At 36.8% G+C, this 144179-nt stretch overlaps 2 protein-coding genes and 1 long non-coding RNA gene across 7 annotated transcripts; 1 reads left to right on the forward strand and 2 right to left on the reverse strand.

The window, feature by feature from the left end:
- Positions 1–3661: 3661 nt before the first annotated feature.
- On the reverse strand, positions 3662–23482 carry LOC113926297. The gene is made up of 4 exons (XR_003521274.2): positions 23404–23482; positions 20352–20455; positions 5041–5204; positions 3662–3716 (listed from the first exon to the last, which is right to left on the reverse strand). It is a non-coding gene; the product is annotated as an uncharacterized LOC113926297 (long non-coding RNA).
- A 122-nt stretch (positions 23483–23604) lies between these two features.
- On the forward strand, positions 23605–66517 carry SERINC1 (serine incorporator 1). The gene is made up of 10 exons (XM_027604151.2): positions 23605–23741; positions 48330–48491; positions 51536–51705; positions 58454–58533; positions 58770–58907; positions 60643–60812; positions 60923–61013; positions 62637–62781; positions 62893–63123; positions 64944–66517. Exons 1-10 carry the CDS (start codon positions 23703–23705, stop codon positions 65077–65079), a joined length of 1362 nt encoding a protein of 453 aa, XP_027459952.1. The 5' UTR covers positions 23605–23702; the 3' UTR covers positions 65080–66517.
- Positions 58947–104628, reverse strand: HSF2 (heat shock transcription factor 2). Of its 5 annotated transcripts, none has more exons than XR_003521769.1 (14): positions 104435–104628; positions 91173–91281; positions 90905–91032; positions 89760–89884; positions 87763–87838; positions 84584–84645; positions 83571–83658; positions 81678–81826; positions 81029–81268; positions 80311–80416; positions 75895–75948; positions 72825–72909; positions 69797–69914; positions 58947–59980 (listed from the first exon to the last, which is right to left on the reverse strand). XR_003521769.1 is itself a non-coding variant. In XM_027604148.1 (13 exons), the coding sequence occupies exons 1-13, from the start codon at positions 104525–104527 to the stop codon at positions 72097–72099; spliced, it is 1608 nt and encodes a 535-aa protein (XP_027459949.1). In that variant the 5' UTR covers positions 104528–104628; the 3' UTR covers positions 69951–72096. The 5 variants fall into 5 exon arrangements, 2 of the variants coding, with proteins under 2 accessions (XP_027459949.1, XP_027459950.1); XR_003521768.1 differs by lacking the exon at positions 58947–59980 and adding an exon at positions 63216–63232; XR_003521770.1 differs by lacking the exons at positions 58947–59980; positions 75895–75948 and adding an exon at positions 63217–63232.
- Positions 104629–144179: the final 39551 nt, after the last annotated feature.

A 144179-nucleotide genomic window follows, 5' to 3' on the forward strand; every position in this document is an offset into this window, starting at 1 on the left:
AACCACTGAGGAAATTGAAGCAGTCATCAAAAATCTCCCAACAAACAAGAGCCCAGGGCCAGATGGCTTCCCAGGGGAATTCTACCAAACATTTAAAGAAGAATTAATACGTATTCTTCTGAAACTGTTCCAAAAAATAGAAATGGAAGGAAAACTTGAAAACTCATTTTAGGAGGCCAGCATTACCTTGATCCCAAAACCAAAAAAGACCCCATCAAAAAGGAGAACTACAGACCAATATCCCTGATGAACATGGATGCAAAAATTCTCACCAAAATACTAGCCAACAGGATCCAAAAATATATTAAAAGGATTATTCACTATGACCAAGTGGGATTTATTCCTGGGCTGCAAGTTTGGTTCAACATCCGCAAATCAATCAATGTGATACAATACATTAATAAAAGAAAGAACAAGAACCATATGATCCTCTCAATAGATGCAGAAAAAGCATTTGACAAAGTACAGCATCCTTTCTTGATTAAAACTCTTTACAGTTTAGGGAGAGAGGGTACATACCTCAGTATCATAAAAGCCATCTATGAAAAACCCACAGCAAATATCATTCTCAATGGGGAAAAATGGAGAGCTTTTCCGCTAAGGTCAGGAACACGGCAGGGATGTCCACTATCACCACTGCTATTCAACATAGTATTAGAAATCCTACCCACAGCAATCAGACAACAAAAAGAAACAAAAGGCATCTGAATCAGCAAAGAAGTCAAACTCTCACTGTTTGCAGATGATATGATACTTTATGTGGAAAACCCAAAAGACTCCACCCCAAAACTGTTAGAACTCATACAGGAATTCAGTAAAGTGGCAGGATATAAAATCAATCCACAGAAATCAGTTGCATTTCTATACACCACCAAGACAAAAGAAAGAGAAATTAAGGAGTCGATCCCATTTACAATTGCACCCAAAATCATAAGATACCTAGGAATAAATCTAACCAAAGAGGCAAAGAATCTGTACTCAGAAAACTATAGAATACTCATGAAAGAAATTGAGGAAGACACAAAGAAATGGGAAAACATTCCATGCTCATGGATTGGAAGAATAAATATTGTGAAAATGTCTATGCTACCTAGAGCAATCTACACATTTAATGCAATCCCTATCAAAATACCATCCACTTTTTTCAAAGAAATGGAACAAATAATCCTAAAATTTGTATGGAACCAGAAAAGACCCCGAATAGCCAGAGGAATGTTGAAAAAGAAAAGCAAAGCTGATGGTATCATAATTCCAGACTTTAAACTCTAGTACAAAGCTGTCATCATCAAGACAGTATGGTACTGGCACAAAAACAGACACATAGATCCATGGAACAGAATAGAGAGCCCAGAAATGGACCCTCAACTATATGGTCAACTCATCTTCGACAAAGCAGGAGAGAATGTCCAATGGAAAAAAGACAGTCTCTTCAACAAATGGTGTTGGGGAAATTGGACAGCCACATGCAGAAAAATGAAACTGGACCATTTCCTTACACCACACATAAAAATAGACTCAAAATGGATGAAAGACCTCAATGTGAGACAGGAATCCATCAAAATCCTAGAAGAGAACACAAGCAGCAACCTCTTCGACCTCAGTTGCAGCAACTTCTTCCCAGACACCTCGCCAAAGGCAGGGGAAGCCAGGGCAAAAATGAACTATTGGGACTTCATCAAGATAAAAAGCTTTTATACAGCAAAAGAAACAGTCAACAAAACCAAAAGACAACTAACAGAGTGACATACCAGATAAAGGGCTAGTATCCAAAATCTTTAAAGAACTTATCAAACTCAACATCCAAAGAACAAATAATCCAATCAAGAAATGGGCAGAAGACATGAACAGACATTTCTGCAAAGAAGACATCCAAATGGCCAACAGACACATGAAAAAGTGTTCAACATCACTCGGCATCAGGGAAATTGAAATCAAAACCTCAATGAGATACCACCTCACACCAGTCAGAATGGCTAAAATTAACAAGTCAGGAAATGACAGATGTTGGCGAGGATGTGGAGAAAGGGGAACCCTCCTACACTGTTGGTGGGAATGCAAGGTGGTGCATCCACCCTGGAAAACGGTACAGAGGTTCCTCAAAAAGTTGAAAATAGAGCTACCATACAATCCAGCAATTGCACTACTGGGTATTTACCCCCAAGATACAAATGTAGTCATCCAAAGGGGCACCTGCACCCCTATGTCCGCAATAGCCAAACTATGGAAAGAGCCTAGATGTCCATCAACAGATGAATGGATAAAGAAGATGTGGTATATATATATATAATGGAATATTATGTAGCTATCAAAAAAGATGAAATCTTGCCATTTGCAATGACGTGGATGGAACTAGAGGGTATTATGCTAAGCAAAATAAGTCAATCAGAGAAAGACAAGTGTCATATGATCTCACTGATACGAGGAATTTGAGAAACAAGACAGAGGATCATAGGGGAAGGGAGGGAAAAAATGAAACAAGATGAAACCGGAGAGGGAGACAACCCATAAGAGACTCAAGACTTAATCTCAGGAAACAAACTGAGGGTTGCTGGAGTGGGTGGGGGGTGGGAGGAATGGGGTTGCTGGGTGATGGACATTGGGGAGCATATGTGCTATGGTGAGCACTGTGAATTGTGTAAGACTGGTGAATCACAGACCTGTAACCCTGAAACAAATAATACATTATATGTTAATTTTTTTAAATGTAAATTTAAAAAAAGTGTATGAATATGTTTGCCACAGAAATGTCATGTGGAAAACATTCAAGGCACAAGGAAATGCATTGATTCATTCAATACTTATTAACTAAGTCCCTGCTCAGTGTAGGGCACTAAGCTGATGATGGTAGTAAAACTACAAGGAGGATGAGGCGTGTTTCAGGGAGAAGAACCAGCATGAGGTAAGGCCCTAGATAGGAAAGAGTTCAATGTCTCAAGAGAAATAAATAAAAGGGAGAATGTTGTGGTTCTGTGTGGCAGAGGGCCAGGGGCTGTTAAAGAGAAGTTGTGAGTCATGGTACTGTTCATCTTAATCATTTGTTTAAATCCTAAATATTTAAAATTTACCTCAGCCTAGCAATATTCAGTAGATCTTTCTATTTTTATTTTTTAAAGATTTATTTGTTTATTTTAGGGGGGTGGGGGGGAAAAGGGGAGAGTGAGAGAAGACGACTCCCCACTGGGTGCAGAGTCCTTTGCAGGGCTTTATCCCATGACCCTGAGATCATGACTGGAGCTGAAATCAAGAGTTGGATGCTTAACTTACTGAGCCACCCAGGCCCCAGATCTTTTCCTTTACATCATAAATGCTTGTTTAAGACTGGAAACTTCTTGAAGGTAGGGATAATCTCTTAATCATTTTCAATTCCTCCAAGTACTGGCACATTTAAATCCCAGCCAGTGAACATTCACAACATGTCTCAACCATATCCTCAGCAGTCTGGGCATGCACTGTTCCTGGTATTAATGTATATTGTGAGTAGAGGTCATTTACAATTCTGAATTTCAATGAAATAAATATAAATCTGACATAAATATAGCCATTGAGCACTACTAAATGACAGCAGAGTCAAATATGTAGGATCAAATTCTCAAAATAATAATACAGTACGTATTAACAGGTAAGTAGTTATTTAGTAGCTACCTGAAGTTCTGCCACTTACTAGCTGGGTATCCTTAGGCAAGTCACTTGATTTCTCCAGGCTTCAGACTTCTCATCTGCAAAATAAAATACTATTTTCTTTATAGAGTTGTGATAAGGATTAAATGAGTCGATACATGTAAATACTTATAACAGCTTGCATACAGTATAAGTTTTGTATTATTATTATTATTAATGATGGTGATGATGATGATGTTAAGAGTCATGTAGCAACTAGGTGATTATTTTTCCTATCCTGGAATAAATGTCTGTGCCTCCAAACTGAACATGAAACCAATGAACTAACTTGGAAAGTGGATAAACAGTCAACTAAAATATTCTTGTTGACTTTTACTTTTTAAATGGAATATCATTCAAGAGTGTCAGCTCTCTTAAATTGATACTCATGTTTAATGTAAATATATATTATAAGTATATCAGAGTCATCAACGGACAAAAAAAAATTGCTTCTGAAAATTCAAACACTGCCTAGATAGATTATTAAAAAGAAAACAAATCTGGTAATAATTTAAAACCACAATTCATGTCAAAACTGTAAGATTTTTAAAGTGCATCTATTCTAGAGTACTACATTACCTTGCCTTGGGCAGGACTAAACCTTACTACTGCTGAGAGACAATATACACAATCTCTTTCAGATTGAAGGCTATTTTGCACTCCATATATTTCTCCTCTACCCCAGGACATAATCAATAACCTTATAAAATAAGTCAGGATTCCTAATCTTAAACATTCTGACCCAAGTGCCAACTGTTTCGGTGTATAGTTTCAAGATAAAATTTAAACATCAATATAGAATAAAACTCTTATCTGGAACTGAAATACTAATTTAAACATAAATATATACAGAATCAATAACCTATTTTTAAAGAGATAGTCAGCTGTTCTACTTTCTCAGACAAAACGTTGGTTATATTTATATAAAAGCAACCATAGTTATTGGCTGGCATAAATAATGCTTACACAAATCTCTCAAGCATTATAATACTTTCTGTTTATGAAGCCTACATTCTGGCTTTACATACAAAAGCAAGATCAAGCTGTGAAAGTCAAAAGAATTTATGACATTGTTCCACTACTAGAGACTACAGAAGAAGGTATTATTGAAGAAGCACTGAAGAGCTCTTAAAGATTCAAAAATCAATCCATTTGCAGCTAACTGTTGGCTGCAGGCATTTATGGAAGAGGGAACAAATGCATTAGAAAAATCTTATTTTTACTTATAAGTAAATACGAAATTAAAAATCCTCTGGTAGTTTGGGGAACAACAAATGACAAATTTTAAAAATGACAAACAAGATGTGCCTGTAATGATGGAATTATTTGCAATCACACTACAGGTGAGGTGTTATATTTTTTATTCACTTACATAATACTTACAATCAAACTTTATCCTTTGAGTTCAATTTGTTTTTCTATTTCTCTCCTCAGTGACTGGAAGCATCTAATGGGTTTTGTTATTAAAAGCAATCATATTTTCTGTAAGACTTGCTGCCTTCTCCACATCTTTTAATTCCAATTCTCTATGTCAGGACTGATACCATCTGGAAAAGAGGATGAATTAAATGCCATGAACCTTTAAATTAGCTTGATATTTCTGGGGCGCCTGGATGGCTCAGTCATTAAGCGTCTGCCTTCGGCTCTGGTCATGATCCCAGGGTCCTGGGATCGAGCCCCACATCAGGCTCCCTGCTCAGCCAGGAGCCTGCTTCTCCCTCTCCCACTCCCCCTGCTTGTGTTCCCTCTCTCGCTGTGTCTCTCTCTGTCAAATAAATAAAATCTTTAAAAAATAATAATATTAAAATATTTTCTTAAAAGATTAGGTTACTTTCCACAGACAACAATTACAAAAAGATTAAGGAGAATAAAAATTCATTAATCAAAAAATGACAAACTCTACAGTTATTGCCAAAATCAGAGCACCTGTGCTAGGCTGAATAATGGCCCCTCCAAAGAGGGACACATCCTAATTTCTAGAATCTGTGAATATGTCACTTTATAAAGCAAAGGGGACTTTGCAGGTATAATTAAGATAAGGATATAGAGGTGGGAAATTAGCCTGGATTATCCAGGTGGGCTCAGTGTAATCACAAGGGTCCTTATAAAATAAAAAGGGAGGCAGAAAAATAAGAAAGAGATATGACAACACAAGCAGAGGTCAAACTGATAAGCATCTATAGGCCAAAGAATGTGAGTAGCCTCTAAAGCCAGAAAAAGCAAGGAAATGGATTCTCCCCAAAACTTCCAGAAGAATGCAGTCCTGCCAACACCTTGATTTTAGCCCAAAGAGACCTATTTTGGACTTCTGACCCACAAAACCAGAAGATAATAAATTTTGTGTTGCTTTAGGCCACTGGGTTTGTGCTAATTTGCTACAACAGCAATAGAAAAATACTTATAGCACCTTTTGAGCATTTACTATGTGCAACTACACATTTTAAATGTATTATGTCATTTAATCATCCTAAGAGCTCTATAAAGTAGATACTGGAGTGCCATCACCAAGGCAGTGTCATAGCTCAATTTCCTCACAAGAATAATAACTATTCAAAAACAAAATACCACTGAGACAATCCTAGAACAGGAAAGTGAGACTCATGCACCCCTTGCACCACAGAGACCAAGACAGACTGCATTACAAGGGTAAGAGAAGCAGCTACATGTTGACCACACTGCCCCTACACCAGGCCAGTGCAGCACCATATGAAAATGTCTCTTCTGAGTCTCCAATTCTTTCAGTGGGAAAAGAGAACACACAGGGGACAACCAGCTTCCCCCCAACATTGTGGATTGTTTTGTGGGAGCCTCTACTCTGATCTTTCCCCAGGGGGATAGCAGGGGAATTTGCAGGGCTCAGTCACTGAGAATTTGACTGTGACAGAGAAGGGAGGATGGGCCTGTAACAACCAGCATAGGGATCTTGGCAGACTGAGTTCATACCTGCAGTGCACAAGTACTAATCCAAACAGTAGTTTTGCTCATCTACAGAACCAAGTCAGGGATACATTCGGATCAGGGAACTCAGTGGGGTGCATATATGCCTGGTTTGAATCCTCAAACAAGAAGTTTTGCTGGCCCTAGAGCCTAGTTTGCCCACACCTAGGCAAAAAGCTGAGTGACACACGACCCACTGTGGAGAGGGTCTCTTGGCCATATCTGGCCAAAACGGCTGGGAGAACAGCTGAAAGTAGTGTGGAAGAGTGGCATTTGAGCAGAGAGGTGGGTGGATAGAGCTGATTGCCGCCAGAGCAAAGCCAATACTGAGCATAGAGGATCCCCCTGCTACACACAGACAGGGGGATTAATTCATATCCAAAGGGCTGAGATTGCCTCACAGCCCTTCCCAATAAGACAGCCTGTTTAGAAAATTGAGATTTTCCTGGAGTGGCCCCTCTCCTTCCTGCCCAGATAAGGGAGCTGAAACATAGCCCCACCCACTGTGGCTCTTCGCCACATCTGACCAGAAGGGCTGGTGAGAACACCTAGAATCTGTGTGGCCCCCTGATGCTTGAGCTGACAGAAATGCAGGCAGAGCCAATTGTTTTCAAAGCAGAGAGTGGGCCTGTTTGGCCAGGGAACTTGGGGCATGAGTCATCTTGAGTTAAGACAACAAAGAGCTTTACCAGCTTTAAAGTTCCTTCTCCCACTGCACCTAAGCAGAGAAACTAATTCATAGCCCCATTCATTACTGACTACAGCCTCAGTCTTCCTGACCAAGGAACCCAACCAAAACATTCAGGAAGCTGTGTAGCCCACTCAACAGCTCTGCTTATAGTAGCACTTAAACAGAGAGCATAGCATGTGACCTTCTCCATCTGCAGAGCAAAACCAGGGGCCTCATCTGGCCAGAGAATTCCGTGAACAATCTTGCCTGATTTGGGTCCCCAAACAAAGAGCTGCACAGGCCCTGGGACATATCCTGCTGTCCTGAAACCCAAATAAGCTGACTTGTGAAGAACTGTCTCTGCCAAAGCAAACCTGTAAAATCTAGAAGAGGAACCCAATTATTCAAATGCACAGATAGCAATATAAAGAATCAAGGATCACAAAAAACTAAAACAAACAAGCAACAACAACAAAAAAAACCCAGGTAAACCATCAAAGGAAACTAACATAGCTCTAATAACTGATCTTAAAGAAATAGAGATCTATGAACTGTCAGACAAAAAATTCCAAATAATCCTCTTAAAGTTTAGTGAACTACAAGAACACACAGACAACTAAATGAAATTAGGAAAACAATGCATGAACAAAACAAGAAGTTCAACAAAGCAACAGAAGCCATCAAAAAAAAAAAAAAAACCTAGAAATCCTAGAGTTGAAAAATAAAATAATTGAACTGAAGAATTCAGTAGAGAGTTTCAAAAGCAGACTTGACCATGCAGAAGAATGAATCAGTGACCTGGAAATAATACATTAGAAATTACCCAGTCAGAGGAACAAAAAGAAAAAAGGATGAAAAAGAGTGAAGGTCTATGAGACCTATAGGACGTAATGAAAAGAAACAATATTCACATTATGAGAATTCCAGAAGGGAAAGAGAAAGGGACAGAAAGTATATTTAAAGCAATAATGGCTAAAAACTTCCCAAACCTGAGGATAGAAATAAACATCAAGATCCATGAGGCCCAAAGGACTCCAAATAGGTAGAACCTAAATAGGGTTACATTAAGACACATTATAATTAAATTGTCAAAAGTCAAAGACAAGAAAGAATTTTAAAAGCAGCAAGAGAAAAGAGAAGTTACATACAAGGGAAACCCCACAAGACTATAGGTGGATTTCTCAAAAGAAACATTCCAAGCTAGTAGAGTATAGGATGACATTCTCAATATATTGAAAGAAAAAAATCAAGCAAGAATACTGCAACTGGCAAAGCTTTCTTTCAGAAATGAAGTAGGGATAAAAACTTTCCAGAACAAACAAAAGCCGAGGGAGCTCATTACCACTAGACCTGACTTTTAAGAAATGCTAAAGGGAGTTCTTTGAGTGGAAATAAAAAGATGCTAATTAACATCATAAAAATATAAAAAGATAATCTTAAACTCACTGGTAATCTTAAATATATAGTCAAAATAGATTCTGTAATTTGGTAGTGGTGGCATATAATACACTTACAACTCTAGTTTAAAAAATAAACATCATAGGGGTGCATGGATGGCTCACTCAGTTAAGCATCTGACTTTTGATTTTGGCTCAGATCATGATCTTAGGATTGTGATATTGAGCCCCACATCAGGTTCTGCACTGAGCACAGAGCCTGCTTAAGCTTCTCTCTCTCCCTCTCCTTCTGCCCCTCCTCCCACTTGCACTTGTACTCTCTCTCTCTCTCCAAATAAATAAATAAAGATAACCAAAACTACAATAATCTTATTATTTACACAATATAAAAATATGTAAATTGTAACACCAATAGCCTAAAATGTGAGGGGGAGAAGAAGCAAAAGTGTAAAGTTTAGGGATGGTTTTGAAGTTGTTATCAGGTTAAAATAGGGTGTCATAATTTTGAGATGTTTTATGTAAGCCCCATGGTAACCACAAGGGAAAAACCTTTACCAATGACACAAAAGAACATGATAAAGAAGCTAAAGCTACTGATACCAAAAGATATCAAAACATGAAAAAAGACAGCAGGATAAAAAACAAGAAACAATGAATCTACAAAACAACCAGAAAACAATAAAATGGCAATAGTAAGTCCTTATCTACCAATAATTACTTTAATGTAAATAGATTAAATTCTCTAATCAAAAAAGAATGGCTGAAGGGTGCCTGGGTGGCTCAGTCGGTTAGGCATCTGCCTTTGGCTCAGGTCATGAGCCCAAGGTCCTGGGATCAAGCCCCACATCGGGCTCCCTGCTCAGCGGGGAATCTGCTTCTCTCTCTCCTTCCCCCTGTGTGAGTGCTCTCTCCCTCTCTCTCTAGTTCTCACTCTCTCTCAAATAAATTAAAAAAAAAAAAACTTAAAAAAAGAAAAAGAATGGCTGAGTGAATTAAAAAAAAAAAAAAACAAGATCCAACAATATGCTGTCTATAGGAGATTCACTTTAGCTTTAAAAGCACACAGACTGAAAGTTAAGGGATAGAAAGTCATTTCAAGCAAATGGTAACAACAACAAAACAGGGTTAGCTATACTTACAACAGACAAATAGACTTTAAACTAAGTATGATAAAAAGAGATAAAGAAGGGCATTATATAATGATAAAGGGGTCAATAATAAGACATAACAATTGTAAAAATGTATGTTCCCAATATTGGAGCACCTAAATATATAAAACAAAACTAATAGATCTAAAAGGAAAAATGAATGGTAATACAATAATAGTTGAGGATTTTAATCCCCAACTCTCAAGAATGGATAGGTCATACAGACAGAGAATTAATAAGGAAAACAGAAGATCAGAGCAACATTATAGACCAAATGGATCTAACAGACATATACAGAACATTCTGTCCAACAATAACAGAATACATATTTTTTTCAAGAACACAAGGAACATTTTCTAGGATAGACTATATGTTAGGCCACAAAAACAGGCAAATTCAAGAAGACTGAAATCATACCAAGTATCTTATCTGACCACAATGGCATGAAGCTAGAAATTAACAGCAAGAGAAAACCTGGAAAATTCATGAACATAGAAATTATGAATAACTAATGGATCAAAGAAGAAATTAAAGGGGTAATATAAATGTTTCCTGAGACAAACAAAAATGGAAAACCAACATTTCAGAACTTATGGGATGCAGCAAAAGCAGTTCTAAGAGGGAAGTTCATAGAAATAAGTGCCTACAATAAGAAGCAAAAAAGATCCCAAATAAGGCACCTAACTCTATGCCCTAAGGAACTAGAAAAAGAACAACCTGAACCCAGAGTTAGCAGAAGAAAGGAAATAATAAAGATGAGAATAGAAATAAATTAGAACAGAAAAACAATAGAAAAGATTAACCAAACTAAGGGTTAGTTCTTTAAAAAGATAAAATTGAGAAACCATTAGCTAGACTAACCAAGGCTAAAAAAAGAAAGGACCTAAATCAATAAACTTATAAGTGAAAAAGGAGACATTACAACTGATACCACAGAAATACAAAGTATCATTAGAGGCTACTATGAACTATATACCAACAAACTAGACGATCTAAAAGAAATGGAGGGGCACCTGGGTGGCTCAGTCAGTTAAGCATCCAACTCTTGATTTCTGCTTAGGTCATAATCTCAGAGTCATGAGATTGAGCCCCACCCTGAGCTCTATGCTGGGTGAGGAGCCTGCTTAAGATTCACTCTCTCTCTCTCTCTCTCTCTCTCTCTCTCTCTCTTCCCCTCTGTCCCCACCCCACACTCTCTTCTCTCTCTCTCTAAAAAAAGAAGAAAGAAAGAAAGAAAGAAAGAAAGAAAGAAAGAAAGAAAGAAAGAAAGAAAGAAAGAAAGAAAGAAAGAAAAATGGAAAAGTTCTCAGAAACACATATCACTTACAAAGACTGAATGAGGAAGAAATAGAAAATCTGAATAGACCAATTATACCATTTAACAAGAAATTAACACCAATCTTTCTCAAATTCTCCAAAACAACTGAAGAAAAGAATCATATAATTATCACAATAGATACCAAAAAAGCATTTGACAAAATTTAACATCCATTCATGATAAAAAAAAAAACTCTTCACAAATTAGGCATAGAGGGAACATACCTCAACATAATAATGGTCATATATGACAAGCCCATAGCTAAACTCATACTCAATGGTGAAAGGTTGAAAACTTTTCTTCTAAGATCAGGAATAAGACAAGGGTGACCATTCTCACCACTCCTCTTCAACATAGTACTAGAAGTCCTAGCTAGAGCAATCAGGCATGAAAAAGAAATAAAATGTATCAGAATTGGAAAGAAGAAGTAAAATTTTCTCTATTTGCAGATAACATGATTTTATATATGGAAAACCTGAAGACTCAATCAAAAACCTGTTAGATCTAATCAGTGAATTCAGTAATGTTGCAAGATACAAAATTAGCATACAAAATTCAGTAGAAGTTCTAAACACTAACAACAAATTTTATGAAAAAGAAGTTAAGAAACCAATCCCATGTACAATAACATCAAAAACAATAAAATACTTAGAAATAAATTTAACCAAGGAGGTGAAAGATCTCTACTCTGAAAACTACAAGAGACATTAATGAAAGAAATTGAAGAAGACACAAATAAATGAGAAGCTATCCCATGTTCATGGATTGGAAGCATTAATATTGTTAAAATGTCAATTCTACCAAAAGCCATCTACAGATTCAATGTAATAACTTCCAAGATTCCAATGGCATTTTTTTTACAGAATTAGAAAAAAACACTCTTAAAATTTATATGGAACCACAAAAGATCCTGAATAGCCAAAGAAATCCTGAGAAAGAAGAACAAAGCAGGAGGTGTCACACTTCCTGATTTCAAGCTATCCTATAAAACTATAGCAATTAGGACAGTATAGTTATGTTGTAAAAACAGACAAATATATCAGTGGAACAGAACTGAGAACCCAGAAATAAAACCTAAGCATATGTGGTCAACTAATATTTGACATGGAAGCCAAGAATATTCAATGGAGAAAAGATAGTCTCTTCAATAAATTGTGCTGGGATAACTGGATATACAGTGTAAAACAATGAAACTAGATCTTATCTTACACCAGTCACAAAAATTAACTTGAAATGGATTAAAGACTTAAATGTAAAACCTAAAATCATGAAACTACTAGAAGAAAACACAGGAATAAAGCTTCCTGACATGGGTCTTGGTAATATTTCGGCTGTGACATCCAAAACACAAGCAACAAAGCAAAAAATAAACTACATCAGACTAAAAAGCTTTATACACCAAATAAAACCATCAACAAAGTGAAAAGACAACCTACAGAATGGGAAAAAATATTTGCAAACCATATATCCAAAATATATAAAGAACTCCTATAACTCAATAACAACAACAACAACAACAAAATCCAATTAAAACATGGGCAAAGGACCTGAACACTTATCCAAAGAAGATATATGAAAGGCCAATAGGTACATTAAAAATTCTCAACATCACTAATCATTAGGAAAATGCAAACTAAAACCACAATGTGATATTACCTCATGCCTAGTAAATGGCCAACATCAAAAGGACAAGGGATAACAAATGCTGGTGTGGATGTGGAACCCTTGTGCCGTGTTAGTGGGATTGTAAATTGGTACAGTCACTATGTAAATAGTATGGAGGATCCTCAAAAATTTTAAAAAATAGAACTATAATCCAGCAATTCTACTTCTGGGAATATATCCAAAGGAAATGAAAACACTAACTCAAAAGATAGCTACATCATTCTTACTTACATGGAATCTAAACAAAACAAAACAAACAAACAAACAAAAAACCCACCACACCAAACTCATATGAGTTTCTATGAGATCAGACTTGCAGTTACCAGAGGCAAAGGGTTGGGGGATGAAGAATTGGAAGAAGTTGGTCAAAAGGTACAGACTTCCAATTACAAAAATAAAAAAGTACTAGGGATGTAATGTACAACATGATGACTGTAGCTAACACTGCTGTATGATACATAGGAAAGTTGTTAAGATAGTAAATCCTAGGAGTTCTCACCAAAAAGAAAATTTTTTTCTTTTTTTCCTTTATATTGTACCTATATAAGATGATGGGTATTAGCTGAACTTATTATGGTAATTGTTTCACAATATATGTAAATCAAACCATCATGCTGTAGGCCTTAAACTTGTATAGTGATGTATGTCAATTATTTCTCAATAAAACTAGAAAAAAGTAGTTACTATAATTATCCCAGTTTCACATATCAGAGAACTAAGGCAAGATTGTTTAAGCAATTTGCCAAAGATACTGAATTCTTAATCATCACTAGGTTTCCTCCTGCCTAAGCAAGATAATATATATACATGAAGGATACCCAAGTAGTAGCAATTTTACTATTGAAGGGTTCTACCAAAGCTCATAGTTTCCTTAAATTTTATTTTGTACCTTGATGAGAATTTTCTAAGTTTATAATATTACAGATTTGAATGATTACTTGAATTTCATAATAAATTAGTGACCTTTATTTATTGTTGATGACTGTATTCCATTTCTAACATTTTCCATTTGTTTCACTTCCGGGAATTCGCATTTTTCATTGAAAACTTTTTCTAGAAATGAAAAAAAAATATTCTCTAGCATATATATTGGTACTCCTATTTAAATACTAGGTATACTTTATCAAACATAATATAAAACACCCACAGATTTACCTTCTATTTGTCCATACACAAATAAAGAAAGTACCTGTGAATATATTAGAAATTATCATACAACATAATTTTGATTATTCCTAACAATAAGTATATATTTAACTTATTTTATTATATCTTTTATTTGGTTGAACAATAAAATGTGCTCTTTTATATTTAATATTTAGAATATATATACTCTATTTAGTGCTACCTTCTCTTCAAAACAAAAAAAGAAAGAAAAAAAGAAATATTATATGATGCCCTTTTTCATGTGTCTGTCTATTTCCAAAAGGTTTATAGAATAATTAAAAAACCAAGTTCAATGCAGTTTTGCTCATGCATAAATGAGAAAGACATATGTTAGGTTTATATTGCTAAACGTCAGAGATATATTTCCAAAGGAGTTAAAAGTGAAATACTATAACCTTAAACTTGACATTAAGATATCTGATGTTAGATTACATGAAAGTAACACTTTTTTATATTACTAAAAGGCTAACTTTACCAGTCATATATTGCAGAAAGAATAACAGGATGTTTCTCTTACACTGCAGAATGAGAACTGTCAGCTAAGATCCAACTGCAATAATTATTACTGATGAGAATGCAAAAAACAGAAATAGCACTACTTGCTGACAGATTGCAGATGGATTGTGGGTTACTAGAAGCAACAAAAATTACATTTCCAGGTGAATAGCAAACTTGCTATGGAAATGTTGCTGAGAAATGAATAGGTTCACTCACCGTAATCTTATTCATGCAAAATGATATTGCTTGAGCTGAATTCCTAATTTTTATAGTTATATCTATACATGTAATTATTTATAAACATTTTAAAAACTAAATTCTAAATGAATGCTTTCTTTTATGCTCAGGAATGTTATGTTACTGGTCACATATTTTGAGAGTTTTCTAAATAAAATGTGTATTTATTCATTCAACTAGCTTTATTGATTGTTTATCACAGGCCTAACATTTTTTTTAACCTGAGGATACAAAAATGCCTCAAACGGTCACTGCTCTCAAAGAAGCCTAGTATGTACATTAAAAATTCTCAACATCACTAATCATTAGGAAAATGCAAACTAAAACTACAATGTGATATTACCTCATGCCTAGTAAATGGCCATTTGGGTCGGGAGATAAAAGCACAACGGAATAACAACAAGTAATGCAGGTAACAATAAGATATATGTAGGCATGCAAAACTGCTCAGGCCACATAGAGAGTAGATAAATCGTCATACTTAATGTTAGAGATTAGCTAAGGAAAGGAGGGGCTGTCAGGGAGATTTCTTGCAGGAGCTGCACCTGACTATTAGCTGATGAATTGGTATCAGCTATATAAAAGCTTTTATGAGAAATGGTGCTGGGAATACTTCAGGTAGAAATACGTACAGAAACAAAGACAGGAAGATAAAAAAGTTCACAGCATGTTGGGTAAACTCCAAGCAGTATGGAGTGACTTAAGCATAAAATAAAACACAAGTCACAACAGTGGACTTCCAGTTCTAAGATGGAAGTGGAAATTGACATTTTGCTCATTCTATTCCTGGAAGTCATCCAGGAATTGAATGAGGAGAAACAAAAACAAAAATACAATCTCATTTTCAAAGTAAAATTAGGGGACGGCTAAATCCTAGGTGAAACTGAAAAAAGGCTGACAAAAATTACTGGAGAAGAGATGGGAATACATTCAAGAGGAAGAAAAGAGAGGATCCCTTGGATGTAGATCCCCAAAAGAACCAGCAAAATCCACTTCTCAGTGGATGAGGGCACACTTTGATGTGAAAAACTAAATTCCTTATTTGTAATCATGAAAACCAATAGTAGACAGTGGTTATAATGTACTTCTGGGCCTATTTTGGGTATGAAAAGCAGAGGTAGGGTTATCTAAGGATCATGAAAATAAGCTCATATCTGTAGATGGGAAGCTGTGGTAGCAAAAGAAAAAAGAAAACAGAAGAAAAATAAAAGAGAAACTTTTGTGTGGTGGTAGGGGATAGAAATAATTTCCTATTGACTAAGGAGAAATAAAATATAAATAACACCCCTCATACTCTCCCCCCGCAAAAAAAAATCCTAGGTCAAAAGAAAATTTCAGATAGGGTGGAACATGGTGCTGGCCATTTCTCCACATGAATCTCCTTTAATTACCAAGTCCAGGACAAAACTCATCATTTAAAGATGAGAAATTAAAATATTATAAGCATAGGATCTATATAAGAATATTATCAGGAATGATGAGAAAAGGAAGAAGAAAAACAAATAGTAGATGATGACTATAAACCAGAAACAATACAACGCAGCAAATAAAATAGTCAACCATGATCTTAAAGACACAAACTGACTTCTGTGAAGCAATAGATCAAAGCCAGGACAGAGAAAAGAACTCAATGAAGAAATGAGGAAATAATAGGAAGAGAGAAATGTTAATAGCAGAGGTAAGGCACTAGGTGGTAGAAGCTGAAAACATAAAACAAAGAGTTTAAAATGATTAGGAAGAAGATAATATGCATGGCAGGCAGGCAAGAAAGCCAACATATAAATAATTGGTGTTCCTATAGAAGAAAAATAAAGTAATGGAAATAAGCAAATAATTTACAATTATATTTCAAGACAACTTTCTTGAAAAAATTAAATCTGAATTTTCCTATGAAAGGTTTCCCCATGCTCCAGAGAAACCTGACTCAGAATGTTCAATACCAAGATATATCCTAATGAAGTCACTGGACTTGCAATTAATAAAACAACACTTTGGAGATGAAGGTTAAAAAAATTAGGTTACCTATAAGAGGAAAAAAAATCAGACTGAGTTCAGACTTCTCCACAGAAACATTTAATTAAAAATTGATACACACCTAAAAAAGTCCTTACAAAGAGAGAAAGTGATCCAATAGTTTTATTTCTAGGCAAACTATTATACAAATACAAAGGCAAAAACAATTTAAAACAAGGAAGAACTCAAGGAATCTTGTTTTCAGAGTCCTTTCTTGGAGAATCCACAGAGAAGAACCTCACTAACCAAAAGATAACTTAAGAAACTACAGCAAAATACTGGAGGTGAACACTGACTATATTTTGCTAGAGAACTAATATTAAAATAAACATAGAGCTGAGGGGGTCAGAAGAGAACATAAATGTTATATGCCCTCATGCCTTAGAAATAGCAAAGAAACAAAAACTGAGGCAAGAGGATGAGGGAAGAAGTGTAAGAATGTTGACTGCTTCAGTTAAAACAGCAAATGGTATCATTTAAAGCAAATCAAAAGAAAGTAGGAATAGTTATATAAATATCAGAGAAGGTGATTATTGGTATGACACAGCAGAATGAAGGATTCAGTGTAATAAAAAAGTTATAATTGAAAAAGTTAATATAACCATAAACTTGAACATATCAAAGAAATAACTAACCACAAAGTAAATACTATGAGAAATGCAAGAAAAAAGTGATTTAAAAACTTAATTATGGTGGGAGGTTCAGCAGACCCCACTTACAACTGGATTTTTCTAGCAAATAAAAAATAAGGACAAAGGAATTAAATAATAGATGTAATAACCCTAACTTAATAGATTTATGGATCTTTAAATTCCTCTAATAGATAATATACTTTTTCCTTTTCATGTCAGTATAACATCCAGAAAAACCAATCAGATGCTTGGTCATAAACTGAAAAAATAAACCAATAACATAAGCCAATAACATCAGAAAACTTATAAGCCAATAATATTTGAAAAGTCTATTTGGAAATTAAGAAATATCATTACTGCTGAAAACATTCATATCAAAAAGAGAATTTTAAAGGAAATCATAATCTTTATACAATGCAATGAAAGGGAGAAATGGAAAATATTACTCAGGGAAAAATCTATTGCTTTAAATGTCTTCACTATTAAAATAGAATTATGAATAATAAAAGACATATGTATTCATACTGAGAAATGTAAAATATTTGTAGAAAGAATAAATAATTGAAAAATGAAGAAATGGAAAGACAGGAGACTGGAGACATAGGCAGATGAGCTACGTGGCACCTTCAGCTTTATTTTTTAGACCAGGAATAAAAATGCAAATGACTTCAGAGTAATATACATGCTTGAAGCAAATGCAACACATGAGACATTGTGAAGGCCACCAAGCAGGGGAAATTAAATATCTTTACCTCACCTAAAGATATTTAATTCTTTTTTTTCTAACCACTTTGCAATTGTTTAAGTATTAGATATTATTGGTTATCCATCCAATTGTCTCCGTTGTTCTTGACTACAGAGTAGAGCTGCCAGGTCCGACTGTTCAGGATAGGTACCACCGTACAGGGGTTCCTCATCTAAGGAGGCATGATTTATAGCATACAAAGTTTTATTAATAGGAACATATTTATTGTAGTATAAATATTATTGACTCTAGTGATGAGCAATTTGGATAATTATTTTCTACTATATTCTAATGAAGTATCTTATCCTACTAACCTTGTTAAAACTAATTCCAAATTGATGAAAATAAATGTCTATCTTAACAGAGTTGATATATATTATACTACTCAATTTATGCAAGAGAAATGTTTCCAATAACTGAATATCCTTTGTGTGACTGCTCTTAAAATATTACATTATATTTAGCACTAGTTCCAAATACTTTTACAGTTTTTTCTCTATATATTTATACTTATGCAAGTATACAAATATATTTATGTAATATTATTTGCCAGGGGAGTCTTCTCAAAATTAAAAATTATTAACGACTAGTTAAGGTGTACAGTGTCATAGGAAAGACTTTCAGACCTAGCAATCATTTCTATAGAAAATGAGATTGAAGCAAGTAAGCTTTGGCTCTCAAAAGAATTTTATTTCCTAGAAAAGAAGATGGGTAGTTATTTTATAGAAAAATAGCATCCTGGGGCACCCCGGGTGGCTCAGTCAGTTAGGCATCCAACTCTTGATTTCAGCTCAGGTCATGATCTCAGGGTCCTGGGATCAAGCCCTATGTTGTGCTTGGGCTCAGCAGTCTGCTTGAGATTCTCTTTCTCCCTCTCCCTCCTTCCCCCCTGCTCTCTAAGTAAATAAATAAAATCTTTTTAAAAAATTTAGTATCCTACTGACTTAAGTTTCTAAATATTGTGAATAAAAATTCACATTTTCTATTTATTTTAGAAAATGGTATTTTAATTTTAATTTTTATTATTTAGAAGTTATACACTGAATTTTAAAAGTTTGCTTGAGAATGAAGCAGCTTCTAGACTTGAGGTGGCTTGGTAACAGAACTTTAATTTTGTTCAGGTTTGATCCAAGGCCATGTTCTTCAGGGCTCTATGTGGGAATGCTGATGAGTAAATCTATCATGGTATCTCCACTCCCTTTCTCAAGAATTGTTTAAAACAATTCTTCTTGATGCTGAAGAAGAATCTGATGGCAGGTGGGCAGGGCTTCTGGAAAATACTTTCCTTCCTTGTGGAAAAGAGATGTTTGGTAAGGAATAAGGAGGGTGCAGAGAATTTCTTTCTTTCTTTCTTTCTTTCTTGCTTGCTTGCTTGCTTGCTTGCTTGCTTGCTTTCTCTCTCTCTCTCTTTCTTTCAAAATTATCATACTTAAGTGCTTAAAGCAAGCAATCCTAGAACTGCTCTGCCTCCAGGATAGGTTCTAAATGCCTCCATTCTCACCTCCTCCTGAAATGGGGTATTTGGTAAGATTTTAAAAAAGAAACAAACATTTTCAAAATAATGCATGGGAGTTGTACTTTAATAAATTAGGTGAAAATTAAAAAACAGCAACCAAAAAAAAAAAAAACCTCGTTTAGAATGAAGTCGGGAGGCCAACAGGGGGAGCTCTTACACCTAGCACCAGTTATCAATTGCACACCCAACAGAAGAGATGGACTTTGCATGTCCAAACTACTTTACTCTCCCATCCAGAGAAAGGAAGATTTCTTCTTGCCCTGGCAACAGCCTAGCCAATGAAAAGCCACTATACTTCAAACTCCCAATTTACTCCAATGGACTAGGTTTATAACAGTCCCTCCCAACTATCCCCTTTCCTCTACACTCCTTTCCTTCCTTCTCCATACTTGGCTATGGTTTTGCTGCAGCTTGCTTGTCCTGGATTGCAGTTCTCTGCTATTCCTGAATAAACCCTTCTTTTGCTGACAAAATAACTGGAAGTTTCATTTTCAAGGTTAACAGTTAATACAAATTATAAAAAGGGCCTGTTTTGTCTTGTGGTTTACTTAGCAGGACCTGAAGCCCTTACCCTATTCTACCTTCAGTTCTAGTGAGGAGAAAATTAGATGGAAACATTTGACTGAGAGACAGACACAGGGTTTCAAAGATTAAGAAATTATGGGGGTGGGGGGAGTTATTAAAGAAAAAGAAAACAAAAGAACAGTCCCTAATATCTAGAAGTAGTAGCTAATATTTACTGAGCACTTACCGTGAGCCTGACACCTTTCTGTGCACTTTGCTTGTTTTCATTTAATCCACACAGCAACATTATGAAGAAGGTACTATTACTCTCCCATCTTAAAGTTGAGGAATCTGAAGCACAAAAAATGAAATTTGCCCAAGATTACACAGCTAATTTGAGATGGAGGTAGCATTTAAGCACAGGCATCCTTACTCCAGTTTTAAGCATGTCTCTAAACGTTTCCCTCTACTGACATTTAATCCAAGGTTGTATCTATATGGAGATTCAATGGGAAAAGTCCATCTTCTGGACTCCATTTGTATGAGAGAGCTCCCTTTTTAAAGCATAATTTTCATGTTATTGTGTTAGCCAACTCTTTGTTTTTCTGTCTTACTAAAGACTAACATTTGGGATTGCTGAACTGTGGTGCAGTGTCTAACCATGCCTGAGTCAAAGCATTAGCCTAAATAATTATAAAAACTTAACAATTACCCTTCTTACAGTCTCTCAGATTTGATTTTTATGCAAAAATAATTAGATGAAACCGATTCAATGTCTGAAGTAAATTATAAATGTGGCTCACCTTATATTTCTGTTGGAAAATGATGATTTAAACATTGCCTTAATAACATATTTAATAAGAATTCAAAAATCTGATAAATGCCTACATAGAAATAGTTGGCTCCTTTCTACAGCATAATAACATTTTTTGGTGAATGATTGCTTGATTTTAATAGTTCTTCAATATATGATAACATTGTATTTTATCACCTCCTATGTGAGGTCAATAAATCGTTAACATATTTTAGCTAATTGTCCTTCAGAAGCAAAATGTTTTAGAACTGCCATTAGCATTTTTTCAAGTAGTCACTCTAAATGATTATAAAATAGTATATTAAACACTAGAAACTTTTTAATTCTCTACCCACTTCATTATTTACATGGTGAATATTTGCTTTTTTCCCCTAAATTTATATATGTTCTGCCTGAAATAAATCTTATACTTTTGTATTCACTTACTTCACTGGTATAGACATATCTTGTTGTCATGGGAATTACTAGTTTACATTTGGGGGGAAAAAAACCTGTGTGGAAAGAAAATTGTTCACAGACTATCTTAATATTAAGGTAATAAATTAGGAGAGTGTTTTACCTTTATTGTATCTTGATTTTTGATTTAAAAAAATCAAAATCTGTCTTCACTAACAAAAGCATGTCTTTAAGCAGGATACAGCCTCTTCCAATTCTAAGTTTATACTGACCCCTATAGGTTATTTTCTCCTAATCTATTCCTGGCTTATTCTTATAGAACATATGTTAAAATATTTAAACATGTTTACATTTAGACTTTATTTTAGGATTAAAGTCATAACATACTTTTCATAGATCCTTTCTCTCCTTGTATTGTACAATATAAACTATGCATAAATTTTATTCATCCTTTAAGACAATTTATTTTGGGGGAAACTAGCTTGTATTGATTGTCTACAATAGGCTTACACTGTGCTATAATTTATAAGACCATGTGATATTATTTAATCCTCTCAACTCTTTAAGGTTGAAATATTACTAACAAGGATTCTGAGATTCTGAGAAGTCAAGTACCTTACCAAAGGTATTTTCACAACTTATATGGAAAGCAGAATTTAAAATGCAGAATTTGAAAGGACAGGTATGTCAATGACATTAACAATCGAAGTGAGAAGTTAAAAACTAAGTCAATAGTTTCTCCCCACTTGATAATATTTCCATTAAGTTTTTTAGATCCATATTAAGGACTTGTGATTTTACAACATTTCTCTTTGGATATCTACCTCAATCGTGTATCTTTGTTAAAATGACTTAAGTAGAACCATTTTAAAATGGAGCCAGAGCAGCCATTTCAGGGGAAACGGTTTTCACATCCAGTTTCTCGAAACTTTGAACTTGGCCAAACCAACATTCAAGAAGTCAGCAAGCAGGAGAATATTCTTGTTTAGAAAAAGTGAACTTTTGCCTAGTGATCACTTCACCTGACCAATCAATGAGTGCAAATCCAGCCCTACTCGTCAGCACCAACGAACTCTTATTTAAAACTATTTACCCAATCTTCCTCTTTTTTTTTTCCCATGAAAATCCTGTCAACCTCCTGAAATCTGTACACTATTTGGGATTCTACTTAAAACTGTGTACCCTGAATTGCAATTCTTTGATTCCAGTTAAACGCTTTGCTTCTTGAACTGGTTTCTTGTTTCCAGGCTGACATCTTCAACTCTTAACGGCAATGTTAGTTTTGCATCTCATTACTCTTGGTTTTTAAGCTTGCATTTTCACGTGCTGAGGGGTAACATTTCTGAGACTTCAAGTTCAACATGTCCAAACTAAACCCACTGTCCTTTACCGAATTTCATTCCTTCATTTTTGCTACTTATCATTTAATGGTCATAGTTCTAGATTCCTAGGTGTTACCTCACCTTCACCCATCTAATTTTTGTAAACTTTATAAAACTTTTATTATTAATGACAATGACTATTTCTATTTTAAGTTATTTCTGTGCACCAAACTGTTCTCCCAGAATATTTTTGTAAAAGAACTAGAAATTTGTGTGCATTCCCTGGAGATGATCATTATCACTTAATTTGCAAGGATTCCAAATGTCTCCTGAACAGCTCATAACGTTCAATAAAACCAATGCTATGTTTAAGTTTTTATAATCACTATGTATTTTTTACCTAATTAAAATTTTTTAAAGTGCAAACTTCCTGTAACATCTTAATTGGACAAGAAATGAAAATGCGTGTCAACAAAGAAGTAATACAAAGAACTGTAAGTACCCAAACGAATGGAAATACCCCAATAAACTTGTCCCAGTCAGTGGCCTACAGGAGTACCTGGGAATGTAAGTGGGGGGAAAAGGACGCAAAAGTGTAAAAAAGAGAAATAAGTGGATGACCGGATGAGCATTGAGAAAAAGAAGGCAATCCTCCAAAAGCCGTCAGAAATTTTTCTAATAGACGAGGACAAAATCATCAACCACCACCTCAGCCTCTACTAAACCCAAATTCAAATAAACATTAAGTAATGGTGAGTTTTTCTCACATCGTTTCCTTAAGGTGGCAAACTACCCTCAGCCTGCATTAGCCAGAAATTTCCGCCCGGGTGTTAAAGAACTCTGCTCCGAAACCAGCCTCAAATTCCAACAATGCGCACGCGCAATCTCAACACGACACCCTCCCCCCACCCCACCCAACATGGGCCTCAAAGGAAGTGACGCAAAGCTGAGGGGCGGGGTGGGTTATGCGCCGGAAGTGGCTCGCAGATAGTAAATAAGGCCCGAAAGGGTGGAGTGGTACTGTCTCCATTTTGTCGCCAGCGGCTGCTCCTGCGACGTTGCCGAGATGGGGAACGTCTTGGGATTGTGCTCCATGGCGAGCTGGGTAAGGAGGTTTTTAGTGACCTTCAGGGTGCTAAGCATAGGAGGCGAAAGAGAAGGGAATCCGAGCCGGGCTGGATGCAGCGCGTCGGTAACTTGGTACCCCACCCAACAGGGAGTGCCTTCCGTCCCCATTTTCTCCCTATCTCCGGTGGTCACGCCAACTCAGCTTTAGGGCCCTGAGTCTTGCTAAGAGCTGACAGCGGTGGCCGCGAGGAGCAGTGGAGATGGAAAGATAACCCTGATGGGAGAAGCAAAGACAGGACAGCTGTAGTTTCCCTCCCCCAACCGTCTTTCGTGAGTAGCTTTCGTGAAAGCTACTCCCCATTCTTCCAAGTCCCTTTTTGTTGTTGTTGTTTTCCTGTTGTCTGCGTAGGCCGTCTCTACAGAGGTTTCAGGCCCATTCCGTGAAGTACCCCCTCTCTTCTCGTTCTCTTGCCGGCGACCTCGGAGTCTGCAGCACTGTCATCCCTGGAGGCATGTTGGCCTCTTTGTTCTGTCGAGCTGACTACAATTAAACGCCCGCTATTTGGGACAGCCTGGTGGTAATATTTACTAATAAATATTAGCTCTGTGGCTGGGTCCTCGACTTTCATGCTATGAAGAAATTACTGTATTTCTCAAGTAATAATATATGTATCTGTAAAAGCTGGTCAGTTCAATGGTATTACAAATCTTGTATCTTGACAAAAGTATGCTTCTGTAATCTGAAATTTCATGTTTAATTAGGTGTAGGTTGCATTTTAATTAGATAGCATCGTTAGAGTGATACCATTTTTCATTATAGTGGTACAATTTATTCAGGTGGTGCAAATAAACTTTATTTAAGATAACCCCCCAAAATAGACAACATAATAACGTTACAGTTAATAAAGTTCTTTGTAATTTTGGGCGAGGTATTTCGGTTAAAATCATATTTCTTTAATCCATGATTTCTAAATTCCACTTCTAACGCTTGTCTGATTTCCCAAATGACTCCATTATATACAGGAGTCAGAATTTTTATTATTTTACATACCTCACTTTTTTTCAGAAAGTTCTGATATTGTTTGAACTGTAAGTGTTAAATTTTATAAAATAATACCTGAAGGTTGTTACTTAACAGAGATCATTCTCTTGATTATATCTCTTCTTGTAGTTGGGCATGAAAACCAGGTATTTTTAATCTCAGTAAGAAACTGGAGAATCCACCTGAGTCTGTTTAATACAAAAGAGGCATAGTGTAATAAATGTATTACAAAATAATAAATGTTAAAACATTGCTTTTGTTTTTGGGGGGATGGGGGGAGTGTGTGATTTGTAAAGTCAAATTTTGTCCATTTATCAAGTAGGCATCTTCTTTGTATATAGTAAAGACTTAAAAGAGGGATTCATGTTTCAAGTTTTCTCTCCAGAAGCATGGTGAACACCTTTTTTGCCACAAGAATAATTATGGTTGGGGGGAGAGGGTGTTAAGGATTTTTTTTATATGTTTGTGTTTTTTTATTTATTATTTTTTAAAGATTTTATTTATTTGTCAGAGAGCACAAGCAGGGGGAGCAGCAGGCAGAGGGAGAAGCAGGCTCCCCGCTGAGTGAGGAGCCCAATGCAGGACTGGATCCCAGGACCCTGGGATCCTGACCTGAGCGGAAGGCAGACACTTAACCGACTGAGCCACCCAGGCGTCCCTATAATTATGTGTTTTAAATCAGAAAATCTCTTTAGTGAACAATATGGAAAATTATATTCCTTTTAAAGTTCTTACAACTTAGTATTTCACCTTTATTGACTAGAAAACTGATAAAATTGACACTGCATTTTAGTCACCGTTAATAACAAGGTATATTGGAAAGGTAGTAACAAGGAGGCAATTTTCTTATCCTCCAATAATTAGATCTCTGGCAGATAGGCTAGGTGGCCAAGGTTGATCTTGTGTGCTAGATTATTGTGGCCAGTCTAGGAATTGACTCTGTAGTATGCAGTTCTAGTCATATTTTACCCTTTCCTTCTAGTTACTTCTGTCTCCATGAACTGTTTGATTTTGGTGTAGTTTGTCAGCAGCTGAAGGGGACTTTGCCTTGTAATATATGTCCGTTTTTTCAACAGTCTTAATAGTCAGTATGCTTATTTACTTAAAGGTTTTGACAAATTCAAAACTTACTCAAATTTTCAAAAGTATTCAAGTCATTAAATTAGAACAGTTAAACCACATTTAAACAAATCTTATTTTTTACTCAGATTTTTTGAGGCTTAATCTATTTCTGTAAAGTTTTTTTCTGATTTGTAAAACAGCTGTAGAAAATTTCTGAACTGTGAAAACACAAAAGAAAAAAATACATGTATTACCGTTGTGCATTGATTGGAGCTTTAATTTTTGAGTTTCTTTGCTAAGTGGCCTAGAATTAGATTGATCATTAATCTTGGTTCATGTGGCTGTTTGATCAGTGATTACATTAACCATTAAAATATCTGGATCTCCCACCTAATCCTGTAACTACATTACCAGAAATTTATGCCTATTTCAGTGCTTTCACCCCAATCTCAACAATGATATTAATGGCTAGAATTGATTTTTTGAATTATTGGACTTTATATACAATAACTATCCCCCCTTTTTTTTGTCGAAGATACTTAATATACTTAAGAAAGAGCTAGTGATTATTGCCTACCTATTTTGTGTCAGCCTCTGCTAGATTTTTTTTTAGTACAATGACTTGTTTTCGCAGAAATGATTCATAGTCACTGAACAGTCAAGCATAGCAGAGTACAAAGTTAGAACGTCACAAAAAAAATGCCACCACCAATAACATTCCTTCTCTCTCAATGTATATATACATGCATGGATGAATGGACAAAAATATATTTTAGGAATGGTAGCATGCTAAACATGTATTTTTAAACAAAGCATTAAATCTATTTTTTCCTGAGTTTAACAAAAAAAGAAAGGAGTTGTTGAATGTTAAATAAACATTTCTTCATCAGGAGAGTTTCCTAAAAAGATTTATCTAAGGAGATGCAGTGGTTCTCAACTGGGCACATTTGGCAATGGCTGCAGGCATTTTTTGCTGCCCAGTTTGGGGTAAGAGGTGCTAATAGCATCTAGTAAGTAAAGGCCAGAGATACTACTAAACATTTTACACTGCACAGGATGGCCCCCAGCAACAAAGAATTTTTTGATCCAAGATGTCAGTAGGGCCAGGCTTGAGAAATTCTGCTTCATCCTCTTCAATTGGCCAGAGCAGAAAAGGAATGAAATCTGTCTTAACTGCTCTTTAAAAAAGCCTTTAATGAATCCTATTTTTATCTCTACCTTCTGCCTCAATTAGGGAGGCTACCTGGTGCCACCAATTCCTGATTGGTTTGGGAATTCTACAAATTGTATTGCTTAACTTTTTCCTTTGATGGCTTATAATTCAACTTTTTAGGCCTTAAAAGGTCAAAAAGAACAGGAGAATAAATCCAGAAGTCTGACCTTAAAGTTTATTCCTAAGTTTGTTCATTTTAAGTGTACTCCTGAGCCCTTTATTTTTTTTATTTTATTGGGAGCTTGGTAAATTCACATATTTAGTCTGCCATCTTTAACCAGAATCTCTTTGTATACGTATTATTTTTTATATGTGACCTTTGTGTTTTATAACCATAATTATCCTAGTTGTTTAGTCTTGGAACTAAACAAGTCATTCTTGAAGTGTGTTTCGTGGACCCTGTAGCATCAGTACACCAGGAGACTTACTGGAAACACTAAGGTCCAGCACTCTGTTTTGTTTTGTTTTTTTTTTTTAAAGATTTTATTTATTCTTGAGAGAGAGAAGCAGAGGGAGAAGCAGGCTCCCTGCTGAGTGGGAGCCTGACACGGGACTCGATCCCAGGACCCTGGGATTATGACCTGAGCCGAAGGCAGACGCTTAACCATCTGAGCCACCCAGGCGCCCCAGCACTCTGTTTTAATAAGCCCTCCAGGGGCGCCTGGGCAGCTCAGTCGTTAAGCGTCTGTCTGCCTTCAGCTCAGGTCATGATCCCAGGTTCTTGGGATTGAGCCCTCCATCAGGCTCCCTGCTCCGAGGGAAGACTGCTTCTCCCTCTCCCACTCCCCCTGCTTGTGTTCCTGCTCTCGCTATCTCTCACTCTGTCAAATAAATAAATAGACTCTTTAAAAAAAAATAAGCCCTCCAGGTGATTCCAATACCTGCTACATTTTGAGAACCACTGCTCTACACTTTAAGTGGTTTCAAACCTCAAAGCACTTTTTAACCATGGCCTCTCCCAGTTTTTTTTTTTAATGTAATGTTCTCTCCTAATTGACTAAATTTTATAATCCTGATAGATTTTTGAAGAATTCATGGATACTGAAATCTTTATAAATTCTTTTATATATAAAACTATCTTACATTTCTGAGAGGCATTGTTTAACAGTTTAATAATATACCCATTTCTTTCAGAACTTGATAGTGTTTTCTATGAATCCTGTTTTGTCTAACAACACCATGGTATCCACTCCCTCCCAACACATCTCACATGTTCTATTGGCTCGTTTCCTCTGCCTGGATATCTGAAGAGTTTTTACTTCTCTTTGAAATTAACCAGATATGTCTAACTTTAAATCTTTTATCATGTTTTTCATCTAGAAGATAGCATTCTTTTGGGGCACCTGGGTTAAGCGTCTGCCTTTGGCTCAGGTAATGATCCCAGGGTCCTGAGACTGGGCCCGGCCTCGAGCTCCCTGCTTGGTGGGGAGTCTGCTCCCTCTACCTCTCCCTTGGCGTGTGCCTCTCTCACTCATTCTCAAATAAATAAAATCCTTAAAAAACAAAAAAGAAAGAAAGAAAATAGTGTTCTTTTAGAAATACAGATTTACTTCTTCCTCTAAGGAAGTTTTTCTTGGATTCTATCTTTGAATGTCCTCTTTGTTTATTTAGAGAATTCTCTATTTTAAGGACACCAGTTTAACCTTCATATTACATTGTTTTCCTTCCATATTATTTTTCCATATTTTTGTCATTTTTTTAGTTGATATAATTTATCTGAAATTCACACTTTGTAGTATACAGGTCTGTGAATTTTGAGAACTCCTTTAGTTACATAACAGTACAGAACACTTAGCACCTTAAATTCTGTCATCCTAATTCTTGGCAACCCCTGTTTTTTCTGTCTCCAGAGTTCGTTCTTTCCAGAAAGGCATATGAGTAAATCATACAGAATATGGCCTTTTGAGTTGGGCTTTTTTTACTGAGTATAATTGATTGAGGTTTATTCATGTTGTGTGTATTAGTGGTTTGTTCCTTTTTGTATAGTATTCCATTGCTTGGATAAACCACAACTTACTATCCATGTATCAGGTGAAGGGTTTTCCAGATTTTGGTGATAAAATAGCTATAAGCATTTCAATAAAGGTACCACCAAGGTTTTTTGTGTGACTCTTAAGTTCTCTTTTGCTTAGGTAAAATATCTAGCAGTGGAATTGATGAGTAATATGACAAGCATTTTTGACTTACAAGAAACTACCAAGCTGGTTTCCAAGATAGCTGTACCAATTTTTGATCCCAGCAAAGAGAGTTGTTAGTACTTAGTATTATGAGTTTATTTGATTTTAGCCATTCTGACGTGTTTGTAGTGGTACCTCATTATGCTTTTAGTGTGCATTTCCTTAGTAACTGATGATATTGAGCACTTTTTAATGCACTTATTTGCCATCCATATATTTTCTTTCTTAAAATGTTCGAATAATTTGCCCAGTTTTTATTTTGGTTGTTTTCTTAAGTTTTAAAAATTCCTTACATATTCTCAGTACAAATCATTTATCAGCTACCTGATTCCCATATATTTTTTTCAAGTCCGTGGCTTGTCTTAATTCTCTTCAGGGTGTCTTTCAAATAGCAGAAGTTCTTAATTTTGATGAGACCTAGTTTATCAATTTTCTTTCTTCTGTGGGTCATGCTTTTCAAATTGTATCTAAGAAATCCTCAGTTAATTTTGATATATGGTTTGATTGTGGCTTGTTTCTTTTTTTTTTTAAGATTTTACTTTATTAGATAGCAAGTGCATGGGAGAGGGAGATGCTGAGCAGGGAGCCTGACCTGGGGCTCGATCCCAGGACCCTGGGATCATGACGTGAGCCAAATGTAGACGCTTAACCTACTGAGCCACCCAGGTGCCCCTTAGGGTTCTTCCAGTTATTTCAGTACTGTTTATTAAAGAGATTGTCCTTCCTGTATTGATTTGCTTTGGTACTTTAATCAAAAACCCTTTTTACCATATTTATGTAAGTCTATTCTGAACTTTATTCTGTTTCATTTATTTTTGCCTATACTGTTGCCTAAACCCACCCCATTTTGATTACTGTGGCTTTAAAGTTAATCTTAAAGTTAGGTAGTGTGTGTCTTCCAATACTGTTGTTTCTCAAAATTCTTTGGGCTATTCTAGTTCCCTCACCTTTCCATATAAATTTTTAAAGCAACTGGTTTATTTCTACCAGCCTCCTTCTGGGATTGTGATTGGAATTTGGTTGACTCTGTAGATAAGTTTGGAAAGAACTGACATCTTAAAATATTGAGTATTCAATTTATGAGCTCAGTTTTCCTTGCCATTTAAGTCTGATTTGTTTCATCATTGTTTTGTAATTTTCATCATTTGGGATCTAGTACATATTTTGTTAGATTTAGATTTGTTAGTTTATTTTTGTTGGTTTAATTTCTTTTTTGTTGGTATGCAAGATTATGATTAATATGTGTATAATGACTGTATCCTGGGACCTTGTTAAACTCCCTTGTAAATCTAGTAGCATTTTGTAAGTTTTTTGGCATTTTCCATGTAAACAATTATTTGTGAATGGAAAAGTTACTTTTCCCTTTCCTGTGTATATTCCTTTTCATTTTCTTGTCTTGTTGTATTGACTAGAATCTCTAGTGTGAAGTTAAGTATCTGTGATAGCAGATATTCTTGCCTTGTTTTGAATCTTAGGGGAAATAGACTTTAACCATGAAGTATGGATGGCAGCTATAGATTTCTTGTAAATGCACTTTATCAAGTTGAGGATAATTGTGTTCTTTCTTTGCAGAAAGTTTTGTTCGATTTATCGTGAATGGCTGTCGAATTTTGTCAAGTGATTTTCCTGCATCTGTTGAGATGACCGTAAATGATTTTTCTTTAGTCTGTGAATATGGTGAATTGCATTGGTTGATTTTCGAAAGTTCAATCAGCCTTACTTTCCCTGACTAAACTCTACTTGGTTACAGCATTTTATCCTTTTCATATCCTTTTATTTTATTTTATTTATTTATTTATTTTAAAGATTTTATTTATCTTTAAGAGAGCAAGCGCACAAGCAGGGGGAGCTGCAGGCAGAGGGAGAAGCAGGCTTCCTCCTGAGCAAGGAGCCCAATGGGGGACTCCATTGCAGGACCCTGGGACCTTGAGTTGAGCCAAAGCAGGCGCTTAACCAACTGAGCCATCCAGGCATCCCATATAGCCTTTATTATTTTTTTTAAGATTTTATTTATTTATTTAAGAGAGAGAGAGAATGAGAGATAGAAAGCACAAGAGGGAAGAGGGTCAGAGGGAGAAGCAGACTCCCCGCTGAGCAGGGAGCCCGATGTGGGACTCGATCGCGGGACTCCAGGATCATGACCTGAGCCGAAGGCAGTTGCTTAACCAACTGAGCCACCCAGGCTCAGTTTTTTTAAACTGAGGTGGTTTTTTAAAAAACCACCTTTTTAAAGGCTTTTTTTTTTTTTTGGGGCACCTGGGTGGCTCCACTGTCTGACTCTTGATTTCTGCTCAGGTCATGATCTCAGGGTCATGAGATTGAGCCCTAGGTGGGGCTCTGCACTAAGCATGGAGTCTGCTTAAGATTCTGTCCCTCTCCCCCGACTTGAACACTTGTGCTCTCTCACTTAAAAGGGGGGGGGGGGTGCTTTCTTTAGAGTAGTTTTAGGTTCATAGAAAAATTGAAAGATAAAGATTTCCTATATATCCCCTGAACCTACACATGGATAGCCTCCTTCTTTATCAACATCTCCCACTAGAGTGGTACATTTGTTAAAATTAATGAATCTATGTTGACACATCATAATTATCCAAAGTCTGTAGGTTACATTATGGTTCACTCTTGGTGTTGGACGTTCTGTGAGTTTGGGCAAATGTATAATGACATGTAGCCACCATTATAGTAGCATATAGAATATATTCACTGCCCTTTTTACTCTGTGCCTTGCCTGTTCATTCCTGTACCCACTCCAGCCACTGATCTTACTGTCTCCACAGTTTTGCCTTTTCCAGAATTTCATAGTCGAAATCATACAAAATGTAGTCTTTTCACATTGCCTTCTTCAGTTAGTAATACCCATTTAAGGTTTCTCCATGTCTTTTCATGGCCTGAGAGCTCTTTTGTTTTCAGCACTAATGTATCATTATTTAGATGTACCACAGTTTATTTGTTCATTCACCTACTAAAGGACATCTTGGTTGCTTCCAAGTTTGGGCAGTTAGGAATAAAGCTGCTATAAACATCCATGTGCAGGCTTTTGTGTGTACATGAGTTTTAATATGTATTTCCCCATATGCATATGAAATATGTGGAACAGTTTTTCATATGCTTATTTGCCCTCTGTATATCTAATTTGGTGAGGTGTCTTTTGACCCATTTTTAATCTGATTGTTTCTTACTGTGTTTTAAGAGTTCTCTGTGTGTTTTGGATAACAGTCCTTTAAGATCAGGTGTGTTTTTTGCAAATATTTCCACATAGTTGGCCTTTCTTTTCATTCTTTTGATGTTGACCTTTGCAGAGCAGAATTTTTTTAATTTTAGTGAATATCAGTTTATCAATTATATTTTTGTGAATCATGCTTTTGATGTTGTATCTGAAAAGTCATTGCCACACCCAAGGTCATTTAGATTTTTTCCTCTGTTATCTTATACTGGTTTATAGTTTTAGGATTTATATTTAGGTTTAAAATCCATTTCGAATTAATTTGGGGAAAAGGTGTGAGATCTGTGTCTATATATCTAGATTCATTTTTCTGCATATGGATGCTCAGTTGTTAACAGTACCATTTGTTCAAAAGACCATCTTTGTTTCATTGAATTGCCTTTGCACCTTTGTCAGAGATTAGTTGATTGCATTTATGTGGGGGCTATTTGTGGGCTCACTCTTCTGTTCCTTTGATTTGTCTTTTTTTTTTGACAGTACCATAGTGACCTGTTATTGTTGCTTTATAAGTCTGAAGTCCAGGGACACCCCAGTGGCTCAGTTGGTTAAGCATCTGCCTTCAGCTCAGGTCATGATCCCAGAGTCCTGAGATCGAGTCCAACATGGGGCTTCTTGCTCAGTGGGAAGCATGCTTCTCTCTCTCTGCCTGCTGCTCCCCCTGCTTGTGCACTCACACTCTCTCTCTCTCTCTGGCAAATAAATAAAATCTTAAAAAAAAAAATAAGTCTTAAGTCTGGTAGTGTCAGTCCTTCAACTTTGTTCTTCAATATCGTATTGGCTATTCTAGGTCTTTTGTCTCCATATGAATTTTAGAATCAGTTTGTCAATATCTACACAATAATTAGCTGGGGTTTTGATTGGGATTGCATTGAATCTATAGGTCAAGCTTGAGGGATTGACATCTTAACAACATTGAGTCTTCCTAATCCATGAATGTGGAATATCTGTTCATTTACTTAGTTCTTTTTTTTTAAATTTTTTTTAAGATTTTATATTTGTCAGAGAGAGCACAAGCAGGAGGAGTGGCAGACAGAGGGAGAAGCAGGCTCTCTGATGAGCCAAGAGACCGATGCAGGACACGATCCCAGGACCTGGGATCATGACCTGGGCTATAGACAAATGCTTAACCGACTGAGCCACCCAGGCATCTCTGTTTAGTTCTTTGCTTATCAGAATTTTATGTTTTTTCTCATATTAATCTTGTATGTACTCTGTTAAATTGATACTTAAGTATTTTGGGGTTTTTGTTTGTTTTTGGATGCTAACATAAATGGTAATGTATTTTTAATTTCAAGTTTTACTTCTTCGTTGCTGATAAATAGGAAAGCAGTTGACTTCTATTAATCTTGTATCCTGCAACCCTGCTGTAATTATTTATTAGTTCTAAGATTTTGTGGGGGTTGTTTTGGTCAGTTCTTTTGAAATTTCTGTGTAGATGATAATGCCATCTGTGAATGACAATAATTTTATTTCTTCCTTTTATTTCCTTTTCTTGTTTTAGTACATTAGCTAGAACTTCCAGTACAGTGTTGAAAAGGAATGATGAGAGGAAACATCCTTGTTTTGTACCTGATATTAATTGGGAAGGCTTCAAGTTTCTCACCATTAAATGTGATAACTGTAGGTGTTTTGTTGGTTTTATTAATCAAGTTGAAGGAGTTCCCCTCTATTCCTAGTTTATTGAGAGTTTTTATCATGAATGAGGTTGGATTTTGTCAAATAGTTTTTTGGGCATCTACTGATATGATCATCTTTGTGGATGTGATGAATTACATTAACTGATTTTTTGAATGTTGAACCATTCTTGTATATCAGGGATAAAACCTACTTGGTCATGGTATATAATTATTTTCATATATTGTTGGATTTGATATGCTAGTATTTCGTTGAGGATTTATGCATCTGTGTTTATGAGAGATGTTGATGTTGATCTGTAGTTTTCATTTTTTATAATGTCTTTGGTCTAGTTATATTGCTAAAAATAATGCTGGTCTCAGAAAATGAGTTAGGCAGTGTTCTCTGCTTCTGTCCTCTGAAAGAGATTTCAGAGCACTGGCATTTTGTTTCTTTAAGTGTTTAGTAAAGTTTACCAGTGAACTCATCTGGGTCTGGTGCTTTCTATTTTGGAAGGTTATTATTGACTCAATTTCTTCAACAGATACTGACTTATTCACATTGCCTATTTCTTGTGTGAGTTTGGGCAGCTTGTGTCTTTCAAGGAATTGATTCGTTTTATCTAGGTTTTCAAATTTGTGGACCATTGACAGTATTCTTTTATTATCCTTTTGATGACCAGGGGATTTGCGGTGATGCCCTCTCCTTCATTTTTGATAGTAGTAATTTATGTTCTCTTTTTTTTTGTTAGCCATAAGTATACATAAGATGCATACATAATTGAATATAGTGTTGTTCTTAAGATTTTTAACAAACTTAACCTGTTTTAGGTCAATTAAGATAAGAAAGAAGTTATTTTATGTTTGATGCTTTTTCTTATTTAGAATCTGACCTATATTATTTTCCTTGTCTCTAAAGAACTTCCTTTAACATTTCTTACAAGGCAGATCTACAATTTGGCAACAAATTCCCTCAGTTTTTGTTTGAGAAAGTCTTTATTTCTCCTTCACCTTTGAAGGATAATTCAGAGTATAGAAGTATAGGTTGGTGGGTTTTTTTCTCTCAACACTTTAAATATTTCACTATGCTGTCTTTTTGCTTACGTGGTTTCTGAGAAGTTTGATGTAATCTTTTCTTTGTCCCTTTATAGGTAAGATTTTTTTCCTTTGGCTTCTTTCAAGATATTTTCTTTATCTTTTATTTTCTGTGGTTTGCAAATGATGTGTGTAGGTGCAGGTTTTTTAACTTCTGTTTGTGGATTTTTTTTTTTTTTTGGTATACACATACGTATATATATATTCTTTTCTGTTCCTTTTTTTTTTCCTGCTATTCCCATTATATTACATCTTTTTAGTTGTTCCACGGTCCTTAGATATTGTCTTCTGTTTTATTCACTTTCTGCTCCTTTTCAGTTTGGGAGATTTCTATTGAGATATCCTCACGCTCTGAGATTATCTTCTCAGGCTTGTCCAGTCTACTAATAAGTTCATCAATGGCAATTTTCCTATTATATTTTCTTGATCTCTAGCATTTCTTTTTGGTTCTTTCTTAGGATTCCCATCTCTCAGTTTATATTGCCCATGTGTTCTTGCATGCTATTTATTTTATCCATTGTAACCCTTAACATTTTAGTCATTGTTGTTTTAAATTCCTAGTTTGATAATTCCGGCATCCCTACTGTATTTTTTTAAAGGATTTTATTTATTTATTTGAGGGAGAGGGAGAAGCACACTCCCCGCTGAGCAGAGAGCCCAACGTGGGGCTTGATCCCAGGAGCCTGAGATTATGACTTGAGCTGAAGGCAGATGCTTAACTGACTGAGCCACCCAGGTGCCCTACCATATCTGGTTTTGATATTTGCTCTATTTTTTTTTTTTTTTACCTTTTTATGTGGTTTGTAACTTTTTCTTGATAGTTGGCTTTGGTAACGTTGTGGTGAGGTATTGGGAAAGGAGTAGTGTTCCACAGACCTATTATTAGGTCTTAGTCATTTAGTGAGCCTGTGTCTCTGGACTGTGAACTCACAAGTGTCTCTCAGGCTTTCTCTTCCTCCTAGGTGGAAGAGGATGGCTAATTTGGGCTGGAATTGAGTATTTCCCTTTCCCTGCATTATTGTGACACTGATAATACCCCAACAGGTTAGGGTCTGCTTAACTAGTTTCTCCTTATTGTAAGCATTGTAAAGAACAAGAGTGTTCTGGGTATATTTTAAAATGGTTCCTTTTCCCCTCTGCTGCAAGAAGCATGAGGGTATTTCCACAGTAAGTTCCAGCAATTTTTCAGTTAAAGTTTAGGTTGTCCTACTTGGGCATTGGTTCCTAAGTTGACTTCCACTTGTGATTCTCTGCTCTGGTAAGGCACGGCTCCCTGTATTTGCCTATCTGTCTCCAGAGTTCTTGATATTTTACTCTGTCCAGCTTTTTATTGGTTAGGACAGAGTGGTGACTGCTGTGCTTCTTGCATGGGGAAACATGTACTAGAAGTCTTCATATATTTTTTACATTATTGATTTTGAATTGACAAGATAATAAAAATTTATGTTCATGAAGGATATTGGTCTCTGTTCTTTTATAATGTTTTTGGCTGTAGTGTCAAAGTAATTCTGGCCCACTAGAAAAGAGTTGTGAAGTGTTTTGCCTCTTCAGTTTTAAGTGCTTAATAGAACTCACCCAGTGAAACCATCTATGCCTGGGAAGGTTTGTAACTACAAATTTAATTTTTTAAAATAGTTATAGGTCTACTCAGTATACACACACACACACACACACATAAACACACACACACACACACATACATAAGATTTTATTTTTTGAGTAATCTGTACACCCAACATGGAGCTTGAACTCACAATCCTGAGATCAAGAGTCACATGCTCTACCGACTGAGCCAACCAGGCTCCAACATTACATATATATTTTTATTGAATGATTTCTGGCAGTGTGGGTTTTTCATAGAGTTTGTCTCTTTTACCTAAGGTATTGAATAAAATTGTTCATACTTATCGCTTACAGTTTTTTTAATGCTTCTAGGATGTGTATTGGTGTCTCTTCATATTTCCATAATTCATGATTTGTGTGTGTTTACTCTTGCTCTTTTGCTCTTTTATATCCTGGTCAGTCTCTTTCTCAGTTGTAGTGGTCTTCTAAAACTGGTTTCAGTGATTTTCTTGTTCTGCTTTTTACTGCCTTGATTTCTCTTCTTTGTTATTTTCTTTACTTTTTTTGTTTAATTTGCTTATTTGATTTTTTTAAGGTAGAAGCTCAGATTGTTGATTTGAAATCTTTATTTTTGTTTAATGTAATCATTTAGTACTGTAAATTTCACAAATGTAACATTATTTTCATTTTGTATAATTTCCTTTTGATATCTTTTCCCTGTGGATTAATTAGAAGTCTGTTAAAATTTAGTTTCCAGATGTTTTTTCTGTTACTGATGTCTAAATTCCATTGTGGGCCAAGAATACATGGTGGTCGTTTGATTTGAGACATTTTGTATGTTTATTGCAATTTGAGATTTGTTTTATGGCCAAGAATATGGTCTGTTTTGGTTAAGTGTTCTGTGCATTCTGGAAAACAGTTTGTGCTCTGCTCTGTTTAGATTGAATATTCCCTAAGTGTCAGTTAGGCACAATTAATTGATAATGCACAAATTTTCTATATCCTTACTGATTTTTGTTTTGCTACTTAATGAGAGAATATAAATGTGAGTTTGTTATATTCAGTTTTATTATTTTCCCCTAATGCATTTTGAAGTTCTCTTATTAAATGTAGAAACATTTAGGATTATAGGTCTCCTCCATGAATATCTCCATGTATATCCCCTTTTCATTATGAAGTGTTCCTCCTTAACCCTAGTAGGATTCTTTGTTCTGAAGTCTATTTTGTCTAGTACCGCTATAGCATGGTATTTATTTTTTCTTTCTTTCACTTTTAACCTATTTGCATTTTTATATTTAAGTAGGATTCTTGCAGAAGAAATAGAATTGTATCTCAGTGTTTTATCTAACATACAGTCTTTGCCTTTTCATTGGAAGTGTTTATGCCATTTACATTTAGTGTGATTATTATGTTTGGGCTTAAATCAACCATCTTTCTATTTTCTGTTTGTCCCTTGTTATCCCTTTTGTGTAGTTTTTCCCCCCCTTATTTTGCATTAGTTGGCCATTTTTAGTATTCTTTTTTTATTGGCTTACTAGATAAACTTTGTCTTGAGTTTCCTGTGTATAGTATTCATTTTCAACTTTTTACAGTCTGTTTTCATGTCCAGTCATACCACTTATTTACAATATAAGAACCGCACAGTAGTGTATGGTTGAATGTCTTCAGTGTCTCCTCTTGCATACTATTTGCAATCACCATATTTTTTTCCACCTTCGTTATAACATAGGCCCACAATACATTGCTATTATTTTTGCTTTGAAAGGATAATTATCAGAAGGGCATGTGTTGTGATGAGCACTGGGTGTTATACGCAACTAATGAATCATTGAACACTACATCAGAAACTAATGATTTACTATACAGTGGCTAAGTGAACATAATGAAAAAAAAGGATAATTATCCTTTAAAGGATTTCCTTATATTTTGACATTTCCATCGTTCTTCATTCCGTTTGTGTAGATAGCTGTCTGGTATAATCTTCCTTGTGTTTGAGGGATTTCCTTCAACATTTCTGGTAGTTTAGGTCTGCTAGTTTTGGATTCTTGTGTTCTTTTTATGTCTGAAAATGGTTTTATTTTACATTAATTTTTGAAAGAGACTTTCGCTGAGCATAAAATTTTATCATTTGTGGTTTTTTTTAAGTGCTTACTTTTGGCTTGCAGTTTTTTAATTAAAATTGATACCCTTCCTTGTTTTTCTTTATATAATATGCCTTAATTTTTCTGCCTGCTTTTTTTTTTTACCTTTTAAATTTTTTTATTTTATGTTAATCACCATATATTACATCATTTGTTTTTGATGCAGTGTTCCATGATTCATTGTTTGTTCATAACACCCAGTGCTCCATGCAGAATGTGCCCTCTTTAATACCCATCACCAGGCTAACCCATTCCCCTACCCTCCTCCCCTCTAGAACCCTGTTTGTTTTTCAGAGTCCATCATCTCTCATGGTTCGTCTCCCCCTCTGACTTACTCCCCTTCATTCTTCCTCTCCTGCTATCTTCTTCTTTTTCTTTTTTCTTAAAATATGTTGCGTTATTTGTTTCAGAAGTACAGATCTGTGATTCAACAGTCTTGCACAATTCACAGCACTCACCATAGCACATACCCTCCCCAATGTCTGTCACCCAGCCACCCCATCCCTCCCACCCCTAACCACTCCAGTAACACTCAGTTTGTTCCTGAGATTAAGAATTCCTCATATCAGTGAGGTAATATGATACATGTCTTTCTCTGATTGACTTATTTCACTAAGCATAACACCCTCCAGTTCCATCCACGTCATTGCAAATGGCAAGATCTCATTCCTTTTGATGGCTGCATAATATTCCATTGTGTATATATACCACATCTTCTTTATCCATTCATCTGTCGATGGACATCTTGGCTCTTTCCACAGTTTGGCTATTGTGGACATTGCTGCTATAAACATTGGGGTGCACGTACCCCTTCGGGTCCCTACATTTGTATCTTTGGGGTAAATACCCAGTAGTGCAATTGCTGGATCGAATGGTAGCTCTAATTTCAACTGTTTGAGGAACCTCCACACTGTTTTCCAGAGTGGTTGCACCAGCTTGCATTCCCACCAACAGTGTAGGAGGGTTCCCCTTTCTCCACATCCCCGCCAACATCTGTCGTTCCCTGACTTGTTAATTTTAGCCATTCTGACGGGTGTGAGGTGGTATCTCATTGAGGTTTTGATTTGGATTTCCCTGATGCTGAGCGATGTTGAGCACTTTTTCATGTGTCTGTTGGCCATTTGGATGTCTTCTTTGGAAAAATATCTGTTCATGTCTTCTGCCCATTTCTTGATTGGATTATTTGTTCTTTGGGTGTTGAGTTTGATAAGTTCTTTATAGATTTTGGATACTAGCCCTTTATCTGATATGTCATTTGCAAATATTTTCTCCCATTCTGTCGGTTGTCTTTTGGTTTTGTGGAGTGTTTCCTTTGCTGTGCAAAAGCTTTTTATCTTGATGAAATCCCAATAGTTCATTTTTGTCCTGGCTTCCCGTGCCTTTGGCGATGTTTCTAGGAAGAAGTTGCTGCGGCTGAGGTCGAAGAGGTTGCTACCTGTGTTCTCCTTTAGGATTTTGATGGACTCCTGTCTCACGTTTAGGTCTTTCAACCATTTGGAGTCTATTTTTGTGTGTGGTGTAAGGAAATGGTCCAGTTTCATTCTTCTGCATGTGGCTGTCCAGTTTTCCCAGCACCATTTGTTGAAGAGACTGTCTTTTTTCCATTGGACATTCTTTCCTGCTTTGTCAAAGATAAGTTGACCATAGAGTTGAGGGTCTATTTCTGGGCTCTCGATTCTGTTCCATTGATCTATGTGTCTGTTTTTGTGCCAGTACCATACTTTCTTGATGATGACAGCTTTGTAATAGAGCTGGAAGTCCAGAATTGGGATGCCGCCAGCTTTGCTTTGCTTTTTCAATATTCCTCTGGCTATTCGGGGTCTCTTCTGGTTCCATACAAATTTTAGGATTATTTGTTCCATTTCTTTGAAAAAGGTGGATGGTATTTTGATGGGGATTGCATTGAATGTGTAGATTGCTCTAGGTAGCATTGACATCTTCACAATGTTGGTTCTCCCAATCCATGAGCATGGAACGTTTTTCCATTTCTTTGTGTCTTCTTCAATTTCTTTCCTGAGTATTTTATAGTTTTCTGAGTACAGATCCTTTGCCTCTTTAGTTAAATTTATTCCTAGGTATCTGATGGTTTTGGGTGCAATTGTGAATAGGATAGACTCCTTGATTTGTCTCTCTTCTGTCTTGTTGGTGTATAGGAATGCCACTGATTTCTGTGCATTGATTTTATAGCCTGCTACTTGACTGAATTCCTGTATGAGTTCTAGCAGTTTTGGGGTAGAGTCTTTTGGGTTTTCCACATACAGTATCATATCATCTGCAAAGAGTGAGAGTTTGACTTGCTCTTTGCCGATTTGGATGCATTTGATTTCTTTTTGTTGTCTGATTGCTGTGGCTAGGACTTCTAATACTATGTTGAATAGCAGTGGTGAGAGTGGACATCCCTGCCACGTTCCTGACCTTAGGGGAAAAGCTCTCAGCTTTTCCCCATTGAGAATGATATTCGCTGTAGGTTTTTCATAGATGGCTTTTATGATATTGAGGCATGTACTCTCTATTCCTATACTCTGAAGAGTTTTGATCAAGAAAGGATGCTGTACTTTGTCAAATGCTTTTTCTGCATCTATTGAGAGGATCATATGATTCTTGTTCTTTCTTTTGTTAATGTATTGTATCACGTTGATTGATTTGCGGATGTTGAACCAGCCTTGCAGCCCAGGGATAAATCCCACTTGGTCGTGGTGAATAATCCTTTTCATGTACTGTTGGATCCTATTGGCTAGTATTTTGGTGAGAATTTTTGCATCCATGTTCATCAAGGATATTGGTCTGTAATTCTCCTTTTTGATGGGGTCTTTGTCTGGTTTTGGGATCAAGGTAATGGTGGCCTCATAAAATGAATTTGGAAGTTTTCCTTCCATTTCTATTTTTTGGAACAGTTTCAGGAGAATAGGTATTAATTCTTCTTTAAATGTCTGATAGAATTCCCCTGGGAAGCCATCTGGCCCTGGGCTTTTGTTTGTTGGGAGATTTTTGATGACTGCTTCAATTTCCTTAGTGGTTATGGGTCTGTTCAGGTTTTCTATTTCTTCCTGGTTCAATTTTGGTAGTTGATACATCTCTAGGAATGCACCCATTTCTTCCAGGTTATCTAATTTGCTGGCATAGAGTTGCTCATAATATGTTCTTATAATTGTTTGTATTTCTTTGGTGTTGGTTGTGATCTCTCCTCTTTCATTCATGATTTTGTTGATTTGGGTCATTTCTCTTTTCTTTTTGATCAGTCTGGCCAGGGGTTTATCAATCTTGTTAATTCTTTCAAAGAACCAGCTCCTAGTTTCGTTGATCTGTTCTACTGTTCTTTTGGTTTCTATTTCTTTGATTTCTGCTCTGATCTTTATTATTTCTCTTCTCCTGCTGGGTTTAGGCTTTATTTGCTATTCTTTCTCCAGCTCCTTTACGTGTAGGGTTAGGTTGTGTATTTGAGACTTTTTTGTTTCTTGAGAAAGGCTTGTATTGCTATATACTTTTCTTTCAGGTCTGCCTTTGCTGTGTCCCAAAGATTTTGGACAGTTGTGTTTTCATTTTCTTTGGTTTCCATGAATTTTTTTAATTCTTCTTTAATTTCCTGGTTGACCCATTCATTCTTTAGTAGGATGCTCTTTAGCCTCCACGTATTTGAGTTCTTTCCGATTTTCCTCTTGTGATTGAGTTCTAGTTTCAAAGCATTGTGGTCTGAAAATATGCAGGGAATGATCCCAGTCTTTTGGTACCGGTTGAGACCTGATTTGTGACCTAGGATGTGATCAATTCTGGAGAATGTTCCATGGGCACTAGAGAAGAATGTGTATTCCGTTGCTTTGGGATGGAATGTTCTGAATATGTCTGTGCAGTCCATTTGGTCCAGTGTGTCATTTAAAGTCTTTATTTCCTTGTTGATCTTTTGCTTAGAGGATCTGTCGATTTCAGTCAGGGGGGTGTTAAAGTCCCCCAGTATTATTGTATTGTTGTCAATGTGTTTCTTTGCTTTTGTTATTAATTGCCTTATATAATTGGCTGCTCCCATGTTCGGGGCATAGATATTTACAATTGTTAGATCTTCTTGTTGGATAGACCCTTTAAGTAGGATATAGTGTCCTTCCTCATCTCTTATTACAGTCTTTGTTTTAAAATCTAGTTTGTCTGATATAAGGATTGCCACCCCAGCTTTCTTTTGGTGTCCATTAGCATGGTAAATGGTTTTCCACCCTCTCACTTTCAATCTGGGCGTGTCTTTGGGTCTAAAATGAGTTTCTTGAAGACAGCATATTGATGGGTCTTGTTTTTTTATCCAATCTGATAGCCTGTGTCTTTTGATTGGGGCATTTAGCCCATTTACATTCAGGGTAACTATTGAAAGGTATGAATTTAGTGCCATTGTATTGCCTGTAAGGTGACTGTTATTGTATATTGTCTGTGTTCCTTTCTGATCTTTGCTGCTTTTAGGCTCTCTCTTTGCTTAAAGGACCCCTTTCAATATTTCTTGGAGGGGTGGTTTCGTGTTTACAAATTCCTTTAGTTTTTGTTTGTTCTGGAAGCTTTTTATCTTTCCTTCTATTTTCAATGACAGCCTAGCTGGATATAGTATTCTTGGCTGCATATTTTTCTCTTTTAGTGCTCTGAAGATATCTTGCCAGTCCTTTCTGGCCTGCCAGGTCTCTGTGGATAGGTCTGTTGCCAATCTAATATTTTTACCATTGTAGGTTACATATTTCTTCTCCCAAGCTGCTTTCAGGATTTTCTCTTTGTTTCTGAGACTCGTAAGTTTTACTATTAGATGTCGGGGTGTTGACCTATTTTTATTGATTTTGAGAGGGGTTCTCTGTGCCTCCTGCATTTTGATGCCTGTTTCCTTCCCCACATTAGGGAAGTTCTCTGCTATTATTTGCTCCAATATACTTTCTGCCCCTCTCTCTCTTTCTTCTTCTTCTGGGATCCCAATTATTCTCATGTTGTTTCGTCTTATCGTATCACTTCTCTCTCGAATTCTGCCCTCATGATCCTGTAGTTGTTTCTCCCTCTTTTTCTCAGCCTCTTTATTTTCCATCATTTGGTCTTCTATATCACTGATTCTCTCTTCTGCCTCATTTATCCTAGCAGTTAGTGCCCCCATTTTTGATTGCACCTCATCAATAGCCTTTTTGATTTTTGACTTGGTTAGATTTTAGTTCTTTTATTTCTCCAGAAAGGGTTTCTCTAATAACTTCCACGCTTTTTTCAAGCCCAGCTAGTATCTTTAAAGTCATGATTCTGAACTCTAGGTCCGACATCGTACTAATGTCCGTATTGAGTAGGTCCCTGGCTGACGGTACTACCTCTTGTTCTTTTTGCTGAGGTGATTTTTTTCGTCTTGTCATTTTGTCCAGAGGAGAATAGATGAATGAGAGAACAAAATGCTAACAGGTTTACAACGTCCCCAGCAAATATACTGTATACAAATCAGAAAAGACCTGAAACCAGGGGAAAAGAAAGGGAAAGAAAGAAAAAAGAAAGAGAAGAAAAAAAAAAGAAAAAGATAACAAAAACAGAACAATACAAATAAAAGCAGAATATGATCAAATATGATCAGGCTAGTGCATAGATAAGTGCCACACACTAGATTTTGGGCGTATTTTGGTCTGTTAGAAAAAAGTGCCTCCTAAAATTTTAAAGGAAGAAAGACATATATGTACAAAATAAGGGTTGATACAATGAAGGGATAGAAGATAACTGTAAAGATGAAAATTATAAAAGATTTTATAAAAGGACTTGATAAGATAAGAAGTTGTTTGAAAAAAGAAAGAAGAAGATTTAAGAAAAAAAGAGAATGTGATCAGGCAGGAGACTAGAACAGAGCCATACACTAGTGATTTAGGGTATATTTTGATCTGTTAGGAGAAACTGTATCTCAAAATTTTAAAGAGAGAACAACTTATATATATATGCCAAAAATAAGGGTAACTACTATGAAGGAATAAAATATGACTCTAAAAATGAAAAATAAAAAATGTTTTTTTTTAAAAAAAGATTGATAAGATGTTGGTTGAAAAAGGGAAAAAGAAAAATAAAAAAAATTAAAAATTAACTTTGATGAATTAATGAATCATGGTAAAAAAAAAAAAAGCCATGAGTTTTATGTGCAGTATTCCCCTAGCGCTAGAGTTCTCCCGTTCTCCTTGATCGGTAAACTTGGTCTTGGCTTGCTGGTTGTTTGTGCTGATCTTCTGGGGGAGGGGCCTGTTGCTGTGGTTTCCAAATGTCTTTGCCCGAGGCTGAATTGCCCCGCCCTTGTCGGTCCGGGCTAAGCAAGCTGCTCGGGTTTGATCTCAGGAGCTTTTGTTCCCTGCAAGCTGTCGGTACAGCCTTGGAGGACCAGGGCAAAAATGGTGGCCTCCCAATCTCCACCCGGAGGAGCTGAGAACTCGGGGCCCCGCTCCTCAGTGTGCCCACAGAGAAAAGCAGTCACTCCCTTGTCCCTGGTCTCCGGCCGCTCTCCGCGCTCACCCGGCCTGTGACCGAGCATTGCTATCTCTGGCACCCGACCCCGTGTTGAGTCTCCAAACCCAGCAGATCCCTGCGGTGCACTTCCGCGCTGCTCCTCCCGGGGGAGGAAGGGGAGTCTCCCCAGCTCTGCCGCTTGTTGGGTCCCTGCTGGAGGAGCAGTGGCCCGACTGGGCCGCGGATCACAGTTTACGGCAACCCGAAGCTGAGAGCCCGCGCCTCTGCTCCGTCTCTGCAGCCGGCTTCCCCGCTCCAATACCTGGGAGCTCTGGTGCACTCAGGCACCCCTGGTCTTTCTGTGACCCCAAGGGTCCTGAGACCACACTGTCCTGGGAGGATTCCACCCCCTGCTTAGCCAGTGCAGCGACGTCCCTCGCGGAGCCGACTTCTAAAAGTTCCGATTTTGTGCTCCGCGGCTCTATCACTTGCCAGAAGCGGCCGGCGGAGGCCCCCTCCCCCACCATCTATCCTCCGGAATATCGCCTTGGATTCACTTCTCCGCACGTCCTACCTTCCAGTAAGTGGTCGCTTCTCTGTTCAGAGAGTTGTTGCTACTCTCCTCTTCGATCTGCTGTTGAGTTCGTAGCTGTTCAGAATGGTTTGATCCCTATTCAGCTGAATTCCTGAGACCAGAGGAAATCTAGGTCTCCTACTCCTCCGCCATCTTGCTCCGCCCCCTCTTCTGCCTGCTTTTTAAAGATTTTTCTGCTTACGGTTGTTTTTAAGCAGTTTGTGATATGAGTGGATGTGGTTTCCATCATGTTTATTTTGCTAGAATTTCATTGAGCTTCTTGAATCTGGGAATTTATAATCTTGATTAAATATGGGAACATTTTGACAACTATTTCCTCAGTAGGACTCTTCTGGTCATCTCCCCTTTTGAGAGCTCCAATTTCATTTACGTTAGGCTGCTTGAAATTGTCTACACTGATCTGTTCATTTTTGTCCTAGCATTTTTATCTCATTTCTTTTGCTGTGTTTTTGGGCTCATTAATCTTTTTTGCAGTGTCTTAGTATTTTTTGGCTTAGTTACTTTATTTTTCATTTCTACAGGTTTGGTATGGATCTTTTATGTTATCTTCCGTGGCTCTCCTTACATGCTGATGGTTTTTTTTTTAATCTCCTTGAGAGTATGAAATATAGTTAAAATAATAATTTTATGCCATTATCTATAATTAAGTCATCTGTGTTATTGGGTTGATTTTGATTGATTTTTCTCATTAAAGGTTGTATTTTTTACTCTCTTGCATAGCTATCAGATTCTTATTAGATGTCAGACATTGTAAATTTTACGTTGATGGATGTATTTTAAAAAGATATTCTTGGGCAAAGGTGAGTTATTTGAAGAAAATTTGACCTTTTTGATGTTTCCTTTATGCTTTGTTAAGTGAGGCTGGAGCAGCCTTTAATCTTATGGCTGATTTTTTTTTTTCTAAGCAATAGCCTATAACTCACTGCCTCCTGGATTACAAGGTTTTTCCACTATGGCTGGTGGCAATACCAACTCTTCCCCCTCCTTGGGGATTTTATTCAAATGCTTGCAGTGATCAGTGCTTTGCTGAAGATTCAAGTTGAAGCCTCTGCAGATTTCCGGAGCTCACTTTGTAGCTTTCTTCTCTGCAGGATTCTGCCTTGTAAACTTTAGCTGCCTTTACTTCTCTGTGATCAACTCTGTTCCAGCTCCCAACTATCTCCTTAATTCAGGTGGACTGCTGGCCTTTGCTTAGATCCCCTCCCTATACTGGAAGCTCTCCCCAGACAGAAGGATGGGTCAGTCATGGAGCTCACATTGTTTTCTCTCTCAGAAATTACTGTCCTGCCTTGCCTATTGTTAATTGTCTGAAAAACCATTGTTTTGCTTAAATTTTTCCATTGATTAAGGCAGTAGGATACATCTGATCAGTATTAACTGCATCTTGACCTAAGTTTATAATAATTATCTCAAGCTTTTTTCTGTTAGTAATTTTATTTTCAGCCATGTCTGTTTTGTTACTTAATAATTAATTATTCTTTAAGTTTGACTTTCTTTTTTAATTATCTTATTTTATTCTTTTCTCATTTCATTTTTTAACTTTTTCAATTGCTTTATGTTTTGTTTCAGACTGGATTCTTCAAACGTCTCTCTCTCACCCTTTTTTTCCTCTTACCCCTGAGGGTTGTGCTTATTTATTTATTTATTTTTGCTAGAGTATGTTTGCATAGTTGCCATGTTTTTTTTTTTCTTTTTTGAGCTTACTATAAACAGCTTTGTTCCTGCACTATATTGGTTGCTGTAGTGTGTATGACTGCTACCATACTCCCTTCCCTTGGTTTCTGAGACTTTTCCCCCAGACCTATCGCTATAAGGCTGGAATACCCTAGTCTGTCCAGCTTTCTGAAGTCTGACAGTATGAGGAAGCTTAGCCTAGGTTATGGTGAGTCCTTGTGAGAACCTTAATGCTTAACCTTTCTGAACTATTGGCAAATTGCTTTATCAACGTTCGTCTCTCCTGGTGAGGGAATTACCCTGTTCCCCTGGTGTAGTTTTCTGTGGAGTTCCACTGGAGAAAGTTAGCTGGCCTGAGTTTTCACTTTGTTCACTACTACCATCTCAGAAGAGGAAAAGATAAGGATGCCAGTTCCCTTCTTTTTGTCTTCTGGGGTGTTTGAGAATTCTCAGAATTTTGTGAATTCACCAGTATTGTATTTGGGGGCTAAAAGACAGGAGCCAGAGCTTGTTATTTTCCCAGGGTTTTTTGTTTGTTTGTTTTTCTCAACTCTTTGCTGCTGGTGATTTTTTTTTTTTTTTACTTTGTTATTTTAACTGATTTAGAGGTCAAGCACTTTTATGTTTGACTTTGGTCCGTCTTTACACAGAAAGTACTAAGTTTTATTTGTGGATAATTATGTGTGAACCAAATACATTTTGTTCCCCTTGGTAATTACTTTAACTTCAGTCCTGTGTTTGTTTGTTTGAGTGAATGAAACAAATTTTCACTGTATCATTTTAAACTATACTGATTTTTAATACTCTTTTTCCCAGATACCATGTTTATGTGGCAGTGCCCCATGTTTGCTGTGTCGATGCTGTCCTAGTGGAAACAACTCTACTGTAACTAGATTGATCTATGCACTTTTCCTGCTTGTTGGAGTGTGTGTAGCTTGTGTGATGTTGATACCGGGGATGGAAGAACAACTGAATAAGGTTAGTTTTGTTTTGTTTTTTTTTAATTGATCAACTGAACCTGTAATGAGTATGCTTAAAACTGATTGTTGGGTTTTGGAAATCGTAATGTACAAAGTAAGATAACATGTAATTCCAGTTTTAGTAATCCTTAATCTTTTAGGAAAGAAAGACAATATAAGACTTACATAAGCTTTTAACTTCTCTGATGGTGGTACAGATAATGTGCTGTGGTAATGAGAAATAAGTAATTCTAACCAGTTAAATGTCAGAACTCAGTAGGTCTCATGGAAGAAGCAACATTCTAAGAATGAGTAGAACTTTTGTATGCAGAGATTGAAAAATAGGAAGCAAAATGAGGATAAAGAGCTTGTTGAACAGAATATGTATGCTTTAGGAAGACTGATCTGATCATTAGAAGTCAAGCAGTTAAATGTGGAGGCTCTTTTAATTGTATAATCAAGAACTGTATAGGGGGCCTGCAATAGCTTTTCGGAATATAGAATTAACTGAATCTGGATTTAAATATTGGCAGTGATAGAATCATACGTAATACCCAGGTTCTGATTTTAGACAACTAGCATGAAACTGTTACTGTTAACTGGGGAGGGGAGGTGTTTTATTTTTTAAAAAAAAATTTTCAGGGAGTCAGGTTGTAAAAGGAGATGAGGAAAATATGATTCATTTAGTTTATAAAACATTGACTTAGGGATACTGCACTACATACATGTGTGAGAAAGTATGTTTGTGTATCTAACAAGAAGTAGAAAACACAGTATGTAACAAAAAAGAAATCCTAGCTAGAGGTGTTTTGGGAATGGAGATGAAAGTTGAAACCATGGCAGCATATGCTGAAGAAGACCATTCAAAGTATGAAGACATAACTTTGACAAAAGCCGTTATTGAAAGGGGTTGCTAGAGAAAAGGGAACCTCAGAAGGAACAATGAAAAAGGGTGAAACAAGTGAATGCCCTATTGTGCAGACCTTAGAAAGAAAGTATTTGACATCATTACTGTCTTGAAAAAGCGATTTCTTTAGAGTGCTGGAATCAGAAGTAGGAGGAGAATCAAACAGCCGTGAGGAAATGTATCCAGTAGGTATAAACTGCTGATTTGAGTATTTTTGTAACAAAGATGGTAGTCTCAGAGGGCAGCTGAGTTAAGGAAAAGATTTTTTAGGATGAGATTTAATCATTTATATTTTGAGAGGGGTTAAAGATACGGGCTTTAATCTGTATAAGGGCGAGAGGGAGAAGGTGATCAAGAAAAGGTATGGAAGTTGGCTTTCCACCAAGACAAGACAAATGACAACAGAAAATTTGAGTTTGAGAAAGAATATGGCAGTGGACCTCCATTTTAAAGCACAGTATCTGCTTGATGTTGCCTATGGGGTAAGGAAAATGAGATGATTATGATTGTGAAAGTAACTAGCATTGCACATGGTAGATGTGGATGACCAGTTAATGTTACTCAAGTCCTTGGGTATAAGCAAAAGACATATTTATATGGTTTTGTCATGGATCTGGTTGACCATGGTTATAATTAGTTTAGTTGGTGGATATTAATTCTCAACACCAAATATTTCTGCTTCTCTGCTTTCTGAAGGTCACCAATGATTTGCATTTCCTAGAGTGCTTGTGAGATGTGGGGCCATGTCTCTAGTACTTACTGATCAGTGAGTTGTGAGTTGAAGAAATACACATCAGCCTCTACTTACTGGTACAAGATTTCCTTTTTTATCTGTCACAACACATACATCATTTGAAATGGTGGCTTCCCCAACGGCCTGGACTCCTGAAATGACTATCAGAACCAGTTATGTACATGTACAAGAGGAAGAACTATGCCTTTGCTGTTTTAAGCCACTGATATTTGGGGGTTGTTATTGAACTAGCTTAACCTCACTAAACTAGGTGGTTGAATTAACTTAATGATGGAAATTCTCCATGTGTGTCCTGCTTTCATACAAGGGAGTGGGATAATTAAGGATGCCTAGTTGAGTACATGTTGCAAGTGATTATGGGTAAGTACATACTGCCATAGGGCTTAAACTGGGTTGGAAAGGTGAGATTTAAGTGAGACCAAGAAAGGGTTACAGACCATGTAGGAACTAGCAAAAGGAAGTAGTGCCTCCCCATTAGCTTAAATACAATTGTAAGTTCTTGGTTTTAAAGGCACAAATTAATAGTCCTATTTTGACATATCTGTTTGCTTTAACATTTTCTAGAGGAAATAATTCATCCTCATATGTAGGAGTAGTGTATGTAGTTCTGAGGACTACTCCCATTTATTTCACTAAAGGTTCTTTGTTTTGTTTTGTTTTTTGTATTCTGATTCCATTGTGACTTTCTGTAATGGCCATCAGTCTTTTTCAGATTTCTAAGTTAAAAATAAAATCAGTGCCAGCTATTTGTTAATCCAAATCCATTCATTATCAGAAATAACACTTGTAGGGATGCCTGGGTGGCTCAGTTGGTTAAGCATCTGCCTTCGGCTCAGGTCATGATCCCAGGGTCCTGGGATAGAGTTCCGAATCAGGCTCCTTGCTCAGCGGGGAGCCTGCTTCTCCCTCTGCCTCTTCCCTCTGCTCGTTCTCTCTGTCTCTGACATACATAAAATCTTTAAAAAAAATAACACTTGTAGAATTCAGAACTCAAAATGTATTTAGGTCACATTAGCTCTGAGAAGCCATCATTGTTCTCTTCAGTATTTAGAAGCTGACTTACTATATAATTTCTTAATCTTTTATTGATTGCATTTCTCTCTTATACAAGTAATTCAGCATATCACAAGAGAATGCACCTTTTAGGAAATTTAGAATAAGTCTGCAAGTCAGAATAAACATCCAGTTTTGGTTCAGCATTTGTAGTTTTTCATGGGCTCGAATAAAGTAAAAAGAGAGTTAAATGTCTATCTGATGAAAATGTTCCAGACTTAACTTGCTTACATATTCAACATAAACTGTAAAGCAAATTTCTGTTTTCTAAACCTTAAACTATTTGATTACCTAGAACTTTCATTTTTACTTGAAAAAATTCTACATCATAAACTCTTTGTTTTTCTAGATTCCTGGATTTTGTGAAAATGAAAAAGGCATTGTTCCTTGTAATATTTTGGTTGGCTATAAAGCTGTGTACCGTCTGTGCTTTGGCTTGGCTATGTTCTATCTTCTCCTCTCTCTGCTAATGATCAAAGTGAAGAGCAGCAGTGATCCAAGAGCTGCAGTGCATAATGGGTACGTCTTTGAATGATACAAAAGTCTGGGTAGCGTTTTCTCAGTTATTTTGAGTCTGTCTAAAGAAACTTTAAGATAGTCATGGAGTTTGCAGGTTTATTTTGTTATTCATGAATGACCAGGTAAAAATATCTTCTTGTCTCTACTGAGAATATCAGATTTTACCAATATAAATATTAAATAGTAGTCTTGGATTACTTATTGGTATAATCTCTGATGCATGATGTTTTATACTTCATCATAAAAAGAGAATCAACTGGGGCACCTGGGTGCCGCAGTCAGTTGAGCATCTGACTCTTGGTTTTGGCTCAGGTCATGATCTCAGGGTGAGATTTATCCCCACCTCGGGCTCCACACTCAGCGTGGAGGGAGTCTGCTTGAGATTCCCTCTCCCTCTCCTTCTATCCATCCTGCTTGTGCATTCTCTCTAAATTAATTAATTAAAACAAAAGAGGGTCTGCCATATCTGTTACTAATAACGAGGAACTCATTCCTCCTCCTCTTAGCTCTTGGTAGATCAGTCTTACTACATGACACTGAACTTGGTTACTTAGACCTACAGTGCAACCAAAATGAAAAACTTTAATCCTCAGCAGGGTGATTGATTGTCTAAATGGTTGTACTAGACAATCTAGAAAGAAACTTCAGGGTCCCTCTTTTATTAATATCCCTTAATGTAGAGCATCACTTCTGGTACTTAATTTGAATGTTTTGAATTTTATCTGTTCTTTTCTCCCCATAATGAACTAAAAAAATTTTTTGAGTATCTGCTGTTGCTTATTTTTTATTATGCTACCGAAGACAGGAAGAATGAACAAGTGAAATACAAATATTAGTGAAAAATGTGCTGTGACAGGTTGATTTATTTTGTCCTTGTAGTCATTGGTATTTGTTTATTTGTACTTTTACAAATATATTTATTAAATGTATTTTTAAACACTTCTCAAAATGCATCACAGAATGGCTGTGATAACTATTCCCTGTGATAACACTAGTCAAAGTAGCATGCATGTAGCACTCTTGGAACCATCTTCGTTACATGTGTTTTCTTTTTAATTGAGATAAAATTAACAAAAGATTGTAGATTTAGCATATACAAAGTGTTAATTTCATACATTTGTATATTGCACTGTGATTGCCATTGTAGGGTTAGCCAACACCTCAGTCATGTCACATAGTTATTATTTCTTTTTTGTGATGAGAATAGTTGGCAACTTTGAAGTCTGTAGTAACAGTTTTGCTGCTTATAATCACTCCGCTGTGCATTAGATCTCCAGGACTTACTTACTGGTTGCAAGTTTGTTCCGCTTAATGACATCTCCCAGTTCTGCTCCCCCCACGTACCCCATACTCTGGTAACCATTTTATTCTCAATTTTTACAAGCTTGGCTTTTTTAGATTCCACATATGAGTGATACCATACGGTATTTGTTTTTCTTCGGCTTATCTCAGCGCAATGCCTTTGCAGTTCATATATGTCCTTGCAAATGGCAGGGTTTGCTTCTTTCTCATGGCTGTATAACATTCCATTGTGTATCTATACCACAGTTTCTTCATTCATTGACACACACACAGGTTGTTTTCGTATCTTGCGTATTGTGAATAATGCTGCAGTAAACATGGGAGAGCAGGCATCTTTCTGGTATCCTGTTTCCATTTCCTTTGGATATAAAACTAGAAGTGGAACTGCTAGATCATATGATAGTTTCTATTTTTAATTTTTTGAGGAACCTTTATACTGTTTTTCATAGTGGCTGAACTAGTTTCCATTCCCACCAACAGTGCACAAGGGTTTCCTTTTCACACATTCTTGTCAACCCTTTTTACTTCTTATTAATGATAGCCATTTCATTTTAACAGGTGTGAGATGATACCCCATAATGGCTTTGATTTACATTTCCCAGATGATTAGTGATATTGAGCACTTTTTCTTTTTTTTTTTTTTAAAGATTTTATTTATTTATTTGACAGAAAGAGGGAGAGCTGGAACACAAGCAGGGGGAGTGGGAGAGTCAGAGAAACAGGCTTCCCACCAAGGAGGGAGCCCGATGCGGGGCTCGATTGGGAGCCCCTGGGATCATGACCTGAGCCGAAGGCAGACGCTTAACGACTGAACCACCCAGGCACCCCGATATTGAGCACTTTTTCATATACCTGTTGGCCATTCGTATGTCTGCTTTGGAAAAATATCTAAGTTCCTCTGCCCATCTTTTAATTGGATTTTCTGTTTCTTCTTGATTTAGTCTTGATAGGTTGTATGTTTTTAAGAATTTATCCTTATCTTCCGGTTATCCAATTTGTTGACATATAATCCTTCAAGCAGTTTCTAATGAATGTATATATTTTCATAGTATCAGTTGTAATGTCTTCTCTTTTGTTTCTGATTTTGAGTATTCTTTTTTTTCTTAGTCTAGCCAAAGGTTTGTCAGTTTTATCTTTTTGAAATACCAGCTCTTAGTTTCGTTGATCTATGTTTTTTCTGTTCTGAATCATGTTTCTTTCCACTCTGATATTTGTTACTTCCCTGCTTCTGCTAATTTTGGCCCTCTTTTTTCTGGTCTTTGAGGTATACAGTTAAGGTTATTAGAGATCTTTCTGTTTTCTTAATATATGCATTTATCACTATATACTTCCTCTAAGAACTGCTTTTGCAGCGTCCTGTATATTTTATTTATTACGTTGTGTTTGTATTTTAATTTGTTTAGAGATAATTTCTCTTTTGATTTCTTTGATCTCTTGGTTTTGCAGGAGTGGGTTGTTTAGTTGGCACATGCTTGGAAATTTTCCAGGTTTCCTTTTGTTGATTCTAGTTTCACTCTGTTGTAGTTGGAAAAAATACTTGGTATGATTTCAGTCTTAAATTTGAAAAGACTTTTTTGGGTCCTATCGTATGATATGTTCATCCTGGAGAGTGCACTTAAGAAGAATGTATATTCTGTTGCTGTTAGATGGAATGTTCTGTAAATGTGTTAGGTCCATTTGGCCTAACATATGGTTCAATTCCAGCATTTCCTAGTTGATTTTCTGTCTGGAGGATTTATCCATTGCTGAAAGTGTGGGGTATTGAAGTCTACTGTTTAACATCTGTTAGTATTTGCTTAATATACATAAGTGTTCCGATGTTGGGTTATATTTACGATTTATGTATTTACGATTGTTGTATCTTTGTGGAGAATTGAGTTGGCCCCTTTATCTTTATATAACAGCCTTGTCTCTTGTTACCTTTTTTTTTCTTTTAAGATTTTATTTATTTGTCAGACCACGAGCAGGCAGATCAGGCGGAGGGAGAAGCAGGCTTCCCACTGAGCAGGGAGCCCAATGCGGGGCTTGATCTCAGGAGCCAAAGGTAGCCGCTTAACCGACTGAGCCACCCAGGCATCCCATTGTTACCTTTTTCGTCTTGAATTTTTCTTTTGTTTGATATAGGTATGCTAACCCCACTTTCTTTTGCTTTCCAATTGCATGGAATATCCTTTACTATCCCTTCACTTTGAGCCTGTGAGTGTCCTTAAATCTGAAGTGAGTCTTGTATGCAGCATATAGTTGGGTCTTAGTTTTTTATCCATCTAGCCACACCATGCCTTTTGATTGGTAAATTTAGTATATACACATTTAGGGTAATTATTGATACGTAAGGCCTTATTAGTAATATTCTTATTCATTGCTTTCTGGTTGTTCTGTATTTCCATTGTTTCTTTTTCCACCATTTCTGCCTGCTTTTGTAAATTGGTGTTCTCTGGTTCTTTTGTTTCCCTTTATCTTTTGTGAATCTACTGTGTAGGTTTTTACTTTGTGGTTACTGTGAGGCTTACATAAAACATCTTTTAGATAAAACAGTCCATTTAAGCCGATAGCAACTTAACTCCAATTGTATATAAAAGCTCTTATCCATTTACTTCTTCCCTTTTGTACTTTTGATGTCATAATTTACCACTTTTTATATTATGTGTTAACCTAGTATAGTTTTTTAATACTTCTTACTAACCTTTATAGTTAAATATTAACATGTCATCCTATTATAGAATTCGTTTCCTAGATCTTACTGTATATTTATTTTTACCAGTCTGTTAAATACTTTCATATGTTTTCATGTCACTGATTAGCATCTTTTCATTTAAGCTTGAACTTTGACCATTTTTTGCAAGGTAGGTCTATTAGTGGTGAACTCAGCTTTTATCTGGGAAAGTCTTTATTTCTCTTTCATATCTGAAGGATGACTCTGGTAGATAGAGTATTCTTGGCTGGCAGTTTTTTTCTTTCACAACTTGGAATGTGTCAGTCCCCTCTCCTGCCCTGAAGAATTTCTGCTGAGAAATCCACTGATAGCTTAGTGGGAGATCATTTGTAGATTAAGATCCTCTTTTTCTCTGGCTGCTTTTAGGATTCTCTCTTTTTCTTCCATCTTTGACAGTTTGTGTTTTAGAGAAGGTCTTTTGCATGGAGATAATAGCATAATCTGTTTAGAGTTGTGAACACGGGTGTATACTTCCCAAGCTTGGGAAATTCTCCGTTATTTCTTTAAATAAACTTTGCCCCCTTCTTTCTCTCCTCTCCTCTGGAACGCTAATTATTCTAATGTTCAGATACCATAGATCAAATGGGCTTTCTTCACTCTTTTTCATTCTTTTTTCCTCTGTTCACTACTATCGAGTTATTTCAAAATTTGTGTTCTCTAGGTTGCTGATTCTGTCCTACATTTGATCTACCCTGCTGCCAAGTGCTCGTTTGCATTTTTCATTTCTTCCATCAAATTCTTCGGCTCCAGATGTTGGTTCATTTTTTATGGTTTCTGGCTTTGCTAAATTTCTTGTTTTGTTCATGTATTTTTTTTTTCCCTCATTTTGTCTTTTTGTGTTTTCTGGTAGCTCATTGAGTTTCCTTAAAGCAACTGTTTTGATTCTTTATTCGCTAGATTGCAGGATTCCATGCCTTTGAGCTCAGTTGTTGGATTATCATCTTTTGGTGTTGGAATGTTTTCTTGTTTTCATGTTCCCTGTCGTTTTGTATTGTGGCTTGAGGTAGCAGCTATCTCAGGTCTCTACTGGTTGCCCTCATATGGGGTATACTCTTCTTGATCCTGTTATATGTATCTGGGGTTCTCTTTGACCTTGTATTTATACACTTGGCACACACTTCTTGCTCCCTTTTGTGGAAGAAATCTTAGGCTTTTATGACTTCTCTGGTTCTTAAAACTCACCTTGCTGGCTACTGGAAATCTTTTTGTTTCCAGGTGGCGGCAGTACAACTCAAGTTTGTGCTTTCTCCCTTATCTACAGATCATGGTGTGTTTTTCTCAGAGCACTGTCATTACTGAATTGGCTCTTTCTGCCACACTTGGGAGCACAAAGAACTGGTGGCCCAGTGGGAGGTGTGGGTTTAGTACTCCAGGTGTTTGGGGTCCCACATAGCCAGTGGAGATATCCTTGGCTGAGGATCTCCCAGAGACTTGTGAACATACTTCCTGCTTAAGTCCTGAATGTAGTTGGCAGAAACTGTTCCTTTAATGGTTTTTGACATTCTTATCTGCTGCTTTCCCCATCTCCTATCTCCCCTTAGGTCCTGCCTCAGTAATCTGGGTGCTTCTGGAGAGAAATGGGTTTCTCCAGAATTGTCCCACAGAGTTGGGGTAGCTGTCACTCCCAGCTCTCATTTTCCCCCATGGGAGAGGTTGCTGCCAGATTGTGTCCATACTGTATTGCCATGGTGTAGGGGCGGTGCTGACAGAGTTCCTCTTCTCTCTGCTGCACTGAAACTCATCTCCCCACCCCACCCCCCGACACACACACACGCCATGCTGGAATCTTACCTCAGGAGGGCTAGACTTTTATAAAGTGTCTCTCATTCATGGATATTTGCCCCCATCGGCACTCTAGGTTTTCCCCAACTGGCAAAAGCTGGGAGGGGTTAGGGAAGTTTATTGGTTCTGCAGCCCATGCCAAAGTCTGTCTGCCTATTACCAAGCACACAGGTGCTGAAGACTTTTCCTGGGTCTCTTGGCAAATGTTTCTGGATCTCACATCTTCCACAGAGGCACTTCTGTTAATGGATGGAAGCCTAATTAGTTGTTAAAAACAGGAGAACCAAAAAATAGGGACTTTCGCCATCAAGATGCTGATGTCCTGAAAGCTGGGTTTTTTATCATCAGAGTTTTGGATGGAGTATTTATCATGTGTTTGTAAAACTATTCATTTGTACAGTGCACCTTATATTTTCACATATTATCCCATTCTTATTTTTAATTTCTTCTTATTCATGTAAAATTATCATACAGTGTGTTAACATTAGTTTCAGGTGTACAATATAATGATACAACAATTCTTTATATTTCTCAGCATTCATCAAGATAAGTGTACTATTAATACCCTTTATCTATTTCACCCACCTCCCCTCTGGCATCCACTAGTTGGTTCTCTGTATTTAAAGTCTGGGGTTTTTTGTTTGTTTGTTTGTCTTTTTTTCTTTGTTCATTTGTTTTCTTCCTTAAATTCCACATATGAGTGAAATCATATGGTTATTTGTGTTTCTCTTATTTCACTTAGCATTATACCCATTCATTATTTAAAATCAACCTGTGAATAGAGAACTGATATTCTCATTTTCTTCTAGTGAATTAGTTATAAATCTGTCTTTCCTAAAACTGTCCTAAACAGTCACATAAACTGTTTCTTCAGATGCTCTTAAATGATTTCATATATGAAACTTTGTTGAGTGAATATTTATTAGTAAATTGTATTTCTATTTCTTTTAGATTTTGGTTCTTTAAATTTGCTGCAGCGATTGCTATTATTATTGGGGCTTTCTTCATTCCAGAAGGAACTTTTACAACTGGTAATAAATCTTTTCTTAATTGTGTGATGTTGATGTTTTATAAAGAAACTGACATAACTGTTACCTGGGACTGTAACACTACTTGCTTTGTTTTTTTGTTTTTGTTTTTTTTACCCCAGTTGGCAAAATCAAGGCATTTGTGTAAAATATTATTTTCCCTTTCGTGTATTGTATGAAGATGAAATAATAAAAAGTGAACCAGCCACTCATTTGTATATGTTTTTTTTTTCTTTCAGTGTGGTTTTATGTAGGCATGGCAGGTGCCTTTTGCTTCATCCTCATACAGCTAGTCTTACTTATTGATTTTGCCCATTCATGGAATGAATCATGGGTTGAAAAAATGGAAGAAGGGAACTCAAGATGTTGGTATGCAGGTAAGCTTTGTCTTACAGAGCATCTTCAAGGTAGATGAACTCTGAAGGTGAGAGCATATATGTAGATTCTAGGGAAATCAAGATTTTTATGATGTAAGTTTTTGTGAAGCAGTGTTTACTTCAAAAGTTTGTGAGTGGCATCTTAATCACATTGTGTCAACAACTTGTTGAGATAGCTTTTAGGGAATCAGAACATACCCAAGAGCCAGGAAATAATCCAAAATACCTTGAATGGCTAAAATAGATGTTGCAAAGGCTACTGCTGACAGTATGTACTTTTTACAGCCTAATTTCCTATTCTAGAGCAGGTTAAAAATATTAAAGGGACTAGGACTGCTAGAAATAAACAGTGGCATCATTCATAAACATCAGCATGCAGAAAAAATACGAAAAGCAGCTCTAGAACATTTCATTTTATATAAGTAGAAAGATGCCTTTTTGTGTCAGTAACACATAAGGGGATTCTTGTAGTAGTGTGACTGTTTTGTTTGTAATGATGAGCTTGAGTCCAGTGGTTTTACAGCAGAACAGGGATCAGAATTCATTGGCTTGCCCCAAATGATGAAAAGGAGGGAAGAGACTTGGGTTAAGTGCATAGTCAATCCTTGTGCAAACAGAACTGTGATGAAGACCCTATTTAAGGTGTGCATAGCTGCTGCTCAGTTTCATATAGTAGTTGCCTTATGGAAATGTGGGCTCAGTGTTGCTTAAATTTTTTCTTGATTTATTTCAAAAGAAGCCATAAATCTGAATTTTTATGTGAGATGATCTGAGTTTCAGCTAAATATTTTAAATCAGATTGAAAGCTATATCCATTGTATCTGTTAGCCTGGTATTTCTCTCAGAACTAGTTTGTGGTATTTGAATCTCGGTGGTTAAAATAGAGTTTAGTATTCAAAGAAATAAGCTTTAGTCATTTGGGAAATTCACTTTTATAGAACACCTCATTCTTTAATGCAAATCTAATGCAAGTTTCTGTTTTGTTCCCTGCTGTATCAGCAGTGCTTAGAACTTTGTAGGCATTTAATAAATACATGTTGGGTGGATCCCGTCAGGCACATCTGCATAAACACCTGTATATGGAGCACATATTAACACAAAAACAAAACATTGTATGTGTTTTAATTTACATAGAAGAAACTTGGGTTGTCTTATTAAATAATAATGATTTACTGTTACATAATAAAATATTTTTAAAAGATAATTAGTTAAGGGGTGCCTGGGTGGCTTATTCAGCTATGCGTTGGGACTCTTGATCTCATCTCAGGTCTTGATCTCGTTGTGAGTTCAAGTCCTGTGTTGGGCTCCACACTAGGCATGGAGACTACTTAAAAAATATATTTCTAAATAAAAAATAAAGATAATTAGTTAATAGAGAAAAGCATTGTTTTGTGGGCTTAGCATTAAGTAATTTTCCTTTTATTTTTCTGTATTTTGAAAATTATGGCTAATGTATGTGAATGTGTTTGTAATGGAGCTATTACTATTAATAAAATATTTAATATGTCACCTTATTGTCCTTGAAAATACTATAGTGAGCTATGTGTGAAGACTATAAAGTCACTGTGATAAGGTTCAGAAATATTCTTCTTTGCTTTTATAGCCTGCATAATGCTGACAATGGTAGTTGCTTCAAATACATTTTGAATAAAATGATTGTTTTTAAAATGAGCCCTATGCCTAATTCCTGATATTCGTGATAAATTCTAATTGTCCAATTATATTTCTTTCACAGCACTGTTATCAGCTACAGCTCTGAATTATCTGCTGTCTTTAGTTGCTATCGTCCTGTTCTTTGTTTATTATACTCATCCAGCCAGTTGTTCAGAAAATAAAGCATTCATCAGCGTCAACATGCTCCTCTGCCTTGGTGCTTCTGTAATGTCTATACTGCCAAAAATCCAAGTATGATCTTTATATCATTAGTTTTTATGAAACTTCCATTTTTCTAAGTTTTCCCTAAATCTTGAATGATGTCAGAATATTTATTTGTCTTGCTTAATTTTTCTTTGTAGGAATCACAACCAAGATCTGGTTTGTTACAGTCTTCAGTAATCACAGTCTACACAATGTATTTGACATGGTCTGCTATGACCAATGAACCGGGTATGTTTTGTTTGCTTAGGTTCTTTTTAATGAATTCTACAAGTTTTTTTTTTTTTTTCAAAGATGGTCATTTTGAGAAATTAAGCTATTTAAAAAATAAGCCTCTAGGGGTGCCTGGGTGGTTTAGTGGGTTAAGCATCTGACTCTTGATTATGGCTCAGGTCATTGATCTCATGGATCCTGAGATCATCCCTGGGTCACTCAGCAGAGAGTCTGCTTAAGATCCTTTCTCTCCCTCGGATCCTCCCCCCCACCCCCCACCCAACGCTCTCTTGCTCTTGCTTTCTTTCTTTCTAAAATAAGTAAATCTTTAAAAAAAAAAATAAGCCTCTAGAGAAATAAACAGTATGGAAATAATACCATTTTCGTGTTTGATGTACTATGTATTTTTTCACTTTGTTTCTTTCACTAATAAATTATAAGAAGTTAATGTGAAAATTATAACAAATATACCTAATTTGTACAGTCATATTTATGATAGTATATAAAGAAAAGCTGTTAATATGCACCTTGATTCATTGTTAAGCAGTTTTTTTTTTACTAATTAAGATATTTTTGTCTGTGAGTACCTTGCAAATGAATGTAATTGGGCTCTCTGATGAATCTATAGGCCAGTTACATTGTATTCCATGAGATTAGAAGCCAGTGGGGTGAAACAAATTAGCGAGAAATTAGTTACTGATTTTGCAAATGAAGAAAATGTTCCCTTTTACTTAAAAAGAAAATTATCTGAATCTGATTTCAAGTTTATAAACTTTATATTTCAAGTTTATAAACTCAGTAGGTACTTTATCAATAGTTGGAGGAAGGCTGTTTTTAGTATTAAAGATTATTTTTGTTCAGGTGCTAAGTGGTTAGAAAAAAAATTTTATTAATTTACTTTAGAGCTTACTCTTACCTGAATTGCTCTAAGATAAGAATCATTTTTTTTCTTGTTTATTTTTTCCCCTAATTAAGGATCGTTTCATTAATAAGATGGTAGTTGATATATCTGGCTTTGTGGGAGAGAAAAACATTTGGATACTCCAGTGAATACAAACCTTACTTTTTCTTACGAAAGTTAAGAAACAGTACAGATTAGGTCATTATGAGTTATTTGGACATTTCCACAAAGCATTTGTTAAAATTCTAGTAACTGGTAATTTTATGTGTAAGCTACCTTGCTTACATAGCAACATACTTTGGCAAGTTTATAAATTTCATAGTCACGGTTCTCTTACAACGTATATTAGGAAAAGCCACTGAGATTTTCGTTTAGAACACCTGAATTTTATTCCTAAGTGTACTAGAGTTTTATTATACTTAGGAGACCTCATCTAAATTTCACCTATTTTTTGATCAATAGAAAGCTTAATATCTCAGTTCTCGAGGTTTAAAATGAAATTACTTGATTTTTCTGGGCACTTCTATAAAATTAGCAGTATAATATTTAAAAGGTCTCATCAATAAATACAAGTTATTTCAAAGTATTTTTTCTTATATTTGTACCTTTTTCCAGGAAAATTTTTTGAATATGCAAGGGAATAAAGATTTAAAAAAAAAAAACAAAAACTAGGCCCCCCAAAATAAATTATTTTTTATACGAGTTCTGACATTTTAATTTGACCTTAATTTACATTACAGAAACAAACTGCAACCCAAGTCTACTAAGCATAATTGGGTACAATACAACAAGCACTGTTCCAAAGGAGGGGCAATCTGTCCAGTGGTGGCATGCTCAAGGAATTATAGGACTGATCCTCTTTTTATTGTGTGTGTTTTATTCAAGGTAAGAAAAATTGTGGGTTTTTTTTTAACAAGAAATCTAGCCATTCATTTAAAAATCATTTTTTTAAAATACCCTTTTTCCTTCTTTCTTCCTTAACTGTCTTTTATGCAGCATCCGTACTTCGAACAACAGTCAGGTTAATAAATTGACTCTAACAAGTGATGAATCAACATTAATAGAAGATGGTGGAGCCAGAAGTGATGGATCACTGGAGGATGGAGATGATGCTCACCGAGCTGTAGATAATGAAAGGGATGGTGTTACTTACAGTTATTCCTTCTTTCACTTCATGCTTTTCTTGGCTTCACTCTATATCATGATGACCCTTACCAACTGGTACAGGTAATTATATTTCATGTGCGTGTGGAAATTTTGATGTTTTTCATGATTGCATTGCAAAGCATATGGTATGAAGTACTTTTTATCCTCCAGTGTATTTCAAAATTTACATCTAAATGAATAATGAGATCAGTATGAGAAATGCAATCTTTCCTTCCTTGCTTTGGCATTAATATTGAAATACTTCCAAATCTTGAAGAGATTAAAATCAGAAGCTTCATGAAATTAACACATTTTTTACAGAAATTCCATGTTAATAGTTGATTCAACACAATGCTTTATTTTTTTGACACTCTAACCAATCCTTGACATGGCATAAGATAAATCTTTTTCTCTATTTTGTTCAAACTACTGTTAAAAGCACTTAAGTTTTCAGAATTAAGACATACATTAATGTAGATTAATATAAAGAATATGGCTACTCTAAAAAATTGGATCCTTAGAACTCTCTGTAGCTGTAATTTATGCTTTTTTTATCACTTTACAATTTATAAATCTTTCTAGTAATAGGAAGATAGTTATTTTGTTTTCAAGAAATTTCTAATTTTGTCGAAATGGTTAGGTTACTGAGAGATTTAATTTAAGATTCAAGTTGAACCATATGGTTTGGAAAGTTCTGTTTTTAATAATTTATAAGCAGAATACCCTTCACAACTTGTAAGAGGACTTTGAATATCAGAAAAAGATGTAGAAAAAAGATTCTTCATTTTAAGAGCACACTTTACTGGCATTTACTATTGAAAAATAAGTATTTTTAAAAATTCCTACACTGCAGCATATTAAGTGATAAGAATCCATGTAGTGTTCAGTAATTCACAGCTTTGGCTGTCAGATAATATTAAACATTAAGACTTCAGATCGGGGCACCTGGCTGGCTCAGAGGAGCATGTGACTCTTGATCTCAGGGTTGTGAGTTTGAGCCCCATGGTGGGTATAAAGATTACTTAAAAATAAAACATAAAAAAAAAAACCCAAAACTTTAGATGAAAATATTTTTTGTATGTTTCATTTGCACAAAAAGGTAAATTTGGGATGTATTCTGAATCTCTTAAATCTGAAAAGGCTGAAGGTGGGAGAGTGGTTTCCATATATACACACTTTGAACAGATTATACTTTCTATACAAGATAGGATTGAGAAGTCTTTTCAGTCCCTTTTCCCCTGGAGGGAGAAGCAGGCTCCCCACTGAGGAAGGAGCCCGATGCAGAACTCGATCCCAGGACTCTGGGATCATGACCTGAGCCGAAGGCAGACGCTTAACCAACTGAGCAACCCAGGTGTCCCTAGGATTGATAAGTCTTTTTTTAACAGCATCTTACTTATCCAGGCATCACACTCCATTTCTCTGCTGTCTCTGACTACTAAGGCAAAAATACAGGTCCCCCCCCCCACTTTGTTACAGTTTGTATTATGCTATTCCATTTTTATGAAAGACTTATATTAGTACCTGTTTTTGTTAACTGAAAGAAACCCAGAGAAATTTTGCTTTTAAGAAAAAAGCCATTTACCTTACTCATATAGGTATTTTGTAAAAGCAGAGTGGCCTAACAGACTTTCAGAAAGTGAGGACTGTACATAAAGAGCCTCTGAGTATTAGTAAAAGGGCTACTTCAGAGGCCAATGTCCTTTTAAAGGAAATTCTTGGTTTTTACCTTCACATTAGCTCTTGAAGTAGTATGGCAAGCAGGGCAACAGATTAGCTCAGCAATTGTGTATCTGTTATCACAAACCGTATACAAAGAACACCTTTGAAGTAAAGCGAAATAAGTAGCATGATAGCTGATAATCCAAGCCTTTCCCTTTCATTTTTTTCTTAAATTTTAGGTACGAGCCTTCTCGTGAGATGAAAAGTCAGTGGACAGCAGTATGGGTGAAAATTTCTTCTAGTTGGATTGGCATTGTGTTGTATGTTTGGACACTAGTGGCACCACTTGTTCTTACAAATCGTGATTTTGATTGAATGGGACTTCTGGCATGAAAGTCCCACTTTGATCATTGCTTGAGATTAACAGTATTCCCAACTTTTGTAAAGTTGTGTATGTGTGTGCTTCCCATGTAACTTCTCCAGTGTTCTGGCATGAATTAGATTTTATCGCTTGCCATTTTATTCATTGTATTCTTGCCATGCACATTGATAAGTGTTAGAATGAATTACAAAGGGAGAGATTTAGGAGTCTGGTGGTGAGTTAGGAAAAGTGGACATTGTTAGGTTTATCTTTAGCTCTGTGCCTGTGAAATTAAGAGTAAAAACAAAACTGACAATTTGATTTTTAAATTGTGCTAGTCCCTAAGCTGTTTTAGAAGGTATAAAAGGAAATGTATGGCTGCCTTTTGAAATATTTGATGCCTTGCCCTACAAGAGACTGCAAAGAACGTGGCTGTTGTAAAATTGTATAAACAAGTTGTCTGAAAAATCTTTTCAGGTTTTTCCCTTGATGTGAAGATAAGGAATTTATACAGGTAGGGAGTGTTTGATGGACAACAGTGTAAATTAGTATGGAGATTAAGAGACAGAGGCTTCCTAGAAAGATTGGTGGCGGTGGGTTACTAATTTGAATACCCAGTTAGGGTTGTAATCTTCCCTGGGTAGGGATGGCCTTTCATAACAACATACCAACTTTGTTTTAGTCTTTATAAACACTTGCAAAAGTATAGGTTCAATGGAGATGTTAGGAACTCTGAAGGATTTAGACAAAGCTTTTGAAAAAGATAATCGTGGGTTAGAAGGGGCACTTTGAAAGTTCATTTTGAAAATCAAAGGTAGTAAACTTTTGACAGGACAAAACTAATATACTAAGCCTCAGGAGATACTTAGGTAAAATCTAGTCCAATCCTTCATTTTAAAAATGAAGAAAACTGTAGCTAATCAGTGACCAACCTGGGAAATCCCAAGTTTCCCCCAAAACAGCTGGCATTCTTTTGGCATTCAAAAATAACTGCTATTCAAAATACATGCATAATAGATTATACACCTCGTTTGTGGTGGATAATTTGTTATGTGATTTGCTGGTGTCCAGCTTGCCTTCTACCCATAAACTGAGGCCAGGAGAATGATGGAATGCTATAGATATAAACTGCTTATAGTACACTATACAGTTCAGAAGATGTTTAAAATGCTTTTGTATTTGCTGCCATCTGATTGAAATATATAGTTTATTATAATTACAATCGTTCAACCTGAAAATCAAGCAGTATGACAGTTAACTTAGAAACTTACTTGTACATGTTATTAGTGTCTTAATCTTAAAAATCTACATTTGCTTCTTTTAAGGTATTTATTAATGTAAATGAGAGATAACAATTCAACTTAATTCCCCAACTTTATTCTGTGTGTTGATACTGTGTTCCATCATTTTGAATGGCTGTGTTCTATCTCTAAATAAATGAATTCAGAGAAAGTGTGTGGTGTATTAATTCTTTAGCAACTCAAATTTAGGTGGCTGTAATACTCAGACCTACTTTTTTCTGTGTATAAAAGAACCTGAAACAGGGTTAACTGTCCGTTTGTGTGCTGAACACCTGAATTGTTTTAAAGGTGGCAGTTCTACCCTTTTGGTCCTCTGTAAGTAACCCCTGAAATTGGATCCCAGGTAATTAAAGTGATGTTCTCCTAAAGAACCTTTAGTAGACGGGCCAGTTTAGTTTGGAGAATATTTTTAATTCATTTGATAAATATTCTATATGTCTCCTGTAGGCATTTTCCTAAGTTGCAAATGGATGCTTTCTGACACAAGATGACATAAAAAAGTCCCTTAACACAACAAAAAATAGTAATGAAGTACTCTATTCCATATGAGTTACCAAGGGTTAGTGTACTTTATTCAATAATTTAAAATGGTATGATTTCTCCAATATTACAGGCAAGACAATGGCTATGGGCATTTTCTCAGAAAAATCTTAATGTTCACACAATCTATACAAGAACATCATCCATTGCTTTATTCGCAATACCCCAAACTGGAAACATCCCAAAGTCCTTCAACTCGTCAATGTTTAAACACACAGTGGTACACCTATACCATGGACTACTAAACAATAAAAGGAATGAACTTTTGGTACACAAAACAAGTTGACTGGATCTCCAAGGAAGTATGCAAGTGTATTAAAAAGCCAATCCCAAAAGGTCACATAGAGTGTCACTTCATTTATTATAATACACTTTCAATGATGAAAATAATCAGTGGTTCTTTGGAACCAGGGATTAGGAGAAGAATCCTTGTGGGTGGGTTAAATGATTAGTTCTGCAAGAAACTGCCATCTTCCAGAGTGTTCACACTATCGATGTATGAACCAGTTTCTTTGCATCCCTGCCAGCATTTGGGGTCACTAATTTTAGCAATTCTGATAGGAATATTGTGTTACCTCATTCTGGTTTTATTTTTTTTAAGATTTATTTATTTGACAGAGATAGAGCAGGAATACAAGCAGGGGAGTGGGAGAGGGAGAAGCAGGCTTCTCACTGAGCGGGGGAGCCCGATGAGGGGTTCAGTCCCAGGACCCTGGGATCATGACCTGAGCCAAAGGCAGACGCTTGCTTAACAACTGAGCCACCCAGGTGCCCCTCATTGTGGTTTTTTTTTTTTTAAAGATTTTATTTGACAAAGAACATAAGTAGGCACAGCAGCAGGCAGAGGGAGAGGGCTCCCCTCTGAGGAAGGAGCCCGACGCAGGGCTTGATCCCAGGACTCCGGGATCGTGACCTGAGCCAAAGGCAGACGCCCCTCATTGTGGTTTTGATTTACCTTTCCTAAATGGCTAATGATGTTGGATATCTCTTCATTTGCTTTTTTGCCATCCATAGGTCCAATGTCTATTCATGCCTTTTGGCAATTTCGTAACTGGATGGTTTTTTATTGTAATTTGTTGAGTTTTGAGTTCGTATATTCTAAATACACACCTTTTATCATATAAATGGTTTGCAAATATTTTCTCCTAGTCTGTCTTTCCATCTGAACAGACAGGGTCTTTTGCAGAGCAAAAGTGCTTAATTTTGATGAGCTTCAATTTATCAAGATCTAACATGTTTTTTCTTGTGTTGTAGTTCCTTTATATTAAACTTGTCACTACTTGGCCAGCTCAACACACTTTTTAGTACAGCTCTGTAACACTCTGAAAGCATCCCCATTTACTGGGCAGATGATTTTCTGTGTTCTAAGATGTAAGATGATAAAGAGAAATTTTTGTTCCTTATTAGGGTTCTCCAGAGAAAAAACCAGTAGGATACTTTAATAAATGGTGAAAATGGCACTTCACCCCTGTGGTCTCTCTTACCCCAAACCCAGTAATTCCTGTCTAATCATGGGAAAAACAGGAAACCCAAATGAAGGTCACTCTACAAAATACCATGCCAGTACTCCTCAAAACTGTAAAGGTCTGGTTTATTTGTATAGTAGTTTGATACCAATTCCATGAAATTTGTTCATTTGTTTTATGGCCTAATATATAACCAATTCTCAAAAGATATTTCATATGTGCTTGAAATGAATATTTAGGCTCTAATTTTTTTTATTTTAAAGATATTTATTTATTTGAGAGAAAGAGAGCATGAGATGGGGGAGGGTCAGAGGGAGAAGCAGACTCCCTGCTGAGCAGGGAGCTCGACACGGGACTCCTGGAACTCCAGAATCATGACCTGAGCTGAAGGCAGTCGCTTAATCGACTGAGCCACCCAGGCGCCCTAGGCTCTAATTCTTAAACGTAACATTCTATGTATGTACATCACAATGAGTATCATTTTGTCATCTTCCCAGTCTGCAGACTGTTTTCACATTTAAGCCTTTTATCACTTGAGCATACATACCATCCCTATGAAAAACAAGGTGACACACCCTAAAGGAACATACAGCTCTGTCATATGTGTGGCAATACTTATAACCGCCCCCCCCCCAAGTGAAAGAAAGTTATAAAGGGGATGAAGATGGGGGAGCACTCAAAATCAATGGTCTTTATACTGTGGTACTTGTTTTCCAAACAGTACAGAGACTTCCTCTGGTAAACAAGAGTTTTTAGAGAAATCAGTTTCCAGATCTTCAATTGCCTTATTACTCCTTCCTGAACTTGGATCTGCCTGAAAAGATGCCTTAAGGACATCAAGGCATCATCCCTCTCAACAATTACTTTCCACCTTTAACGAAGATGTACCTCTTACACATTCTGAATCTTACCAAGGCACTTCCGATAAAATCTCGAACACCAAATAAAGACAAAATTTTAAATACCGGTGAGAAAGAATGACACTAGGGAGAAAAAAAATCCTGTTGCAATTCAGGTAGTTTCTATTTTTTCACTTTCAACGAATCAAAAGATGATCTAATTAAGTCACCAGCTGGTAAGTCATTAAAAAATAAAATAGTTCTAGTATATAATTCTGAAGTTCAAAGGACTGAGTGATGGTGCTATAACAAAATTCCTTCCATCATAGACTTTTTGGTATTATAAAGTTTTTAAGAGTTGAATACTTAGGAAAACAAAAAGGAATGAAACTGATGCTCTTACAGTTACAAAAAAATTGGAGAAGTACTCTTCCCCACCCCATCAAGACCTGTTCACTAAAAATGTTATTTCTGATAAAATTTTACTGTTTAATGTTTGCTAAAATTTGAGTATTAGCGAACACTAAGATCAACCAAAAAAAAAAAAAAAATCCAAAGGCAGAACATAGTTTGTTCTCCACTCACCTGAAGTCTACAATGGGTGTCCAAGATTGATGGGTGGCTCTCTTCTAAGCAGTGATTCAGGAAGCCAAATTTCTTCCTTCTTGAATGTATACTCAGAAGCCATATACTCTGCATCAGGCTAGTGGAGGGGTAAAAGAGCAAGGAGGATTGCAGAGGGGAGGTTTTCACAGACCAGACCCGGAAGTTCTGTACATCACTTCCGATTTATCTATCAGAGGTTTATCCGAGGCGCGATTATTGCTATTTATCAGAACTCAGTTACACAGCTACCCTGTTTACGAAGTAGTAGTAATCTAACTGCATGATAGAGAAAATGGTTTGGATAATTATACTGTCTTGATGAACTGTGTGTAATTGGACACAAACTTCTTTAATGCTTAGAATCTTAAGGTTATAGGAAACAATTTCAAATTTAGTTGCAGAGAAGTGTGACAGTATCTTCGATGTATAACTTTCACACGTAACAAATGTAGGATAAAATTCTTGGGAGAAGTGGAATGGATGATGATGGATATCAAATCAATATGGTATTTAGATTCCTTTAGATACATTTTAAAAAGCATATAACTACGTTTAAACAGTAACAATTTTATTTTTAAGTGGTAGTATTTATTAACAATACCCTAAATTCCTTCCAACTAAAGATGAAAAATTTTAATTTCAACTTAAAAAAGTACTAGAAGGTATTAAGTTTTTCAAGATTTTTAGAAGACTTCTAAAGTTCCAAAATGTCCCCCAGGAGAAGAAACTTAATCATATTCCACACTGAAGAAGAGAAGGGAATAAGAAAAGTCTCTAAAGTTCTCTCTCTCAGGCTCTAAATTCTTGTTCTCACTTTAACAACCTCTAGGAAAGTGACCTCTATAGCTTATGTAGAAACTAACTTCTGGGGACTTGAATTAGTTCACCAAGATGCCACTGTCAGAGCCAAATGTTTTAAGATCTGCGAAGGAAGGGTTTCCTCTCTCTCTGCTAGGCTTTACTTTGAATATTTACATCATAGTAAGAGAAATTCCAGGATATAGAGAGACAGAATATTGCCAAGAGGAAGGCCAAATTTGTAATTACTCATTAAATGGCCCTATAAAATATTCAGATATAAACTGCTCTGCTTCCAGCCTTCTGCCTGAAGGTAGCATTCAACTTGATAAAAGAGGTGCCTGCCTTGCATTAAGCCTCTATAAGCCTACTGAACAACTATTCCAAAGGGAGAAAGTGTTACTGTTTCATCTTCTCTAGGGGCAAAAATTACAGGTCTTTGGGTGGCATCCAGTGATAATGTTCTTATCTCATTTGGGACAATGAGAGGCATACTTCTCTTAGTTCTTTATTAGAAATATAGAAAGCAAGCCAGTATAATTTTTTAACACAGAAGAACTTAAAACACATTAAGTTTAGAGACCTTATGTTCCTTCCTTCTTGTAATACACAGTCTATCTCGAGATGAGGCACAAAGATCTTGGTGTGACTCAATAATGGACAACAGACAGTTTACAATTAAAGTCTATCTACTTCCTATAAAAAGGAAAAATTTTTACATGTGGGTGTCACCTCTAAAGAAGACACATAACAGACACTAGTACGCAACATTCATTATATTTATTTTACTAAATAGTATGGTTCAAAAAAAAAAACACAAACAAATCAGAAAACTTTTACTTAAAACTAGTCCAATGAGATGGATGGGGTTGACGCCATCCCATCCCCCTTCTTTTTATGTGTATGGAGCTGGAGCCCTATCTGACAGCAAGCACTCAGGTATACTTTGCCTTTCCTTTGAACATGAATGATCTTCTCTGAACAAGAGACAAATGGAAGTTTTACAAGATACAGGCACTTTATGTTCCCAGTTTTAAAAATAAGCCAAGTGAAAAATATTTGATAAAAGTAACTGGAACAGACAAAGGTTTAAGAGTTCTACCATTAGTTCTAGTGACTTACACTCAATGCAAACAGACAGCATCAAACAAGTAAAACAAACAAAAGTTTAACTGGGGTTAATGGGCATATATGTAAAAAAGAAATCCAAGTTACTACAAGTGGAGAAAAATGGCCATTTGAATCCAACTTAAAGATAATGCCAACAATGTGCATTAAATTTTGTGTACCTACGTAGCTGAGTAACATCTGAAAGCTTTGCAAGAGTGTGTAAGTGAGAAAAGCAAAAGGTGCTTTTGATTCCACAGTATCTGATTAAACAAAACAAAGCAATTTACAAAAAAAAGTACCAAATGATACTTTAAAATAAATAGTTCATCATTTTGATGAATATATACATGTAGAGTCCACTTCCTGGGGATTTAGCTATCTAAAAGGGGCATATCACTATCCAGAGGTGCAGGAGCAAGTTCACATAAATAAAACAGTGTGGCTTCACTAGCTTCGGCTTCAGTCAATGGCTCCAGGCGAACAAGCTTACTCTGGGTTGGCTCTGGATCTAGGCTGCTATCCAGAAGCTCATCAACTTCTATGGGTTTATCTACAGAGGACATAACTTCTGATGATGCTGTACTCCCCTGTTCAACAGTAGAAGCAGGGTTCCCATCGAGGAATGCAAGAAGTGGAAAGGCAGTGTACTGGATAAGCTGCTTATCTATAATAAAGATTAGAAAAATGCTCTTTTATCACCAGCTTATACAGAGTTCAAGCTGAAGGTGGAAAAAATGGAAACAGCTGTGCATATATGCAATCACTACCCTTATACACCCAAACAAGAAATATACTTTGTGTCAGCAAATTTTAAAATGTACTAGTCAGAAGAGTTAAGTCTTTTATTCAATAATTAAGAGAGTTCTTTCAGTTCTCCTAAAGTTAAATTAAAAAAAAAAAAGACTTAAAGAACTAGTACCTCACCAATTTAATTTTTGCTATAAGCTGAAACCTTGATACATTATGCATAGAACTGAGAACAGTACATTCTGTGGTCAATTGTTAAATATGGCAAAGACTTTCCTTGGCTCACATTAGTTTCTATGTAGTACTCTTAATTTTAAAAATCTGTAAAAACTAATACTACATTTATACCTACCTGTTTTGGGTTTAGATTTTCTTCCCTCTTCTGAAACTGGCTGAACTACATTGTTCTTGGTAGTTTCTAATCCTTTATTCTCAGACTAAAAGAAAAAAAATAATATAAAAAATACTTGTTTCACATTTTATATATTCCTAAAACAGCAAAAATAAAAAAAACTGGTACAGTATGTGAATATTGGTATATTATCTGAAATAAAGGGGAAAGGGGAGCACCAGGAAAGATGAATTAGAGAGAGAAAGAGATTTGAATAGGTAAGACTGGTTAAGAGACCGGTTAAGAAAACTACTGCTATCATCAGTGGCTGAAACAAAGAACCTAAACTAGGAATGACAGTTAAATACGAAAAGAAGGGGCATTTCAAAAAGAACAGACAGAATTTGTCACAGGTAAAAGATGGGAATGAATCAGAGATGGCTGGTTTCAAACTAAGAGATAATTCTTTAATCAATTAAACTCAAACAGTTTTGATTAAAAGTATGTATTACTCATCTCTCTTCACTCACAAACAGAATACTTAGCATAAGTGAACATATTTAGAGTAGCTCAGGATGACATGGTGATATCCTTAAAAGTACTATTTCTGTATTTGGAAGCCTCAAAGTTGAGGTGAAGTTTCTTCATTTCCTTTTTGAGACTCCTGCAAGTTCTTTTCTGTCATTTAAATTGCTTCTTTCAACCAGTCTTCTCTCCTCACATCTGATTATAAAGGGGATTAAACCTTTAGTGCTGTTTAGTTCTTCAGTGCTCTTTTCAACGATGTTCAAACTGAGGTGCTGAGGTTCAAAATTTTCCCTAAATAGCTGTAAGTCCCAGACACCTGCATGCTCGTTAAGTATATACGGTGTAAAAAACATACTAATTCCTATGATTCCCCTGATATTCATCATAAAATGAAGCAGTGCAAGTTTCCAGATTCAGCAATAATGGCCCCAAGGTATAATAAACTAAACCTTTCCAAAAATGTACATAAAAACATTTCTGATTTAGCAATCGCAATAAACATTAATGCAATAATACCATCATTATTTTTTACTTTTTAAAATAGGTAGTTTTCAAGGGTGCCACTGTTGTTCTAAAACATATGAGAACGAGGATGACAAAGGGGATTCATCTCCTGTACAAATTCTTATTCATTAGTAGTGACCACTTAGATGGCTCTACTGAAGAGTACAAGTATCCTGATTTGTTAGAAAAAAAGTGTTGTAATCTAGGTTAATACAATACTTGTCATGAGCAAGGGAATGACAGCTGATGTGCCAATTATTTGAAAACAATCTAGATTTCAGAACTATAATGAAAAGTCATTTTCTTTCTATAGCACTACAGAACAATATGCAATTTGCTGTTTAACTATTCCTGAGAACTTAAGGAATTAAGCAATTGGTTTTGGAATAAACAGGATAATCCAAGAATAAAGAATGATTCAATGTGTAGCAATAAACAAACAGTGTAGCACATTCACTAAATGAATGCATGATATGGGTTCATTCACCTTAAGACCTAACATTTAATAATACCGTATTTACTGAAACCCAGTGTGTTGAGGTGATCCATAGAAACTTACAATATAAATCCAGGCAAACTGTGGTCCACATGCCGAATTCAGCATGCTGCCTGTTTTTGTAAATAAAGTTTTACTGAAGCACAGCCACACTCGTTCTTTTACGTACTGTCTACGGCTGCCGTTGCACTACAATTACAGTATTAAGTAGCTGTGACAGAGAACATATGGCCTGCAAAACTCAAAAGTGTTTACCAACTGGTCTTTTTATAAAAGGCATGCTAACCCCTGATAAAAATTATCCAAATATTCGGGGCACCTGGGTAGCTCAGTCATTAAGCGTCTGCCTTCGGCTCAGGTCATGATCCCAGGGTCCTGGGATCGAGCCCCGCATCGGGCTCCCTGCTCTGCAGGAGACCTGCTTCTCCCTCTCCCAATCCCCCTGCTTGTGTTCCCTCTCTCACTGTGACTCTGTCAAATAAATAAATAAAATCTTAAAAAAAAAAAAATTTCAGGTGCTATTTACTTAAAAAAAAAAATCCAAATATTCAATGTATAATCAACTTTTTAATTCAAAAACTCACAAATTCTTTCAACTCTAAGTTACCCAGGCTATAACTTTGAATATGTAGAAAATCTGGTCAGGCTATCCTCACATGTGACATTAGAAAAATTCTACCCCCTCACTCTAATCACATACATCTAAGTGTTCATTTTTAGACGACAAAGAACAAAAACCAAAATAAAATTTTAAGTTCACTAATCTAGAATTTGTACAAATTTCAGAGGACTTGATTTACACCTTTGTATTCAATAAAAAGTGGGACTGAAGTCTGGTATAAATGCAAGATAAACAGAGTATACATCTATTATAAAAACACCTATTGTATAAGCTATATACAAAGTAACAGAATGATTCTAATCACTTGCTCTTAACAATGTCAAACTGTCCTTATTACTCATTAAAAACCAGTTCTAATTTCCTGTCAACATTTGCTAATCCCAACTGGAATTAGGAAAATAACAAAACCATTACTTTAAAAAAAAAAAAAAATGTCCAAAATCCATACTTCATCGTTTCAACTTGCCTTACCTACAATTAGTACAAATTAGTTCAAATCCCTGAGCTTCTATTGTATGCTAATAAAATGAAGGAACTTATTTAAGAATATGGGTACCAGTGAATTTTCAATAAAAAATGCTGTTTATAGAAGGAATAAGAATGTAAACTGAAGCACATAAAACATGAAGAAATAATATTTTAATAATTTATTTCAGTGATACACCTGAACATGCCAAGTTTAAGTCAGCTGATCTCCCAGCACTTTGAGGGCTCATTTTGTACTGACAGTTAATCAAACACGTGCCTGCAGAACTGGGCAATAACTCACCCCATAATCAAAAGCTATTTTTTCATCTAGAGTTTTACTATCTTGATCACACATATAAGGTAAGAATACAAAATGCTTTTTGTAACTGGGAGTGATACTGCTCTCTACTTACTAGGATTTTTTTTTAGATTCTTACAGCTATGGGTCCTGAGCAACATGAATTAAAACTTACTTTTGTATTATTGATGTAATCTGTGGGATTCATCTGCACAGAACTAGTGAAAAGCTGAAAGACCAAACAAGAAAGATGATAAGTTTAAAAAATATTAAAAAAGAATTAACTGTGTGTTCAAAATTTTTATACAGCCATGTTGGGTGAAGAGATGTAGCTCCTGCACTAGGAAGTTTTCATACAGTCAAACAGTTTGAAAGAGAAAAGCAGGAAAGCAGAAAGAAAAACATACAAAAGCGGGGCAAGCTAGCCCATGCATCAGCTGTTGTAAGAATTTCTCTATAAAACAGTGGGGCAAATCACTTAAGACAAAGAGTGGTTTACCCAACTTCTCCTCTCCTTCATTTCCTTATTATTTTCTCTCTAAATGCCTTTGGCTTTAAGTGGCACCCAGGACCGAGTTCCTTGCCCTGACAGTAAGCCTTCAGTGCTGATTATGTGAGAAATTTACAGAATCTGCTCTATGACGGTGGCTCCTAAATTACACCTCAAACAGAGCCCTCTGACCAAATGGCATACCTCCTTGCTGGTTTTCACCTCATCTAGCAACAGAAGATGTAAATGCTAAGACTACTGCTTACTGCATGCCTCAGTCAAGCCAGTTTACAGACATAACTTTTAAGTCATAAGCTTCATTCATTCCACAAGGATTTATTGAGCATCTAAGAAATAACTGACATCATGAAGAATACAAGATGAAGACACTATTCCTGCTCTCTAGGAGCTTACAATCTAAAAGAAAAGAACAACATCAAATAGCAACATATCAGATACAATCCATTATTATAATACTAATGGATGGTGGGGATCAAAAGTACTAAGAAGAAAAAGGAGAAAATCGTGTGTGTGCGTGGGTGCATGCACACACGCACACACACACACAAAGATGAAACAAAACGTCTTGATGAAGCTATCCAACACATATTAGTCACTGAAGAATGGTTAGGACTTGGAGAGGAGAATGGAGGGAAGAATAAATTATAACATTAGCAATAATAGAGAAGGAATGGTTGGGGGGAGGGGGAGGTAAGTTCTAGCAGTAGACAAGATGATCAGTCCAAATAACATAAAAGTTCTGAGTTGAATAGTAAGTTATATGTGTAAAGTTCAAGAAGTAAAGCCAAGGCCGGTCAGAGCATAAGGCCACATTCTGTCAGCAGTAAGAGCCTTGGAAAAGGCCTGAGCAAGGAAATACAGTGATGAAAGCATTTTAGGAGAATGAACACCAAATGGTTAACAGGATAGAACGAAACGCAGATAGATAACTCCTCCACAGTCTCTAGACATTGATTCCTCTCCTTAAAGTTCCATTTTCAAAAAAAAAAAGTTCCACTTTCATGATAGCCCTAAAAATATCTCCAGCTCTTTTCTTTTAATTTCCTCCCTTTCATACTACCTACTAATCCATGAAAAGGAAGAGACTCAGATCCTTTAGAGTAGATAGTTTACATGACCGCCAATCTAATCTCTGCCAAGTTCAGCTTGTCACTGCCTCTGAGACCTGACCAGATTTTGTCCCTACTGAAAGTGGCATCTGTAGAGTATAAGCTGACTCACTCCTTCTTTGCCCCATCCAACGTCACCCACTAAATCAGGGATAATGGGGCACCTGGGTGGCTCAGTCATTAAGCGTCTGCCTTTGGCTCAGGTCATGATCTGGGACTGAGCCCTGCTCCCTGCTCAGCGGGAAGCCTGCTTCTCCCTCTCCCACTCCCCCTGCTTGTGTTCCCTCTTCTCACTGTGTCTCTGTCAAATAAATAAATCTTTAAAAAATAATAATAAATCAGGGATACCTTCACGTATTCCCAGTAGATGCATAGTGTGAAGCAGAAAAAAGTAGACCATACATGAGGAGCTGACACAGTTGGTTGAATCCTAAAGCCAGGCCTCTTCTGCTGACTCTACACAGTCACTCAGAACTGAACTCTGCAGAGAACCCATGAACTCAGCATACCTATTCATGTCCTTACCATCTTTGCCACCTCAGAAAACAAGGCAACCTATGGGTGATTTTTACAATCAGCATAATTCAAGGATGAAATAATGAAGGTCTTAGATGAGGGAGGCAACAGAAAGTAGGGATGATCTGTGAGTGCTATTTTTTGAAAAGACACAGGACGTGATGAACAATGAGATAAAGATAAGGAAACCAAATGACTCAGTGATTATCCTCCTGGAAGTCTGATACCACTACAGAAAATAAGAAAGCTGAGAAGTGTAGCTCATTTAGAGAACAAAGAAAAGTTTGGGGTTAAACACAAATAATCTAAGGCAAGATCTTAACTGATGATCCCAAAGGCATGGAATTAGAATTCAAGCAAAGTTTACTTTAAAAAACCATTAAGAGCTGGAGATATAAATTTGAGAACAATCCTATAAGCCAAAATCCCTTCACAGAGGAAGGACAGAAAAAGAAGAGACATAGAACAAATAAAAAGATAAAAGAATGGGTACCTTGGGGAATACTCACAGATAGAAAACAGGAAGAAGAAAAGCTCTTAGAGTAAACAGAGAATAGTTAGGAAGACAGGAAAAAAAGAAGTTCAGTGCCTCTAAAATCAACAGAAGTTCCACTGTCAAAAATAACCAGTATTAAAAATAATAGCACTAATTATTTATAATCCCCACAAGAGCCCTTCATGTTAGGTATTAGCCACATTTAACAAATAGGGAAACTAGGCAAGAGAGGTGAACTTTCCCAAGGTTAAATAGCTTAAGTGACATGAGCCAAATGAAACCCAAATCTGTCTGATTCAAAACAAACCTACTAGCCCAACGGCCTGATTTTTAAAAAAACTGTAGCCTACTCACTATGGATAAACCAAGGCAGCACAGGCTTACAATAAATAAGCAAGACAATGCAGGGTTTCAAAAGAAATATAGAGTAAAAAAGTAACAAAGCCACTCATTTCTAAAGTTTTATAGTAAAAGAATTAGAGAAGCAAAATGGTAAATGATCAGAGCAACACATCAAAATGTTTAAGATGGAGATCTGTATTCACTGAAGCGAGATGGGAAAGATCAAGGACAGAGACAGAAAAACAGAGAGGCAGAGGGCAGGTGTACAAATAAGCTTAAAAGAGAAACTAAGCACTTCCTCTAAGAAAAAAGAGGAGATTCCACAGCTTATGAGAGAACCAGAGCATGGTGATTATCCTCTGTGAAGAGGGAAGAGTGGGCTAGCTAGACCAGGTCTTGAGGACAGACAAGTATAAATGTTCCAAGGTTAAATTAAAATAATCTAATTAAAGACAGCAAGGATTTGTAGAGGGTCAGAATTACGGAATTTTATTTCCTTCTTATGACCTAAGGGACAGCTATTCTAAAGGTCCCTGGATTCAGGGACTGACAGAATCAAGAAGGGCTGACGAATTACTATTAACAAATTAAAGTAGGTCATTAACATGGATGTTGAATTCACTTAGGATGATAACACAGGCCAGTATTGAAAGAAAATCTTCAAAGAAAGTGAAATACATGCTGTAATATACTGATGATTTGGAAAGGATAATCAAATCATGGATATTGACAAAGACTGAGAGGCAGATGGGTAAGGTGGTAAATCAATAAGACTGAAGAGTAGGAAAGGACTAATTCCTTTTAGCCTCACCAAGAAGCTCTTAAAAGGACAAGACTACAGAATACTTTGATGTGAGAGAGCTGCATTTTAAGGCAGAAAATGCAAAAAAAAAAAAAAAAAAAAGGAGCAACAAAACTTCTCAGGATAAAGAAACATATTTACAACAGAAAATGGAAATCATTGAGAGAACAATATTCATCTGGATGGGACCATTCATCTGGATGGGACTAAGCCACATAAGGGAGAGAGGAGTGGTAGGAGCAAGAGGGAAGAGAGCAAGAAAGATAGCGCCAGAAATGGGAGATAAGGATTCACAGTGCAGACAACACTGGAGTCATGTTCATGTAGGTGGTGGTGGGGACTGGAACAGAATAACCGTAGGACTCAGGACATAAAAAATTTAAAAATATAGCAAATATAATAAAATATAATTCATTTGAGTGGAAAACATTAATTCCCAAAGTATTAAAAAGTGTCTCCATGCTGTTTCCTGCCCAAGTAACTCTATTACTAAATTTCCACCAATTTCCATTCAGTGACAATTTGTTCTAGAGCAAAACAAATACGGCAACAAGTCCAGAGAAGACCTGGATTTAGTAGTACTGTTGAACAGAACTGATATGTTGTTATAGGAGGATTAACTGAATTGCTATTCAGAAATGGGTAGTGATCACTGTCCTGAACCCATCTGCTCATTGTTTGATAAACAAAATCATTCATTTAAAAAAAGAAAATGCAAAAACAGTGAGAATACAAAAAAATGATGTAGTGATTTATAAACAATATACGTAAATACACAAACTGCCAGTAGAGCAAAGATTATTCAAAGTACCTACATCAACCAGGAGATCTGGGTCTATGCTAAACTGTCTTCCTGACAGCATGGCTTGGAAGTCCTCTAAGCTGCAATCAATACTGTCAAGATAATCCAACAGCTCAACCCTGAGGAAAAAAAGATTTAAAAAAATACATCAAATATTAGGTTTCCTTGTTTTTACATTTAAAATCACATTACAAAATTTTTAACCTTAAGAGACCCTATTCAGTATTTGAGATTCCTGAAAATGTGGTTAACTGAGAACTCACAGCCTTTATACAAAACTTTAGTATTTACAGAAAATAGATTCTGCAACACAGTGTGATTTATCTTTTTTCCTCTACACTATAAATTATAAAATGTTTAACTTCTTATTACTGATTAATGCTACTAATTTCTGGTTTCCTTATGCTATAAAGTAAATCCCTTAATGGAGATTATGTTATTCCACAGTCCTGATAAAAACACAAAATACACATACACACACGCTTTATGGACATTTAAAACAAGTATCTTATTAAAGAAATCTAAGGAATTGCCAAGAAAATTTCAAGACTGCTCCTGGGATGATTAAATCCTTCTCAAAAAACATTTGCAGAGCTCAGCCCTGACCAAAAGAAAGAAAGACAGATTACATGGGTTCATAATCTGAAAGGAAGATCATTCAAAGAGAATAGAACATGTGAAGTAAACAAAGAAAGCAAATAAACTCAGATAACATCTACATGAGCACTCACTTTCCCAGAAGATTGATGTTATCATTTAAAATGGAATCCATCATGGTCACAGGATCTTCTGTGGTCAGACTAGATGAGCCATTTAGCTGGACAGCACTAGACATAAGAGGACTGGTGCCATCACTGCCTGAACTTAGGGACTCTCTGGCTGGTTCATTCTGATCTCCACTCTGAATGACAGGTGCATACTCATCTTCATTGTCATCTTCAACAATGACAATATCAGGGTATTGGCTACAGCTATATCAGCAATATGAGAAAGAACCAATTACATTTTCAAATGCATTCAATAAATTCATTCTGTCCATTCATTCTCCATGGAAGCTTTCTCCCCAAAACACATATTAAAAGGCTTAAATTTCTTGGGTGAGTAGCTTAACCACAAATATTGATTCATCCTGTGATACGAGACCACAAAGGATGAATTAAAGATGTTTAACTCCAAAATTAAAAAAATCAGAATTCTCATTACTTTTTGTTGGAAGTCTTTTTGCTGAGGGGAGAACATCTGGTTAAATAATTTGGCTTTTTCAGTTTAATAATCCAAATATGAGTTACAGAGTAGTTTATCATAAAGTGGTTTTGAATTTAGCTCTTTAATAACAAAAGTAACCAAGATTTTCACAAATTTTACTTCAAATTTCCTTACTTGGAGGGATCAGATATAACATCCTCATTAGTTTCTGGAATAATTGGGATATTTTCTTCATCTGCGTTATCATCAGTTACATCATAAATGATGATGTCATCTGAAATCCGCTCCCTTGCCTTTAAACCTTCAGTCCTACTGTGTGGAACCTAAAAAAATCAGGGAAAAATATCAAAAATTGAAATTATATTGACTACCAAACAATATACCATTTAAAAAGTGCTAATTGGAGACCCATTGTTTACTAAATGTTAAGGAAACAATTTAGCTATGTTCTCTGCCCTAACAGGACTCAGACTAATTGGTATTCGTTATCAATTCACAAAGGTATGAGGTGTGTTACTTTATTCTATTTAACTATTTCTTTTACTGTAAGGAATCTTGAAGATGGCATGCCTCAGAATGATTCCATGAAAGATCCTCACATTTTAAAGTATTTTTTGTATCCAAAAGGTTAAAAAAAAAGTCTTAAAACTTCACCAGGAATTTCAAGCATAACCAGATGGCCACTGTGCTGAAGAGGATAATTTTATCTCAAGCTACTCTATTGACATGTGGTTTATTCTTTCTTATTAAACGCTTTCGTTAATAGGAAAAAAAAACCATTACAAGTATTCCACAGTTAAAGGTCAGCCTGAATTTTTAGCAATAATTTTTTTTATTCTGCTACAGATATATTCAGATCATAGGTACCTAAATAAAAAAGCATTCAATTCGCTAAAGCAAATTAAGCTATTATAATGCAAAAATCCATAAATCTCAACAGTAGATAAATCTGAGGTAAAAGATGTAAAGTACTTAAAAATATATAAATCCAGTTAAATTAAGAAATCTTCATCCATTTACATTGAGTCTTCAATCCTAAAAACACAATAGTTAGGTATGCTTACTTAAAAATACTGGGAAGAAAAACCTGATATTAACTCCGATTTGCCGAAGAAAAAAAATTTTGGTACTTTAATAACAAATCTGAAGCAGTATTTAGAATTCTAAGATTTGAATGTAGCAATGACAATCATCTATTAAAAGAAGTGTAGACTCTGGGCGCCTGGGTGGCTCAGATGGTTAAGCGTCTGCCTTCGGCTCAGGTCATGATCCCAGGGTCCTGGGATCAAGCCCCGCATCGGGCTCCCTGCTCCGCGGAAGCCTGCTTCTCCCTCTCCCACTCCCCCTGCTTGTGCTCCCTCTCTCGCTATGTCTCTCTGTCAAATAAATAAAATCTATAAAAAAAAAAAAAAAAAAGAAGAAGTGTAGACTCTGGACTGAACTGATTTGCCAACTGTGTAAGTTTGACAAATGATCCAGAGAGTCCATGACAAAAATAAAGGTAAACAAAAATGTTTTGCAACTGCTAAAGAGTCTAGTCTATGCAATTTATAATAAAAGTTGGAAACAATTTAAAATAACCAATGGATAAATGAGTAATTACATTATAATATTCAATTGATATCAGGTAGTAGTTCAGATCTAAATCTGTTTAAATCTCAAAAGCAAAACCAAATGAAAAAGTCACAATGCAAAATGGTATCATTTATATGAAGTTTAGATACATACAAAATAATACCAAATATTGTTCATGAATTCACACATACAAAATGACCATGGGGATGATAAATACTAATTCAAGATAATGATTATCTAGGAGAGACTGAAGAGGAGGCAAAAAACAAACTTGGGAACAGGCAACTAAAACATAATTATATTTATAATACTTTATTTCTTAAAATATCTAAAGCAAGTAATAAAAAAATGTCATGATTAGATAAAACTGGAGCATGAGCACTTAGATTATTCACTGAACTTTGAATGCAAATTCTGAATTCATGAAATACTGCATACTATAATAAAAATTGGTCTGAGATAATATAAAATAGAATTTAAACAAAAAATTACTTTATGATGGTGATTATCAGCTGGTTCTTTGACTATATGCTGAAACAGATTCTTCTTTTGGGCTCCATTAGTGTTTAGAAGTAGAGGCCTGAAAATCAGAATATATTCATGAAATTCAGTGAAGCAAACATATAAGAAATTTCAACTGCTCCTAATATTTTACCCTCCCATGAACATACACACTTTAATAATAAAAGATTTCAGTTAGTGATACACAATGAATTCTTAAAAATGGTCACATCTTAGGAACAGAAACTAGGAGATGGCTGTGTCTAGGGCTTTGATTTCACCATTCTTTTATACTATTTTTGTTAAAATAAATACAATAAACTACTCTCTCTGGATATACTTCATTGCTGACTGAACTGTATCACTCTTTATGAACTGTACTTACATAATAAAAAGTAAGTAGATGATGTAAGAACTAGTTTGTGGAAGCTGACTTAAGGCCATAGCATAAGGTGTAACCATAACCAAGCTTTGCTAAAACTTTAGTCTTACAAGATAAGTTTTTTCTCCTTCCAACTATTCCTTTGTCCACTATCCTTCTTAAGGTTTAGTTGTGACAATGGCAGTTACTAACACTTTCCGGTATCACAAGCCATAGTCAATATATAGGTTTTTAAATTCCTTATTAGTGGATTAAACATGAGAGATTAAAGTTTTTGATTTTTTTTAATATATGACCTTCTTTTAAGGAGTTTCCCTCACTCAAGCCTTCTAATGTTACATTAAACTGCTAATGTGAATAAAAATGGATTCCTTATTAACTATGTATATGTCTGTAAAGTGACCAGTTAGGCTATCCTTGTCTCTGAAAAACATTAGCAGGATGACAGCAGGAAGAAATAACACTACTCTTGAAATGCTGAGAGTATAATTTAACAAGGAAGGACTATTCATCTGGGACAACAGACATACACTAAGCAAATGTAGGCCATGCATAGTTAAGCACTAAAATGTTTAGTTGTCCATGAATAGGTCAAACGAAGTGTTTTACAACAAAAACTTACCTTTTACGTTTTAAACTCACAAGTTGGTTATTCTGAACCAGTGTAACAATAAACTGGACAATCTAAAAGGAAAATATAAACAAAAAATTTTCCATCATAGACTCCTCTAATTCTTTAGTCCATATTACAAGTCTTATAAAATTAATTCAAATACATATTTTCTATTCTAAGCCACATAATTTCTCACATGTTAACAAATTTGAAATCTTGGGTGCATCTTACAATTGTTATATAAAGAAATAATCAGTTTCCAGGCAGAAGAATAACCTGTGATAAAATAAAAGTTGCAGCTACCTACGATACCAAAATGCCTAAGACATTCATCTACCCATCCATCCATCCACCCACCCATCCATATATCTACCCAATACTCAGCTCAGTTACTTGTTTTGATGCTAAGAACCAAGCATGCCCGGATACAGATCCCAAGTTTGTATCAAAAAGAAAAAAAAAAAGTGACAGGCAACATTTTTCTTAACCCAGGTAACACAATTTGAGGCAAAAGAGACTGCCAGCTCTTTCAGAAGAGAGCATAAAATTTTCAAGGTAGGAAAAGCTTCTTGGCTTATTCTAGAAAAATTATTGCTTAATTAAAAATACTGTCATGGCATGCCTGGGTGGCTCAGTTGGTTAAGCATCTGCCTTCAGCTCAAGTCATGATCCCAAGGTCCTGGGATCATGGGCTCCTTGCTCAGTGGAGAGTCTGCTTCTCCCTCTGCCTCTGCCCCTCCCCACAGCTCACTCTCTCCCTCTCTCTCTGACAAATAAATAAAAGCTTTAAGAAAGAATATTGCATGAAATATTTAATTATACAGCAACAGAAATAAACCCCAAAATACAGCAACTAGAGGTTATCCAAAAATAAATTCACAATTTTAAAGTTAAAATACATATACTTTTTTCAAATAAACAATGAATAGATTTTGTTTTGGATGGTGTTGCTCTTAAACATCCAAGATACCCATAGGGCCAATCAAGAGAAGTTGGTTTAATCTTCAGAGCTTGATTAAATTTAAAAGTACTAAACCGATCAAGACATGCAAACAATCTTTCATATGACAGTGTTTCATAAAGTGTGGTCCATGGACCAGCAGTATTAGCCCAGGAACCTATTAGACACACAAATTCTCAACCCCACTCTGGAATTGCTGAATCTGAAATTCTGAGGACAGGGTCCAGCAATGTATGTTTAGCAAGTCCTCCAGGTGATATTGATGTGAATGTGAGAATCACTGGCTTAGGGTATGCCTTGAAATTTATTGTCATCTTCCTGAAGAAGCTGAAAAGGTGAGGATCATATGGTGAACTATGAAAAGCAGTATATCACTGAGAGGCTATAAATAAAGGCCAAAAGGGACTGGAGGACTATTTAGGCTCTTTGCAGAAAAGTTAAACAGCATTAGAGTCATGAAAAGGAAATTAACCACTAAATTGTTTATTCAAAAGAAAATGTTGACTGACGGCTGATGAAAAGACAAATTTAAGCTTAAAGGTACCTATGAAATAATTTGGCTTCAGTTACTTTTGTTAATTTATAAATGTTATAGAAAAATTCTAAAAACATTAGTGGTTGAATTTATGAGAACATGAAGCACTGGCTAAATTTCTCCTGAAATTTGTTCTACATATTAGTTCTCTTATGACAATTCTGCATCACGCTGTACAAAGCTTCCTTCCTGAAGGAAAAGATAAGGCATCTAACATTTACGGCATCTAACTTCTGGACCTGACAAGTTCTATTAACAGGTACTATTATCCTATTCTGTAACAAGTACCTATACCAGGTAACTCACACACACTATTCCAACTAATCCAAGGCCAAGGAGTAAAATGACAGATGTATGAAGCCATTCCAGGAATAGAGAAAAGATTATCAGCTATCACTATGCATTATGAAAACTCCCTAGAGCTCCACCAAACCACATATATTCAAACTCAAATTTGAACAGACAGAATGTTAGCTTTCATGAAAAACTGAAATGTTATGTATTTTACCAACTTTCTTTGCTTCTAGGAAAAAAATTATATAGTATTATAAGCCAATATCTAACTATAAAACATTGTTTTCTGGAAAAGTTGAGAGGATTTTTTAAAAATAAAGTACAGGTTTAATAAAGTACACCTATCGTTTTAAATCAGGTATTCTTAACAGGGTTGCATGCTGGAATCAGCTCTGGAAGTTGTGAAAATATATGCACTTGGACTAAACACTTAGAACTGAATTCTACATTCAACCCTCACTTGCATACTGATTTGAAAAGGAAAAAAAAAAAACAAACACTAGTATACCTATTTTGACTACAAGCCAAAGACTGCAGCCATTCATCTCTGTTCTAAGCCTGCTCCACTAGACCCAGATTCTGTCATAACCCTATTTTTAGCTAAAGGCATCTCAGCACAAACCAAGTGAAGCACTCCCACCCTTCCTCCCCCACAAAAACCTGTTGCTTAAACTTAAGAGTCTAGTTTACTCATGAGCAAAAAATAGCTGCCTTAATTACTTTTATGTTTCAAGTCTTATTAACATATGAAAGCTGATATGAAAAGACTAAAGCACAAGGACACAAGGCAACTGAGAGATTTTCAGTTCTCCTAGTAATTTTCAGCTCAGATACTAAAATCTACAATTTATTTTACAACACACTACTTTAACTGCTTTTCCATAGAGATTAATAATGGCATACACTGATAATTTTTTTGAACTCATAATTTGGTCAACTGATTTGAAAATTTTAGTCATTTGTCTTCTAAGACCATATTTATGCCTTTTCAAGTAAAAAAAAAAAAATAGTAAAAACAATAACAACAAACCCACACAGTAAGGCTGTCATTCACAGTAAAAAATGTAAAGAAACTGGTAGTTTTCTTTCTATTATGTTCCTAAAAATAAAGTATCTTTAAAGTTGTTCTATCAGGCTAAAGGTCACTTACTAAAAGCTAATGAGACTCAAGCTGAGAGACTATGGAATAACAATACTTAGCTAATGAGAAATGTTTCTTATTAAAAAGAAAATACAACAGTTGACCTAATTTGTTTGATTTCATAGTTTCACTACTATATGTGAACCTAATACATAAGAAGCTAAGATCACTCATTATTCAACAGAGGCTTTTTTGGGTCACAAATGGAACACAAATTAAACAAAGGCAGATTATGGTCATGGGGGAAAAAAGCTTACCTTTCGAATAACTTGTTGCTGTTGTGCGTGTTTTGCTCTTAATTCTGACACCTCCTTCCATAGAGACTCATTTTCACTATGTTATCATTTTTTAAAAAACAAAACAGAATTTTGTCAGAAAGCCAGACCTCAAAATCTTTAGTTAAGAATACCAGGGAACTTTGCTATATATTTTCATGAAATTGGAAAAACTCTGGTTCAATTACATAAAACGGCAACTATCTTGACACAACTCCAGAATCATCCCTTCATAACTACAGTACTTTCTACTCATGGCAATATAAACACAAAAATGTAAGACTCATGCCTATATCCATATAGTAGCAGGCAATTTACTTCTCTGGCAATGTGGTTCATTACTTCTTGTTTAAAAAATAAACTAACCTTTCAACTATGGCTACCAAGTGAATTTAGGACTTGCGCTTAGAAAAGAATTCTTAAAGGAAGTGACATTTACCCAGCACTACCTGTGCTCCAGGGATTATGCTAAGCATTTTATGTGTATTTCTTATTTAAACTTCTATAAAATCAGTCAAGAAAGGAATTATTTATTTTATAGAGGAGGACAATGAGACCCAAGAATTGCGAGGACTTGCCTAAGATCACACGGATTATTTGTAGTAAGTGTTGAAGTCAATCAGGTCCTAAAACTATCTTAAAATCTGTTTCAAACATACGAAAACACTAAAAAAAGTTTTTTTAAAGCATGTCTAAATATATGACAAACCAATAACTGGCCTAGTAGTAACAGTTTCTTTTCCTTCATTAACTTTTATTGAAATTGCACTGTTCTGTTATTAAATGTTAGCTGCAACGATAACACTGAGAAGGCATGAAATAATTCACCTATTAAATACTTTAATTTTTGCTCTTGTTAATTTCCATAATATCCATCTTCCTCAAGCCAAACTCTTACAAAAGGGACTTCTATATCTTACATAAAGAAGATCTTGAAAATAAAACTTTAATACTTACTGAATAACTAGGGTATTTTCTCTGACTCAGATATTTAAAGATAATACTATCATCTGCCTACTAAACATAAGTAGAATGGTTACCTCTAAAACTTACAGGATGAATCTGGGATCCCATTCCTTAAGGGCTAACCCTGAGATTCAAGGAACTGGGTCAAAGGGCACCTCAGGAGACACAAGATACATACAATAAACTGGCATAAGTGATTACATAAAATATGCAAAATGGGACAGCTTAAAATTAAGCTTTATTCAAAAAGGGAATCAAAGTTCAAGGTTTTTAATGAAGACACTTAAGACAGCTAAACTAATGTCCCACATTTGAAATGGGAGACAGAATCCATAAAATAACTACTCTCAAGACCTCAGTCCCTATTAGGATAAGAGAAAATCCCAACCACTTACTAAGGAAAGTACACATCTACTCTATATACAAGTTGTTATTGTGGCAAGTAATGGTGCCAAGAACTGCAATAAAGCAAAAGCATGTTTCTATAATAAAAGTTTTGAATAATGCTTTACCACATCTAGGTAAGATAAATACCAAGTAAGGCAAGTCTCTTGCATCCTTTTTCCCTATTTTTTATGTCTTATTTTTTCCTAAGAGATAGACCACATAGAAAAGTTTTATGAAACCACCATAAAGAATATATGAGTAACGTGTAGTGTTTTTCAACGGCTTGTATGCCTTCATGTGTGTGAACATCATATGAAAGCTAACCTAAGCAGAATCGTATTTCCTACATTGATTTAAAGATCTACTGTTTCATCAGTGGGACTTGTGCATCAAATTGTTTTAAAAGCCCAGATTTATAAATTCTTTTGAATACTGTCAAAAAATATAATACTGAGGTAAAGTCAAGGGCTACAAATCAAAACTAAAGGGAACCAATACTTAGAGAAAAATGACCTTTTACCTTGGCTTCAACGATGTGATCTAAGTACTTAAAACACTAACCTTCAACCTCCAACACACACACACCAACCCCTATATTAAAATTATATTTGGAAATAATACTTTACCTTTTTAATTCAGAAAGCCTGGACTCAATAGTTTCCTGTTTTATTTGAACCTTCTGAGCACTACTTATAATTTTTGTTAAATCTTCCTGACGAATCTTATTTTCTTCTGGTTTTGAAGATGAAACCTTTTGAAAGCAAATTTAGGAAATCAAATACTAAACACCATGTTTTTAATTCAAAGTTTCCCTACTGTGTTTTGTAGCCCATTGAGGAACTCAGATTTAGTTCCAAAACGCCCAGGACAGGATTCTATAAAAAGAATAAACTCCAGGGGCGCCTGGGTGGCTCAGTCGTTAAGCATCTGCCTTCAGCTCAGGTCATGATCCCAGGGTCCTGGGATTGAGCCCCGCATCGGGTTCCCTGCTCGGTGGGAAGCCTGCTTCTCCCTCTCCCACTCCCCCCACTTGTGTTCCTGCTCTTGCTATCTCTCTCTGTCAAAGAAATAAAATCTTAAAAAAAAAAAAAAAAAAAAGAATAAACTCCAAGACAGAGAATAAGAAATAATCAATCTTTTTTTTTTTTTTAATGTGCAGAAGTTTCCACAAGCAGGAACAACTTAGGGACTTTTTTTCATTCCCTTTCACCAAACTCACTGTAATTTCCCCAAGCCTCTTTATTATCACATTCCACGTTTAATTAAATTTATGCAGTAACAGCTGCACACTGGGCCATTTTCTTTCATGGTCCATTACTCTTTTATCCCCCTTTTTTGTGGATTTAGTAAAAATATTTTATTTCAGCAAAAGATACCATTAACTAAAAAATGTATTATTAAATGCTTATTATAATGCAAGGGACTTACTTATTCTCAGTATTGGATATTCAACAGTGAACTACAGAAAAAGCCCTCCAAGGGAGTCAACATTTAACAGGAGCTAACATTTTTTAAGCTAAATTGGAAGGAGTGACCCATCCCAATATGGATGATTCCTCACCCTCAGTCAGAGTGTGAACATTTTCCTTCCCTCTAGGAGAGAAAAAATATAAAACAGAAGGAAATAATTAAAGCTTTATTAGTCTAAGTCATTCCAACAGGGAATACCTGTGTATTTCTATACATTCTTAATTTTAACAGGTGAAATACTGTGTTGGCCAAGTATGCTATATGGTAATGCCTTAAATAAATCACATTAACAATAGCTCACCTTCCTTTTAATGTTCTCCAACAAGTCATCCTGGCCTTGTTTGAAGTAAGGATGCTGAAATTCAACAGGACCATCTCGTTCCTGCTTTACAATTCCAGAGTCAATATGCACAACCTTACGGAAACCATCTGAAAAAGATTAAAAATTTAGATGACTAAAACAGACAAAAAGCAAATAATTTCCCTTTCCTTTATCAACGTAATGGGAAAAAATGGGTTTAATCAGTGGCTGATGACAGTACTCCAAATAAAATACTGCCCGTACTCACACATATTCAGTTGCCTCACAAAGCTTGCCATATTATTGTGCTTGAAATATTTGGGAAGAATTTCTTTTGCAAATCTTTGTTCATCCAAAACCAGAAAACTCTGGCCATTCTGAAAAAGAGAGAAAAAGTCAATTAACTGAAGTCCTCTTAGGTGATACAATATGAACCCCAAAACTGGGCAGTCCTTCCATGATACTTTTAGATCCACATTTTATTCCTATTAACAGCAACAAGAAACAAACTATAATTAACTGCCAAATTGTAATTAAGCTTTTTGATGTCAACCTCAGAAGTTCAGAAGTATGTCTAAAACCAAAAGCTGCATCACGCACTATGGTGAAATATTAGAATTTCCATTAAATCAGAAACAAGAAAAGAAATACTGTGAGTAAGCAACATAATTATTTAACACTGTTTTAAAACCAATGCAATTAGACAAAAATAGACAAAATTTAAGAGAAAGTCATATCATTATTTGCAACAGACATATCTTTGCATAATCAAGTGAAAAACTGTAAAAAAACTTTCAGTAAAATATCAGGCTAATAATTAATATTTAAAGTCACTAGTGTTTTTCCATACAAAAAAACAATTTGAACCTTACTATAATACAGTATCAAAACAGCACAGTACCGGCATAAACACAGAGACAGACCAATGGAACAGAATAAAGAACCGCCAAATACACCCTTACATAGAAGGTCCAAAGATTTTTGACAAGAGTACCAAGACCATTCAAAGGGGAAAGGAGAGTTTTCAACAAACAATGCCAGGAAAACTGGATACTCACGTGCAAAAGAACAAAATTTATCTTACACCATATATAAAAATTAACTCAAAATGGATCAAAGACCTAAACGTAAATGCTAAAACTATAAAAATAGTAGAAGAAAACATAAGGGGGAAAAGCTTCATGACACTGGATTTGGCAATGATTTCTTCGTTAACATCAAAGGCACAGGCAACAAAAGCAAAAACAGACCACTGATGCTACCTCAAACTTAAAAACTTGTGCAAAGAACACTATCAATAGAGTGAAAAGGCAACCCACAGAATCAGAGAAAATATGTGCAAACTGTTTAACTGATAAGAGATTAATATCCATAATAAAGAACTTCTACAACTCAACAACAAAAAAGAAACAACCCAATAAGAAATGGGCAAAGGACTTGAACATTTTTCCAAAGAACATATACAAATGGCTAATAAATGCATGAAAAAATGCCTTACATATCACTAACCATTAGGGAAATGAAAACCAAAACCACCATCACCACTTCATACCCCTTAGGATGAGAATTATTTTTAAAAAAATACCAAATAAATTGAAAATAAGTGCTGGAGGAATTGGAGAAATTAAAACATTGCTGGTGGAAATGTGAAAAATAGTGCAGCTGCTATGGAAAACAGTATGGTGGTTCCTCAAAAAACTAAACACGGAATTACTATATAATCCTGCAATTCTATTTCTATGTATAATCCCAGGGAACTGGGCAGGTACTCAAAAAGATATTTGTATACCTATGTTCATAGTAGCATTATTTGCAATAGTCAAAAAGTGGAAGCAACACAAACGTCCACTGACAGATGAACAGATAAACAAAATTTGGAATATACACACAATGAGTACTCAACCTTAAAAAGAAAGGAAATTCTGTCAGGTGCTACAACATGGATGAACTTTAAAGACACTATGCTAAGTGAAATAAACTAGCCACAAAAGGACAAATACTGTACTATTCTACTTATATGATATCTAGAATAGTCTAATTCACAGAGACAGAAACAGAATGGTTATTAGGGGCTAGGAGGAAGGAGGACTTGGAAACTACTGTCTAATGAGTATGAGGTTTCAGTATGGAAAGGTGAAAAACATTTTGGAGAGAGATGGTAGCGATGGCTGCATAATAATGTAAATGAACCTAATGCCACTGAACTGTATACTTAAAACTGGGTAAAATGGTTAATTTTATGTAAGGCATATTTTACCATAACAATTTAAAACTAAAGTAAAATAAAAGATTCCAATAACAGAAAAAATGTCACATATCTAAAGATAAATCTTAAAAATATACAGGACATTTAAGAGAATATTAAACTATAGAGGGACAAATATAGTACTGTAAAGCTGTCAATTCTAATTAACCAATATATTCGCAATAAATTCTCAATGAAAAAAATTTTTGGAGAGGAGGTGAAGAGATGCTAACACAACCAAATATTAGGGATCAAGTGTAATATCTGTTCTTATCAGTTTAAAGTTCACTTGTAAAATAATTATGTAACAATAGGCAAGAAAATACTAAAAACAATGAAAAAAGAGGTATTAACCCTATCCTATAAAAGTGGTACAATTATAGTGTTTACAAAGTTTCATACTAAAGAAGGGATAGTAAAAAATAAATAAATAGACAGAAGCAGCAGCAAATCTATTTGAGAATTTTTAACAGGTAATAAGTACGGGTAACATTCAAATCAGGGGAGAAAATCAGGAGAAAAAAGATTATTAGTTCATGAACTCTCTCTTTGGAAAGCAAAAAGCAAAAGCTCAATGCTAACTCACTGCTCCATCACTCTTTACAACCAAGCTTTTGGAAGTACGATGCAAACCTAGAAGTCATACTGGTAAGTGGTAAGAATTTATATTTATTCATGGAAGCTGCTAGCTGCCTACCCTATTTCCAAATTCCTCTACTTACCTTTTTTATTTTTGTTATTTTAAAACTAAAATAGCATATTTTAAAGGTGTACAGCATGATTTAATATATTTACGTAAAGGACTACTACAGTCAAACTAATTAACATACCGTCTCCATCAAGCTAAAAAGCCTCTGCAGAGCAAAAAAACAACAAAATAAAAAGAAAACCTAACAGAATTAAGAGTATTTGCAAGCAATATATCGGATAAGGGAATAATAATCCAAATACGTAAAGAACACATACAACTCAATAGCCAGACAAAAAACAAAAAAAGACACCAATTAAAAAAGAACCCAAATAGACATTTTTCTAAAGATACAGAAATGGCCAACAGGTCTATGAAAAGGTGCTCAACATCACTAATCATCAGGGAAATTCAAATCAAAACCACAATGAGGTACCCACTTCATATCTGTTAGGATGGCAATTATTAAAAAAATAAAAGATAACAAACGTTGGTGAGGACGTACGGAAAAGGGAATTTTCATATACTGTTTGTGGTAATGTAAATCAGTATAGCCATTACGGAAAACAGCATGAAGATTCCTCAAAAAAATAAAAAATAGAACTACCACATGATCCAGCTACCCCTTTCTTGGGTTTACACCCAAAGGAAATGAAATCAGTATCTCACAGAGTTATCTATGCTCCCATGTTCATTGCAGCATGATTCACAATAGCCAAGATATGAAAACAACCTAAGTGTCCCTCAATGGAAGAATAAAGAAACTGTGATACACACACACACACACAACAGAACATCATTTGGCCTTAAAAACAAAGAGATCCATTTGCAAAAACTTTCTTACTAACAGAACCACAATTTTATTTGATGCTGCAACTACATTTCTCAGTCCCCCTGACAGAGGCAGCCGAATACACACCTGGCAATTAAGATATAAACAGAATGGACTGAGTAGGGCTTCCAGAAAAGCTTCTAAAAGGGGAAAGATCGAAAGTGTCAAACCCCTATTTCCCATATCCCTGCTTGGAACTTGAAGCTAATGAGTAAAACTTCTACCACCACTGAGGTGGAGAAACCAAGTAAGGCTGAAAAGACCAGAATGTATCGTCAGACTTAAAAAGAAAATACATCTCTATTTAAACCATTGTTTGGATTTCTTTTTTTTTTTTTTTTTTAAGATTTTATTATTTGACAGAAAGAGAGAGAACAAGCAGGGGGAGCGGCAGGCAGAAGGAGAAGCAGACTCCCCGCTGAGCAGGGAGCCCGATGCAATACATGGCCCATCCCAGGATCCCCACATCATGACCTGAGCCAAAGGCAGATGATTAACCAACTGAGCCACCCAGGTGCCCTATTGTTTGGAACTCTATTATTTGTGTCTGAAACTAAACCTAACTTAGAGTTATTATAAAAATTCAATTAAGTCAATTAACATAAAAATATTTTAAATATTTATGACAACTGCATTAATTAAAAATTTTGAACAAATCAGTAAGATGAAAAACCCAATGTAAAATTTAGAAGAGGCCCAATCTCATAATAATTGAATGTACAGAAAATAATGATTTTCACTTATTAGACTGGCAAAATTTTAAATGTCTGATGATAATCAGAGTTGGTTAGTAGGTAGTAACTATTAAAATTTTAAATGCATGTTTTTCCTATCTTAAAAAAAACTTTCCCTTTACCTTACTTCCCTCTCAATCTACCCACCCCATTTGTCTTTTCCTTCACTGCAAAATTTAACAAATATTTCAAAGCCCCCTTCTCTAATTTAGTACCATCTACATATTCTTGCTAAAAATTGGTTTCGTTCTCCCTCACTCTACTCAAACCATTTTTCTCTAAAATGTCAAATGCCAAATTCAATGCCTTCTTTTCAGTCCTGATCTTCCCACACCTCTCTGTGGCATTTCATTTGGCACTACTGACAATCCCCTCCTTAAATACTCTACTGTTTTGGCTCTGAAACTATATACTATTGGGTCTCTTTCTCATATTTTCTTCCAATTGTATTCATCTATTAAGAGGTAGTGTTTTTTAGATTTCTATCCTTGATCATGACACCTTATACACTCTTTCCTTAGGCAATCTCATCCACACCAGTGTATCTAACTACTGACTGTATTACGTATGATGATTTATTATCTACTCTCACATCTACATCTCTGCCCTGACCATCTCAAATTTCACATTTAAATTTTTCAATTGTTAACATTTTTGCATAATGTTCTTTAATTCACTATGTTCTCAACCTATTCTCTATTTCAAATCCACCTTCCTACTCACCAAAGTCAACTTTTTTCCTGTATCCTCTCTCCTGGCATGCCCGTCTCCCCTCTAACTATGACATCAACAAGAAAAAGATAAATTTAAAAAACTCTCAATTTTAACAGCTGATAACTTAAGGGGGAAATATAAAAAAATTCCTTTTAAAAATAAGAAAAAGGGATCCCATGATCACTACTTCAATTTGACACCCTGAGGTCTCAGCCACTGCAGGAAAAAAAAAAAAGGTATAAAGTTCTGAAAGAACAAAACTATCATTCACAAATGCACGGATGTACACTTAGAGACCCCAAATCAGTAAAATGATTGGTTCACTAGTTTATTATCAACATACAAATGTTATCTGTATTTATAACTACCAGCAACAGCCAGAAATGTGATTTTAACTAACGGACACCACTTACGACATCTTAAGATACCTAGGAAGAAAATCTAACAAACGTGCAAGACCTAATTACCAAAAAAATATACAACTTTGTTACACAAAATGAATTTAAGAACATGCCTCGTTTATGGGAATATTCAACATCATAAAGACATCCATTTTCCCTAATCTGATTTATAATTTCAATGCAATTCCAATTAAAATTCCAGTAAGTTTTTTTAATGGAACTTGATTTTAAAACATATACAGAAGAGCAAAGCCCAACAATAGTCAAGGTATTCCTGAAGGATAAGCTGCCCTCCCAAAAGCAAGACACTATAAAGCTACAGTAATTAAGACGATAAGGGCAAAAAAAAACGAAAACTGTTCAGTGGAATGCAATAGAGAACCTAGAAACAAAAATCGTAATTATCTACCTGTAATTTTGCTGTAAGACAGAGGGAGCAATACACATCACCACGGAAAGAAGGAAGCATTCAATGAAGGAGCTAGGACAACTGAATATTTATATGGAAAACAATGAAACTGGATTCCTCACACCACACACAAAAAGCAATTCCAGATGAATTAGACACATAAAACGCAAACTTTTAAAACTTTCAGAAAAAAAGAAGAGAAATAGAAAAGTATTTTTCTCTCCCTGGGGAAGAGGTAAGAAAAAACATCCCGAAGAAACAAAAAGCATGAACAAAAAAGATGAATATATTATACTAAAATTAAAAACTTGTATTAATCAAAAGGAAAAGATAAGTCTCAAACTGGGAGAAGACATAAGCAATACACAGACCCAAAGAATGGATATACAGAATATAAAAGCAATTCCTACAAATATTAAAAGACAAGACACCCCATAGAAAAATGGCCAAATACTTCACAGAATAGGAAACACATATGGCGAATAAATACGAAAAGGTGGGCGCCTGGGTGGCTCAGTTGGTTAAGCGACTGCCTTCGGCTCAGGTCATGATCCTGGAGTCCCAGGATCGAGTCCCGCATCAGACTCCCTGCTTAGTGGGGAGTCTGCTTCTCCCTCTGACCTTCCCCCATCTCATGTACTCTCTCTCTCTCATTCTCTCTCTCAAATAAATAAAAAATCTTTAAAAAAAAAAGAAAAGGTGTTTGAACACATTACTAATCAGGGAAATATAAATTAACACCTCATTGAGATAATACTTTACTAGATTGGTAAAAAATTAAGAAGAATGATAATATCAGGTTTTGAAGATGTGGATTAATGGAAAATTTCATGCTTGGCTAACAGGAGTATAAAATCATTTAATCTCTTTGGAAAACAATTCATACCCTATTTTCCAGCAAGTCCAATCTTCAATGTAAGTATATATACCTTAAATTCCTGCTTATATACACCAGGAGAAGTATATAAGAATATTCGTAACAGCAGTTGACACAATCATCTTCTATTTTTTGAACCATTTTTTTCCATTAACTTCTATGACCTCACTCCCCTGTTTTTCCTCCTGTTGCATTGTTTCTTCTCAGTCTCCTTTGCTAGCTTTTTCTTATTCTCATATGCCCTCTAAAAATCAGACTGGCCTTTCAGCTTCTTCTATCTTCATTTGTCTCCCTAGATGATCTCATCCAGTCCCATGGCTTTACCACTCATAAGCTCCAAACTCCACCCTGAATGCCAGTGTCTTATATCCAAACATCCTGTTCAACATTTCCACTTGGATGTCTTGGGAGTGCAGAAGTCATTCAGGCTGTTCAAAAATATTCCTGTTCTCCTTCCTAGCACTGAATTTCCCCACCTCCTCTGAAATTAGGCATGGTCATTTGACCAAGTGTGGTCAATGAAATGTAAGCTAAACAAAACAATTTTCAAGTAACACTAGTGTCCACTGTAATGTCAAAGTTAATATAGGCCAAACAATCTCCACCTGCATTTCTCTGAATACTCTCCCATCTGAGCAAATGGTGTCATTTATCTTGTCGTTCAGCCCAAATCTGAGTCATTCTTAATTCTTCTGTCTTTCCTGCAACTCCAGACAATTTATTAATAAGTTCTACTGCTTTACCTTTAAAGTAAATATCAAATCCAACAACTTTTCATCATCTCCACTGCAAATACACTAGTCTCAGCCACACTATTTTCAATAACATAGTGGAAAACTGTGATAATCTACAAACTAGTTCCCTAGATTTCCAGTCTCCTTACCACAGCCCTAAGGCCCTATACCATCCACTCTTGCCTACTCTGATCTCAATCTTACATTCTCCAGATACTCTAACTACATGGGCCTTCCCCAATCACATGAACATGCCATGTTCAAGGCCTTTACATTTGCCATTCCTCTTTGCCTGGCCCATCCCTTCAAATTGTCCAGATCTCTGCTCAAACATCATCTCCTCAGAGAGGCTTTCCTTATCACTCTACCTAAAATACCCACAAATCCCAGTCATTTTATGTGCTAGTTTATCAATTTATTGCTCCAAATTCATTCCTCATTGTCTGCTTTGCAAATATAGAGGTGGGTCCCTTAAATATCTTTTTTCTAGATGGCATGGTGATAGGCTTTATCAGAAGATACTAGAGAGATATTACAAGAGAAGGGGGTTCTCCTTCCTATTTCCTGGTTCTTTAACAATGGCCAGGTTCCTACAGTGCAGGCAGGTTCTCCAGCACCTAGCTCTTGCAGTACAGAAGGTCAGCAGCGCAAGGCCAACATTCTCTCTCCCTTTGGAGGTTTCAAATCAGAGTATATCTGACAAGACATGTCCCCATGAACAACTATCAAGGGTGCTCTAGAACAAGTGCTGATAAACCTTTTCTTAAGGCATTAGATAGTAAATACTTCGAGCTTGCAGATCATAAGGTCATACATAATACTGCCGTTGTAGCAAGAAAGCAGTTATAAACAATATGTAAATAGATTAGGCATAGTTATGTTCCAATTAAACTTTATTTACAAAACAGATGACTGGCCCATGGGCCATGGTTTGCCAATCCCTGCCTTAGAAGGTATATTTCTCCACAAGCTCTGAAGGATGAACTTCCATAAGTTCCACCTGTGTGGCACCAGTGCTTTCTTTGCCATTGAGATGTGATCATACTTTTTATAACTGCCAGTCCTATCTATATTCTTTATAGAGTTTTTACTCCAATCCCCCTGATATAGTAATTCTACTAAACTTTCCCTATTTAAATGTTTAAAAACAGTTCTTTCCTTCTTTTACATTATGTGACATGTCTCCTAATTGGACCCTGATCTCTCTCTTTACCCTGCTTTCTTTTCTTTATGGTACTTACCACTAACTGAAATTATATTATCTGTGTTTGCTTACTTTTTAATTATCAGTGTCCTCCTCTAGAATATAAGCTCTATGAAGCCACTCTGTTCACTACTGAATGAATTCCTAGTACCTAGGACACAACGTATTCATGATAAATATCTGTGAGTGATCAAATAAATGAACTGCTGGTCACAGTGGACCAAAATATCTTTTTAGAAGTTCAGCTCTTGAATTATATCAAATGAAATGATGAATGCCCCTTGCTTATATCTGCACGTGCTCTCCCTCTCATACAACCCTCATTCGCTCATATTCTGTGTCTCTGCTTATGGTATTCCTTCAGTCTCCACTCTAAAATTAGTAGATAAACTCTGAGTGCAAAAATTCCACCTTACTGCCATTTAAACCTGTGAGGCTCAAGCAATACAATACAGAACTCTCCCAACACATTCCACAAGGGGCAGAAAGCAACTACTGAGTGAGGTGGGAGAGATAGGTAGCTTCTTTTTAGGTTTTACCCATAAAGGTTGGCAGGCTTCCAAATAATAAGTTGTTACTGCTTGAACTGGTAGTAAGTTAAAAACATCCAAAATAATCTTACTAATAATTTTTCAGTCCATTACTTTAAAACATTTTTCAGAATAGAAATTTGTAACTTTTCTTTTTTTTTATTTTTATTTATTTATTTGAGAGAGAGAGAATGAGAGAGAGCATGAGAGGGAAGAGGGTCAGAGGGAGAAGCAGACTCCCTGCTGAGCAGGGAGCCCGATGTGGGACTCGATCCCGGGACTCCAGGATCCTGACCTGAGCCGAAGGCAGTCGCTTAACCAACTGAGGCACCCAGGTGCCCAGAAATTTGTAACTTTTCTTAAAACAGTCCATTAACTTAAGGTTCACCAACGATTCCTTCTGAGTCTCTCATTCTCTTATGTATACAAATAAAAAATACTAGTCGTCAATGAATCTTCCAACATTTCTGTAGGCTCATCTAAGGTGGATTTTACTCCTATTCTCCCACAGCTGTGGCTTTCTTGTTTTTACTTGAGAATAGTGTAATAATGCAATGGTTGCTGGGAAGTTCAAGATGATACCCAAATATCAAGTTCTGGATGCTCAAATTCATCCAAAATAGCTAGAAAGCACTAGACCAATACTGGTTTTGCTCCATTTCCTTCCTATTTCCTCATTTGTCTCTGCTGATTTGAGAGGGATGGAGAAATAGAAAATGTCAAAGGTCATAAAAAGGTGTACCAAATAGGTATGAGGTCTTTTTTTTTTTTTTTAAGATTTTATATATTTATTTGTCAGAGAGAGAGATCATAGGGGGAACGGCCGGCAGAGGGAGAAGCAGGCTCCCTGCTGAGCAAGGAGCCTGATGTGGGACTCAATCCCAGGACCCTGGAATCATGACCTGAGCCGAAGGCAGCTGCTTAACCGACTGAACCAACCAGGCATCCCCCCCTTTTTTTTAAGTAGGCCCCACGCCCACCATGGAGTTCAGTGTGCAGCTTGAACTCACAACCCTAAGATGAAGACCTGAACTGAGATCAAGAGTTGGACGCTTAACCGACTGAGCTACCCAGGCACCCAGGGTATGAGGTCTTTAGTGGAAATCATTTCTTGGTCTTCTCAAACAATCTGAAGAACAGAGACAAAGGTAATAACATTAATAAAACAATGACCTCCAGTTCTTTCCTGCTTTTGTAACTACTTCACTTCAACATACGCTATCAAATTTCAGTTAACAGTAAAGGCTGTTCCTCACTATCAATGGCAAGAACTTCCAACTTCCACAACCTCTTGTCCCTGAATATCAAGTTTCTGCAGTTGCTTCCAAGTTAAACCGGTACCTTCTGTTTAGGACTCAGTTATACTTAAAACAGCTTTAGGTAGTCCAACAGTATTATCTCTGTCCCTGATTCTGGCAATTGACTGCCTACCAGAGCCAAAATAGCTATAGGAAATGTAAAAACAAAAAAGAAAGAAAAAGAAACTTTTCAGAGGAGAATATGGGAAAAAAATAAAATATGTACAAATGTTTTAAAGACACTCTGGATCTAAAGACATTTCTGTTGTTTGAATCAATAACATATTTAGTATAATTTTGACTGCTCAGAATATTACATTTCTATAATCATGAGAATGGGGGTGTTATTTCATTTTTCTTCATTTTTGCAATACTACAAGTTTCAAGAAAAACTAGTTATATAAGTAAGTCTTCAGGAATATTAAGCCAAGCTTCTCAAACTGCAGTTGGTTTTTTCCCCTTACCCTACACTCAAGCTAGAGGAGTAAATTATTTTCCACAAGCGAAAAAAAAAATTGCATAAAAGATTGGTTTCCAAAACATCTGCTGCTTCTAAAAGGTCTTAATATGATTTTCACTCAAATAGTATAAATGCTAAATTGCCTCAACAGAAATTCAGCAAAATCTATTTGAAGGAAACCAGAAACAACCATAAATAGCAACTTCTAAAAGATGAGAGTAATTTGCTTTGTTTTTTCCATTTAACATCATTGTTTATTTAGAGTTTTACCTTTCATTTCATTGTTAACACTGCTTTTGGAAAAATCTGTGGGAAAGTAACAGAGACAAACTTCCTAAGCAACCAAGCTAAGCCCTAAACAACATTAATCCAGAATTGTTCACTGACTTGCAAAAGTGTAACATTTTGATATAACACTAAATATTGTACCAACCTATATTAAGTGAAGTGCTGATAACGGAAGACTGATCTGGGAGGTCTGAAATCTATGTTAAGAGTCCCACTTCCAATAATGGCTAGATTTGTAATTATGGAGAAGAAATCTAACCTAAGCCTCAAATCCTCATCTATACAATGATGAGGCTAAAGTGGATTATCTCTAAGATTCTTTTCAGGCACAATTCTTTATCATTCCCACCATTTCCATGACATATTCTAAGGATTTCACTGATTCATCAGACATTTATTAAATACCTACTGTGTCCTTGGCACAGGCATGGTATCTGCCCTCACTGAAGTTATATTTCAACTGTCCCATTATGTAGTAGAAAATGAGTAAAACATAAGCCTAGACTTAATAATATGATAAATAAGAATTATTTTTAAATGGCGATACAAGCCAAAAAGGTATGATAAAATCAGCTTGGGTGGGAGAGAGACTCTGAGTCCAATCTCTAATATGAATACAAGGCTGAGTAACAGCAGACTGTGCTGATCCATCCCTGTCAACTTTTAATCCTTCTGACTGATGAAAAGCATGAGACATCTGTTTATTTTTAAGTGTATGCTGGCGGCTGGCTTCCTTATTTTCACCTTTCTTTGTACAACTGTACAGAATTCATCAAACACTTAATATACACCAACCAGCTGATGATAGTGACCTTCAAGAAAATTAAGTCCTAGGAGGGGTATAAAAAAAAATGCACAAATGACAGTAATATGAGAAAGAATATGGTGTTACAGTTGTCGAAAACTTCATGTACTCAATACAGTGCTCCCTCTTAAGATAAAAGTAAAACTGAGAGCTCCAAAATAGTAAAGGAAACGAAAAGAAAAGGAGAAAGAGAGGAAGTAACATTTACTCAGCACTTAACAGGTGCCAGGCACTGTGAGGGTAGTTTTCACTTACTCTTCTCCAGCCCTCTACACAAGAAAATACCCCAAACAGATGATCATCTACAGTAAGAAAAATCCACCCCACTCCACAAAATGATTCCAACAGCCTGAGAGTGCATTTGAATGCAAATGCACTGTTTATGTAATAATCATTCTGCTTAGAATCTTAGTATTTGGAACTAGAAGAGTCTTGGATCACCCAGGCAACCCATTCATCTTAAGGACGATGAAACTCAGGGGAAACAAGGTAAGGAGCTTGACTAAGGTCATCCCTGTTTAGTGGCAGAGTTGGGAATCAAACCAATAATCAAGGCATCACATACCACTCTCCCAGCCAGTTTAGTGAAATTCAGTGATTCATTTTAGCTTCTAAGTTACTAAACACCTGTGTATATTAAAGCACTTTTATTAAAATAATCATAAAAATCCGTTTCTACAAATGGCTCAGAATTTCCAAAGAATGATGTACCATATTCCACACAAAATTTCGAAACCTATTGATAACCAGTAACCTGCGTTTACTGCGTTTGAACATTTGCCTATATTCCTGACTGCTCTCCTCATAAAGATTCAGGTGCAAAGCGGAGTGTATTTTTTAGAGAGAATCAGGTCGCTGAGGTAAAGCTTTCTCAGACAAACCCCCGCGCCCAGGGCTGCCTATGCACTCAGCGATTCGTAATCCGCGAGCCCGGAGGGAGGACGGAGAATGAGTGTGCAGTAACGTGGCTCCCGTGCCCTCGGCTCGTCGGCCGCCTTCGTCCTGCCGGGCCGGTTCCGAACGCCGACGGGGCCGGACCGTTACGGGGCCTCCCGGGCCGCGGCGCCCGGTGCGGACCGCCCCTCCCCCACCGCGGCCTGAGCCAGCGGCGCTGGCCGGGACCCCCGCGGCTCCCCGCGCGAACAATACAAGGAGTCCCTTAGCGAGCCTGAACGCCGGGGCCCGCGCCACCCCGCGCCACGGGCCTCGCAGAAGGCATCGAGTCGCAGGCCGCGAGAGACAACCCCACGGGAGGGAGAGAGGAGGCGGTTAGTCAGGGGGTTCGGAGGCCGCCGTGCCCTCAACCCGTACCTGGCTCCAGGTGATGAACTCGTTGGTGTGGGTTTCCTCCACAAGCGTCCATAGCTTGCTGAGGAAAGCCGGCACGTTCGAACTCTGCTTCATTGTTAACGAGACGCAGGGATTCCAAATTCTACACCCGAACGCGGCGGCGGCTGTAGCGGCGGCGGTGGCGGCGGCGGCGGCGGCAGCTGCTGCTCCGGGAGAACGCCCACAACGCAGGCGCAGCAGCTCTCGAGCCCCGCCCCCCCAGCCTTGCCGAGCGCGCAGCGAGGCTGGGTGGACCGGCGGCCGCACATGATGGACAGGTCTCGGCGTTCGGCCCCTGCGCGCTCGTCCCGCGCTGGTCCCGTTTCCGACCAACCCCAGGCGCGGACCGCACGACAAAGAGAAGCGATAGGATGCTGCGACGAGGAGGGGGTGGGAGCAAAGGGGGCGCTGCCTTCTCATTCGCCTTTTATATAGGAGCCGTCACTGTAGCGGACCTTAGGCTTAGTGGACTGTGTTTGGTTGTTTCACGTGGAAACGGCTTTGGGTTTCTGAGCTGTGGCTGGGAGGCTACAGAAAGTCTTCAGGGGTATTTCAGCCATCAGTTGGGCCGGCAAAGTGTGATTTGGGCTAGTCAGGAGGAAGTATAATAATTCACATGGAGGGTGGGGGGAGGGTAGGGAAGCAGCTTTCCAAACATGATGCTAGGCCCCAATTTGAAACTGTCTTAAAAATAGTAAACCCTGTCCTTAAGTTTTCATTAGGAGAAAATGGTTCCATTAAAATACGTTTATCAAAAAGAGGAATTTAAATATTAACTCACTCTTAATTATGTACTACAGTGAACCATAAACGGCAATAGGCACCTTACACACTGTTGTTGTTTTAAATTTTATTATGTTAGTCACCATACAGTACATCATTAGTTTTTCATGTGGTGATCCACGATCCATTGTTTTCATATAACACCCAGTGCTCCATGCAGTACGTGCCCTCTTTAATACCCATCAGGGGGCTAACCAATCCCCCCTCCCCCCTTTCCCTCTAAAACCCTGTTTCTCAGAGTCCATAGTCTCTCATGGTTCATCTCTTCCTCCAATTCCCTCCCCCCGGTCATTTTTCCCTTCCTTCTCCTAATATCCTCCATGCTGTTCCTTATGTTCCACAGATAAGTGAAACTATATGACAATTGACTTTCTCTGCTTGACCTATTTCACTTAGCATAATCTCCTCCAGTCCCATCCATGTCGATGTAAAAGTTGGGTATTCATCCTTTCTGATGGCTGAGTAATATTCCATTGTATATATGGACCACATCTTTATCCATTCATCTGTTGAAGGGCATCTCGGCTCTTTCCACAGTTTGGCTATTGCAGTCATTGCTGCTATGAACGTTGGGGTGCATATGGCCTTTCTTTTCACTACATCTGTGTCTTTGGGGTAAATACACAGGAGTGCAATTGCTGGGTCACAGGGGAGCTCTATTTTTAAATTTTTGAGGAACCTCCACACTGTTTTCTAAAGTGGCTGTACCAACTTGCAGTCCCACCAACAGTGTAAGAGGGTTCCCCTTTCTCCACAACCTCTCCAACATTTGTTGTTTCTTTCCCTGTCCATTTTTGCCTTTCTAACTGGTGTAAGGTGGTATCTCAGTGTGGTTTTGATTTGAATTTCCCTGATGGCTAATGATGAACATTTTTTCATATGTCTGTTAGCCATTTGTATGTCTTCTTCAGAGAAGTGTCTTTTCATATCTTCTGCCCACTTTTTGACTTGATTATTTGTTTTTTGGGTGTTGAGTTTGAGACGTTCTTTATAAATTTTGGATACCAGCCCTTTATCTGTAGTGTCATTTGCAAATATCTTCTCCGTTCTGTGGGTTGCCTCTTTGTTTTGTTGACTGTTTCCTTTGCTGTGCAGAAGCTTTTTATCTTGATGAAGTCCCAAAAGTTCATTTTTGCTTTTGTTTCACTAGCTTTTGGAGATGTATCTTGAAAGAAGTTGTTGTGGGCAATGTCAAAGAGGTTACTGCCTATGTTCTCCTCTAGGATTTTGATGGATTCCTGTTTCACATTGAGGTCTTTCATCCCCTTTGAGTTTATCTTTGTGAATGGTGTTAGAGAATAGTCGAGTTTCATTCTTCTGCATGTTACACGCTGTTTTTAATTCAACATTGAATGCCAACTGTATGCCTAGCAAAAAAGACATAGTTTCACTTGTGCTCTTTTAATAAATTAAAATAATTATTTCTGCATATACTTAACAAGTATATTCTTGTTTCCCAGAGATTGTCTGATATAGTGGGGGGAAAAATTGGGCAAGGAGTCAGCATATTTGAATTTAAACCCAGTTTCAAGGACACTTCAGTGGATATTAAATTACACTGGTTCTGTGTAATTTAGAGTAATCCCTTATTCTGTCTGTGTAATCCCTTCCCTATTTCCTCATTGGAAATAAGACTATTCCTCTTTTTACCCATGTAAGATAATATTAATAGGTGTAGCAATATAAAATATTGTACAAAATTAAACTTTTATTTTTTGCAAAAGTCAGCATATGAATACAAGAATTTACAAAGAAGTCAGAGATAACATTTTATACAAAATTCACCACAGGATTGGTTTATTTCCTGGGTGCATGTAAAATAATACATAAAAAAATTAAATACAGGCGATTTCCAGTGAGCAGATATTTATTGAATAGTGACTTCATGTTCAGCCCTCGTCTGCTTGCTGAAGCAAAATCAGATATATGGCAGGATACATCCAATATATCTGCATTGAAGAACTAATATTTGAGAGCACTTATATATGTCTAGGGCTTTATATATATTATCTCTCCTAATTCTCACAACAACCCAACAAAGCTGATTTTATCATCCCATTTTTCCAATGAAGATTCTGAGGCCCCAAAGTGAATTAATTTACCTGTAATGTAGCTAGTAAATGAGAGAGGGAATTTACACCCAGGGTTTATTAAGCTCAAGAGCCTGTGCTCTTTCCATTGCATGATGATGACACCACCTCAGTGTTTAAGATGTTATTGAGAAACAAGATAAACACAATGACCAGCAATTATCAATTTTTTAGAAAAAGCTAAATTGATGGCATTAAAAATACTAGGAAAGTTTAGAAAGGGTTAAGTAAATTAAGGTAGTAAGAGAAGACGTCTTGGAGGATGGTGACCTTAAGTTGGGTCTTGAAGTACAGTTGCATTGGGATAGCTGAAAGGAAGACAACAGTGAACAAAAATGGGAGGCTAATGAGCATGATCTGTCTATGGAGGGTGACAGCTCAGAAGGGAAGATTGGTAGTGTCTGAGGGGAAAATATGACCTACTTTCATGGCATTGTATTATTTCCATCTGAAAAAAAAAAAAGATGTGTTCAGATACAAGGAGAAACTACTCTTTGGGCATTGGACCTGTGTAGTTATAGGCTCTTGGGTTAATAGGGCTCTGCACTTCAAATGCTTGATTTAACTGCTCTTCTGTCACTGTCTTGAAATTCTTCATTTTTTAACAAGGCACCCTGCATTTTAATTCTGCATTGAGCACTACAAGTTCTGTAGCTGGTCTGCTTTCAATATATTGCATCTCATAGACCAATGGTTCTCAAACTTAAACATGCATCCAAGTCACTTGAAGGGGGGACACTGTCAGTATAAAAAATAAACAAGTAACATGTAGATAGTATTTATCCACTCATGAAGCCCGCTAAGGGGATAAGTTATTAACCAGGAAACCTGGTGATGTGACCAGGAAATAGATGGTGTGTCTAAAATCACATGGCTTTGGAATTGAAACCATGTTTTTCGTACTCTGAAACATACATTTTTTTTCCCTTATACCAGTGTGCCTCAAACTTTAGCCTATGTCAGAATTGCCTGGAGGGCTTCTGAAAAAACAGATTTCTGCTTTTCCTCCCACTACACTCAGTAGGTCTGGGGTTCAGGCTAAGAATATGTATTTCTCACAAGTTCCCAGGTGATGCAGATACTGCTGACCCTGAGAACTACTGTTCTAGAGAAAAAATTAGTAAACTGACCTTCCTTTGCTAACATGTACAGACTTGTTATTCACCTTTCACCTCTTAACAAAATCCAGATGTTCCAGAAATAATTTAAACTACTGTGTTTTCTTTCGCATGAACTTAATCCTTAATATTTATTGTAATTAATAAAGTTTTTGAAAACTTTAAGTACTGACTAGAGACATTTGGGGGGGAAGAGAAAATTATCATTGACCCATTTGCACTTGTATTGCATTCAGTTATAAAACTGAGAAGGGAGGAAAACCAAATCAAACTAATTCACAGTTATTTGCCACCTACAAATCCCATAAATATAGGAAGAAACAGATTTGACCCAGTGCCCACAATTTTTGAAATGTTTACAAAATTAGAGGATAAAAATGTCACTTTCTTAAAGTGAATTGCCTCCTGTTGACTCCAAATTTTAAAAGTTAAAACATTTCCACAGCTCATTTCCAGCCTGAGTGTAAGATTTAGAAGATCTAGAATAACATTAGAAAATATGAGTGACGTAGGCTTTTACTTAGGAAACAGAAAAGCATATTGTGGAATACTTTGATGCTTCAAAGCCTCTGATTCAGATTGTACAAATTCTATCTGATCAATTATGCAAAACTAGTTGGAATCAGCAGTACAAGCAGAACACTAGCTTTTTTTTTTAAAGATTTTATTTATTTATTTGAGAGAGAGAGAATGAGAGATAGAGAGCATGAGAGGGAAGAGGGTCAGAGGGAGAAGAAGACTCCCCGCTGAGCAGGGAGCCCGATGTGGGACTCGATCCCAGGACTCCAGGATCATGACCTGAGCCGAAGGCAGTCGCTTAACCAACTGAGCTACCCAGGTGCCCCAGAACACTAGCTTTTAAAGATTATTTTCAGAATAGCCTGATAGAAACTGAAGGTGAACTGCACAGAGGTTTTCATCTACATCCTATCTGGACAAAGTGTTGAGTTTCTTCAATTTTGGAATGACCCAGGTGTCTTTAGGCAAATCACTAGACACCTCCAAGTCCTAGAGGCTTATACATAAAATGTTAGTGAAAAGACCTGTTATATACCTTCACAGAGTAGTTTTGAGGATCAGATAAATTACTTCTTCCTCCAGCCTGCCTCATAATCTAGAGATATATTTCTGAAGCAAAAATCTGAAAAGGTTACTTCCTGACTTAAAACCAGTCAGTAGCCTCACATAAATTTCAAAATAAATTCAAACTCCTTAAGATGGCATAAAAGAGCTTTTATGCTCTGATGCCACCCATCATTCCAGTCACTCACTCTTCACCTTACTCCTACCCTTTGCCACACCCAACTGCTTGATACCCTACTGGTCATGTTCTTTCACACTTCTACATATTTCCACAAGCTGTTGCTTCTGTGTGGAAGCAACTTTTTCTACCCCATTACACCTCACATTTCTCCTTAACCTTCAAGGTCAAGTACAATTCCATACAGAAGTCATCTCCTTTATGAAACTTCCTGGAGACCTTTATTATAGCACTTATTATATCATATTGTAATTATTTACATGTATTTTTTTACACTAGACAATGAAACTTCAACATAAAGACTGTCTTATTTATATTTATTTTCATCTGCAATGGCTATCACAGTGTCTTGTACATGTTCAACTCTCAATAAATATTTGTTGAATTAATCAATGAATACATGAACAGATGAGTGTTAAGACCATTTAGTCTTCCATGGTTCCCAAATTTGGGATTAGTTGCTCCTCTCATATGCTTCCATAGCATATGGAACTTGGCCCTCATGGTTATACCACACTGCTGTTGCTCATTTACTTCTGAGGAGCTCTCACTGGCCTGGAAGATTGTGCTTACAATGTTCACTGTTTTATCCTTAGCAGCAAACATAGTGCTAATAATATAGGAGCTGCTCAATAATTTTTGTTTTTTTTTAATTTTTTATTGTTATGTTAATCACCATACATTACATCATTAGTTTTTGATGTAGTGTTCCATGATGCATTGTTTGTGCATAACACCCAGTGCTCCACGCAGAATGTGCCCTCTTTAATACCCATCACCAGGCTAACCCATCCCCCCACCCCCCTCCCCTCTAGAACCCTCAGTTTGTTTTTCAGAGTCCATTGTCTCTCATGGTTCGTCTGCTCAATAAATATTTGCTAAGTGAATAATTTTAGCTTTTGAAACCCTTTGGATAGAATGTACTCTACCTAATAGCAAGGAAACTCCTTAAAACTTATTAGGTCTCAGTCCATGTGAACTTTTTAGTTGTTAAGAGAAGAAAATGAAGAGGACAACTTAAGGATAGCCCAACTGAGAGGCATATGATTGAGGAGTTATTAGTGGAACAAATATCAGAATCCTGAAAATGCCAGACATTAATGGAATGTTATAGTCCCAGGCTTGAGGTCATTTGTCTTTGAAACAAACAGCACTTTGGTAACAATGGCAAAATGCTTAAAGACCATATAGTAGGCTTTTGAATAAGTAGAGAACTAAAAAAAATTTGTGGAAGTTAATTTCTTAAAATTTTTAAGTAGATCAAAGAAGAAACTTCTTTTTTCGAAGGCTACAACTTAGGTGCCCAGACCCTGACTGAATAAGCCTTTTAAGTAGGACGTGTGTTAGTACCACTTGTAGCAGACTGGGGCTAGGACTGCTCTACATGAAACTTCCACTGTATGTCATGTTTGCTAAAATCTGACCCATCACCCAACAAAGGTGGTAAATCCAGGTTTGCACAGGACTTTCCACCTTAGTGCTGAAAGTCCTAAGCCACAAGTACTCCCTCAGGCCCAGGCAAACCAGGATTGTTGGTCACACTAACTCTAGCCTCTTCCAGTTATTGACATTGGACAGGAAGCAGGGACTGACTCATCAAGCTAAGCCAAATAACTTATATAGCAGCCAGTGCAGATGAATGATCTCAAATTTCAATGCAGTTCTTACTTAGCCTTTCCAGAAGCAGGGTGACAGTACTATTTCACAGGCATCCCAACAGCTAGGTGATAAATAGAAGGACTCATGTATTCCGCAAATCTATATCCCAATGGAGGCCCAGACCCTGAAGAGAGACATTGATAGGAAAGAAAACTTAAGGCCAGAAAACTTAAAAAGACTAGAAGCAATAGAAAAATGTAGTCGATTAGCAACATGGTCTGTGATAGAAGAAGCCTTCCATTATTTCTAAGAATAGCGTCATGCCAGGGCTCCATTTCCATTCCCCTGGGACTGGTCTTGCTCCAAGTAGAAGTAGTGGCTCAGATGCGTGTTTGGACTTCATCTTTCTAAACAATGGGGTTTAAATGATCATTGCATTCAAATCATTTGATGGTGGAGATCTGAGCCCCTTCAACAATTCGATGAGCTGGGTTATATGGCTTGAGTACAGAAATCTACTCATACCCAGGCTTCAGTTAGGAGGTAACCACTGTCATGGATGTGTGCCATGATCTGAGAGGTGTGTAGGGAGAGGTGGCAATGACTGGAACACTTCTAACCTCTTTAACATTTAGCTGAGTACTATGAGCAGCATCCAGGGACCAGCTGAAAAGGGAGACTTCTTTTCTAGTGTATGTGCTCAGAGTGTGGTTAGAATTGGAATGACTTCTGACCTTCAAGAGAAAAATCTGGCATTGTTTGAATCAAGGACTTGCAAGAACACATTAAAGAACTGCTAATTAATGGCAGGACTCTTACTTATAAAGATCTTATATATGAGGATTATCACATTTGCTATAATTTACTTTAAAATACTGCTATTTAAACAGGGGTCTATAGTGTGATAATTCATTGTAATCTAACCCTAGGGGAAGTTAGTTAGCATTTGAAATCCCCTAATTAGGAATGCATACTCCAAGGGTGGTTAGTGAGCACTTGAAAGACCAATCAAAAGCCTACTCCCTGAAGGCTTTGTCTTAATTTTATTTTTTTCTTCAACACCACACATTTTGTTAATTAGGCTAACGGATGTGGAAATGATTTTTCCTTGGTAAAATGAAGTTCAGGATATGGGTATTGGCGAGATACAGTGTATTGGCTTTCTCCACTCTTGACTAACCTAGGCTTGGGGATAGCTTGAGCCAGAGCCTATGCCCTTCTGTAGGGACCCTAATCTTAGGATTCTCATAGGTCCTGTATTCAGAGGTTTTTCCTGGTCAGTCCTGGAGATTTGGGTAGCCTGGGTCAAAGTAAAAATGGAGGACCACACACATATTTTAGAACACTTAAAGATCACATACCAAGTTAACAAACTTAAATAAAATATGTTCTCTCTTCCTACCCTGACAAATGTCTTCATAATAACAAATTTGAGGGGCGCCTGGGTGGCTCAGTCGTTAAGCGTCTGCCTTCAGCTCGGGTCATGATCCCAGGGTCCTGGGATCGAGCCCCGCATCGGGCTCCCTGCTCCGCGGGAAGCCTGCTTCTCCCTCTCCCACTCCCCCTGCTTGTGTTCCCTCTCTCGCTGTGTCTCTCTCTGTCAAATAAATAAAATCTTTAAAAAAAAAAACAAATTTGAAAGATATGTATAAAGCTATAGTTTTATAAGACACTAAGTTGACAAAATATCCAAAAAGACCAAATTTAATTATTATTGTCTGGCATTCTGTTGGTTGGAAAGTGGTGTCTTAGATGACCAATAAAATAAATACGTATATAATTCAAAATTATATGTTTATTCTATAAAATTGTGTTTTCTTGCCTTTATTTCAGCAAAATCATTAAGACTTCCACATGATCAGTGTTCTATTGATGGTAATGATCAAAGTACTAAAAACATAATCATTTTCAAAGAACAATTATATCTAAAATCCAAATTTGAATATATTTCATAAAATATTATTTAAAATAAGTGCAAAAAATTTAAAAAATTAGTTATGTTAATATGTTTAGGTTATAAAATACTAAGAATTATGTAATAAAATTTAAAATTAAATATAAACTAAAATTAATATTTTACATTTTAAATGGTTCCCCCTTTTGGCTGTTGTAACACTGCTGTGAACATTGCTGCACATACATAATTTTATACATTTTGCTTTTCTGGCTTGACAATGCATGCTGGACATTCTTTCAAGTCTAATGATGTAGCTATAATTGACTTCTTTTAATGACTCCATAGTATTCCATGGTGTGTGTGAAGCACAATATATTCAGCCATTCTGCTACTTACTGGTGGGCATCCGCTTTGTTTCAAGGCCTTTATTTATTTATTTATTTCGCTCTGAAAGAGGCTGCAAAAAAAAAAAAATCCTTAAACATGTCTTTAAATACTCATGCTTTTATTTTCCAGATTAGTGAATTCAGATTTTCCTGTATAATTTGCATGGTAAATCTACACTTCCTATTATTGTACTGGTATATAAAAAGAAAGTCCTGCTGATTAAAAAGGCCCGCGTTTGAGCTAACAGAATGCTATTGTGTATGTATCCAACACTATGACACTTCCTAGCAACCAGAAATGTAAACATCATGCATCTATGGCAATAGAAAAACGTTTAAGCTTTATAGAGAAGAATCTAATATTTGGTGCTACCGGCAGTTTTGACTATTAGGTAGAACTTAAAGGGAGTATCTTTATTCTTTGGTAGTTTCACAATAAATTAATGCAAAGCCAGAAAACTATACATTTTATTACACATGATTTTACAGGCACTGGTGGCTGAAGATATGCTGCTTCTGGGCCTGTTTCGTTCTAGTTCACTTTGCACTGGATTAAACTCATCATTGTCAGTAATGATCTCCTCTAGTCCTTGTCAGCTATGCGGAAAGAGTAAAGGAAAGGAACTAGTGTCATGAAGATATTTACTGAAATGGAGACCTAGAGAGGTTTGATCACATTTTCATACATTCATAGTCAGTATGATACATATTCAGCTGTTTGATTTGGAACTTTGTTTACTTTACAGCGTATGTCTTTCCACCACCTTGTTTAGGATTTACCCTTCAAAGAGCCTAAAGGAATTCAAACCAAATGTGGTGTCCCAAGTCTCCCACCTGGTGTGCCTGGAGTGAGTGCTTGGCTTTTCCAACCAACAGTGACAGTCTTCCCTTTTGACTCTCTGTACTCCTCTAGACCCTATAACTGGGATTCGGTCATAGTTTCCTGATTTGCACTCCAGTTCTGATGCTAGGTCCAGGGCTCTGCCTTGAATGTCCACCCTGTAGGCTGGGCTGCTCCCTTAGTCCTCAAAGTAAGACTCTATGATAATAAGTAAAGAAAGTGCAATCAAGGTCTGCATTTCTCATGATGACTGCTTTGATACTTTTTGAAAATACAAAAATCTGCAATAAATAAAACAAGTACAAGCAAAAATGCATGTTTGGTTCTCCTGCTTTGCCTAGTGCTTCGTTACATCATTGGGTGCTCTCGTCCCAAGTCTTGCTTCAACCAGATAGATCGTTTAGATCTTGATGCTAGGTGTTATGGTCTTGGATTGTGTCTTCCCTCCCTCCCCTACCTCAGTCCACACAATTTGTATGTTGAAATCTTAACTCCCAGTACTTCAGAATGTGACTGTTTGGAGATTGGGCCCTTAAAGAGGTAACTAATGAAGTCATGTGGATGGTCCCCAATCCAGTATGACTGGTGTCCTTATAACAAGGGATTAGGACACAGACGACACATAGGCAGAGAAGCAAGCATTTGAGGACACAGTGAGAAGGTGGCCATCTGCAACTGTAGGAGAGAGGTCTCAGAAGAAACCAAACCCCACAGCATTGCTCTTGCACTTCTTGCCTCCAGAACTGTGAGAAAATTAATTTCTGTTGCTTAAGATCTTTAGTCTGTGACATTTTCTTATGGCAGCCTTAGCAAACTAATATCTAGGTGAGCACTGCCGCAGCCCAGCTATTCCTTGGCTTCCCTTTTTGGGGCATCAGTGCCAGACTGTGTAGGGAAGAAATTCACCGTACCCATTGAATACTGTGATAAGATCTGCTGGCCAGCCACTCCCATCTGGACCTCAGCCAGGCTCCCTGTCCTGCCACGATTTTACCTATCCACCCCTCCTCCCTTGCACACTGGCATTGTTGGAAGTCTTGCAAGTGAGACTGCTAATGTGCTCTCCGCCTAAGGTTTGTGACCTTTAGCTGCACCGAAAACTCAGGTCATCCAAAAAATCCAACCATTCTGCATATTAAAGCAATGTTAATCAAAATATTTACTAACTTCGTTGATTTATTACTGAATACACTGATACATACATTTTATTTTATTTTATTTTATTTTTATTTATTTATTCACGAGAGACAGAGAGAGAGAGAAAGAGGCAGAGGGAGAAGCAGGCTCCCAAGCAGCAGGGAGCCCGATGCGGGACTCGATCCCAGGACCCCGGGATCATGACCTGAGCCGAAGGCAGACACTTAACCATCTGAGCCACCCAGGCGCCCTGATACATACATTTTAAAGGCTATTAATATTTTTATCTTAATATCAAAACTCTGTGATGATATAATAAGGTATTACTCTAAGCCTAGGTGAATAATTATTTCTCTCTGTTAGAATTATAGTTTAGTCCATGATATTTATCATTAACTAGAAAAGTTTTAAGGAATATGCAATTGTTAATATCTAAGAAGAAAAAATTAACCATCAGTATTTTAAAAGTAGTCAAATCATTTTTCCCCTTTGCTAGCCTACTTACTTTTAAATTATTTTTAAATAAGTTTTTGTATGGCTTTATGCTATTTATTTTTAACTGCAAATACACATCAAAACATGTTACTACTCTGCTCAAAATCCTGCAAAGGCTTCCTATCTCCCTTTAAGTAAAAGCCAACAAGCTCAGGGCACCTGGGTGGCTTAATCGGCTAAGCATCTGACACTTGATTTTTGGCTTAGGTCATGATGTTAGGGTCCTGGGATCCAGCAGGGAGCCTGCTTGTCTCCCTCTCCCTCTGCCCTTCCCCCTGCTCTCTCTTTCTCTCCCTCTCTCTCTTCCTCTCTCCCTCTCAAATAAATAAACAAATCTAAAAAAAAAAAAAGCCAACAAGCTCATCTCTTACTACTCTCATTTCTTTCCAGATGTACTGGACTCCTTAGTGCTCTTCAAACACATCAGGAACACTTTGCCTCAGGGTCTTTGCACAAACAGCTTCTTTGCCTGGAATGCGTTTTCCTCAGTATGTCAGAGCTAACTCCCTACTCTCAAGTATTTGCTCAAAGGCCATCTTTTCTATGAGGACTATCCTGACCAGCCTATTTCAAATTGTAACGATTTCTTACCACCACCCTTTCATGCATCCCTAATCCCTTTTATTAGGGCAAGGATCTTTTTTTCCTATTCTTTCTCTATTTGCAAGGGCAAGGATCTTTGCTTTCTCACTGATGTATCCCAAGATCCTAGAGGAATGCCTGGCACATCATAGGTACTCAATAGAAATTTATGAAAAATGAATAAATGAAGGCATGAGAGGAACAAATTTTTACATAACACTCTATCAACTAAGTTAATAACCAGAGCTGGCTAAAGGACTTGACATAAAGGCAAACTCTGTTTAATGATGCATTAACCATACTCCAAGTTATTAAAGAAATGGCTCACTCATGGGGTCAAGAAAAAATATAGGCTGATCCTTAAAAACAGGAAAGAAAAATCAAAGCACCTTATTGTTATCATGAACTTTGTTCCCTCAATAAATGTGTGTCCAACATTTTCCATACCATCTGTAAAATAAAAGTATTTGTCTCATCATTGAAGACTTAGAATATTAATGTTTTGAGCCTTTGCAATAAACTTGCAGGAATCAAAACTTTTATATCAATTAATTTTTTTATTATTTATTTATTTGACAAAGAGAGACACAGTGAGAGAGGGAACACAAGCACGGGGAGTGGGAGAGGGAGAAGCAGGCTTCCCGCGGAGCAGGGAGCCCAATGCGGGGCTGGATCCCAGGACCCCGGGATCATGACCTGAGCCGAAGTCAGACACTTAACGACTGAGCCACCCAGGCGTCCCAAATCAATTAAATTTCGACATTATATAGTTCTTGCTAGCTTTCCTTGGATAACTCTAGAAATATGCGTTTTGATTTTTCATTCTTACTTTATTTGTATCTCCATAATTGTTTAGTCGAAAAATAACATTTTTTCTCCATTTATCTTACTTCTATAACTAAAGATGTTATAGAAGAAAGATTCTTGAACAATGTGGGGGTTGGGGGACTGACCCCCTGTGTAGTCGAAAATCCATGTATAACTTTTGACTCCACAAAGCTTAACTACTACTAGCCTACTGTTGACTGAAAGCCTTACCAATAATGGAAAAGGTCGATTAATACATATTTTGTATGTTATATGTATTATATACTGTATTCTTACAATAAAGTAAGCTAGAGAAAAGAAAATGTTATTAAGAAAATCAAAAGGATGGGGCACCTGGGTGGCTCAGTCATTAAGCGTCTGCCTTTGGCTCAGGTCATGATCCCAGCATCAGGGGATTGAACCCTGCATCCTCCGGTCCCTGCTCAGTGGGGAGCTTGCTTCTCCCTCTCCAGCTCCCCCCTGCTTGTGTTCCCTCTCTCACTGTCTCTATCAAATAAATAAATAAAAAATCTTAAAAAAAAGAAAATCAAAGGGAGAGAAAATATATGTACTGTATTGAAAAAAATTTGCTTGTAAGTGGGGCCGTGCAGTTCAAATCCGCGTTAAGGGTCAACTGTACTTGGAGTTTTGTAGACACGGATTTGGACCCTAGCTCTGTCATTATTATCGACAGTGTGACCATGGATCTCTTTGAGCCTCAATCATTTAAAAGATCTCATAAGGTTGTTGTGAGAATTTAGTTAAATAATGAATTCATCGTGGATAAATTGGTATGTATAGTAAATGTCCAAGAAATGTCCCCTGACACTGTCAAATAACTCCCAAAGAGTAAAATACTGTTTGTTTTTTTGAGCAGTTCTTAGATATCTCCCAAGCTTATTTATAATTTTCAATTTCCACTAACAAATGAGCAGGCTCATATTTCATACTAGTTACTTATGCACTTGTAAGATATGGAATGCATTGATTAGTTTAGTTAATGTTTCTTTGAGTCTTATTAGGTGTCCTCAATCATACTAGTTCCATAAATCAAACAAGGATACAAAGCTTTGTGGTACCTGCCAAAGGAACTTATGATCACACAAAATGAAAATACACAAAGTCATTACAGAGTAATTAAATATTAACTAGGTAAGATGAACAAGGAGTACAGTGAAGTAAAAGATCAGAGAGGGTTGGAGAGATTAGAAAAAACTGCATGGAAAGAGTACAGGGCATTTGAGTTGTCCTCAATTAACCCTTAATATGACAAAAACACCAACAAGAAGAAATACTTTTACAGCACTTAAAATGTTTCAGGAACAGTTATAAGTACTTTACATTTTTTAACTCATTTAATTCTCACCAAACCCCAATGAATTAAGTACTCTTTTTACCCATTTTACAACAGAAGAAAAGATAAAAAAGGATGAGAATTGGTAATTGCGATATTTGGTCTTTCCCATCGAGATTACAGAAAGGTGGGAGAGGTTTACCAAAAGGCAGAGCCTATTCTGAATATTGCAGAGGGATCACTTTATTGTCTGACAAATATGTACAAAATTCCCAGCTATTCTTTCACAACCCCCCCACGATTAAATCATTCACTCTTTCACCTCATGTTATTGTTCATAACAATATGAATTGTTACACTCCTCAGTTACACTCATTAATACCCTTCCATTCCTCAAGACTCCTCACAGAGGCTGTCTCCTTATAAAGAGTTTTCATGTTAATCCTGCATCCCCAGAGAAAAACATTATATTCTTCTTTTTTTTTAAAGATTTTATTTATTTATTTGAGAGAGAGAATGAGAGATAGAGAGCACGAGAGGGAAGAGGGTCAGAGGGAGAAGCAGACTCCCTGCCGAGCAGGGAGCCCGATGTGGGACTCGATCCCGGGACTCCAGGATCATGACCTGAGCCGAAGGCAGTCGCCTAACCAACTGAGCCACCCAGGCGCCCAATATTATATTTTTCTGATGGTACTGATATTACACTGCTTTCTTTTTTTTTTATTATTGTGTTGTATTAGTCACCATACATTACATCATTAGTTTTTGATGGAGTGTTCTATGATTCATTGTTTGCGTATAACACCCAGTGCTCCATGCAGAACGTGCCCTCTTTCTTTTTTTTCTTTTTTTAAAAGATTTTATTTATTTATTTGAAAGAGAGAGAATGAGAGATAGCACGAGAGGGAAGAGGGTCAGAGGGAGAAGCAGACTCCCTGCTGAGCAGGGAGCCCGATGCGGGACTCGATCCCAGGACTCCAGGATCATGACCTGAGCCGAAGGCAGTCGCTTAACCAACTGAGCCACCCAGGTGCCCCGAATGTGCCCTCTTTAATACCCATCACCGGGTTAACCCGTTCCCCCACCCCCTCGCCTCTAGAACCCTCAGTTTGTTTTTCAGAGTCCATCATCTCTCATGGTTCGTCTCCCCCTCTGATTTCCCCCCTGCTTTCATATTTATTTGTGTCTATTATTATGTCATGGGCGACAGAAGAGAGGAATCATGTTTTTTTTTTTTCATTTTCATCTTCCTTATTCATTCCTTCTTGCTACCCGCCCCCCCACCCCTGGTGCCTTGTGTCTTATATAGTGTAGGCATCTGTCAAGCATTTATAAAATAAGTAAACTAGTGAAAAAAGTCACAGATATTGTTCTTCCTGCGACACAGAAGTGGAAAAGAGGTAGCTTTGTAATAAATGTGAAAAAAGAGAGAGAAAAAAATTTCTTGAGAAGATGGCTAGGATTATAGAAGAAGGGAATTTTATGGATGGAAAAAAAACAGGTGGATGAGAAAAAATTATTAAAAAGAAATGAAAGAGCAATAAAAACAGAAGTTGAAATAAAATGTGATTGGAGGAAGAGATAAAGTAAAACTAGGCAAGAATAATTGGGAGACATTTGGAGAGAAGGAGTTGTAGAAATGAAAGAAAAATGGAGGTAAAATTCAAAGAAAAGAAAATATATGAAAAAAATAAGCGAGAAAAACATGAGACAGTAGGAAAGAGATAGTGAAAAGGAATTTGAACATGTTTCATTTGTGGGAGTAAGTCTGTGACTGGGCCACCCTAAAAGCTCTTTGTAGAAGTCAGATTTGTTTTGGCTTAACTCCCTACCCCAGATGCAAAATCTTCAGGTAAGGAGCCCTGAATCTTTGCACTAATTGATGATACTCGTACCAGGAATTATAGAGGTGTTGAAATATTTGAAAATGGTGTTTCCAGAGTATTTAAAAAATAAATTGACGATAAGATCTTTCCCTCATTATATTTGTCCCAGAAATAATATTTGGCAACAATAGGCACCATTAAAGACAGTTGACCTTTTTATACTAATTTTAAGAAATCTCCCAATTATTTCGAATGAATATGCTTTGCACACCTTCATGGTGCAGAGTTTTTGCATATGCATGCTTCTGAGAAGTTCAAGCAGGGTTAGGCTGTGGTGAAATTAGCTAGACTCTCTGACGTTAACCTTCTGGCCTGCCCCTTCAGCTCCCTCTGCTGTTCACGCTGCGTTACTGCTGGACCTGTAGATGCATGCACTATTTTTGGACGCTGAGCTAAAACCAAATACCACAGAAAGAGACCGCACTTATGAAAAAATATATCTACTAGAGAAATTTGAATCTAATCTTAAGAAGCCCCCAAATGGTGTTTAATATGATTGACTTCCTAAGTTCCACTCTCCCAGCACTAGAATTGCTTATTCCTAGCAAAACTACATCACCGAATATACTTCAGAGTTGTATTCACGGGGATCAGATTTTTCCACTTGGTTAATATAAATTTTCTTTTCTTTTCTTTTTTTCTTTTCTTTTAATAAAAATTAAGGATAGTTAACATATGATGTCAGTTTTTTTAAAAGATTTTACTTATTTATTTGAGAGAGAGAATGAGATAGAGAGAGAGAGCATGAGTGGGGGGAGGGTCAGAGGGAGAAGCAGACTCCCCGCTGAGCAGGGACCCCGATGAGGGACTCGATTCCGGGACTCCAAGATCATGACCTGAGCCGAAGGCAGTCGCTTAACCAACTGAGCCACCCAGGCGCCCCATATGATGTCAGTTTTCTTTAATGATAAGACATGAATGCACAGTAAATGATTTTATTGGCAGTATGATTTTTTTTAAAATGTCTAGAAGATGTTAAAGGCATATGATTTCTCCGAGTCATTTCAATGACTCATTAGGACAATAGAATTTTGGAATACTCTTATAGTATGGTTCATAGTTATTTAAATATTTCTAAAAAGTTATTTTCTTAAATTTAAAAAGTGTGATCATTTCTGAGTTCTTAGGAAACCATTTCAGCATTATATTTATAATAACGAATAAATTGCATTTATGACATGTATTACAATAATGACTATGTTATAGAGATCAACAAATTTTAATTTCTGAAATATCTATGTTCATGGTCACCAAGCCACTGAGTATTAAATACCTCCAACAGGGATAAGCAAGCACTGTAGGGCCACTAGCTACTAAAGCTTAGGCAGGGCAATTAGTACAAAGGAAGAGAAGAAAATAAAAGAGAAAAAGAGATGGGGGAGGGGCGGGAATGAAAGAAAGTGAAGGAGAAAAAGAAAGGAACAATTTGCTCCGGTGAGCAAAGAGGAGTAGAGCACCCAAACACTCTTGCCCAAAAAATCACAGAAGGATGAGAATTTGGCTTAGTAGCACTCACATTAATCCTTTAATTCAATTTGACCTTACCTAGGTTTTTACTAGTTTATAGCAAAGCTTAAAAATTCATTGTGTAAGTTTAAATTTGGCATCTCCAAGCTTTGGCATTGGATTTATTTAATGGTAAAACATGATTTTTAAAGTTAATTGAACAAGTAATTTTTTGTTATCAAAGCAGTAAATGTCCTTGTTAAAAGAAATAAAATAAAGGATAAATATGAAAATTAAGGAAAAACTATGGTTCCTGTCCCCATCTCCACCAGTATTAGTCATCAAAAGCATCAAATATGTATTTATTCACTTGTATGTGGCACTCACAAGGTATTATAAGGGATTTACATACATTAGCTCACATAATCCTCACCACAAACACCATGAAATACCATTATCATTCTCATTTTACAGATGAGGAAATAGGCACTGTGGGGTTAAGTAACTTAGCTCTCTCACAGCTAGTAAATCTCTAAGACATCTCCGAAGTGTGCTTTATTCCTAAATGTATCAGTTTTAAATATTCTTTATTGACTTCTTGCGACGATAGCTGAGAATTTAGCTTATTTTTACCAAACTTTCCAACATCCGCCTGTCTCCAAATGTATTTTTATCAAGAATTTGATCTTCTATGTCATAGCTTTAGTTTAGCTGAGGTAGTATAACTTTTTTTTACTACCTTTATTTCTTGTTTCTCCAACTATAGAGAGTATCTATACTCCGAAGAGGCAGTAGCCCCTCTTCATTCCTTCAATTCTATTTTCCCTTCCATCTTCACCCTTTGTCACTGTACTTTTGCTTTTATTGAAGTTCATACCCCTGACATTCTACCCTATAAGCATAATACTTTCATACATTGTCCGTAAGTTGATTCTACAATATGAAATTCAATAGACACTGAAAATGCTATTGTGATTGTGTAAATACTGATCCCTGGAAAGTCAAATTGAGCATTATATTTATATTTCTTTTAAGTGGTTTCTTCCTTCCTTCCTTTCTTTCTTTTTAAAGATTTTATTTATTTGACAGCGAGAGAGACACAGCGAGAGAGGGAACACAAGCAAGGGGAGCGGGAGAGAGAGAAGCAGGCTTCCCATGGAGCAGGGAGCCTGATGCGGGGCTCGATTCCAGGACCCTGGGATCATGACCTGAGCTGAAGGCAGACGCCCAATGACTGAGCCACCATCGCACCCCCAAGTGGTTTCTTTCTTGTGGAATTTCTAATTGGTGTCTTTTTTCCTTGCATCATTTGTCATTATTACATATTAAAGTTTGTTCAAACTTCCTATCATACAGCCTATGATATTGTGGACCTTTTTATCACCGAGTTCTGCTTGGAGCTCTCTTTCCGGTATGACTTGCTGTTCTGGTCATCCTGGAACTCGCCTTCACTGCTCTTCTGAGTAGGATTCACTGTTTCCTAGCATTTTCTTCTTTCTTGGCTTTTCCTTCCTTTTTTTGTTGGGAGTATATCCTAAAGGAATTTCATCAGAAATACCATCCATGGTAGCTAAACTTTCTGGGGGCTTACATGTCTGAAAATATTTCTTTTTTCTTTTTTTTTAAAGATTTTATTTATTTATTCATGAGAGACAGAGAGAGAAGCAGAGGGAGAAGCAGGCTCCCCGCGGAGCAAGAAGCCCGATGCGGGACTTGATCCCAGGACCCTGGGATCATGACCCGAGCCGAAGGTAGACGCTTAACAACTGAGCCACCCAGGTGCCCGGAAATATTTCTTTTTTCTGCCCTCACATTTGATGACTGATTTTACTATACACAGATTTTTAGGTGGAAAGTCATTTTCTATCAGAATTTTGAAAGCATTCTTCTATTGTTTTCTATCATCTAGTACTGTGATAATTTTGATGATAGTTTGTGTTTTGTTCCTTTTTAAGGAACTTGCTTTTATTTTCACACTGGAAAATTTAAATATATTGTTTTTATTTATTGTTTTGTTATACAATGATATGGCTCAGTGTATATCTTTCTTTTATTTATCAAGCCAGACACATCATGGGCTCTTTCAATTTGATTTTCACTGAAATACTTTAGCAGTAGGAGATTTTTTCTATGATGATGATTATTATTTATTACTATTATCCCCTCCCTTCCATAATCCCTGTTCCCTCTAATGTCAGACATCTTAGAGTAATCATCTATGTCTCGTTTTCTGTGATATTTTCCACTTCTTATCTTGTCATTCTGTTATTCTGTAAAGCTTTTAGTATTCATATTTTAATTTGGCATATATTTTAATTTAACACATTTGATTTCTGGTTTTTAATTTTTAATGCCGTCCTGTTCTTGTTTGTTTTTTTTAAAGATTTATTTATTTATTTTAGTGGGGGTGGGAGGAGCGGCAGAGGGAAAGAATCTCAAGCAGACTCCCTGCTGAGTGAGGAGCCCCATGATGCAGGGTTTGATCCTACGACCCTGAGATCATGACCCTGAGATGACGACCTGAGCCAAAATCAAGAGTCCAGACAATCAACCCACTGAGCCACCCAGGCGCCCCTTATATAGTATCTTCTTGAATATCTCTGAATATCTTCTTGAATATCTGAAGATACAATAAGTAGTATTGTTTAAAGATCCCTCTGTTGATGAGTTACCTATGTTTTTCCTGGAGTCATTTTTGCTTATTTTGATCTTTCTTATTCGTATTGCAGGTTTTTCCCTCAGATTTTCGGTGGTCCTTGCCTGTCCATTTATTTTTCTGAGGTAATAGAAAAGCTGAGTGAGTGACTGCCAAAGCCAGTGACTGCACTGGAAAGCTTTGTTTTAAGATGTGTGGGTGGGCAACTGAACATTGTAATTGGGGACTCCTAAATGTCATAGTTCCAACTCCCACACAAGCTGCCCTACTTATTCCCAAGCAGTGTTTTCAATTATTATAGAGAAGAATGGCTGCTTTTACTCCTCCCTTCTTCCCTCCCTCCCTTCCTTCCTTCCTCCCTGCCTCTTTCCTTCCCTCCCTTCCTCCCTTCCTTCCTTCCTTCATTCCTTCCTTCCTCCCTCTCTCCTTCCCTTCCCATTCTTTCTTTCTTTTTTCCTTTCTGTCTTTCACCCAGAGCTGTGATGAAGGAAAATGCTAGGTGCGGGACCTTCTGAGAAAGATGTTGGGTGACGGAGGAAGGTATGGATGGAGAAAACATGTTTTGTCTGAACTCTTTCAATGAATATCTCCATTTTTAGCCTGTGCCTCACTTCTACTCTTACCTGTAGTTGGCACTTCAGAGTTAGTTCTCAGTCCCCTGGATTCCACTGGGCAGATTAACTTCCTATGTAGCCCTTTCTGTGTGTATACTTTATAGTATCTTTTTTTTTACTTTATCAGTCACTGGTTCATTATCTGCTTGCAGTCTTCCCCAAATTTGTTGAAATAATCTGTGGATTGTCCTGCTTTAATTCTCTTTTTCATTGTTTCTTTATACAGTTTCTGTTTATACCTCTACTATTATTTTCACTGAGTCTTGAGCAAGAGAGGAGATAAATGTCTTTCATCTGATTTTTTTTCTTGTAATGAAGAATTAATTCTATGCCATGCACTGAAAATAGAATGATAAGCAAGACCAGAGAGTGTTTCTGTGCTCATGGGGATGCCAAAGGGGGCGGATAAGAGGGGTCCTGGCCTAATTTCAGGGGGCAGTTTCCTTGAGAAAGTGAGTTTGAATTGAGATGTAAGGGGTAACTGAGAATGAGATATATTACAATAGAATGGGAGGAATAATGTTCTTGGAAGAAAGCATCTTTTATACAAAGTTCCAGGGTTGGAAAAGAAAATGGTGCTTAGAAGAACAGAGAATTCGGGTGGCTACTGCATGGAGGACAAAGGGAAGAGCCAGGTGACGTGAGAGGGGTAAGCAAGTACTGGCCAGATGAGATTGAAGAAACGGGGCCTTCTTAGGTAGCTTCAGAGCTGGAGCCTCCATCCCTAGGAGCACTGGGAACCTGATGAAGGTTTTAAGAGGGTTTGGGGGAGGGGGTGGGAACAATGTGAAAAAAAAAATGGTCTGGATGTAGTGTGTTGAACCGGGTATAGGCATTAGTGATGAAGGGAGATAAGCTTGGAAATTATGATAATTGCCCAAGCCATAAGTGTTGGCTGTTTGAAGATAGAATTGCAGGAGTGGAGATGGACAGGAGTATACAGATTTGAGAGTCATTTAGAGGCTAAATCAATGGTCTGGACAATGGATTAGATTTGGAAAGAAAGGGAGAGGCAGTTTTTAAGGATAACTTTCAAGTTTCATGGTGCCAAAGCCCAAACTAAGGATAACTGCAGGAGAAGCAAGTTTGAGGTAAAGAATATGATGGTTCTGAACATGCTGAGTTGAAATGTCCTTGAGACGAACAAATAGAAATTCTGATTTGGCTTTTGAATATATAGATGTGAGAGTTGTGTTACAGGTATTAAATTGGAGTCAATGACATTTAACTATTAACTAAGACTTTATTATTGAATGAGACTAATTAGGAAGAAAGATCATATAGGGAGGAGAAACGAAGGCATAGAGTTTTAGTTCTGATTAAGTGCTTTCAATATAGGATTTTAAGAGTAAGAAGCCTCTTCCCATTTAAAAAATGTATTTGTAAGTCATAGAAACAATTATTCTTAGAAAATAGAATATCTGGGTGCCTGGGTGGCTCAGTTGGTTAAGTGACTGCCTTCGGCTCAGGTCATGATCCTGGAGTCCTGGGATCGAGTCCCACATCGGGCTCCCTGCTCGGCAGGGAGTCTGCTTCTCCCTCTGACCCTCTGCCCTCTCGTGCTCTCTATCTCTCTCATTCTCTCTCTCTCAAATAAATAAATAAACAAATCTTTTTAAAAAAAGAAAATAGAATATCTGCCATAAAGATAGAGTTGTATATTAAAAATATTTATTCATAGAAGGTAGTGTAGTTATCAATTTAGCTCACTCAGCTACAATAATGCTATGAGACCCAGAAAGACATTTGGTAAAACATTTTGGTGATGAGGTTCAATTCTTTCCCTTTCTCTTTTGGTAATAAAACATTTAGCTTTGAAAGTTTTTATAATCTGCCTTTCAGTTTCCCTTTTAGGAATACAGTTTTTTTTTTTTTTTTTAATTGAGAACTAAAAAGAGAGGTTTTTCCTTGTTTAAGCTATTTCTTGGTAACACAGTGTTACATTTAATTTAATTTAATTTTAAAAATTTTTTATTTTTTAAAGACTTTAGTTATTTGACAGAGAGAGAAAGCATAAGCAGGGGGAGCAGCAGGCAGAGGGAGAGGGAGAAGCAGGCTCCTGGCTGAGCAGGAGCTCGATGCGGGGCTTGATCCCAGGACGCTGGGATCATGACCTGAGCCGAAGGCAGATGCTTAACCAATTGAGCCACCCAGGTGCCCCCCTTTTTAAAAAGATTTTATTTATTTATTGTGTTACACTTAATTTTAAATAAATAGGCTTGGTTTAATGTTAAAGAAGATCTAGCTTTAGGCTCTCTAATTTACTAAGAGAAATTAGAGTTTAAATTATATTCAAGAAAAAATTTTAAGTAACTGCAACTATAAATATCCATGCCAGATTCCAACTGGCATCTGACTTCATCATTGGAAGTCACGACTACTGAAAATCATCTCAGGCAGGTGAAAATAGTTTCTATTTTATAATTCATGGTGAGACCGTTCAATGGGAATGTTTATGTTCAGGATAAATTTTATGTATTTCCTCTAGGTGGTGCACTAGGCACAGTTATGTTGAAAAATCAATAGGAACTACCTAAAGCCTTTCTATTTTATTCTGCATTTGAATAAAACCAAATCTCTTTTGTCTACCTACTATAATTTAATAATTGAGATGATATTGTTTCATATTTTTGAGATACTGACATGTATACAATAATTGCTTGAAGTATAATAAAACTCAGGTGTGATTTTTTTTCTTGGTAATGGAATAAACTTATTTTTTAGCCTTTAATGAAGAAAATTTTGATATATCATATCTATTTCTTTCAGCTATTTCAAGTGAAGGATAAATATCCAAATATCAAAACCATCATCAACCATACAACTAGCAACGTAGAATGAAAAATAGGTCTACATCCAAGTACTTCAGATTAGCTATTGGAGGTTATGTACAGCTGCCATGCCTTCATATACATCAAACAATTCCCATTTCTTCCCTAACATCAATGAAAGGAATAGGAAGTCTGAATGCAGTGGCATAATACATTTTGGTTTATCTTTCCCCTTGTTTGTTGCATAGGACAGAAGTCACCACAAGAGTGCAGGGCAGGCTTTTTGTAGGAAATAGTATGGCAGTGGATTGATAAGCACTGGTCTGGTATGGCTGGACAGTATAATTTTTAGGGGTTCATATGAGTTTTAATAGTCTTTAAAACTTAGGTTCCTTTTCTAAAATAAGTAGTCATGTTCAAATAACCCTGAAGTCTTCCTTTATTACATCTGAGTAATTATTTAAGGTTGTATTTTTTTCTTCTAAATCACTAATTGACTTAGACATTTAAGACTATAATTAAAGCCCATGTTTCTCAAACTATTATCTTCTTTCTTCTTCTCTTTGTAGCGGTAGATAATGCAGTGCATTTTTAGCAAATATAAGGTATTAGTATTAGCAGGATAAACATTTCTTGAGAACTGCGATTTCAGGATCTAGTATTTCAAGAAAGGCTTTTCTAAATCCCAAATATGTAGTATAGAACAGTAAGTAAAATACCTCTGGAGTTCAGAGTTTTGTTGAGACCTTATGTAAGAAGGAAGGTCTTAACATGAGCCTTGAAAAATGGGATGAACAAAGGCTCAGAGGAGGAAATTCCTCTTTCCCCCTTCAGTTTCTTCCTCTTCATTATCTTCTGAATCAACTTTAAATTATAAAAAGAAATGCACACCAATACAAAAGAAAGTCAAAAATTCAAAAATGTGTAGTGTAATAAAGAAAATCCCCCCTCCTTGTCCCCAGCTCTAACACATTCTCTAGAGGCAGTCATTATTAACAGTTAGGTGTGGACATATGGATATTTTAATCCATAAATATTTATATATTTTACATCAACGAGATTTAACCACATGTCTGTTCTGCAAATTATCCTTTTTTATTTTTGCTATTTACAAAAAGATTTATTAAGGCTCTAGGGGTTCTGGGAGAGAATCTTTCCTTGCCTTTTCCAGATTCTGGTGTCTCCTGGAGTTTCTTGGGGCTGCTTCATGCCAATCTCTGGCTGTGTCTTCCTGTGGTCTTCTCCTCTTCCCCCTGTGTCTTCTGTGCTTCTGTTTCCTATAAGGATACCTGTTACTGGATTTAGGGCCCACCTGGACAATCCAGGAGGATCTCTTGAGATCCTTAATTATATCTTAATTATATCCTTAATTACATCTCCTAAGTAAGGAAAAAAAAATGAGACTATAAGGTTATGTTAGCATGTTATAACAATTCTACTCCTCTTTATACAACATCTATAGCCTTCTTAAACTTCTAACATCATTCAGCCTTCTGTTCTAGTAAGAGTTGCATAATCTTTTTTTTTTTAAAGATTTTTTAAATTTATTTATTTGAGAAAGAGAGAACGAGAGAGAGCACATGAGAGGGGGGAGGGTCAGAGAGAGAAGCAGACTCCCCGCCGAGCAGGAGGCCCGCCACGGGACTCGATCCAGGGACTCCAGGATCATGACCCGAGCCGAAGGCAGTTGCTCAACCAACTGAGCCACCCAGGCACCCAAGAGTTGCATAATCTTTATATTTGATATTGCTTTTTCGGTGAATGCAGAGAAATACTTACGTTTAAAAAATCTTTTTATTTTGAAATAATTATATATTCATGAGAAATGGTACAGATATGTACAGGGATGTTCCCTGCATCCTTCACCCACCCTTCCCCAAAGTTAACATCTATAGTACAGTATCAAACCAGGAAATTGACATTGGTACAATCCACAGAACTAATTCCCATTTTAACGGTTACATACGCACTCAGATGTGTGAGTATGCGTGTATACTTCATGCAATTTGACCATGTGTAGCTGCCTGTAGTTCCTACCACAATAAGATTAGAACTGTTCCATTACCACAAGACTCCCTCATGCTGCTCTCTTTACAGCTACAATCCCAATCCCTAACTCCTGGCAATCACTAATCTGCTCTTCAACTCTATAATTTTATTTTTTCATAATGATATATAAATGGAATTAAATAGTATGTAACCTTTTAAGATTGTCTTCTTAAAAACTCAGCATAATTCCCTTGAGATTCATTGAAGTTAGCGCAATTGATTTTTGCACTTAACATTATATCAGAAACATCTATGTTAATACATACAGATGAATCATATATATTTACACACATATATACACAATATACATATTTACAAGAGCACAATATGCCATTGTATAGATGCATCATAATTTATTTAGCTGGCTACTTATTTCTTATTTGACGTTTGGGTTGTTTCTTAGGTATTATTTTTAACAGCACAATGTTTAATAAATAAATTTGTATGTATATATATATTTGCTTACTTGTGTTAGAGTATCTATAACAAAAGTGCTTAGAGTTACAAGGGATGACTTTTATATATATATATTTTAAAGATTTATTTATTTATTTTAGGGGCAGGAGAGGCAGAGAGAGAGAGAGGGAAAGACAGTCTTAAACAAACTCTGTGCTGAGTGCGGAGCCCGACCCAGGGCTCAATGGGCTCGATCTCAGGACCCTGAGATCATGACCTGAGCCAAAATCAGGAGTGGCGTTCAACCAACTGCACCACCCAGGCTCCCTGCCTTTTACATTTTTTGATAGAAGTAGCCCTCCAAACACTGAAGTACTTTTTGTTGTTAAGGAATTAGAGCGCCTATTTTCCCATGTTTTTATTAACACCTTAAAATTTTGTCTTTGCTTATCTGCTGGATTAAAAATTGTATTTCACTGTTTAAATTAATATACCTTTAATTGTGAGTAAAGATAAGCCCATTTTTAAATACTATTGGTTATTTGTATTTCACTTACAAGAAAGAAATGTGAACGTATATTCAGGGAGTGATGAGCAAGCAGTTTGTCTGGAGCTGAGTCTTTGGGATTAGAGATGTAGGGGTCAGACTGTGACATAAAAATGCAGAAATTAGTCTAAAGACTGATGAATCATTGAAGAGTTTGTGAAAAGTCAGTATGTAGTGTGTCAAAATTGGGTAACTAAAAATGGGAATTCACTTAAGGTACTACTGTGGTACTTCAAAGTCTAAAATGATGAGGGCCTATGCTAGGCATGATAGTAGTCCTGAAAAGATTGTTGAGAGGGACATTTTCAAGGAAGAAAAAACAGGAGATACTCACTGAACAGATTCTGCAAGAGAGTGGACTCCATATTGATGTTGGGATCTATTGTGTATGTGTAAAATGATATACTTTATAGATGAAAGAAAATTTAGATGCTAAGGACTGGGTGGAGGTATTTTATATTAGACATTATAAGTGAAATAAGCAAATATTACTTGTAGGGCTCACCATGTGCTAGCACCACAGACATGCGTTTATATATGGTGATGCTATAAGTACTTTAAGATTACTGGTATTTCGTACTATGTCTAAAATAATTGGAATTTTGGAGAGGGTGATGGGAAGAAAAGGATAAGATATGGTTGTCATGGATTAAATAAGATATGAGAAAGTTAAAAAAAAAAAAAAGATATGAGAAAGTTAAGGGTTCCCGTCAGGCAGGCCTAGGTTTCAGTTCCGACTTGACATCTTTTTAGTTTTGTGATCTCAAGCAATGTTTAACTCCTAAACTTTAGAAGTCTTCTCTCTAAAACAGACAGTTGACCCTTTGAACTGCACACGTCCAAGTGGCAGTTGAAATACGTTTTTGTTGTTGTTGTTGTTTTGCTGTGAAAAGCTTTATTTCCATTTGGTCCAGGGCCTGAAAGAAGGCTCCAAGGTGGTTAAAACGCTGCTCAGTGGTTGAAGGGAGAGGCTCAGGCAGAAGCCCTAGCACCAGGGGAATGCCAGAGGCGCCCCTCAAGGCCCGCTGGGCTCTGGAGGCTCCTAATTCCTGCTCGACCGTGAGCCTTTGGAGAGAGACTGGCCCAGGCCAGCCTGCAGGGCAGACTGGCGTGGCCGCCATCTTCCTGACGCTTTTCACCTCTTGTCCCGGAAGTGGCTCTTCAGGAAGTCCGAGGTGGGGTCTGGCTGCCTGGGCAGAACCCAGGGCGTGCAGATCCAAGCGCCTGGGACGGGTTCTTGTCCAGGACCGTCGGCTGCCGAGCCTCCTGGGTTTTACCCACTCGTCTTGGGGCGGCTTCTGCACGCCCCTGGAAGGGGGCGTGGTTTCCCAGCTGGTTTTGCATTTTGGGAGAGCTGGGGGGCCTCCCGCTTCTCAGTCAACTCCGGAGGAAGCGGCCGGCGACCTCCAGAGCCACATGATCACGCTGCAAACAGAGGCCCAGAGAGAGGTAGGTGTAGGGCCCTGCAGATGCATGCTGTCGCTGGAATAATTCCCATGAATCTGGGGTGCGTGGTGGATGGCAATGAGGAGCTAAGCGCACAAAAACAAAACCAAACCAAAAAACCAGTGTTAGCTGGTCCTGGAGGCGGGGATGGCTGCGAGGATGGCTTTGAAGGTTGGGCCTGGAAGAGGTTGGAGGGTGGTCCGAGGCTGGAGGAAGGGGTGGCCTTGGGTTTGTTCCATCCAAACACTGTTAAAGCAAGAGACAGATCTGTGGTCCCACGGGTTGCACTGCCTTTATGTGGATTTTTTACAATATAGTACTGTAAATGAATTTTCCTTATGATTTTCTTAGTAACATTTTCTTTTTCTAGCTTAAGAATAACAGTATATAATACATATAACATAAAACGTGTTAATTGATTATGTTATTGGTAAGGCTTCCCATCAACAGTAGCCTATTAGCAAAGTTTTGGGGAATCAAAAGTTATGCATTCATTTTTAAAAAAAAATTTATTGTTATGTTAATCACCATATATTACATCATTTGTTTTGGTGTAGTGTTCCATGATTCATTGTTTGTTTATAACACCCAGTGCTCCATGCAGAATGTGCCCTCTTTAATACCCATCACCAGGCTAACCCATCCCCGTACCCTCCTCCCCTCTAGAAACCTCAGTTTGTTTTTCAGAGTCCATCATCTCTCCTGGTTCGTCTCCCCCTCTGACTTACTCCCCTTCATTCTTCCTCTCCTGCTATCTTCTTTTTCTTTTTTCTTAAAATATGTTGCGTTATTTGTTTCAGAAGTACAGATCTGTGATTCAACAGTCTTGCACAATTCACAGCGCTCACCGTAGCACATACCCTCCCCAGTGTCCATCACCCAGCCACCCCATCCCTCCCACCCCCGACCACTCCAGCAACCCTCAGTTTGTTCCTGAGATTAAGAATTCCTCATATCAGTGAGGTCATATGATACATGTCTTTCTCTGATTGACTTATTTCACTCAGCATAACACCCTCCAGTTCTATCCACGTCGTTGCAAATGGCAAGATCTCATTCCTTTTGAGGCTTATGCATTCATTTTTGTCTGCATGTGGCTGGTACCCCTGACCCCTGTGTTGTTCAAGGGTCAACTGTAGTAACAGTGATAGTAATTATCTCAAAGAACTGGTACATCAAATGAAATAGTCTGTGTAAGAGTGCTCAGCATCGGTCCTTGCATGTAGTAAACACTCCATATTTTAATTATGTTTATTATTATAATTATGATTGGACAAAATTGTGTAAGTGTTTTCAGTCCTACCCCTCTAATTTCCCCTGAAGAGGATTTTGGTTGTGTTCACTTAGCTTCCTTGCCTTTACCACCTTTCAAAGGAATTCGGACATTTCCAGAAAGGATATTACATTTTCGTAATGTCAAGTGAGGACAGTAGGTACAGATATGGAAAGGAAAAAGTCAGTGGGCTGATCCATAGGGAGAAAAGTCATGGATGTTCCGGATGACATCCCTCAGGAAGTCGCAGTCTGTGGGGAAGGTTTGGAACATCAGGTGCAAAGGAAAATGAAAAGAGAACCAAGAGTGAGAGGAGGCAGAAAAAAAAAAAATCTTGGGTTAAGAAACTGGGGTTTTGGGGACTGAGTTTCTGGAAATCTGGTGGGAGCAGCGAAATTGAGAAGAAGAAAGGGATTCTATTGTATTATTGTATATATGTATTTGGATCTTCTTTTCATGTTCTTTGATGGATTAAAGTAAAATATTTAAGCCAGAAACTTACATTCTGTTGTACTCTGTGTCCCACTGATGTTACTGGTAGTGCTGCCAGGCAGGAGACAGAGGGTAATTGGCAGAGACCTTCCTCCATGCCCTTTCTTTGTGTATGTTAACTCAGAACATAGTTCTTGGCACATAGTATGTACCAAGTAAGTGCTTGTAAAGCTGAAAAAGTAGTGACATCAGGCTGAGCTCTGCTTTCACACTGTTTTTTTTTTTTTCTTTTCTTTTTTTTTTAACAGCAACACCATCATTTTTCAGATTCCTCTCCTGCCCCCCCCCCCCAAAATAAAATGTTTGGTGTCATCTGTGAAGTTTTCTTCCTTTTACCACCCTGGTACCAATCATCACCCAATCCTATCCACACTTATTCAGTAAACTCTTTTTTAATCCAGCTATGATATATGATAATGCTGTTCTAGGGGTCACACTCAAATATCTGCTTGGGTTAGGAGGGTAACAGAGCTGTCTGGTGTGAGGCAGTAGGGTGTTGGTTGGGCATTTAGAGCCAGAGTTTGGGGTTTGGAGAAGAGCAGTATGTAACATCAATCTGAATCTTTCCTTTGAATTCCGATTCAGTTGAGAGAGACAAGTCTAGCTGAGGACGATCTAAATATTAGTTTTATTATTGCCAGAATTGTTAGGACACTTGGGTATGTGGCAGAGATACTGAACTCCATCAATACCGAATCCCATAAATACACAGACTTTCCCACCCACAGGCCTGTCTGGATTCTGGCAGCCCTCTTCCCCTGGGGCAGAGTTGTAACATTTCAGTTGTGTTAAGGATAGAGGATAATGTGTACTCTCTGCAGGCAAATTGTTCCCATAAAGGAGGAGGGGCAGGGAAGGATCTCAGCTCTGCTTGAGTTCAGCTCTGCTTTTCTGGTTCCTGTTCCCAAATTCATCAATGAATACATGGAGTTTCCGGTTACCTCTATTTGCCAAATTCCATGGAGTTATTGTTTTTGTTGCTTTTAACCCTTGGGTTTAACCATTAAGGCTTCTATGGTCAGTCAGGATTGTGGCTCTCCTTTCTAGGGGACCAGATAAACTTTTGAGACAGCTTCCCTTTTCATGAGGCCACTCCCTTCCTACCAATTGCTGTGCCTCCTACCATACTAGTTATTGGTGTAGATTTAGCACCTAGAAGGCTCCAAAATAAATTGGACCAGTGCAATAATTAAAGTAACATTTTGTAACCAAGGCTGACCATAATGTCCAAAATTGCTTGTCAGTTTTGCAATAAGATTGAATGCAAACATTAAGACACTTTGGTAATAAAATGCCATCAGCACAATGATGTCCCAAACTTGAATATAAATGTCTTCCAATTATAATATTTCAGGGAGATTCCAAAGACTTGAAATCTCAAATCAAATTATATTGCTAAAATTTAATTAAAATCAAAGGACTTTAAGTCTTCCCAAATTTCAAATTCTCTCTCTCTGGTGCCTGGGTAGAGTTAGGTTCTTTTAGCTTCTGTGGTCAGTTTTTCACTAAAATGCAGGTAGTTCCTTCAGTTGTGTTACTTACCTCTTTCATACCATTGCTTTTAAAAAAAAGTGTCCAAAGATTTAATAGAACAAAAGATGATCTGAACACCAACCCCCCACCCACCTAATTTAGAAAACAGGCCAGTTCCAATCTCACAGAGCAGAAATCCCAATGAAAGTGTGTTCTCAGGACCCTCTATTTAGCGTTGCTTAAGTCCCAGTAGTATTTGAGAGAAAGAAGTTAGGTGGAGGTATTTTTCTCAGTTCAGACTTGCTGTGATTCCCATCCATGATTACAGTTCTTTCAGATCTATGATCAGGGAATTTGAGAGCCTGAGAGCTCTCCTAGCAAGAGTAGGATACATTATCCGATGACCAGAATTGGGGAGGGGAAGCTATCCATGTACTCTGTATTTATTTCCTGTAAGCTTAGAAATTATGGTGGTGGCCCATGGGTCTCATCTGAGGTGTTTTTCTTTTCTTTTTCTTTTTTTAAAGATTTTATTTGTTTATTCATGAGCGACAGAGGTGGGGGGAGAGAGAGAGAGAAGCAGAGGGAGAAGCAGGCTCCCAAGGAGCAGGGAGCCCGATGCAGGACTCTATCCCAGGACCCTGGGATCATGACCTGAGCGGAAGGCAGACACTTAACCATCAGAGCCACCCAGGCGCCCTGAGGTGTTTTTCTTTTCCTTTTGCATATTTATACCCTTTCAATTTCCAATTCAGTTTTTCTCTTTGAATCTTCTGCTTCTGGCACTACAGAGCTTAATGAGGTGGACTCTGTCTAGAGACATAGCCATTCAATATCTTGTGAACAGGCATTTTTAACCCTGTACCTCTTCTTTTCTTTTAATATGAAGTGCCTAGTACCAGGAACTTGCTGTAAGGAAGTTACACCTACCTGAGAGTCGCTGTAATAGATTTCTGAACCAAAGTTCCCTTTGGTAATTCTGAAAACTGTGTCGCTAGGGGCCTGCTTTTTAAGGCATTGTTCTTGGTTTTTAAATGTTCCAGGTCTTGAGTAACATTATTTTCTCCCACATCATTTTCTGTAGCTGTAGGGTATTTGTCTCTAGCTTCACTTTTCTCTACCGTCCTGTTAAATCTTTAGAGAAGCTCAACTGAATTTTTAATCAGCTTTTTAAATTGTTTCCTTTCCTTCTTTTAGCACCATTTGCTTGCTCTAAATGCTTCTCCCCCCTTTAATTTATTCTTTGTATTTCTACCCTATTCCTCCAGATTCTGTGTAGATGCTGATAGTGGGACAATGGGATTATGGGACTATTAAAACCTTTGCTTGTCAAATATATCTTGTCCAATTTATACATTTTGAGTTGGATAATCCCATCTGGGAGATACTCTACTTTCAGAGCACAGTATCACTCTGAAACTCACTTAATAATTCTTGTTGTACTTTTATGATGATCCTGACTTTCTCCCCTCAAATCTGTGCAGATTTTTATTTGAACAACTTAGTATTGCTTTCCTAAGCTTAAGGGGTTGTTTCCCAACTACTTTGACAATGGACTATATATTTGCAGTTTGAGAAGCCACCTGTTGATAGTTTCCAGGATCCTGGTCTCCTTAGGGGAATCATTTCTTTTGTTTTTTGAGATTTTACCTCTGTCTTCCTCTCTCAGATGTTGTTGGGCCCTAGTAGCCACTAGATCTCTCTATTTCTCCTCTTTTATTTTTTCCTAATGCATTCTTTAACAACAAACAATCCTGGATACTGGATGCGTTTTTTTTTTTTTTTTCCTTTTTATGTTTCTCTTGTGGCCTTCAGAATCTTGTTTTCTCCATTATATTTGTCTATCCTTTTTTTCTGTATTTCAGTTTTCGCTGGTGAAGATGTCTCTCTTCCTCTAGCTTAGATAGTCTCTTCTTTTATTTGTGTCCAATTTTCTACCAGAAAAATGAGTTTGAAGAGGCAAATTTGAGTCAGATTTTAGAGGGTCTTGAATATAAATCTTAGTCTGTAGATTAATGTGGCTGCATATTAGAATTACCTGGGGAACTTTATTTATTTAATTTTTTTTTAAAGATTTTATTTATTTATTTGACAGAGAGAGACACAGTGAGAGAGGGAACACAAGCAGGGGGAGTGGGGGAGGGAGAAGCAGGCCTTCCGCCGAGCAGGGAGCCCGATGTGGAGCTTGATCCCAGGACCCTGGGATCATGACCTGAGCCAAAGGCAGATGCTTAATGACTGAGCCACCCAGGCGCCCCTACCTGGGGAACTTTAAAAAATCCAATATTCAGACCCTGTGGGCACCTCAGTCACGGAGAAGCCTTTGGCGGTCTCCTCTGCCAATAGGCTCTGTGGTCTAGTGTCCCTGTTCCTGCCACCTGTGATCATGCCCCGAGGCCTGCGGGGGGTGGGGGAGTCACCAGCGAGGTTGCCACCAGTCCACAAGTGACAGCACAGCAGCCATCCCCTCCAGAGGTTCACTCTAGCACTGCCTGGGTTCCACTCCCAGTAACAGTTCCTGCGGAAGTGCCAAGTACCCTGGGGAAGCCATCCCTCACCACCCTGTCTCCCCAAGACCCACTGGGGTCACGGGTGGGCATGCTTCTTTTTGGGGAAGTCCACTCTCCCGTCATGGCTACAGTGTTGGGAGTCCCCAGAACTCTTGGAATCTTCCCAGGCTACCAGAGGCACGGTCGGTCACCTGTGACTTGGCTCTGGAAGCTATGAGGAAGCAGCCTGGTGACCTGCCTGGCAAAACCAACACCAGGCCCCAATCCTGAGTGGCCACTACCTGGCTTCAGTAAGTGCTAGGCTTGCCTGAGCTCCTCCCCTCCGCCACCTCTGCCCTCCCTGTAGACCAGGCAGGCTGCAGTAAGCAGAAGCAGTTGGGCTCTTTTATATCAAAACAGCAAAACACCAACAAGGAAGTTGAGAGAACTCCACTCTTTACTCTCCAAGCCACACACAAGACTTCCTGACACCCTGTAACCGTGTGTCTTGTACCAAGTGGAAAATAAACTCCAAGCAGCCAGTAAGACAAAACAAAACAAAACAAAACAAAACAAAAAAACAACAACGTTTAGGGCTCACTGTCAGAGATTCTGAGATAATTGATATGATGGAGACTGGACATGGGTGTTTTTAAATTCTAATTCTCAAGAACTGTGAAGGGTTTGAAATTTTACTCTGATAGCTAAAAAGTTAGTTTCAAGGATGTTGGTATAAAACCTGAGATTCCTTTGTCAGAGATGGAGGACAGTTTATGACTCAGAGAATATCAGAAGCCAGAGTATCAGCATTTTTTTTCTTTTGCTGGTTCCTTGAGTTCTAATTCCCATAGGGTGATACAAATGACATCTGTACACGTAGTAGGTTTCGTTATGGGAGAGGATTAATGAATTTAGGGGACCAGAATATTCTATACTGGAAAGTAGCATGCCTCCCATTTGCTCCAGAGGGAGAGACACTGTATCTTCTATATAAACATCCTTGAAAATAATAATCTGAAACAAAGGGAGTCAGTGCTTTGTTTCATACCCTGAGCAAAACGTGATAGGCCTGTGGGAAATTGACTCCCAAAAGAGTTGAGACTGTTTCTGTAGACAAAGGGGAATCCTAAAATTGTTTTAAGCAGGTAAATAAAGGAAGTGCTTTAAAAAATACAGAAATTTTTACCAGGAAAGAATTAAAGCAGAGTAACAGCTTAGAAACTATTATACTAATTCATGTAAAAGTTGAAAAAGGCTTTGGCCAGGTAGGGGTAGAAGACAGGGACTGAAACTTTAAAGAAAAATTGATAAGCATGGGTTATGGATTCTATACAAGGGGAGAAAGATAGTGACAGTGGGAAACAGTTTTCTCTGTGGAAAAGTTAATTTTTATTTCTTTAGTAGGCTGTTCAGGTTATCAATTTCTTCTCAAATGAGCTTTGGTAGTTTCTATTTTTTAAGGAATATATCCATTTCATCTAATTTGTTGAATTTATAAGTATAAAGTTGTTCATTAGCCAGACAGATGTATGTATAAAAATAATTGTCCATTGGTTTTAAACCGATGAAAATATAAAAGATTTTTCTTCCCACTAATAATACTCTTTTTCTTTTCCCTTCCTTCTTTCCTTTTTTTCTCTCTTTCACTCTTTCCTTCTTTCTTGTCTTCCCACATCTCCCTATGCATAGGGGGGCATAGGGAAAAGTGCCTTCAACTTTGGAATTGTTTTGACTTCCCATCAACAATTATTTATTGAACACCTACTGTGTGCTTGGCACTGTTTTGAAGCTGAGGGTACATTAGTGAATTATATGGTCTGCCCTGATTGAGATAATATTCAAGTGAATGAAGATATTATTTGATCTCTGAACTCCGGTTTCCTCATTTCTAAAATGGAACTTTCCTAAAATCAGGGTATTGTTACTTAATGAGGTAATGAATGTTAAGTTCCTGGCACATAATATGTACTCATGAAATGTTACCTATTATTATTATCATTATATTCTTTTTGGTCTGTAACTAAACTTTTGCATTTTTTTTTTTGAAATTTGCTAAATTCCAGGTACAGTGTGGCAGGCAGTCTGAAGTTCCTTGGTAACATATACAGTTGTATGCGGCTCATTAGTTGCTTATTTTTTTTTAAAGATTTTATTTATTCATTATTCATTTGAGAGAGAGAAAGAGAGTACAAGTGGAGGGGAGAGGCAAAGGGGGAGGGAAAAACAGACTCCCTACTGAGCAGGGATCCCGACACAGGCCTATCCCAGGACCTGGAGATCATAACCTGAGCTGAAGGCAGATGCTGAACCGTCTGAGCCACCCAGGCATCCCTCATTAGTTGCTTTCTTGAGCTTCCCAAGCAGGAGACTCAAAATCACCTGTTGATAATTGATTAGCCTTTTCTAAAAGTTCTTTGAGGATGACATTTTTCTTCTGAATATATGAAAAACACATTTCCATCTCTTTACCTCACTGTATGCATGGTCTTTTTGCCTCATTTGTCACCTTTGACAATGTTTCTGGTTTCTGTAGGTAATGTACTACTTGGTAGAGTAGCCAGAAACTTGCAGCTTGGGTACAAGCTGCAAAATTTCTGTTTTAAGCTAGAGAATTTTGTATGTGGTTTCTATCCTGTGGTACATTCAAACCAAAGGGTGTTGTGAACATGAGGAGAAGGCACAGGAAGAGGTTAGCATGTTGCAGATTTTTCTTTATTCGTCTATATGAATTTCACTGCATAATAGCAATATGAATGCCAAACAAAATAATTGCTGTTGATTTATGCAGTTCTTGTGAATCACTTTGCTTTTGTTCTGGCGCCCTACAACAGCTACCTGAGGTATGATCTATGATAACCACTCAGAAATGTGCTGCCTAGCAGGCTGCCATGCTTAAATAATCTAGTTTTGTTATTTTACTCAGCAGTAGTGTGGCTTTGAGGGATATTAATCCAGTGCCAAACACTCTTTTCTAAAGTAAAGCAAAGTTCAGAGTCTTAAAGGAGTAGACATCTCACTTTAAGAGGCTTCTGATTATTGAGTGTTATGTGGATTATTGCTGTCTCTGTATGATAAAGGAGCAACCAACACTTTTATTCTTACTATAATCAGAAAGTGATTTTTAGATTGAAAGTAGAAGACTTTTTCTAAAATTGTCATGTGTGACTGAGGTTTTTGGTAACCAAATATATGACTATATATTTGGAACTAATGCATATAGCTAACTTTTGGGTTTTTGGAGGGACCACGAAGATTGTTCAAGTTAGATCGTTCACTTGATGACAAATTGATTTCAATAAGGTTCAATATTACCTCTCTCCGTGTGCTAGTTAGCTTCACAGAGAAACACATACTGTTCCTTGGCCACAGGCTTTATTCAGGTCTCTGGTTAGCTGTTCCTTATATACTTGTCAAAAATTGAAGATTGGAGTAAATACATTTATTAATGGAAATCAACTTGAATTTGCTTCTTATGATAGTTCTTTGGAATTTCATCTGTGAAATCATCTTATCACTAAACTATCCCTTCTAGTAGGGAAATGTGGTAGAAAATAAGAGCGCAAGTAAATACCTATTCATTGAAACACTGAATAGTTTGGGGAGTTTTCTACATTACTTAGAAGAGTTTGTATTTTAATAAAAAAATAATCACAATGTTTTCACAAGATAGCCCGTTAAAATAATTATATAAGTATTTTCTCTCTAGCTATCAGTAAGTGCAACTAAATGAGCTTATAAAATCTTTTTAGTAATGCAGTACATCACTGTCTAATTCACATATGCGGTTGATCATGGGCAATTACTAGCAGTAGCGCAGTGCTGTGGAGAGAGAATGGGTTTTGGAGTTAGAAAAATTTGGGTTTGAATTCTCATTTCCCCATTTGCCCACTGTCTGAGCCATGATAGTCTTTTACTAATAGAAAGTAAATAATATATACTTCCTAAGATTGTTGTAAATATTGTATGTAATGCCCTCAGCATCAAAATGGGAACATAGTAGTTGTTCAGTAAATTAGGTTACTTTTCCTCCTGAGATTTTCAAAAGGGTAGCAAGGGGGATTGACCTGTGCCTGGGCTTTTTGCTATTACCATATGAGATTAAAGCTGTAAGAAATAAAATCATCTATGCTTCTGTAACTTACTGATGGAGAAAACATCTAACAGAGACATAGTAATTTCTAATGTTGGATGTAAATGTGAAGTATCTTCTTACTTTCATTAGCTCAGAAGTCTGTATCCATTTTCCTCAAAGCAAAGCAAAGTGAACAACTCTTCATTTTGTTAATTTTATTAAAAACCTTGTTATTTTTATCTCTATTTATTTTATTTAAAGATGCATACACAAAAGGATTTTAAACAAAAAAGAGTACCCACTCAGTCTAACTGAGAAACCCAAGCAAGCCTCAGCTTTATCTTTATTGATATATTTCTGTTGAGGGCTTGGGAGTTTAGATATTCAAATTTTTCTTCTTCCTGTCTCATTACTTATGCCTAGTCTTCTTTGGGATTGCTATAGAAAATAGCAAAGAGAGAGGACAAGAATACATTGACCTGGATTCTGAATCCTCATGGCTGCAAAACATTTTTTTCACTATCTCTTGATTTATTTCCACGTCAAGCATCCAATAAGTGCTTTGCACAAAAACCATGCTAGCTTTGAAGTGCTTAAATTAGTGTTTTGGTTTTTAGTGGGGAAGGACAAAATTCATGTGGGTTGTTGCTGGAACAAGATGTGCATTTGAGACTCGGGAATTCCACAGTAATTTTTATCTTTTTTTTGCTTTTTTGTAACAACTGTCAGAGTTGGGATATTGCATTTGTGCTGTCTGTTTATCTTTAAAAGGAATTGAAATTTGTACACAAAATGAGTTTGCAGCTTGTTAGAGCGTCAATGTTGGCGACCTAGAATATAGAATTATTCTTTTGAAATAGTAATAAATCAGTGCTTTACAATCTAATTAGTTCTGTGCTCCTGGGAAATCTTAAAGTTCTAACTTCTTACAAGAATAGCATGAAACTTCTCCTTGATGATAAGAGTTCCCCAAGAACATTACTAAGGTGACAGTGTATTTGAGCTGTATCTATTTTTTCATTTTGATAGTTACTCAGCATCATTTAGATTCCTTATGTCCTTCAAATTGGTAATGTTATTTCTCTGTTGTTTAATTTTTTTTAGTGAATTGCTTCAGTAGCTATTATATTTCACCCTAGGAGTATCTCCGTTTTTCAGGTGAAAATGAATTATCTGTATCTTGTAAATGAAGCTTAGTAAGAGGGCAGGAAGAAGGCATGGATGATAGGATGATATATATATGTATGCTAAAGATCAAAATACAAATTATTGTATACAATGCAAATACAAAATTAAATTTGATCTCAGCACTGGGACCACAGCTAAGGAATAAAGAAACTTGTGGTAAATGAAACCTTGAGCTAGAAGATGTCACACTTGGCTTCTCATCTTAAATCTGCCACCAATTTGCTATACGATTCTGAGTACTTACCTATCTGGGTTCAGTTTTCCTTATCTGTAAAATTACTGCGTGTTCCACAAGATTTTTTTCCCCTACTTTAACAATATGATCTGGGTTTGATACTAGTATCATCAAACTACCTGGTGGAAATAAGCCCAGAAACATCCCTGCCTACAAAAGATTTAGTTTGAAATGCTACTAGAAACTAGGATAGAAAACAAGAGCCAAGGTATACTTGCATATGGAAGTCAGATACCCTGATAGGGCTCAGGAGGGAACATATGACCAAGGACAAGGTAAGCCAGAGGTTTCAAAGTCTGAGAAGTTTGAACCTATGGGACTCACAAGAGCCTAAGTGTAGGGCAAGTGGATAGAAGAATAGATTTAAGGCAGTAGCTACAAGAAAACTTTAGGGTTTGCCTCCC

Source organism: Zalophus californianus, chromosome 7 (genome assembly GCF_009762305.2).
Source record: "Zalophus californianus isolate mZalCal1 chromosome 7, mZalCal1.pri.v2, whole genome shotgun sequence".
NCBI classification, from domain to species: domain Eukaryota; kingdom Metazoa; phylum Chordata; class Mammalia; order Carnivora; family Otariidae; genus Zalophus; species Zalophus californianus.

Bases quoted from the DNA above. Each gene is read 5' to 3' on its own strand.
- HSF2 (XM_027604148.1), bottom strand. From the start codon at position 104,527: ATGAAGCAGAGTTCGAACGTGCCGGCTTTCCTCAGCAAGCTATGGACG. The intron at 87,839-89,759 runs GTAAAGTATTAT...ATGATAACATAG, and splicing joins AGGCTTTCTGAATTAAAAAG to TGAAAATGAGTCTCTATGGA. The intron at 83,659-84,583 runs GTAAGTTTTTGT...TCTGATTTTCAG, and splicing joins GTGAGTTTAAAACGTAAAAG to GCCTCTACTTCTAAACACTA.
- SERINC1 (XM_027604151.2), top strand. From the start codon at position 23,703: ATGGGGAACGTCTTGGGATTGTGCTCCATGGCGAGCTGG. The intron at 58,908-60,642 runs GTAAGCTTTGTC...TTTCTTTCACAG, and splicing joins CTCAAGATGTTGGTATGCAG to CACTGTTATCAGCTACAGCT. The intron at 63,124-64,943 runs GTAATTATATTT...CTTAAATTTTAG, and splicing joins ACCCTTACCAACTGGTACAG to GTACGAGCCTTCTCGTGAGA.